The sequence below is a fragment of the Oryx dammah genome, unplaced genomic scaffold (genome assembly GCF_014754425.2).
Source record: "Oryx dammah isolate SB20612 unplaced genomic scaffold, SCBI_Odam_1.1 HiC_scaffold_14, whole genome shotgun sequence".
Classification (NCBI taxonomy): domain Eukaryota; kingdom Metazoa; phylum Chordata; class Mammalia; order Artiodactyla; family Bovidae; genus Oryx; species Oryx dammah.
In genome coordinates this window covers 13,363,610-13,481,432 of record NW_024070198.1, presented here as the reverse complement: position 1 = coordinate 13,481,432, position 117,823 = coordinate 13,363,610, and the positions used below count along the sequence as shown (strand labels likewise).

Genomic DNA, 117,823 nt, shown 5'->3' with positions numbered 1-117,823 from the left:
ACAACCTTTCATCTTGGGGGCTTGTCTGGGATTCTTCAGGACAAGGTAAGGATGCTTGGAGCTCTAGTTCTTTGTTCTCCTAGTGAACATGTTTTCTGCTGTACTTTACTAACTCTACAGTGTGGTTGCGTGAATGAATGAAACGCCATGCTTGAAGCAAGCGAGGAGCTCTGCTCTGTGGTTCTGTGGTGACCTCATACGGCTTATCGCAGAAACCTGTCAGGGGTTTATACCGACCTGCCAATGCCAAGAGGCATCCAACGTCTCCTTTGGGGACTGACCAGAAATGGGCAAAGCATGTGGACCGAACTCTCCTTGGTCAAACTTTTCGGTCTCTTGGACCATTTCGTAAATCTTTGGAAATTAGAAGTACGAACCTAATCTGTCACATCATAGACTTTCAAGGGACTTCTGATCTGTGCTGTTACTGTGTGCTGTGATTTAGGTCCCAAACTTGGATTGGTAATCAGGAAGCACCTAGCCTCACTAAGAATCAAAAGTTCAGAACTTAGATGGAGCTTTAGCTACAAGAGCATCTTCGAGGTTAAAGGTTACTCAGATTGGAACTACAATGGGTTTTTTTCCTTTGGTAACGCTGGCTCTTAGTGGACCAGAGGAGGTTCTTATACTGGTGTGGTGATGCTTGGAAGGAACATTTCAGTTTTATGTTAGTATTGGCCTTATTGTTGTCAGGGATATACTCAGGGTCGTGCACAGGCACTCAGGTGACAAATGTTTTCCCCAGTGGTCTTAGCCTGGGAGGCATTCCGGAAGATTACTCTGATCACACCCTGGGTGGCATCAGAGGCAAGCAAGGTTTTAATGGTGAGGGGCTGGACGGCAGAAGGGATGCCATCAGGTCTACCCCTGGTGCATCTCCACCCTGTCTTGGTGGTAGAACCGGGAGGAACGAGTAGGTCGCCTGTGTCAGTAAGGGACAGACCAAGTCCAACCAGGGAAGGAAAGCTTTGGTGTAAAGTCTGTCTACACCCCCATCTAGAGCAGGGAGGGACACCTCCAGGAGAAAGATGGTGCTGGTCGCTTTTTTTTCTCTCTTACAGATGGGAGCTAACAATTCCAGCCTCACTTCTTTGAACTGTATCCTGAAACATTGGGATAGATTTGATCCCCAGGGCTTAAAGAAGACACATCTGGTTTTCCTATGTGATATTGCATGGCCACGGTATCCATTGGAGGATGGCGTCGGTGGCCAGATGGAGGGTCTCTTAAGTGTAATACTGTTTTACAATTAGACCGGTTCTGTAGAAAACAAGGGAAATGGGTAGAAGAAAGTAGGGAAAACCACTAGACCATTCAAGTATGACCTAAATCAAATCCCTTATGATTATACAGTGAAAGTGGGAAATAGATTTAAGGGACTAGATCTGATAGAGTGCCTGATGAACTATGGAATGAGGTTCATGACATTGTACAGGAGACAGGGATCAAGACCATCCCCATGGAAAAGAAATGCAAAAAAGCAAAATGGCTTTCTGGGGAGGCCTTACAAATAGCTGTGAAAAGAAGAGAAGTGAAAAGCAAAGGAGAAAAGGAAAGATATAAGCATCTGAATGCAGAGTTCCAAAGAATAGCAAGGAGAGATAAGAAAGCCTTCCTCAGCGTTCAATGCAAAGAAATAGAGGAAAAGAACAGAATGGGAAAGACTAGAGATCTCTTCTAGAAAATTAGAGACACCAAGGGAACATTTCATGCAAAGATGGGCTCGATAAAGGACAGAAATGGTCTGGACCTAACAGAAGCAGAAGATATTAAGAAGAGGTGGCAAGAATACACAGAAGAATTGTACAAAAAAGATCTTCACAACTAAGATAATCACGATAGTGTGATCACTCATCTAGAGCCAGACATCCTGGAATGTGAAGTCAAGTGGGCCTTAGAAAGCATCACTAAGAACAAAGGTAGTGGAGGTGATGGAATTCCAGTTGAGCTATTTCAAATCCTGAAAGATGATGCTGTGAAAGTGCTGCACTCAATATGCCAGCAAATTTGGAAAACTCAGCAGTGGCCACAGGACTGGAAAAGGTCAGTTTTCATTCCAATCCCAAAGAAAGGCAATGCCAAAGAATGCTCAAACTACCGCACAATTGCACTCATCTCACAGGCTAGTAAAGTAATGCTCCAAATTCTCCAAGCCAGGCTTCAGCAATACGTGAACCATGAACTTCCAGATGTTCAAGCTGGTTTTAGAAAAGGCAGAGGAACCAGAGACCAAATTGCCAACATCTGCTAGATCATGGAAAAAGCAAGAGAGTTCCAGAAAAACGTCTATTTCTGCTTTATTGACTATGCCAAAGCCTTTGACAGTGTGGATCACAAGAAACTGTGGACAATTCTGAAAGAGATGGGACTACCAGACCACCAGACCTGCCGCTTGAGAAACCTATATGCAGGTAAGAAAACAAAGTTAGAACTGGACATGGAACAACAGACTGGTTCCAGATAGAAAAAGGAGTACATCAAGGCTGTATATTGTCACCCTGCTTATTTAACGTCTATGCAGAGTACATCATGAGAAACACTGCGCTGGAAGAAGCACAAGCTGGAATCAAGATTGCCGGGAGAAATATCAAAAACCTCAGATATGCAGATGACACCACCCTTACGACAGAAAGTGAAGAGGAACTCAAAAGCCTCTTGATAAAAGTGAAAGAGGAAAGTGAAAAAATTGGCTTAAAGCTCAACATTCAGAAAACGAAGATCATGGCATCTGGTCTCATCACTTCATGGGAAATAGATGGGGAAACAGGGGAAACAGTGTCAGACTTTATTTTTGGGGGCTCCAAAATCACTGCAGGTGGCGACTGCAGCCATGAAATTAAAAGACACTTACTCCTTGGAAGAAAAGTTATGACCAACCTAGATAGCATATTAAAAAGCAGAGACATTACTTTGCCAACAAAGGTCTGTCTAGTCAAGGGTGTAGTTTTTCTAGTGGTCATGTATGGATGTGAGAGTTGGACTGGGAAGAAAGTTGAGCGCCGAAGAATTGATGCTTTTGAACTGTGGTGTTGGAGAAGACTCTTGAGAGTCCCTTGGACTGCAAGGAGATCCAACCAGTCCATTCTGAAGGAGATCAGCCCTGGGATTTTTTTGGAAGGAATGATGCTGAAGCTGAAACTCCAGTACTTTGGCCACCTCATGTGAAGAGTTGACTGATTGGAAAAGACTCTGATGCTGGGAGGGATTGAGGGCAGGAGGAGAAATGGACGACAGAGGATGAGATGGCTGGATGGCATCACCGACTCAATGGACATGAGTCTGGGTGGACTCCGGGAGTTGGTGATGGACAGGGAGGCCTGGCGTGCTGAGGTTCATGGGGTCGCAAAGAGTCGGACACGACTGAGCGACTGAACTGAATTTAGCATATCTGTTGCCCTTTTTCTCTCTGCGAAATATGCCAGACTTGTGTCCTAAGGGTATAGATTTGGGTGTGAGTCCTTCAGCTCCCCCCTGTCCTCCTACTTTGCTATTGAGATGAGATGGAGGACAGGAGACAAAGAGATAAAGAAAAGCAGTTTTCGCCAATCTACCTCTGGGATCATATGTGCAGAGCAGCCAGAGAGACAGAGGAACATCCACACAAGCTGTTGCCTCTTCATGAAGCACCCACTGGGTGCTATGAGAGTCTATGAGAGTTAATAAGCCTTTTTCTTATCAAGAAGTACAAAAAATCAAGGAGGATCTGGGAGACTATTTAAAAGACCCAGAAAAATATATTAGAGCTTTTAAAGGAGTTACTCTGCTTTATGACCTTACTTGGAAGGATGTGATGTATATCTTGGGACAAATGCTGACCCCCGACTCAAAACCTCAAGTTTTGGGGAAAGTGGTTGCTTATGGAGATGAATGGTTTGGTAATGAACCAGTAGGGAAGAGGGAGGATGAGAAAACTGCCCTCCCCACTAGGAATCAGGCGGTGCCAACTATAGAACCAGACTGGGACTACAACACAGCTAAAGGAAGATGGGATCAGAGTCATTTTGTCCTTTAAACTATGGCAAATTTGCAAACATAGAACAGGAGAAGGAAGCTCCTGGTAAATTCCTAGATACACTGAGAGAAGCCCTTCGCAGATTCACTGAGATTGATCACGAAAGTGAAGAGGAAAAAGTGATCTTGCTGCTGCTGCTAAGTCGCTTCAGTCGTGTCTGACTCTGTGTGACCCCAGAGACGGCAGCACACCAGGCTCCCCCATCCCTGGGATTCTCCAGGCAAGAACACTGGAGTGGGTTGCCATTTCCTTCTCCAATGCATGAAAGTGAAAAGTGAAAGGGAAGTCGCTCAGTCGTGTCCGACCCTCAGCGACGCCATGGACTGCAGCCCACCAGGCTCCTTTGCCCGTGGGATTTTCCAGGCAAGAGTACTGGAGTGGAGTGCCATTGCCTTCTCCAAAAGTGATCTTAAAGGATAGATTTCTCACTCAGTCGGCTCCAGATAGCCAAATGGGCTATTAAAATGGGCGTATGGACCAAATCAGTCTTTAGATTATCTGTTACAACTAGCTCAGACAGTCTATTATAGAAAAGAAAGTCAGAAAAAGACAAAGGAACAGGCGGGGGCCCTCTCAATGGCTATGAGAACCATTCTTAGACAGCCTGAGAAAAATGCCCAGAGGGACCCAGGTGAAAAGGGACGGGCTTGCTATTACTGTGGAAAGGAGGGGCACCTCAAGCGGGATTGCCCTCAGGCATCTAAGCCGCCCCGGCTCCATGTCTGCAAAGGACCACACTGGAAGAGAGACCGTCCCCAGAGGTGAAGGTTTCAGGGATTAGACTCTCAAGACAAACAGGACTGAAGGAAGGCATCACATGATTGAACTCCGGGAGATGGTGATGGACAGGGAGGCCTGGTGTGCTGTGGTTAATGGGGTCGCAAAGGGTTGGACATGACTGAGTGACTAAACTGAACTGAACTGAAAATGTAAATTATGGGAGTAGGTCTAGTGAGGTCTTTACAACCTCCAGACATTCTTTGGATTCATTGGAGAGTATATAACTCCATTGCTAACACTAGCAAGGGGGAACTCTTTCTGCCCCCTTCTGTTGCCTATGTCAGAAGCTTTCTCTATCTCCTTTATACTTTAATAGAACTTTATTATACAAAAGCTCTGAGCGATCAAGCCTTGTCTCTGGCCCTGGATTTAATTCTTCTTCTCCAGAGGCCAAGAATCCCGAAGTCTTTGCGTGGTTCAGCAACAACCTTTCACTATTATCTTGTTTCAATAATTATCAGTTCCTGACCAATATTTCCCCACTTCCCTCATCTTTCACTGAAGATGGAATTATTCTGAACCAAATCCTTAGTTCAGTTCCGTTCAGTCGCTCAGTCGTGTCTGACTCTTTGCGACCCCATGAATCGCAGCACGCCAGGCCTCCCTGTCCATCACCAACTCCCGGAGTTCACTCAGACTCACATCCATCGAGTCAGTGATGCCATCCAGCCATCTCATCCTCTGTTGTCCATTTCTCCTCCTGCCCCCAATCCCTCCCAGCATCAGAGTCTTTTCCAATGAGTCAACTCTTCACATGAGGTGGCCAAAGTACTGGAGTTTCAGCTTTAGCATCATTCCTTCCAAAGAAATCCCAGGGCTGATCTCCTTCAGAATGGACTGGTTGGATCTCCTTGCAGTTCAAGGGACTCTCAAGAGTCTTTTCCCAACACCACAGTTCAAAACCATCAATTCTTGGGCGCTCAGCCTTCTTCACAGTTCAACTCTCACATCCATATATGACTACTGGAAAAACCATAGCCTTGACTAGACGGACCTTAGTCGGCAAAGTAATGTCTCTGCTTTTTAATATGCTATCTAGGTTGGTCATAACTTTTCTTCCAAGGAGTAAGTGTCTTTTAATTTCATGGCTGCAGTCACCATCTGCAGTGATTTTGGAGCACCCCCCAAATAAAGTCTGACACTGTTTCCACTGTTTCCCCATCTATTTCCCATGAAGTGATGGGACCATATGCCATGACCTTCATTTTCTGAATGTTGGGCTTTAAGCCAATTTTTTCACTTTCCTTTCACTTTTATCAAGAGGCTTTTGAGTTCCTCTTCACTTTCTGCCATAAGGGTGGTGTCATCTGCATATCTGAGGTTATTGACATTTCTCCCGGCAATCTTGATTCCAGCTTGTGTTTCTTCCAGTCCAGCATTTCTCATGATGTACTCTGCATAGAAGTTAAATAAGCAGGGTGACAATATACAGCCTTGACGTACTCGTTTTCCTATTTGGAACCAGTCTGTTTTTCCATGTCCAGTTCTAACTGTTGCTTCCTGACCTGCATACAGATTTCTCAAGAGGCAGGTCAGGTGGTCTGGTATTCCCATCTCTCTCAGATTTTCCACAGTTTATTGTAATCCACACCGTCAAAGGCTTTGGCATAGTCAATAAAGCAGAAATAGATGTTTTTCTGGAACTCTCTTGCTTTTCCCATGATCCAGCGGATGTTGGCAATTTGATCTCTGGTTCCTCTGCATTTTCTAAAACCAGTTCCCAGTTGGGGACTGTTAATACTTACACTACTATGAATATTCTAGTACATGCATCTTCATGGATATATGTTCACATTTCTGATGAGTACACAGCTAAAGCTGGAATTGCTGGGTCATAACATACACATATGTGTAGCTTTTGTAGATACTAGTAAATGGTTTTCCATGCCTATTTGTCTGCCCTGATACCATTAACATATTTTCTCAATTACTAAAGCTAAATAGTAACTTTTAATATTTGGTAGTGGGAATTTCCTGACAGTCCAGACATTAGGACTCTGTACTCTCACTGCTGAGGGCCTGGGTTCAATCTCTGGTCAAAGAACTAAGATTCCACAAGCCTATGGTACAGCAAAAAAAAGAAAATACAAGAAGAAGAAAAGGAAAAATTTGGTAGTGTAAATGTTCCAGATTCTGTTTCAAGATTGGCTTGGGTCTTCCTGGCCCTTTGCATTTTCATTTAAATTTTATAACAGCTTGTCATAGCTCACCAATTCCAACTCCCTTTTAATTCACAGGCTTTTCCTTCTTCTCTTTATTTTGCAATTTATTTGTAGAAGAAATAAATCATTTGTTGTGTGATACTACAAATATTCTAAACTTTACCAATTGTATCTTTATGGTGTGATTTAACAGATTTGTCCCCTGTATTTCCTATAAATTGTAGTTACACCTAGAGGCTTAATGAGATTCAGCAAACATGCATTTGACAAACATTGTGTAAGCATGTGCTTACAAAAATGAGTAAGAAATCATTCCCAATCTATTGCTTCTTAACACATATGGAAGATTAAGATTCAAGTAAGTGCCCTTAGAGAGTGGTTATTTCCAGTAGGGTATGTGAAGAATGGAACTGAAGGAAAGCTTTGTAAAGGCAATGCCTTTTCAACAGGGGTTGAAAGAGCACTGACAAGTTCATATTGTTGTAAGCATCAGTTGGGGGTTTCCTAGGTGACTCAGTGGTAAAGAATCTGCCTGCCAATGCAGGAGATGGGAGTTCAATCCTTGGGTTGGTAAGATCCCCTGGAGAAGGAAATGGCAACAGCCCACTCCAGCATTTTTGCCTGGGAAATCCCATGGACAGAGGAGCCTGCTGGGCTACAGTCCATGCAGCTGCAAAACAGTCGGACACAACTGAGCAACTAAACAACAAAGCATCAGTTACCTGTGACGGCTGTGTGATTTGGAGTTGGTGAACAGGCAGGGGTAGAGGCTAGAACGATGGGGGTGAATAATGGCCTCCCAAAAGACATGTCCTAAACCCAGTAGCCTGTAAATGTTAACATTATTTAGAAAAAAGTGTCTTTGCAGATGTAATTAAGTTAAGGATGAGATAGGATCATCCTGGATTACCTTGCTGTGCCCTAAATCCAATGACAAATGTCCTATTAAGAGACAAAAGAAAAGACACACAGAGAAGGCAATGTAAAGATGCTTATTGGAGTAACAGGGCCTGAAGCCAAGGAAGTTGAAAGAGGCAAAGAACAGATTCTCCCCTAAGACTGTCTGTAGGGAGTGCCACCCTGCCACCATCTTAATTTTGGCCTTCTGGCCTCCAGACTGTGAGAGAATAAATTTCTGTTGTTTTAAGCCACTAAATTGGTGGTAATTTGTTATGGCAGCCACCAGAAACTAAAACAGATGGGCTGGAACGAGAATGTAACATTGTGAAATTGTACCTTACAACACTAGGAGGGCTGCCTCCTTTCTGCTGCCTCAGTTTTCATCCCTCCCGGGTTTACCTTTAGCTGAAAGTATATGGTAAAAAAAAAAGATCCCCAAGAACCTCACTGATGAATTATCCACTTCAGGGATCCTTCTGATTCCCCTTAGAAGCAATAATAGGATTCAGAACACTGTTTTTGGCTGCAGTCTCTGGTCTGCCACATCAGGAACCTAAAAGCACTTAAGTTAGGGAAGTGTCTGTGTTTGTGTTTTCAGTCTCTCAGTTGCTTCCAACTCTTTGTGATCCCAAGGACTATACCCCACTAGGCTCCTCTGTCCATGGAATTTTTCCAGGCAAGAATTCTGAAGCATAATTCTGAAGATAACTCTATCCTTACCTTCTCCAGGGGATCTTCCCCACCCAGGGGAAGATCTTCCCCAGCTCTCCTACATCTCCTGCACTGACAGGATTCTTTTTTTTTGGAGGGGGTGCGGGGGGTGCGCTGTGCTGGGTCTTCACCGCTGAGCCAGCTTTTCTCTGGGTGGGGTGGGGGGTGGCGCTACTCTCTAGTTGCAGTCTGCGGTCTTATTGCAGTGGCTTCTCTTGTTGTAGAGCAAGGGGTCTAGGGCACCGTGGGCTCAAGACTTGCCATTCCCGGGCTCTAGAGCACAGGCTCGATAGTGGTGACACTTGGGATTAGTTGTGTCCCAACATTCGTGATCTTCTCCCATCAGGGATCGAACCCATTTCTCCTGCATTGGCAAGCGATTCTGTCACTGGGTCACCTGGGGAGCCCCAAGCTAGGGAATTGCTAACCCTAATTGCGCTTTTCTTAAAAAAAAAAAACCCTGTAAAATAACGTAAAGGAAAGTTAAATTCATAACAACAATTACCTTGTTCTTGGATGCAAAACATCATAAAGCCATCGAGAAAAAAGTCTTAACAAATAGTGCCTGAAGTACACTGAATACTACCCATACTTTTTTTTTTTTTTTTAATGTAGTAGTAGCAGCAGCAGCAGCAGCAGTACAGAGCGGTAGTTTTTGTTCTGGATTTGTAAATCCACGAAGGCCTTGTTTTGCGGTGGCCGGTCCCATGTCCACCTAGGTCTTTGAAGGGTTGCTAGTTTCCCAGGGTGGAAACTCCCCCCAGGTCCCGGCCTCTCTCTGGGGGACTCTCGCGTTTAACTTCTCCCCAGTCCCCCACCCCACCGTCCACGTCCCCATCGCGCTCTAGAGGGAGCCCGCGGGCCGCGCGCCAGTCGCCGATTCATTTTGTGGGAGGTCGCCTCGCCAGCGGACCTTGTTCCAGCACCTGCACCGCCGGGACCGACAGCCAATGGGGGCGCCTCCGCAGACATGGCCCCTTGTGCCCTCACAGTATTCGTGAGTCCCCTGCGCCCGGCTAACACAGACCAGATACACACAGCCGCCCTCACGCGGGGATCCGGCGTGACCCAGCAGGCTCCCTCTTCGCCCGGGGAAGCCTGGTGGCCCGGCTCCCGCAGCTCCCGGGCTACATTCCGTCCCTCCCGCCAGCCGGTGTCTCGGCCGCCCGCCGTCCACGCCTCGTCGGGCTCCGGGGAAAACCCGGAGAGGCGGCCGCTCGGACGCTCCCGGGAGGCGGCGCGGCGCGGCAGCCTGAGCATGCGCAGTGAGCGAGGCCGGCTGGGCGCAAGAAGGAAGCGTTCGCGGTGATCCCGGCGGCTTCGCTGGGGTATGCGGTACCGGCTAGCGTGGCTGCTGCACCCCGCGCTGCCCAGCACCTTCCGCTCGGTCCTCGGCGCCCGCCTGCCGCCCTCGGAGCGCCTCTGTGGGTAAGCCGAGCGGAGCGTCCGGGCCCTCGGGGCCCGCAGGTCACGGTGGTTTGGAGCTCGGGTTGCAAAGTGGTGATTCAGCACTTAAAGCTGCCGCCGCCGCCGCCTCCCCTCACGCCGCCGGTCCCGGCGGCCTGGGGCCCGGGCGGCCGCACCGAGGCCGCCCGGGGCCCGGAAGGGCGGCTCGCGGGGCGGCAGCGAGGAGCCTTGCCCGGGAGAGAAGGGCGTCCCTCAGGCGGTGAGGACGGACGGAGGCTGTGACCCGGGTCACCCGGCGTGTGTCACAAGTGCCGGGGGCGCGGGGCACGGGCGCGGACAGTCGCCTCTGCCCGCTCCCGGGAGCCGCACCGGGCCGGGCCGCTCTCGGGGGAAGTCTGCCTGTGAGGGGCCAGGAACCCGGGGCGGACTGTTCCTGGCCACGGGGTAGAGGATCCGAGTTCGGGGACACTGCTTCTCACCTTCCTCTCAGCCCCGCTTGTCCCTGTGCGGACTGAGTTCCACTCCCGTTTGGAAATGCCAGCCCTGGGAAGTGTAAAAGTTTGCCTGCCTCCGCCTTCTCGAGCAGCCGAGTGTTGGCTTTCCTGTGGGGGGACTGTGGGAGCCGAGAGGCACCCTGGAAGCCCTTACAGTGGCTCCCCCGCTTTACACCTGAGACCACCGAGGCCCAGAGAGGTTGTGCGATTTCCCTACAGATGCGGAGCTGGTGGCAAAAACCAGGATTGGGACGCAGGTTTCCGCCATCCGGTGGCGTGCTCTCTCCACATGACTGTTCTGTGTATACTAGAAATTTTCAGCGTTGTAGCGAAGGCTGAATAATACCCTTTACTGTGAATAAAGGGGAATCGGCAAAGATGGGCAGTATTGTCTTGCCCTACTTAGATACAGCATTTGAACTCCTCCTCTGGTTTAAAAAATACCCCGAATCTACTAAGTGCAGGGCACAGTGATGATCCTCTGTGTAATGAACGTGGCCTGCCTTCAAAGTGGTTGGAATGGATTGAGATGCCACGAGAGTATAGCCAGTACAAAGAGGTGTACTTGTGAGGGTCAGAAGACGGGGCAGTGTGTTTGAGAAGCACGGTTGCGGGGCAAAGATGGGGCTGTCTGGGCTGGCCTTTGAAGGAAAGGTGCGTGGGGATGGGTGTAATCTTTCCTGGGCGTGCAGGTTTGTCTGTGTTGGGAGCACAATGAGCAGATTAGTCAGAGCCTTAAAGAATTTCCTTCGGGGAATTAGGAAGAAACAAGAACTGTGCTATAAAAGTAGAATGATGTTAGCCTGGCCTTTGGATTTGAGTTGGGCTCTTTCTAGTGAATAAAAGGTAGGGAGCCCTTAAGAGGTTTTGAGGTGGGAAGGGATGTTCATGAAGACTGCTGGTTTAGCATTTAATTTGGTGGCTGTGTGCAGGATCATAAGGGAGTTGAAACTGGTTGGGACTTAGTCTTTACTGTCTGAACTAGAAGAGCAATAATGGTTCTAAACGAGGCCAAATGCAAATGAAGAATCTGTGGAACTTTTCCCTCTCTGTTTCCCACTACACCACAGATTCCACTACAACATACAGAAAGATCCCTGAGTTGAGAGAGGGAAGTGGGGGCGCTGAGCATAGGCAGGGTACCTCCCTGGGCCTCCTATGTGTAAGAACACTTATTAAAATTATTGCTAATAGGTTCTACAGAATTTGTGATTTTTAAAGAAAGCATCAATTTTAAGTTTACACACTTACACACACTTACAACGTTTGTAAGTTCTACTTATAATTCGATTTTCTTTGTTTTTTCTCCTCCTGTTCTTCACTTTCACTGATGAAGCCCAGGGCATGGGTTGAAGAACCAGAACTTCAAAGTAAAGTGGTTCTCAGAGAGGGAAATTGGAGATTCAAAGCACAATAATTGAGATCATCCATCTAGAAAGCTCTTCACTAAAAATTACTGGCTGAGGCTAGTAAGGAAAATGCAGGTCCAATCAAAGGGGTCATGGTGTAGTTTTAGGAAGGAACATACTAACATCTGAAGTTATCATATATTTAAATCTTGAGGAAGGTAATCAATCTTACTTTGCATAATCGGAATGTGTTAAAATATATGGTTATGTAGCTGTTTACTGGAAGAACTGGGATTTAACCCATGTCTGTATGGTGCCAGAGCATGAGCTCTGAACTGTTATTTTATTCTGCCTCTGAACTGTAGTATTGGAGAAGACTCTTGAGAGTCCCTTGGACAGCAGGCAGATTGAACCAGTCAATCCTTAAAGGAAATCAACCCTGAATATTCCTTGGAAGGATTGATGCTGAAGCTCCAATACTTTGGCCACCTGATGCAAAGAACTGACTCATTGGAAAAGACCCTGATGCTGGGAAGATTGAAGGCAGGTGGAGAAGGGGGCGACAGAGGATGAGATGGTTGGATGGCAGCACTGACTCAATGGACATGAGTTTGACCAAACTCCAGGAGATAGTGAAGGACAGGGAAGGCCGGTGTGCTGCAGTCCTTGGGGTCTCAAAGAGTCGAACACTACTTAGCGACTGAACAACAATTGCCAATGTTTGGCCATTTCTTTTCTGTTTTAACCTCTTGAGAAAGAGGCGGTCTTAAGGCATTTGTATAAGATCAGTTCATTTAGAAAGCAGCCTCATTGTTCCCTTTGTAGCCATATTGGGTAAGTTGGGACTCTGCCAAATTATCTTAACCTGGGGGAACCTGCAGGTCATAGCCCAGTCCCTGGCAACCGCTTGAAACACCTGAGCATCCATCATCTCACTTTACCAGTAGCTCTATTTGCATTTCTTTGTTCTACTGGCTTAAGCAATAGTGGTATGAGATTCAGACTTTTAAACCACTTTCAACCAAAACAATGACTTTTTAACTGTTTAAAAGGACAGGAAGCCCTTGAATATCTTTAGCCACACACTTAAAAAGTTACATTCTACTGTCTGCCTTAAAGGTTAGAGTTGGGGACGGTCTCATTAGGTAGTAATGTGGGGAGCAGAAGCTCCATATATGTTTCCTTGAGAATTGGCATCCTTTCCATTTTTTGTTTGGTATTTTAGCTCTCCTAAACCAGGTACCACAGGCTCAGCCTACCTTTCAGCCAGGATGATAAGGCTAAAGCACTCTCCTTCCATAGCGTTAGCTCCTTTAAGGTATGCTGGGTTCTGGAGGCTTGGGTAGGGTTTTCCTAATTGGCTTGTTTTTGCCCTCACTCTTTTCTGTCTGTTCATTCAGCCTTACTTAAGTATCAGTATTCTGTAGTGATCATTCACTGTGCTCAGTGCTGTGGGGATCCAGGGACAGTTGATAAATTCTGTCCTCAAGGAGCATTCAGTCAAATTGGATCGAGTAGTTTCACTCCTTCATCTCTGACATTTTACGGAACATCTCTCCTTTGGTGTTCTGTCCCTTCTTTCAGTTTATTTTGAAAAGCAACTCAGTATTATTGTAACAGTATTCTTTTAAAATGGTACTTGTAAAATTCTTGTAGAGTTAAAAGCTATAACAGCTTTTATTCCTCCCAAAGAGCTATGTATTAAATATTTTCTCTTTGCCTATTAAGAATATGTTACTTAAAAAGAAGTGTGACTCATGAGCTGTTCCCTGAGGGGAAGCTATCACACTGCCTGATTTTTATCCCATGCATGAATCAGTGATCTTCCTTCAAAACTGGTTTTCTCTGTTGATTTTCCTAGTTTTGCATATGTTGGTGCTATCATTTCCTTAGTTTAGCTTGAAAATGGGAGTAATCTTTGAATCTCTTTCCCCTTCACTGCCTGTTCCCAAGATCAGACTGTTGAATCTTTTCATCCTAAAGTTTCTTGGAGTAAACTTTTTCATCAGAATCGTAGTTCAGGCCATACTAAATCTTCTGTGATGTCTCACAGCTACAAGTTTTATGTTTTTTTCCCAACCTCCTGTCTCTCTATTAGTTGATCTTTATCATCATATTAGTCCTACTAATATACCACTTTTCCCATGGTATTGACTTATTTAGACATCACCAGTGGTTTTGCCCTATTTCAAGATGAAGTCCAAACTTCTTTTTTTTGTTTTAAATCCAAACTTCCTGACCCAGCATTTAGGCATCTCATAAGCTGGCTTTAGCCCAACTTTTCCACCTAACTTCACTCGTCTCCAGTCAGACTCACTAATTTACTGATTCTTGCATGTGACCTGTTCATTCCTATTCTAGAATGCCCTTCCCTCTTTTCTTTATATGACTAAATCTCTCCTCCTTCTTAGACACTATAGAGGTCACACAGTTATCTTTCCTTTTTCTGAACTTAATGATTTTAAGATGTTTTGAAATAGTCCATTGACATTTAACCATACACTGCCTCATTTATATACTCTTTTAATTATTTAATATTTTACATGTCAGAGTATATAGGATGAAAAAGTATATAGGATGAAAAAGAATAACAAAATGAATGCCTGTGTAGTCACCATGCAGTTAAGGAAGTTTCAGTAACTTTGAAGCCCTCTGTGCTCACCTCCCGTGAAGAGATGATGTTATCCTATATTTGGATAATCATTCCTTGATTTTTCTTTATTGTTTTAGTAATTTTAATATATTCCTAAGCAGCGCATCGTTTAGTTTTGTCTGCTTTTGACCTTTATGGAAGATTTTCTTCTCTGAGTTCCTTCTTTTCATTTAACATTATTTCTGAGATTCATTCACATAGATTTATGTGTTCAGTGTTGAAAGACAATCTTATGTGAATATGTCACTAATTATTTTTCTATTCCGTTGTTGATGGAGATTTGAGTTGTTTCTTTTTTTTAAATTTCCTATCACAAGATGTGGTAGGCTTAACCCAGTACCCAGTCCTCTCTACCTACATTGACTAAGATGCTTATCCAGTCACATGTACATGCTTTGTCCCATTTGTAGCCGCTAACCACATGTGCTTATTTAAATGTAAATTAACTAAAATTAACAATTCTGTTCCTTAATCACCCTATCCACATTTCAAGTCATAAGTGTCTTGTGGCTGCCATATGGAGCAGTGCAGATACGGAACATACCCATCATCACAGAAGTTTTCTAAAACTGGCCGGATGTGTATTTGGACGATTGTCAAATATATATCTCTAGCCAGAACCTCTCCCCTGAATTTCAGATTGAGGTAATAAATTACCTGCTCGACATTTTCCTTTGGATGTCTGATATACATCCTAAACTGATCATACCCCAAACCTGTCTCCAAATCTGCTACCTCAAAACCTGCTCCTGCCACAGTCTTCTCCCTTATCTCAGTTAAAGATATCTCTGCTCTTCCACTTGTTTAGGACCAGCAACTTGGAATCATCCTTAACTACTTTTTTCTTCCCATGTCCCTCATCCAGTCAGCCTGTATATCCATATTCAGACTCCTCACCGCCTGCACCCTTGTACCCGGATTACTATAATAGCCTCTTAACTAGCTTCCTTGCTTCTGCACTTGCCATTCTACATGTAGCCTGTTCCTGTTACCACTGGCAGCGTGATCTTTCTGCCAAGTCATATATCTTTGCTAGGGAATATAGGAAAGTGTGTAATTGATCCCCATTTTGTTCAGATTTAAAGTCCTTTTAATGGTCAGGAAGGTCCTGTGGGGTCTGGCCTTTCGATATCTCTCTGATCTTATTTCCAAAATGCTCTCACCTCATCCAGTCACACCAGCCTCCTTGCTTCACTCCTTCTTGCTCAGATTATTTGCACTCTTGTCCTGGCTAGAATGCTCGTGTACCAGTGAGATGACAGTGGGCTTCACAGAGAAAATGGTATTTGAGCAAATGTCTTTGAAGGAAATACGAAATTTGGATGAACAGAGAGGGGAAAGAGAGAATATTTTAGATAGAAGGAATGGTATTAGCGGAGGCTCAGAAATATATTGTCCAGTTCACGATATAATCAAGGGACGATGAGATTTTATCCTAAAGGAAATAGAGAGCTTCAGATCCTTTTGAATAGTAGAGTGACATATGTAAGCTATGTTTTTGGATGATTAATCTGGCTGTTTTGGGAAGCACAGTTTAAATGCAGGCAGAGATCGACAAAGGATAAAGAAGTAGTGCAAATAACAAGGAAGGAGAGTGTCTGCAGAAGATACGTGTGAAAGAAGATGCAGCAACTTTGACTGGGTATGGGAGGAGATGGAGGAATCAAAGAGGCCTAAGAAGTTGGGCCTGAGTGACTTTGAAATTAGCTAGGAGGGAGCACCATGCAATGCTAAGTCACTTCAGTTGTGTCCAACTCTTCGCGACTCCAACTGTCGCCCGCCAGGCTCCTCTGTCCGTGGAGTTCTCCAGGCAAGAATACTGGAGCGGATTGCTATACCCTCCTCCAAGGGATCTTCCTGTCCCAGGGACTGAACCCGCGTCTGTTATGTCTCCTGCCCTGGCAGCAGGTGCTTTGCTACTAGCACCACCTGAGTGGGGCTCTCCAGGTGGCTCAGCGGTAAAGAATCTGCCTGCCAACTAGAAGATGCAGGTTTGATCGTTGTGTCAGGAAGATCCCCTGGAAAAGGAAATGGCAACCCACTCCAGTATTCTTGCCTAGAGAATCCCACGGACAGAGGAACCTGGTGGGCTACAGTCCATGGGGTCGCAGAGAGTCGAACATGACTTAGCAACTAAACCGCCACCACCACCAGTGTAGGAAAGGCTCTTCTGGAATGATTCAGCTGTAGGCAGTGGGAGAAGTCCAGCCAGGTGAGGTGTCAGTGCTGCCGGCTGGGTGACTGGCGTCCTAAAGGCATACCAAGAGGACGGGTTTGTCAGGTGCAGCAGTGGGGCAAAATAAAGATTGAAAAAAATCATAATTATCCTTTGCCCAGCATTACAAGCTACTTTATTTTAGGATGTGTAGAGTTATATCTGGGGCCGGGAGCTCTGCAGGAGCAAGAGCCCCTGTAGTGGTTTCCTGGCACATAGTACTGTGTCTCGCTCACAGTAGGAATTCATTATTTGTTGGATGAATTTGACAGGGACCTGGGCTCCTGGAAATAGGAAGCCCTAGTGATAAATGTCGGAGAAGGCGATGGCACCCACTCTAATACACTTGCCTGGAAAATCCCATGGACAGAGGAGCCTGGTAGGCTGCAGTCCATGGGGTCGCTAAGAGCCAGACATGACTGAGCGACTTCACGTTCACTTTTCACTTTCCTGCATTGGAGAAGGAAATGGCAACCCACTCCAGTGTTCCTGCCTGGAGAATCCCAGGAACGGGGGAGCCTGGTGGGCTGCTGTCTGTGGGGTCGCACAGAGTCTGACACGACTGAAGCGACTTAGCAGCAGCAGCAGTGATAAATGTAATTCAACTTTTGCTTACAGTTCGCCATTTCTGTACTCTAAATGTCAGTGTAGCCAGTAACTAGTATTTGTGTGTGTGTGTGTGTGTGTTTCTTATTATAAAGAAATTAGAGGCTGTAGTGTATTTCCAAGATTTCTTCCTGGTCTGAGTTATTCACAGGGACAAAGTTGGCTTCAAAAGGAATAGGACATGAGACAGCACAGTGTGGTAGAAAAGAGCTCTACCTACAACGGCTCAGTTCAACTGGACTCCAGTCTTGGTTTGCCATGAGCTTGGCTGTTTGATTGTGGGTTGTTGGACCTGATCATCTTTAATGTTCCTGCTAACTCCATGAATCTGAGACCTCATGTTGATAAAAGCTCTAATCTCCGTTGGAACCTCAGAAGGAATTTTGCCTTGCTCTCTAGCTGTGCCTTGGAGAAGGCAATGGCACCCCACTCCAGTACTCTTGCCCGGAAAATCCCATGGGCGGAGGAGCCTGGTAGGCTGCAGTCCATGGGGTTGCTAAGAGTCGGACACGACTGAGTAACTTCACTTTCCCTTTTCACTTTCATGCATTGGAGAAGGAAATGGCAACCCACTCCAGTGTTCTTGCCTAGAGAATCCCAGGGATGGGGGAGCCTGGTGAGCTGCCGTCTGTGGGGTCACACAGAGTCAGACACGACTGAAGTGACTGAGCAGCAGCAGCAGCTAGCTGTGCCTTGGATCTGAGAATGAGCAGGTTCTCATAATCATTTGAAATCATGATGCTGGTATAATTGAATTGCTGGCAGTAGAGATTGTGTTGTTTTATGAAGTGATATATAATAAATAATATTCCTTTGACAACTCATCAACATTTGTAGTCAGTTGGTGCTCTTAATTGTTTTAATTGTTTAAGTATCTCTAGTTTCCTTTGTAGTTTAACAATAAAGTCTCAATCAAGATCAGTTTATGAGGAAGGTAATAATGCCTTTTTTTGTATGTAATTTATTTTATTTTTAAAATTTTTATTAAAGTATAGATGCTTTACAGATAATACTCCTTATTATCTGAGGTTTCTGTCACAGAAATCCAAGTTCAATTGCAATAGTAACTGGATAAAAAATATCCAACAATTCAGTGGCTAGCATAATGGGCCCTGCAACTCATTTTTTTTAATATAAATTTATTTTAATTGGAGGATAATTACTTTACAGTATTGTATTGGTTTTGCCATACATCAACATGAATCTGCCACAGGTATACACGTGTTCTCCATCCTGAAGCCCCCTCCCTCCTCCCTCCCCGTACCGTTCCTCTGGGTCATCCCAGTGCACCAGCCCCAAGCATCTAGTATCCAGCATTGAACCTGGACTGGCAATTCGTTTCACATACGATATTATACATGTTTCAATGCCATTCTCCCAAATCATTCCACCCTCTCCCTCTCCTACAGAGTCCAAAAGACTGTTCTATACATCTGTGTCTCTTTCGTTGCCTTGCATACAGGGTTATCATTACCATCTTTCTAAATTCCATATATATGCGTTAGTATACTGTATTGGTGTTTTTCTTTCTGGCTTACTTCACTCTGTATAATAGGCTGCAGTTTCATCTGCCTCATTAGAACTGATTCAAATGTACTCTTTTTAATGGCTGAGTAGTACTCCATTGTGTATATGTACTGCAGCTTTCTTATCCGTTCATCTGCTGATGGTTGCTTCCATGTCCTGGCTAACTCATTTTTTTTTTTTCCCTGTCTACAAAAGAAAGTGGCTTGTGGGGCAAGCCTAGTGTATAATTGACTTTCTTAAGGAATGAGATTCTGGATTCAGTACTTGAACTGGTGATTTTTTTTTCTTTTTGAAGAACATATGACATTCTACATGCATGTTAAACATCAAACATCCTGCCTTTTCAGGAAAAACATAACAAATCTATTTAATACATAGCTAGTTTAAAAAATTTTATATTTATCAAAGTAATACAGGCAGTTTTTAAGAGTTCAATAGTACTAAAAGGTTTCCAGCAAAAATCAGCAGTTCCCTTCTCTTACCCCTTCCCTTACTTTATGTTCCCTGTAGGCAACCACATTCAACTCTTTAAGCTTTTTATTTTGAAATTTATTTTAATGTTTTGAAATAATATGCTAATACTGTTATTCTTTGATTTATTAATTTTAGAAATTATCTGTTGATTTGTTTTTACAATAGATGGAGATTTAATTTTTTTTTTGGCCGCACCTTGAAGCTTGTGGGATCTTAGTTCCCCAACCAGAGATTGAACTTGGGCCCTTGGCAGTGAAAGCAGCAGAGTCCTAACCACTCGACCGCCAGGGAATTCCCTAGATCAAGATTTAACTCTCTTCCCTTATCCATCCTTTTGACAAGTTATATCACAAATTTTGGATATAGTAGTCTTCTGTGTTTACATTATTATGACTTTCCAAATACTATTCACTACTAGGCTAAATAGTGTAATCTGATTACATTCTTTTTCTTGTTCATATTTTTTGTCTTTGCCTTTTGTCATTTTTTGTTTACTTATAATACTCCTGCTTTCCAATTGCTCCCACAGCCACTTGGTACAATTTCCCACATGACAAAACTTATTAAATGATCTATTGATTTCATGTTTTTCCCTTGGAGGCTTTCCTTCCAGACACTTTCCCTTCAGCTGCAGTCGGGACTAGTTTTGCTCCAGGCCTTTAGCAAAGTGGTTGCCTGGAATTTCCCTTTGTTTCTCTCCAGTACCGAATCTGTTTCCTGAATCTCATATTTTGTTCTATCTTGGTTTGCTCCTTCATTCAAAAGATACCTGGAGTATTTGAAACATGTATTCTAGTAACTACTTGAGAAAGAGAGCATGTACAAGATAACTTTTTAAAAGATCTAATGATTTCCTAAACTGAAAAGCATATATCTGAGTTTTAGTATGAATCTACATATCTGTAGAATAAATCTACAGAGATGAGAGAGAGGATCTGAATGGCTTTTGCTCTTCCATCTGGCACTAGAGTTGTAGAATTCTGAATACTTGAGAATTAAATGATTTTACAGATTAGTTAGCAAATGATTAAAGGAACAAATTTTTGAAGAGACCCTTTGTGGAACTTTGACAAGAAAAGACGTAAAACTTCATTTTTTCTCCATTCTTTCAGTTGTTCTTTGCAGACTTCCACTATCGTTTTTTTGTTTCAGCTTCTTGAGATACAACAGACATACAGAATGGTGTAAGTCTTTAGGTATACAGCATAATGATTTGACTTACATATATCTTGAAATGATTACTACAGTAAGTTTACTGAACATCCATTATTTCATATAAATACAAAATTAAAGAAATAGAAAAGATATTTCTCCTTGTGATGTGAATGCTTAGGGTTTACTCTTAAAACTTTCACATATAGCATTCAGTTCAGTTCAGTCGCTCAGTTATGTCCAACTCTTTGAGACCCCATGAACCGCAGCTCACCAGGCCTCCCAGTCCATCACCAACTCCCGGAGTTTATTCAAACTCATGTCCATTTGTCGATGATGCCATCCAACCATCTCATCCTCTGTCGTCCCCTTCTCCTCCTCCCCTCAATCTTTCCCAGCATCAGGGTCTTTTCCAGTGGATCAGCTCTCCGCATCAGGTGGCCAAAGTATTGGAGTTTCAGCTTCAACATCAGCCCCTCCAGTGAACACCCAGGCCTGATCTCCTTTAGGATGGACTGGTTGGATCTCCTTGCAGTCCAATGGACTCTGAAGAGTCTTCTCCAACACCACAGTTCAAAAGCATCAATTCTTTGGTGTTCAACTTTCTTTATACTCCAACTCTCACATCCATACATGACCACTGGAAAAACCATAGCCTTCACTAAACGGACCTTTGTTGGCAAAGTAGTGTCTGCCTTTTAATATGCTCCCTTTTAATATGTCTAGGTTGGTCATAACTTTCCTTCCAAGGAGCAAGCATCTTTTAATTTCGTGGCTGCAATCACCATCCACAGTGATTTTGGAGCCCAGAAAAATAAAGTGAGCCACTGTTTGCACTGTTTCCCCATCTATTTCCCATGAAGTGATGGGACCGGATGCCATGATCTTCGTTTTCTGAATGTTGAGCTTTAAGCCAACTTTTTCACTCTCCTCTTTCACTTTCATCAAGAGGTTCTTTAGTTCATTTTCACTTTCTGCCATAAGGGCGGTATCGGTATCATCTGCATATCTGACGTTATCGATATTTCTCCTGGCAATCTTGATTCCAGCTTGTGCTTCCTCCAGCCCAGTATTCCTCATGATGTACTCTGTATACGTTAAAAAAGCAGGGTGACAATATACAGCCTTGACATACTCCTTTTCCTATTTGGAACCAGTCTGTTGTTCCATGTCCAGTTCTAACTGTTGCTTCCTGACCTGCATATAGGTTTCTCAAGCGGCAGGTCTGGTAGTCTGGTATTCCCATCTCTCTCAGAATTTTCCACAGTTTATTGTGATCCACACAGTCAAAGGCTTTGGCATAGTCAATAAAGCAGAAATAGATGTTTTTCTGGAACTCTCTTGCTTTTTCCATGATCCAGCGCATGTTGGCAATTTGATCTCTGGTTCCTCTGCCATTTCTAAAACTAGCTTGAACATCTGGAAGTTCATGGTTCACGTATTGCTGAAGCCTGGCTTGGAGAATTTGGAGCATTACCTTACTAGCGTGTGAGATGAGTGCAATTGTGTGGTAGTTTGAGCATTCTTTGACATTGCCTTTCTTTGGGATTGGAATGAAAACTGACCTTTTCCAGTCCTGTGGCCGCTGCTGAGTTTTCCAAATTTGCTGGCATGTTGAATGCAGCACTTTCACAGCATCATCTTTCAGGATTTGAAATAGCTCAACTGGAATTCCATCACCTCCACTACCTTTGTTCGTAGTGATGCTTTCTAAGGCCCACCTGACTTCACATTCCAGGATGTCTGGCTCTAAGTGAGTAATCACATCGTGATTATCTGGGTTGTGAAGATCTTTTTTGTACAGTTCTGTGTATTCTTGCCACCTCTTCTTAATATATTCTGCTTCTGTTAGGTCCATACCATTTCTGTCCTTTATCGAGCCCATCTTTGCATGAAATGTTCCCTTGGTATCTCTAATTTTCTTGAAGAGATCTCTGCTGCTGCTGCTGCTGCTGCTAAGTCACTTCAGTTGTGTCCAACTCTCTGCAACCCCATAGATGGCAGCCCACCAGACCCTCCCGTCCCTGGGATTCTCCAGGCAAGAACACTGGAGTGGGTTGCCATTTCCTTCAACGCATGAAAGTGAAAAGTGAAAGTGAAGTCGCTCAGTCGTGTCCGACCCTTTGCGACCCCATGGACTGCAGCCCACCAGGCTTCTCCGTCCATGGGATTTTCCAGGCAAGAGTACTGGAGTGGGGTGCCATTGTTCTTTCCCATTCTGTTGTTTTCCTCTCTTTCTTTGCATTGATTGCTGAGTAAGGCTTTCTCATCTCCTTGCTATTCTTTGGAACTCTGCATTCAGATGCTTTTATCTTTCCTTTTCTCCTTTGCTTTTCACTTCTTTTCACAGCTATTTGTAAGGCCTCCTCAGACAGCCATTTTGCTTTTTTGTGTCTTTTCCATGGGGATGGTCTTGCTCCCTGTCTCCTGTACACTGTCACGAACCTCATTCCATAGTTCATCAGGCACTCTATCAGATCTAGTCCCTTAAATCTATTTCTCACTTCCACTGTATAATCATAAGACATTTGATTTAGGTCATACCTGAATGCACTAGTGGTTTTCCCCAGTTTCTTCAATTTAAGTCTGAATTTGGTAATAAGGAGTTTATGCTCTGAGCCACAGTTCACTCCCAGTCTTATTTTTGCTGACTGTATAGAGCTTCTCCATCTTTGGCTGCAAAGGATGTAATCAGTCTGATTTCAGTGTTGACCATCTGGTGATGTTCATGTGTAGCGTAGAGCAGTGTTAATTATATTTATCATGGTGTAAATTATATTCCTAGTACCTATTTATCTCATAACTGGAAATGTGTACCTTTTGACTATCTTCATACAATTCCCCCTCCCCCATCCCTCTGCCTCTAGTTACCACAAATCTGATCTCTTTATCCAGAAGTTTGTTTGTTTTTGAAATGTAATTGATCTCCAACACTGTTAGTTGCTGTTACACGACATTATAAATTGATATTTCTATACATTTTCAATGATCATCACAGTAAGTGTAGTTACCATCTCTCACCATACAAAGATAGTACATAATTATTGAATATATTCCCCATACTGTACATTACATACCATGACTCATTTATTTTACAACTAGGGATTTGTGCCTCTTAATCTCCCTCACTTATCTCTGTTTTCCCCACCGACCCACTCCCCTCTGGCAACCACCTGTTGGTTCTCTATATCTGCGATTCTGTTTCTGGTTGTTCATTTGTTTTGTTTTTAAGATTCCACATACAAATGAAATCATATAGTATTTGTCTTTCTCGCTGACTTATTTGGCTTAGCGTAATACTGTCTAGGTCCACCCATGTTGTTGCAAATGACAAGATTTTATTCTTTTTTATATAGTTGAGTGATATTCCATTGTGTGTGATATACACACACATATTCATTTATCTCTCATATCTTTATTCATCTATTGATTTGCACTTAGATTACTTCATAACTTGGCTATTGTAAATCATTTTATAATGAAATGATATATTCAATAAGGGATTACTATCCAAAATGTACAAAGAACTCATACAGCTCAATATCAAAATATACAACCTGATCAAGAAATGGGCAGAGAGTCTAATAGATAGTTATCCAAAGAAGACATAAAGATGGCCAACAGGCACATGAAAAGATGTTCATTGTCACTAATCATCAGGAATGCAAATCAGAACCACAATGAGGTATCACCTCAGATCTGTCAAGATGACCATTATCAAAAAGACAACAAATGAAAAATGTTAGGGTGCGGAGAAAAGAACCCTCGTTCACTGTTGGTGGGAATCAAATTGGTGCAGCCACTTTTAGCCTCCACCGGTGGATCTTTGCAACACTGTTTACTGTGATTAATGGTAATTATTTCCCTCTTTATTTATTAATTAAAATTCTGTGAGAAACTACTTTCTCCCTCCTTTGTTCACTTATTTATTCATTTTTATCAGTATGGATTCACAGATATGTATTCTATTGGTTAAAAGTCACTGCTGCCATTATTTGTTACACAAATTGTTCTAGCTTTGGCCATTAGGAGCATCTTTGGGTTGGCTACTATGTACTTTCAATAAGCTCCCATCTTTTTTAGAGAACTTCTTTACTTCTGGCTCCACAAGATGTTTCAGGCTCATCTTGTATTTTCTCTGCCCTAGCCCTGAGGTCAACCGCTTGTTTCCTTTTGGTGGAAAATGATGTTTAAGGATCACAATCTGGGCATTAGATGTAGTTACAGTCACTGAGGTGTTATTGCTCTTAATGGATAGTCTAGCTACCCTCATACATACACGTATTTATATTTCTAAATCTCTGTGTATCCCAAGTCATGAGTTTGTGTTGATATCTCTGATTCTAATTTAGTATTAAAAAGCTTATTTTAGTCTTTTCTTTTTCCTTATTTAGAATTTCTTCTTCTGACATTGAGTATACTGAATTTCAGTATCTACAGTTTGTTTACTTATTTGATCAGTTCTGGTATACATATAAGGTACTTTCATAATTGCTAACCCATACCTCTGTAGGAAACACTTTTGATAACTATATCATAACATTTACATACAGTTCTTTCTATATTGTATCCAATCAAAATACTATTTCCCAATTAGTTGTTAGTTTATTTCTTTCCCACCCTTTTCCCATATAATTATGTTAATTTCTTAAACAGCTAGTTTCTCTCATTAGTATTTTTATTTTATTTTATTTAGTATTATTATTTTGCATATTCACATTGACTGATTTAATGGCTTATTTTTATTGTTTTTATTGCAAAATATTGTGACTTACCATTTTACCCATTTTTAAGTGTGCAGTTCAGTGGCACTAACTGTATCACATCAGTGTAATTACTTTGTTTGCAACCATCACAACCCTCCATCTCCAGAACTTTTCATTTTCCCAAACTGAAACTGTCTGACAAAACCCCCGTCCCCCTTCCCTTCAACCCCCCGTGACCAAGATTCTGCCTTCTGTCTCTGTCTACCTTAGATATCACATATAAGTGGAATCAGACAGTCTTTGTCCTTTCGTGACTCGTTTGCTTCACTTAACATAACGTCTGCAAGATTCATTCATGTTGAGATTCTGTGAACTGTACTTGTCAGAGTCTTGGGAATTCCTGATATTGTCACTGCCACTAAGGGGCCCTGAGCCCGGGACTCTTGACTTCTCTGCTCCTCTTGAACCAGAATAGTTTTGTTTTATGAATTCTATATCTATAAGGTTTCCGTAGAGGAAAGCATATTTTTAAAAAATAGTTTAAGAATCACATTATGAATAGTATTCAAGCCTCTACTTTAATACTTGGTGATCAGGTACTTCTAACAGGACCTCGTCAGTGAAGACTATGTTCTAACTGTTCATTAGTTACATAAGCGTCAGTAACTGTCCTTACGCCTTCCACCATTAGACTTAGTTTTGCCTGCTGAGGCAACACAAAGTGGGTTCACTCATTTTCCTAATAGCCTTGAATATTTGAACATTGCTTTTATGGACCGGTGATGGTATTGTGAAAGAGTCCATGCTGATACGGATCCTTTGGGGACTGGGCGAGAATGTAGATAATTATTCTTTGGCTTGGATTGCTTTGGGGATTCTGGAACCAAAAGACCTGGACTCTGCCATTTACCTCTGTGTGACCTGGTAATCATTATTGCCCTATTCAAGCACTTTTCCTCAGCAGCAGAATGAGGAGAATAATAATATTTATCACACAAGTTTGTGGTGAGAATGAAATGAGGAAATGCATATAGTGTGTATGTCTTCATCATATAATTAAATGTTCAGTGAATGCGAACTAATGACAGTAACAGTGCAGCCAGTGCTATGAAGAGCAGAAGTGCTACGTATTTATTTTATTTTTGAATGCAGCAGCAGGGCTATGATTTCAAAGTTGTAGGCAGCCACCTAGATGGGGCTTGAGGGAGAAGGTTTTTTTTTTTTTTTTAAGTCTGTATCTAAATAGAATCAGTGTATTAAAAAACAGAGATATCACTTTGCAGACAAAGGTCCATATTGTCAAAGCTATGGTTTTTCCAGGAGTCATGTGTGGATGTGAGGGCAGGGCCATCTAAAAGGCTGAGAACTAAAGAATTGATGCTTTCGAATTGTGGTGCCAGAGAAGACTCTTGAGAGTCACTTGGGCTGCAGGATCAAACCAGTCATTCCTACAGGATGTCAACCCTGAATATTCATTGGAAGGACTGATGCTGAAGCTCCAATACTTTGGTTAACTGATGTGAAGAGTCGACTCACTGGAAAAGGCCTTGATGCTGGAAAAGATTGAAGGCAAAATGAGAAGGAGCGGCAGAGGTTAAGATTAGATAGCATCACTGATTCAATGGACACGAATTTGATCAGACTCTAGGAGATAGTGAAGGATAGGGTAGCCTGCCGGCTATAGTCCATGGGGTCACAAAGGGTCAGACATGACTTAGTGACTGAACATCAATAGCAAACCCGTTCAAGTCCACTGAGTTTTATCTCTTCAAAGATTCTGTTTTTACTGAGCTGAAAAGTATTCAATACAAAGAATAAAGATGACTTAATAGTCTACTATCCAGAGATAGGACTTGCCTGGTAGCTCAGATGGTAAAGAATCCACCTGCAAAGCAGGAGACAGTTCAATCCCTGGTTTGGGAAGATGCCCTGGAGGAGGGCATGGCATCCCAATCCAGTATTCTTGCCTGGAGAATCGCCATGGATAGAGGAGCCTGGCAGGCTACAGTCCATGGGGTCGCAGAGTTGGACACCACTGGGACTAAGCACATCCACAGATAATCTTACTGAACGTCTCTGTGAGTATCATTCTAGGGATTTAGTCACTGTACATAAGTTAAGCTTTTTAACTTAATGGAGTGGTTGAGAAGAGCATGGTGTTTTGATGTCTAAAGACTTGGGTTTGAATCTTGGTCTTTTTATTTAATGACTGTGTGGCCCTAGCCAAATAATGTGAATAATGGAATCTACCTAAGGGGTTTGTTAAAGGTATAATTCCCATAAATAATTTGTACTGTGTAAAATATTGACTGAGCATCAGGAAGAGACTGTCCCAGTGCCCTGGCTGTGCTCCTTTTAAGGCAGATCCTATTACTCGTCCCTTTTCATACTGTTCAGTGGGTTCAAATCGGGAAAGGAGTATGTCAAGGCTGTATATTGTCACCCTGCTTATTTAACTTCTGTGCAGAGTACATCATGCGAAATGCTGGGCTGGATGAAGCACAAGCTGGAATCAAGATTGCCGGGAGAAATATCAATAACCTCAGATATGCAGATGGCACCACCCTTATGGCAGAAAGTGAAGAGGAGCTAAAGAGCCTCTTGATGAAAGTGAAAGAAGAGAGTGAAAAAGTTGGCTTAAAGCTCAACATCAGAAAACTAAGATCATGGCATCCAGTCCCATCACTTCATAGCAAATAGATGGGGGAACAATGGGAACAGTGAGAGACTTTATTTTGGGGGGCTGCAGAATCACTGCAGATGATGACTGCAGCCATGAAATTAAAAGACGCTACTCTTTGGAAGAAAAGCTATGACCAACCTAGACAGCATATTAGAAAGCAGAGACATTACTTTGTCAACAAAGGTCCGTCTAGTCAAGGCTATGGTTTTTGCCGTGGTCATGTATGGATGTGAGAGTTGGACTATAAAGAAAGTTGAGTGCCGAAGAATTGATGCTTTTGAACTGTGGTGTTGGAGAAGACTCTTGAGAGTCCCTTGGACTGCAAGGAAATCCAACCAGTCCATCCTAAAGGAAATCAGTCCTGAATACGCATTGGAAAGACTGATGTTGAAGCTGAAACTCCAATACTTTGGCCACCTGATGCAAAGAACTGACTCATTGGAAAAGACCCTGATGCTGGGAAAGATTGAAGGTGGGAGGAGAAAGGGATGACAGAGGATGAGCTGGTTGGATGGCGTCACCGACTTGATGGACATGAGTTTAAGCAAGCTCTGGGAGTTGGTGATGGACAGGGAAACCTGGCGTGCTGCAGTCCATGGGTTCACAAAGAGTCAGACACAACTGAGTGACTGAACTGAATTACTTGTACACTGGATTGCTCACTCAAGGACAGGGTTTCTGTAGACTTCTGTCTTTCTCCTTCAGAATCAGTTTCCCCCCCTCTCTTCATTTAAGCCCTTTCTGATTTAGACCTTTAAAAATAAATATGTGAGAGTTTAATGCATAGAGTTTTTTGTGTTTTGATGAGGTTGTCTCCTGGTTTTAAGTGGATTAAATTGGTTGCAGTTACACATTGTTTTTGGATGATCAAGTCAGAACTATAAACTCGGGTCTTTCATCCTTAGCACTATTGACATTTGGGGTGGGATAATTTGGACATGAGCATTATCCTGTACATTGTAGAATACTTAGCAGCATCCCTGGCCTCTGTTCACTAGTGGCCAGTTGCACCCTTCCATTGTGACAGTTCAGTTATGACACATTGCTGAATGTCTCCTTGGTGAGCAAGTGGTTCTGTTGAGAACCACTGATTATAAACAGTGGCTCGCCTATGGTGATTGTAAAGGGATAATTATTTACCTGTTTTTCTGGTGGTCTTATAAAGTGACATCCTCTTACCGGGCTGTCAGGGAGATGACAATATACAACTGGAATTTGCATGAACATCTGTTAAGAATGTTAATGATAACATAGTGGTCTATTTGCTTCTTACCACCCTAGGAACACAATGATGGTGATTATAAGGTTACTGTTTTGGGTGTCTACTATGTGTCAGACACTGCCTGAGAGTAGTTTGTTTATATCTGCTGTACAGGAGAAAAGCTCTAAGGGCTGTCCAAGGCTGATGCAGCTTTAGGAGCCTCTGTCAAGCTAGTGCACCCACATGAACGTTTCACATGACCCTTGACTGGCAGTACCAGATGAGGCCCCAAAGCCCTGTTTGACCAAGAGTTCAGTCGGATCCAGGATCTGAGCAGCAAAGAGGTCATTTGGTCAAGGTGAGGGTATGTAATTACTGAACACTGTCTGGAAGTGGTCACTGAGTCAGTATTAAGCATAGAGAATCGTACAGAGGCAGAGGACAGGAGAAGCTTTCTGAACCAGCATTATCTGAATAAGGCAGGGCTGTCTTTCTGTCAGATTCAGGGTGTACATCCTGGTGGAACTGAGTCCCCATGAGATACACCACTCTGTGTAGAATGTGAGTGTTTGTAGTTTGCTTTCCTCGGAGGGCTGTCTTGAGAGAATTAGTTACAGATTATAACTCTTCCTAGAATGATTTGAATTAATCTTTAGAGAACATGTAGGCATCTCTGAGCTGTCCTTGCTTTTGTGAGATCATGGAGGAGGATGATCCATACGTAAAATTAATTCTGAGTTTGAAGAAATGTTCGCTTTATACAGTATCCTTTTCTGTTTGTTTTAAATTAAAGAACCCATCTACTTGAAATCCAGCATTCGAAGTTGTTGTTCAGTATAAATGTTGAAAATTATTGATAAGAGAATTTATTTATTCAAAGTGTAATCATTTTGCTTTTATTTGGATTGCACTTATTGCTTGTCACTATTCATTATTGGGAGTGTCAAATTTTATTTTTAAATCTTCTCTGGGGTCTAAAGTAATTACCAAAAGCTAGCTTTCAAAGCAGACATAGTGAGTAAGAATTTGTTTAAAAATTTAGTATATTTTATTGTTGACTCTGTTAACTGATGTTGTGCTTTACCTGGATCTCCTAGTTGTTGTGGCCTAGATGACATCAACAGAAATAATTGTCTCAGGACACACCTGAGAAGGTTTAGGTAATTATTACGTTAATTGAACTATTATTTCTTACGAGCCTTCTTAGTTTAGCACCTGTTCGATATGGATAGCTACTTCTCAGTCTCAAGTGGTGCTATTTCCAAGATGCCTTTTGGTGATCTTTCCAGCCTTGAGTGATTCATGTATCTCCCTTCTCTTTTATTTTACTGTTTTATGATATTTTAAAAAACTATTTTAGCTTTTAATTGAAATATGTCATAAGTGTTCAGCTTGATGGATTTTAACAAACTGAAAATACCTGTATAACCAACATGAACAGCACCTCTGAAGCCCCGCTCACTTTTTCTTCTATTCACTACCCCTTACCCTCAAGGGCAGCCACCATCCTGACATAGAGGCATAGCTTGATTTTACTTCTTGCACTTTAAGTGGGAGAAAAAAGTATTTCCTCTTTAGCATCTAACTCAATTCACTCAGCCTTGCATTGTGTGCTAGTTGCTCAGGTGTTTCTGACTCTTTACAACCCCGTGGACTGTACGTAACCAGGCAGGCTCCTCTGTCCATGGGATTTTCCAGGCAAGAATACTGGAGTAGATTACCGTTTGCTTCTCCAGAGGATATTCCCAGCCCAGGACTAGAATCCGTGATTCTCCTGCATTGGCAGGTGGATTCTTTACCACTGTGCCACCAGGGAAGCCCAGCCTTACATTAGTGAGATTCGCTCTTATTTTTTTGTTCTTCATTCTAGATTATTCGTTTTCATTGTTGTATGCTATTGTGTGAGCATACCACAGTTTATCTGTTCATCGCTGATGGACATTTGATCTTTTCTAGTTTTGGCTGTTATAGATAGTATTGCCATGAACATATAAATGCATTTCTTTGGGGGCATATATCGAATACATGAATTGTTAGGTCATATTGTCGGTATATACTACACCATTCTTTGAAAATGGTTGTGCCATTTGCATCCCCACTGGTAGTGTATGAGAGTTTGGTTTCCCCTCTGACTTCTCTGTCACTGGTATTTTTTTAACTCTCTTCATTTTAGCCATTCTGGTTGGTATGTAGTGTTATCTTTTTCCTCTGGCAAAAAATCAGCTGTCAGTTTGAGGCATCTTGAGGCTTTAATCTGTCAAACCAAGCTCTCGCACGTCCCAGAGCCTCGTTTGTTTCTCTTCCTCAAGTAGAGTCCTTCTTCTTGAGTCAAGCATGATCTTTAGACTGTTCTCAGAATTAGCAGATACCTCCAGAGAAGAAAGCAAGTGAGGATGCTCTGCTTACCTCAGAGGGCCCTCCCCTCTGGAACTGCAGTTTAGCCAATCCTCACTGCTTCCACAACTCTCCAGCATCTTTGGAAACATGATTTTGTCGTTTTTGTGGCTTTTTCTAGTTACTGAAGCTGAATCAGTTTGCCGTGACCTATTATATCCTACCCAGAAATGGAAATTGTCAGTAGGTTCTTGGGATTTTCTGTGTGCTCAACCAGGTCGCCTGTAATGTTAGTGTTTTTGCCCCTTCCTTTCTCATCTTTCCCCCCGCCCCTTGCATTATCAGACTGCTCATAATTACCGGTACAGTGTTTAATAGATGAGGTGATAGTGGCATCTTAGTGTAGGGACCATTGAGTATGATAATTGCAGTAGTTTTGTTGATTTTTATCTTTTTAGATGAAGGGATTATCTTCTATTTCTAGTTTGCTGACGTTTTAAAAAAATACATGAAAGGCTATTGAATACTTTTTCTGCCTATACCAAGTTGATTACATGATTTTCTCCTTTTTTCCCCCATTCCCATGGCTGAATGTATGCTTCTGAAAAATAAGTTACCCATAACCTTACCACATCTACTGTAATATTATGTTCATATTCCCTTTCATCCATGAGACAGTTCTATACAGAGAGACAGCTCTCTTTAAACCTGCTGTACATTTAAGCCTACCATACATCTTCCATTTTATTTTTCATTAGCAAAGTAGATAACATGGTTCTCAGCCCAGAGACCACTTTGACAGATTGGAAACATTCTTTCAGGCTCCCACCACTACCTATCTCTGTTTTATACAGGGAGGAATGAGTGAAAAACTGAAAATTTTCCTTAAAGCATTATTTTGATCTGTTTTAATTTTTATTTCCTTGTTTTTATTATTTGGATTTTAAGGGAGGAGAATGGGGTCAGGGAGGGGCTGAGTGGGTGGTAACTGGGAGCTGGGGAAGAAAACTCCTTAGGATTTCCTTAAGCATCACCTTCTGCTCCTCCCCTTCCCATGCTTCCAGCTTTGCCACAGATGAATTGTGTGAATCCCCTTGGGCAAGTCACTTAATCACTGAGCTTTTGTTTCCTCATCTGGGATCGAAGAGAAAGGCCATGGACAGCTGCTGTGACCTGCCACTTAGGGAGAATGGAAAGATTCCATGAGCAGTTTATAAAGCATATAACACTTTCAAAATGCAAGTGGTTGTTAGGATTAGTTTTGTACAGTGGCATCTATCTCACATTTTCTAACAACGTGAAAGCTACCTGTTGAAAGAAGCATACTTGTAACACCCTTCGTCCCCAAACTACAACTGTAAGAAACCTGTATAGTTCACTGTGGCAAGAGGTATAAAATGGAGGTTTTGTTCATTTGCTTAAACCTTCATAAACTCTCTATTAATTTTTCATACCCAAGCTTGTCACTATTGGAATGAACAACCATTGATATGTATGTACCAAAACTTGCTCCTTGTAAGGAAAGGTAGGACAAACCTAAACACCATGTATTAAAAAGCAGAGACATCACTTTGCTGACAAAGATCCATATAGTCATTTTCTAGTAGTCATGTATAGATGTGAGAGTTGGACCATACAGAAGGCTGAGTGCTGAAGAATTGATGCTTTCAAATTGTGGTGCTGGGGAAGACTCTTGAGAGTCCCTTGGACTGCAAGGAGATCAAACCAATCAATCCTAAAGGAAATCAACCCTGAATGTTCACTGGAAGGACTGATGAAGCTGAATGAAGCTCCAGTACTTTGGCCACCTGATGCAAAGAGCTGACTCACTGGAAAAGACCGTGATGCTGGGAAAGATTGAAGGTGGGAGGAGGAGGGGATGACAGAGGATGAGATGGTTGGATGGCACCACCAACTCGATGGACATGAGTTTGAGTAAGCACTGGGAGCTGGTGATGGACAAGGAAGCCTGGAGTGCTGCAGTTCATGGGGTCGCAAAGAGTCAGACCCAACTGAGCAACTGAACTGAACAAAACTGAAGATTCATTGACAGGATTTTAGTTTATACCCATGTTTATGATCTCTCTGAGGCATGAAGTGAAATACACTGGTCCTGTAACTGAAGAGCCATGGATGGTTCCCTGAGACGTTTTTTAGATCAAGTAACATGAATAGTGTTGGGGGGGTATGTGGTCTTATGGTGAGACATCAAAGACTCATATACCACTACTGGCTTGAAATTCTGTCTTACTAACCTCTGCCTTGAACGGGCAAGAAAGGGTGTTTGTGGGATGGTTCTGATTCCAGACATTTTCTTTCTGGGCACCTCCTCCACATTCAGGAGAGCCAAAAGTAAGCTTCATTTCCGCCTATGGTTTTGGGAGTGGGTGGATGGATTCCACAGAAGGGAGGTTTTGATTTATAATCTATTAGCCCAATCATTTACCTGTCCAGGTTTATAGGTCATCCATTTAGAAGTTAGAGATGGATCAGGTCTAATTTTAAATATGTCTGGGTCTGTGGGACTGGGTAGGGAGCAAACAGCAAAGTGAAATTGCTCAATCTTCTATTAAATTGGCTGTGAAACACATAGAGATATGAGAGAAAAGGCTTTAAAGGGTCATCTGAATAAAAGATTATTTGCATAAAAGTTTTTCTTTTGGTATAGGGATTTTTAACTGATCTATTATATTTGGGAATTTATTTTTTGCAAACCTGCAATTTAGGACTAAGTAATAGTCCATGATCTTGCAATGGAAGTCCTGGTTATAGTTCTGTTAACATCAACAGTTGTTGAACGCCGCACATTTTTTCTTCAGCACCATTCTTTTGCTCAGGTATTCTGTTCCTCTTATTTGGCATGCTTCTACTCACCTGCTCTCTTTCCTGTCTTCCATCCTAGAAAGGGTTAGATGCCCCTTTTATTATTCCCATAAGTGCCCGGGGATAACTTAGTCCACACTAAAAAAATAATGACTTGTTTTCATCTTTAGCATGAGTCGGGTTCCTTTAGAACAAGGGCTCTGGTATCATCTTTGTAGCCAGCATACATGGTGTGATGTCTGGACCTTAACTGTTTGGACGTCAGGACGCTGAGGTAGGAGAAGATTGGGAGTTAAGAGCCAAGTCCTAATTGTAACTTTTTGCCCTATGATCTTGGACAAGTGATCTTCAGTTTCCTTACAAGTAGCTCACCTTGTTATCTTGTTAAAATGCAGATTCTGGCTCAGTAGGTCTCTGGTGGTTTCCAAAATTTTGCATTTTAACAAGCGCCCAAGAAGAGCTCGTGCTGCCAGTTCGGGAACTACAGAAAACTAGACAATATCTAATGGCTTTTCCAGCTTTTACCATCTGTAATTTTAGTCACTGTTTTAAATTCTGAACAGAATTGCTAGATATGCTGTAATTATTAAACATCTGCCCATCTCCAATTTATCAGAATGCAAAACACTGACAATTGTGTGCCTTATTATGAAGTTGTAAGACAATGTTTCTAAAATTTTGAAGGTAATTTTACTACTCCCAAGATTTTGACTTTGACAGGTTAAAAATATCAAATAGATGTCTGGAAAAGCATTTGAGTTAGCACCAGCTTGTCATCTAAATGTCGATACTTGCTTGTTTGCTCTTTGTTTGATGCATATTGGAGAACATTTGCAATAAACAAAATGCAAATGAGGGAGCTGAAATGGGTAGACATGTGATCTCCTGAGTATAAATACAGAGACAGGCAAGCTGTTGAGGAATTCATCATCAGAGGAGGAGTTCCTGATCATTTCCTTTAGTTCTCCAGAAGGTGAGAATCAAATTATTATAAGACATATTGATAGAAATGCTGTAGGTAAAAGGCAGATTGTGTCGATTGAATATGGATTGCTGGGGATGGGGCGTTTGAAAACATTGCTTACTGTTTCTTTTGAGTGTAACTTCCTCAAGAAGTCAGGTATTTGACTTGGGAGCATTGCCAGCTTAGAAATTTATAGCTCTGTTGATCTCATGTACGGATGTTGAAAAGTAGTTGGATTAATTTTTATTTTTGATTTACAGAAAAAATCCACCTCTTCCACACCAGGAGTATTAAACAGGCATAGTTTCAGTGTCCAAATGAGTTATATATGTGCCTGTGATGGACTCTAATCGCTTTCTTCCCCCCTCTAACAAAATGAAAATCTGGACAAGAGAAATTAAACCCTGAGAAAAGTACAGAATGTAGCATATAGTTGAGTGTGGGTATCTTAATTATGATGAAATTTTTACCTCCTACAGAATAAGACAATTTTTCCTACCACAGTGATCTGTATTTCATTTCCTAACCATGGTTGCAGATTGAACAGAAGTTTTAGAGCTTATTTATCATCCTCATCATTGCATTTTAATCATTTGTGACCCTTGGTTCCTCTAAACCTAACTAGCTGGGACAAGCGCAGTAGAGGGATTTGAGTATAAGCCGTGGCAGTGAAACCAAAATGAATAGCGTTTGGTTTTTGCTCCTGGAATTCCAGCCCTCTTCCTCCTTCTGGTGAACCTTTATAGGAAGGAGCACGTGGAGCTTTTTTTACTGTTGCTTTTTAATGCTGTCCTTTTGGCTGGGGGTCTTAATGGAGGTTGCCTCATGGCTTATTTAATCTTAATGTTGCTGCTAGGTTGGAACTCATTTTTGAGGTTGTAATATATGTTGAACCCAAATTGAAGTTTTTGAAGCCAGCTGTGAAACAGAGGTGTTTACTGCAGTCCAAACAGATTGTCTTTTGGGAAATACCTTAACCAGGATTATTATTGTTGTGACCCTCTTTGGAGGCTTTAGATAGAACATTTTTTTTTTTACCCTGAGAATTTTTTTTAACAACACAACACCATTTTTAAAGACTTTACATTTAGACATTTTAATTTGTCTTTGATATTGAACTTAAGAACCTTATGGCTAATGAAATAGAAAGGAGTTATTTAATATTATATATGTAATATATAATACATTAATATATAACATATTATATAATATATAATACATAATATTACAACATATAATATATAATATTAACATATTATATAATATATTACATATATTATATAATATTATGCCTTTTCACTTCCAAATTGCTTTTGAATTTTTCATGGTGGCCTTATGACTCCAAAATGTTCGTATTATATTTTATGTTTTGTTTTTAAAGAAACTACTTTTTACTGTAAAATACAGCAAGATTATTAATACGATAAAGTACTTTTTAAAAAATCAGTATTATATATTTTTTAATTAATTTATTTTACTTTACAATATTGTATTGGTTTTGCCATACATTGACTTGAATCCGCTATGAGTGTACATGTGTTCCCCATCCTGAACCCCCTTCCCACCTCCCTCCCAATCCCATCCCTCTGGGTCATCCCAGTGCACCAGCCCCGAGCAACCTGTATCATGTATCAAACCTGGACTGGCGATTCGTTTCACATATGATAATATACATGTTTCAATGCCATTCTCCCATATCATCCTGCCCTTGCCCTTTCACACAGAGTCCAAAAGGCTGTTCAATACATCTGTGTCTCTTTTGCTGTCTCGCATACAGGGTTATCATTGCCTTCTTTCTAAATTCCATATATATGCATTAGTATACTGTAATGGTGTTTTTCTTTCTGGCTTACTTCATTCTGTATAATAGGCTGCAGTTTCATCCACCTTATTAGAATTGATTCAAATGTATTCTTTTTAATGGCTGAGTATTAATAAGTATTATATTTTTATATATTAAGTGAAAGAGGAGAGTGAAAAAGTTGGCTTAAAACTTAACATTCAGAAAACTAAGATCATGGCATCCAGTCCCGTCACTTCATGGCAAGTAGATGGGGAAACAATGGAAACAGTGAGAGACTTTATTTTTGGGGGGCTCCGAAATCACTGCAGATGCTGACTGCAGCCATGAATTTAAAAGACACTTTCTCCTTGGAACAAAAAGCTATGACCAACCTAGACAGCATGTGAAAAAGCAGAGACATTACTTTGCCAACAAAGGTTCATCTAGTCAAAGCTATGGTTTTTCTGGTAGTCATGTATGGATGTGAGAGTTGGAATGTAAAGAAAGCTGAGCGCCAAAGAATTGATGCTTTAGAACTGTGGTGCTGGAGAAGACTTTTGAGAGTCCCTTGGACTGCAAGGAGATCCAACCTGTCAATCCTAAAGGAAATCAGTCCTAAATATTCATTGGAAAGACTGATGCTGAAGCTGAAACTCCAATACTTTGGCTACCTGATGCGAAGAACTGACTCATTGGAAAAGACCTGATGCTGGGAAAGATTGAAGGTGGGAGGAGAAGGGGAAGACAGAGGATGAGATGGTGGATGGCATCACCACACGATGGACATGAGTTTGAGTAGGCTCTGGCATTTGGTGGTGGACAGGAAAGCCTGGTGTGCTGAAGTCCATGGGGTTGCAAAGCATCAGACATGACTGAACTGAACTGAGCTGATGATGTATAGTATTGAGCTCCAGAATTCCAAATAGAAGATCTAGGGGACTTTTAAATTTTTTTATATTGGAGTATAGTTGATTTGCAGTGTTGTGTTAGTTTCAGGTATACAGCAGTGATTTAGTTATACATATGCATATACATATATCTATTCTTTTCCAGATCCTTTTCCCATATAGGTTGTTAGAAAGCACTAACTGTAGTTCCCTGTGCTATACCATAGGTTAGGGGACATTCTTAATAAGAGTGAACCTCTTTGGTTTATCAGTTGTTACCCAGAACACTAGTTACTGATGATTTCATAGAGAAAGATATTCTGATAAAAGCAACTGGATTTTCCCTTCCTTAATCTCCAGAGATTTCTAATGCAAAAAAAAAAAAAGTTGCATGCCTGCTTATGTCCCTTTTGCTTTACCTTTATTATTCTTTTTAGAAATTTTATTTTTTTAATTTAGTTTTGGCTGTGCTGGGTCATGTTGTGGCTCACAGGTTCTTTGTTGCCATGAGCAGGATTTCTCTAGCTGCAGAGAGCGGGGGCGACCCTCTAGCTGGGGTTCCCTTGTTGTGGAGCACAGTCTCTAGAGCATGGGCTCAGTAGTTGTGGCACACAGGCTTAGCTGCCCCAAGGCATATGGGATCTTCCCGGACCAGGGATCGAACCCAAGTCCCTTACAGTAGCAGGTGGATCCTTAACCACTGGACAAACAGGGAAGTCCTGATTTACCTTTAAATCTGGATGTCTTGTCAGTTGTTAAGGGGCAGTTAGATCCATTTCTTTTGTGTTCCAGGTGAAAAGCAAATGTGTTAGCACAGGATCATTTTTTTCCTCTGTAGTTTTGGAAGATTTTTTTGCTTCACCTGATTTGTATTTTGACCTGCTCAATTTTGGTCTCTTAAGCAGTCCCCAGCATAGACAAAAATAGTGTTTGTTCTTAGTCTCAAAAACGTACATATTGCAAATTTGGAAAACCCCTTCACTGCACTCACATGAACTTACGGGTGCAGTGAAGGGATGGGTCCCTTCCCATCACTGTCACCCCAGCCTTCCTCTAGAAGGAAGGAGAGGACTAGCAGTGGAAGGGAACTTCTTTGTAAGGGAAGGTATCTGACCTGTTTGTTACGGTCATTGAGCTGTGCCTACTGTGGCATTCAACTCTTCACCAGATTACAACAATTTCTTGGGTCCTTTCAGCTTTTCATTTGTTTGTTTTTGTGTGTTTACTTTTGCTGCCTTCATAAGACAACCCAGGTCTCTTATTTTTATTAGGCCTTCAGAGGATTTTCCCCGCAGTGATGTTGCTCCCTGGGTTCTGAGCAAGTGAATATCGGACCCGTGAGTTCCAGACCTACCCTGTCTCTGAATATCATAAGTTTGAGCAGTGTTTTGGTTGACCCAATAATAATACTTTCTCAATTTATCACCTCACTTACTCTCGTAGATACCCCGAAGTATGTTGGAAAGCAGTTATCGGTATTTTAAAACTCTTCTAGGTCAGCACAGCTATCAACTTATGGCCCAGTCCTGTCACAAATCCCTATTGATGTGTTCTAGATACAAATATGGCTCCACAAAAGCAATACTTTTATCGTTTATCTGAAAGAATGATGGTTAAGATAGAGGAGAGGAATGATTGTACTCTATAGATAGGCTATAAAAAATTTCCTCTAGAGTCTGGGTCAAATGGCAGGAGGATCTTGAGTGCACCTCCTCCCATGGACACACCAAAACTGCAACTGTATGTGGAACAGCTGTCTTTGAGAATGACCTAAGGACTAGCAAGACAGATGTTCCGATTTGTTACATACTACAACTGAACTGAACTGAACCCCATGGTAGCCACAAACAAAAGCGTATGGTATAATAGATACGCAAAAAATAGAGAGAAAGGAATACGAACATAACCCTAAAGAAAGTCATCAAATCACAAGGGAAAGGAATGTGAGAATAAGAAAGGAACAGAGAAGAATTGCAAAAACAACCAGAAAACAGTTAACAAAATGGCAATAAGTATATTGCTAAAAATAATTACTTTAAATGTAAATGAACTAAATGCTCTAATCAAAAGACATAGGATGGCTAAGTGGATATAAAAAAAGACCCCGTTTATATGCTGCTTGCAAGACTCACTTCAGGCTTACACACACAGACTGGAAGTGAAGGGATGGAAAGAGATTTTATGCAAATAGAAGTGTAAGAAAGCTGGATTAGCAAAACTTACAGTAGACAAAATAGGTTTTGAAACAAAGACTATTACAACAGACAAAAAAAGACATTACAGTAAGTCCCTTACATATGAACCTTTAGTTAAGTTTCCAACTTTCAAAGATGTGAACGTGCATTCGCATATACAATCACGTAAGTTCACAGGTCTGGTTTTCACTGTCGCTTGTATCCTCTACAAGTGGTGTTGCTTTTGTGTACTGTACAGTGTGCATGCTGAGTTGCTTCAGTTGTGTCCAACTCTTCGCAACTCTGTAGACTGTAGCCCACTGGGCTCCTCTGTCTATGGGATTCTCCAGGCAAGAATACTGGAGTGGGTTGCCATTCCCTTCTCCAGGGGATCTTCCCGACCCAGGGATTGAACCCAAGTCTCTTATGTCTCCTGCACTGGCAGGCAATTACTTTACCACTAGCACCACCTGGGAAGCCCATTGTACCGTACTGTATAGAGAAAATAAGAACCACTGTTACTCTAAGTTAAAAAAGCAATTTGAACTTTTTTTCTGCATTGAAAGCTAGAATTATTCATTTTATATTTGGATCTTAGTGTAACTTTTGGAATGTGAATTTATAACTGAATCTTGAGATGTGAAACCATGAAATAAGAAATACTAATGAATCAATGTAAGTAAGAAGTGCCAGTCATCACAAGACAGGTACAAAGAAATGTAAGCAAAAAACAACAAACAAGTGTTGGTGAAGATGTAGAGAAAAGGGAATCCTTGGGTGGGCTATAAATTGGAGCAAGCACTACGGAGAGCAGCATGGAAGTTTCTCCAACAATTAAAAGTAGAACTACCATGCAGTCTAGCAAATTCTGGGTATTTATCTAAAGAGTGTGAGAACACTGATTTGAAAAGTATTGGCAGTCCTGTGTTCATTGTGGCATTATTTGTAGTAACTAAGATATGGAAGTAACCTTAGTGTTTGGCAGATGAATGGCACATGGCAAGGTTTCATTATTTTTCATGGCTGAGTGATATTCCTGTGTATGTATGTGTGTGTGAGGTGTGTACAGCATGGATGGACCTACAGGGGTGTTATGCTAAGTGAAATAAGCCAGAGAAAGACAGATACCATATGATTTCATTTATATGTGGAATCTAAAATCAAGTGAACAAACAAAACAGACTCATGGATGCAGAGGAAAAATCTTTGGTTTCTAGCGGGAAGACTGGAGAGGGAGTTGGGCAAAATTAGTGAAGGTGATTAACAGGTATAAATTTCCACTCATAAATAAGTCAATGGGAATGTATGGAATATAGTCAGTAATATTTGAAGAACTTTGTCTTGTGGCAGATGGTAACTAGACTTATTGTGTGATCAGTTTGTAATGGATCACTGTTGTGCACCTGAAACTAATATTGTATGTCAGTTGCACTTCATTGTACACATTTTTTACTCTGATAATATATGGGTTTGCTTGTTACTCCTTGTTCATTAAAACAAAAAGAAACCACAATCCAACAATTAATCAGTTTTTTTCTTTTCAGTTTCCAAAAAAAGACTTACAGCAAAATGAATAATCCAGCAATCAAGAGAATAGGAAATCATATCATCAAATCTCCTGAAGACAAGCGAGAATACCGTGGACTTGAGCTGGTCAATGGGATCAAAGTACTTCTCGTCAGTGATCCAACAACAGATAAATCATCAGCAGCACTTGATGTACACATAGGTACAATCTAAAATTGTGAATTAAGCTTTGTTCAGTTTCACTGACCTAATGTTTACAGTTATTTGGACTCTCCATATTTATGCACTGGAGACCTGGCAGTTACCAGTTTGATGTATGTTACTGGGTACCGTAGCCCTGTACAGCTGTTGGTAATCTACAGTTGTCTATGTTAAGTCACTCTACCTTTACCAGGCTTCCTTGGTGGCTCACGTGGTAGAGAATCCACCTACAACGCGGAAGACCTGGGTTTGATCGCTAGGTTGGGAAGATCCCCTTGGAGGAGGCTTGGCAACCCAGTTCAGTATTCTTGCCTGGAGAATCCCCATGGACGGAAGAGCCTTATGGGCTACAGTCCATGGGGTCACAAAGAGTCAGACTCAACTGAGCAACTAAGCACACACACACACACCTTTACCGGGAGTGTTGTATTAGGTTTCCAGCAAAAGTGACTTAGCAGCAAGGAAATTCATTCCCATCCTTTACAGTAACAGTTCTACTGCCTTTACTTTCATATACACTTGATACACTAGGAATAGCATATTTCCTAAATTCTTGTGTGCACTTTTCTCCCACATTTAATGCTGCTTTAATCAAGTTACTTCTTATCTATGTGTACATTTAGTTTTTTCCCTCTCTGAAAAACTTTTTTTTAAATTCAGTGGCATTTTAGAATTGGGGAAATAAGATAATAACCATTGTAAGTTGTACAAATGATTATTGCCACGCACAGTTCAGTGTGCCTTGCAAATTGTCATCTAATTTGAAGTTGCTTTACTCTCTTAAGTGAAGTATATATTAAAAAAGTGACTGAAACAAAACATTTTGCTCAACATTTCCCAGCTAGTAGACCTGCTAACTTGTGCTCTTAGCACCACCCTGTATTGTCTCTTTCAATAAAATACAAAAGCTAGAATTTTCTAGCTCTTATAAAACAGTGCATTCAGCTCTTTCTCTCAGAGTGATGTGTGAGGACACTACTGTCCAGAAAGGTTAAGTATCTGCTGAAAGTCACCAGGTAACTGATGTCAGTCTGATGATGACAGATTTTAATTTCTTGGGCTCCAGAATCACTGTGGATGATGACTGCAGCCATGAAATTGAAAGACACTTGCTTCTCGATAGGAAAGCAATGACAAACCTAGATAGCATATTAAAAAGCAGAGATAGCACTTTGCTGACAAAGGTCCATATAGTCCAGATAGTCAAAGCTTTGGTTTTTCCAGTAGTCATGTATGGATATTAGAGTTGGACCATAAAGAAGCCTGAGTGCTGAAGAATTGATGCTTTTGAATTGTGGTGCTGGAGAAGACTCTTGAGAGTCCTTTGGACAGCAAGGAGAGCAATCCTAAAGGAAATCAACCCTGAATATTCGTTGGAAGGACTGTTGCTGAAGCTCCAATACTTTGGTTACGTGATGCAAAGAGCCAACTCTTTAGAAAAGACCCTGATGCTGGAAAAGATTGAAGGCAAAAGGAGAAGGGGGCAGCAGAGGATAAGATGGTTAGATAGTATCACCGACGCAACGGACATGAATTTAAGCAAACTCCAGGAGATAGTGAAGGGGATAGGGGAGCCTGGCATGCTGTAATCCATAGGGTTGCAAAGAGTCAGACACAGCTGAGCAGCTGAACAATGACAACAAACTGATGTCAAAAGCTAGGGCTAGAATGTAAGTTGTACCATTTTAGAGTAGCCTGTAGTTAACTTCCTATGATTATGGTTGGAGTTACCATTGCTAACAGAAGTTCCAAATCACCTGTGATTCATCTGTCCTTGATATCTTTCAACATATAAACAAATGATTTATTATATATGTATTTTCCCTTCTCTTTCAGGTTCCTTGTCAGATCCTCCAAATATTGCTGGCTTAAGTCATTTTTGTGAACATATGTTATTTTTGGGAACAAAGAAATACCCTAAAGAAAATGAATACAGCCAGTTTCTCAGTGAGCATGCAGGAAGTTCGAATGCCTTCACTAGTGGAGAGCATACCAATTACTATTTTGATGTTTCTCATGAACACCTAGAAGGTGCGCTAGACAGGTAATGCTGAAAATACCCTGTGGATTATCTATCTCACTTTCTTAAATTATCATGTTAATAACAATACTTATTATTTTTACAAAAATGTCTTCACAGCTTTATAGCTTAACAATCTATTTTAACCAGTATTTTGTTGTTGTTGTTTTCTAACCAGTACTTTTTGACCCCTGGGTTTTTATAAACAGAAAATAATGAGTGATGTTATATATTTACTTTATAGTAGAGGAGAAATAATGGCATGACTTTAAACCAGCTTTCAGGACTACAAAATGTTTTTTTGACATAAAATTTTCGCCAGCCTTTCCCATTCTAACTGGTATTGCATATGAAGCATATGATGAAGAATAAACTGTACTCCTGTCATGGATATCTTTTCAAACATATTTCTGTTCCAGAATACAAGAACTTAAATATTCTGTTCTCCTTTAGTTCCTCACTCCTCAAGGATATTTAGTAGATACAGAATGTTTTGACCTGCTGTTTCAACCCTGGGGATATTTTGTGAAAGTGTTTTCTGGAGCAGCCTCCATTAGGCTAATTAAATTTCTTGGTCAATTTTCTAAGCGGCTAACAGTATCTAATTTTTCATTATATCAGTGATTTGATTCATTGGTTTGTTCAAAGTGTAATTTTTCCCTTGGTGAATTTTTATAGTTCTCTGTGTTACCAAGAAGGTGTAATTCTGCAGCATTTTTGATGGATCTATAATGAAGTTTGATTTCACAGTTTTTAGTTCTCAGCTTTAATTGCTTATTTAAATTAATAGTCATTTTTTCCCCCAAACCTAGTAGTTTGAATTTGTTCTGTAGCACAAAGAACATTAATAGAAGAACAAAGGCATGGGTTTAAGATACAGGACTGGGTCAGAGTAGTCTGTTTCTTACTTACTCTAGCTTATGTTTCAGTCTTTAGGCAGCAGCTTTGAGATGTAATCATCTTTTGTATGTATTCCCAGAAGACTTCCATTAATGAGTTCCTTGGGATCATACACTGAATTTAATTTCCTGCTTTACAAATGCCTCAGCAGATGTTCATATAATAGATCTCTGTATGATGGAGGATGTCTGTTACTTGGATCAGAGTGAAAAAAAAAAAAAGCTACTTGTACAGGGCATCTTTTAAAAGTACTGATTATACTCTGTCAGAATCATGACCCTTTATGTGGCTTTGTCCAGCTATGGTATGTAGCTATTAGGTACTTTTCCCAACCTGAGTGTATTGAGGTAGGTAAAAGTGGTTATATGTCCAGAATTATCTGTTTCCATATATCATTAATTATAGGCTCCAGATAGAGTTTCCCTTTGGGTTGGTATGTGTAAAGTACTTAGCACAGGACTGTATTCACTATGTGCTTAAAATAATACCAAGTAATGGTAACAGCTTCTCTGATGGCTGCACTGTGAGGTGCAATTGCTGAGATGTTTATAAACCCAGGAGTCTCTAGGCCCACTGAATAGTGGTCCCATTCAGACAGTCTCTGCTCTCATCTTTATCTGAATTCTGGATGTTGTTTTTATAAGATGGGGTCTAAATTTAAGAATTACTATATGAAATCATGATTTAAATTGCAACCTAGTGTAGGAGAGTTAATTTATTAACTAAAGGAATCTCAGTTCAGCTTTGGTACTACTATTAAAGAACAACCTCAAGAAAAATATAATAGGTTACTTATGTTAAAGTTACATGCCATTTTATTTGTCAAACCACTGCTTTTAAATTTTAAAAATTCTCTTAATATTTCATAAAAGTCCATAATTATTCTTAGTCAAACTACTGTCATATGTTTTTCTTACTATTATTTTTTTCACTAATTGTAAAGTTCTTAAGGAAAAGTATTCAAATAGACCCTTTTAAATAGGTCAGTTAGTTTGTCCTAAAATGCCTGAGTCTTAGTGAAATTGCACTTAAAACTAAATTTAATATTTATTGCCTGAGAACTGTCAGGTGTGTTTTCCTTTCTTGGGGAATTAGCCATGTACAACAGAGATTTTTATAGACATCTCAAATTGCAAATCTTAAATAGATAGATTACATTGCTGTTGTCTTATAAGTCTGCCCCACTGTTCTGCAAGCCTTCCCTGCCTTTTTATTGTTGTATTTTGATTTATATTAGGAAATATATATTTGGTCTTTGTCCCTTATCCTAGACCATAGCTCCTGAAACTCTTAGAATTTCCTTAGTGTTGAGAGCCATAAAGTTGCATTTTGTTATTTTAATGAAGTGACTTTGGGTAAGTCCCTTGATAATTTGAGGCTAGAGGTTGGTTGCCAGGGGAACCAGCCCTGTATTTAGAAGGTTGGAACTTTCAGTCCACAAGGTGGAGGTTGATTTCAGACACCAATGCCCAGTGATTTACTCAATTCTGTTGAAGTTTGGAGAGCCTACAGATTGGTGAACACGTGGAGATGTGGGGAGAGTGGCCTACCTAGAGGGCATGAAAGCGCTGTACCCTTCCCACATACTTTGCCTTACATATCTCTTTCATCTAGCTGTTCCTGAATCATATCCTTTTATAATAAATCCAGTAATCTAGTAAGTAAAATGTTTCTCTGAGTCCTGTAGCTGATCTAGAATATTAACTGCACCCAAGGAGGTGGTTGTGGGAGCCTCTGATCTATGATCTATAGTGCTTGGTCAGAAGCCCAGGTGACAACCTGGACCTGTGGTTGGTGTTTGAAGTTGGGGACAGAGGGGAAGGGGTGTGAGGGAGGGATGAGCCTTGTAGGACCTGTGAGATCTCATGGTATCAATTGAGTTGAATTTTAGGATACCCAGCTGGTGAATTGCTTGGTGATATGGTAACAACAGGTGGGAATTGTCAAAATCAGGGGTTAATCTTTTTATATTTTCACTAATTAGGTGACATATCTAGGGTAGAGTTCTCTGAATTTACATATGTATAATATTTTTTTCTTATATTACTTAGAACTTACGTTCCTTTTTTCTTTGTAGCAATTTTAGTTTTCTCTGATTCTGTAGAATTCCTATTTCCTAAGTTTCAAACATTTTAAAAAACATTTTTCTGAGGCCACTCTTAAAATAACAACTTTCAAATTGTTAATTGTGTTTCACACCCTTAGATTTGCACAGTTTTTCCTGTGCCCCTTGTTTGATGAGAGCTGCAAAGACAGAGAGGTGAATGCAGTTGATTCAGAACATGAGAAAAATGTGATGAACGATGCCTGGAGACTCTTTCAGCTGGAAAAAGCTACAGGGAATCCCAAACATCCCTTCAGTAAATTTGGAACAGGTTTGTCAGCAGCAGCTTTAATGCATTAGTTCTCCTTAACCTCATTTAAACCATGGCCTTTTTGCCCAGTATTGTATTTTATAGTTTAGGATAGAAGATTGCAGAACTCCTTAGAGTTTGGAGCTGATAAGTGGTTGTTATATCATTGTTCCTCCCTGGTCTTTTTTTAAAAATAATCGTTTATTTGCTAGTATCGGGTCTTAGTTGCATCATGCATGAGGATCTTTTGTTGCAGCAGACAGACTCTCTAGTTGTGGTGAGTCAACTCTGAAACACAGAGACTTTGTTGCTCTGTGGCACATGGGGTCTTGGTTCCCTGACCAGAGGTCGAACCTGTGTCCCTTGCATTGCAAGGCAGATTGTTAGCCCCTGGGCCCCTAGGGAAGTCCTGCCCTGGTATTTCTTAAACCATACCCCTACATATATGTTGTTTGGCAGGTCTTTGGGGAAACACCTATATTTGACCTAAAAAAAGGGTTAAAGCTTAGGTATTTGAGCTTTGTGCATAAGGTGATAGGTTAAGAAGGAAGAGTAACAAAGTATGAAACAAGTTTATTGGATAACAAGATAAAAAATTAAATTTAGATTTTAGAAATAGTAATCATTCTTTTAACAGATGAGTAACATTTTGGCTAGTAGTTCAAAGAAAAGGATGTCAATAAGAGTTGGGCTCTTGGCATTGGATTTTTTTTTTAATTGAGGTATAATCAATGTACAATATTATGTAATTTTCAGGTGTACAACAGAGGGATTCTGGCATTGGACTTTGAATGTAATATATGAAATGATATTCTCGAAATTGTAATAACAGTGGCCTAACCAGTTAGTTAGCCCTCTAGAGGATACCTCTGGCCATCCCATACAAATAGGGGTCTAGCTATTTCAAGAGCAGAGCAGTTAAGAGTTGTGAGTAGATATTAACCAGCATGTCAAGGAGAGGAGATAATAGCGCTCTTTATTCTGAATAAATAGAATATCCACTTCAGGGCTTATTGAATCCCCTACTCCCATTGCCTCCGCCTCTACTATCTATAGATAGATAAATGCATGGCGTCTGCTCCAGGCCTGACTGTAGAAGACACACAAGGTCCCTGCTGTCAAAGCGCTGCAATATCCTAGTAGATTAGAGATGGGATGACAGGGAGTAGCATAAAATAAATTTGGAGATACCTGATTTTATAATTGTACCCTTTTTCTTTATTCAGTTTTTCATGAAAAAATACAGCTAAAATATTTAAATAATACAAAAGTATGTTTTAAAAAGGCAAAAACAAAAAGTTGCCCTTTTCTTTATTGACTGTTGCTATTCCCACTTTACCAGATGTAATCATTGTGAAAGGTTGCTATGATTTTTAAAACATTGCTTTGGGGATTATAAAATAGCATAAAAAATAGATTGTTTAGTGTACTTAAATTTATGCTTATAAGTTTATTTTGGGGACTTTTGAAAAAGACAGCGTTCTTTCAGTTTGAATACCATTCGAATATATCCAGCAGCAACCAGGGAATTAGCATAGCAAAATAGGAGTCTATAAAAATTCCAATTAGAAGCAGCTATACTGTATTATTTAGACTTGTAACAGTTGGCACCTTGTATCATTGCTAAGGTGAATATTGTGGTCCTTAAAATGTCTATGTAATGATTAATTTTCTGAAAAGTGGCTTTTATAGAGGTAAAAATATACATGGTATATTGCGGGAATATGATATACATGGTATATTGAGGGAATATGAATTTAAAAACCAAATTTCAAAATCACTACATCCAATGATTGTTGTCCTTTAAATAGTCCCTTTGGCAGGTTAGGTGCTTTCACCAACAATGCTGCTATTGTCAGAACATGTTAGAACTCTTTTTGGGGAGTTGCCTCCTTTAAAATGGTCTCACTGGTGATAAATCACAGTCAGCATAATCAGGAAGCAGCCACAGATCTTCCAGAAATAAATCCAGTGAATAAGGTGAGCAGTATTGCCTCTGGTCACAAACACAAAACAATCTTAAGATATCTTAAGGTATCAGGAGTGATAAGTGAAGAAAAACATTAAATGGTCAATTATGTAGAGATGGAATTTGGGAGCATATTTGTTTTCATAACCTCTGACAAGGCTAGGCAGTTAGTCAACAAAGTATGAAATAATATAAACAGCTGAGAGGTGAGTTAGCCAGACTTGGTACAAAAGTACATAAAATGTGATGTAAGTAATGCAAACAGTAAGTTACCTGGTGATTTTAGAAATATAAACTAATGTTGAGCTTTTTTGGAGTAGACGTTCTGTCCATTGTTAAGGTCACAGGCAAGTGAAAATGTGATAAAAGCTTTAATAAATACCCTTACTTAAAGTTATTCTTGCAGAAAAAACCTTGTCAGAAATCATACTTAATTTACTTTTATTATTTTTTAGTAACTTCAGATGATTCTATGAATGTGGCCCATTTTGTCATCTAGGGAATGTGGTTTATTATTTTAATATTAATAATACTTTAAAGCTAGGTGTTTTTAAATGAGCAAAGATCAAGCATTGTGTGTTTTTGAGAAAACCTTACAATAAAATGCTTGTCCTTAACAGTACTTTTTCATGTACTGAAAAAGTGGTCAGTGGCTTTCAAACTTTTCTTTATACAACCCATAGTACATTTTACTCATGGCACATGTAAGCCACTGGAACAAAAGTTTCACCAAACATTACCTATCTTATATTTTCAGATATAAGAGTACCAGATGTAGTCTGGTACCTCTGTTATATATATATTTTTTAAAAATTTAGATCTTTCAATACATTAAATTTATTTCTTCACAATCAAATGGGTTCCACAGTTTAAGTAATTCAAAGTGATAGGCAGTCATTTCAGTAGACTCAAGAAAAGCATTTGTTAAAACACCTTCATGAACAAAGCAACAAAAAAGCACTCATTCATGAACAAAACAACAAAAAACTCTTTGAGTTGATAAAAGCCTCTGTCAAACATCATGATTAATTCTGAAGTTTCAAAGGGATTTCTGTTGAAAGACAAAAACAAAGAATACCTTCTCATCACTTTTTTTGTTCAGCTCTGCTATAGGTACTAGTCATTACAGGAAGTCAAGGGAAAAAACAAGTGATAAGTGAGAGGTTGAAAGGAAGAAAGAGAAAACTTCTTGTTTCCATATGATATGCTTGCATAAAAAATTCAAGATCTTCAGATCAATCATCAAAAATAAGATAATTCACCACTGTTGTCAAGAGAAGAGAAGCTCTAAAATTGCATTCTTGTATTTTGGGTGTGTGCTCAGTTGCTTCAGTCGTGTCCGACTCTTTTGTGACCCCATGGACTGTAGCCTGCCAGGCTCCTCTGTCCATGGGATTCTCCAGGCAGGAATACTGGAGTGGGTCACTATGGCCTCCTCCAGAGTGAACCTGGGTCTCTTGAGTCTCCACTAGCACCACCTGGGAAACCCCTTTTCTTGTATTGATAGTAATCAATTAGAAAAATACTACAGGAAATATTATTTCCTGTAGTATTTTATATTTCCTGTAGAAATATAAAAATTGCTATAAGTTGTTTAGAAATAACACTAACAGAGGAGCAAGAACTATATAATGGATATAAAAGAGTGCCTGAGTAAATGGGAAGATAAACCATGTTCATGGATGAATAAACTCAATATTACAAGATACATTTCACCCTGAATTTATCTAAAATCAGTGTGGTGCCATTTGAAAGCCTGAGGTTTTTTGTTTTTTTCTTTTTAATAATTTTATAATCTGATTATAAATTAATAAGAAAGAGTAAAGGGCCAAGGATAACTAAGATAATTTTGAAGAACAACAAAGAAGACACTACTTCTACCACGTACCAAGACTTCAGTTGTTAGAGTAGTGAAATTGATGCAAAAATACATGAAGATAACAGTAGAACAGATAATGAACCCTAGAAGCATATCCACAAATGTTTGGAAACTTAGACATAAAACAGAGGCACGTGAGAAATGAGTAAGGAAAGGGTGGGCCTTTCAATGACTGGTGCACAGGCAACTACTTATTCATGTAGAGATGAATAAAATCAGATCTCATCTCACACCATGCACAAAAATAGATTCTGGGTTGATTGGACCTAATTATAGAAAAAAACTTTATATAACTTGTAGAAGAAAATATTTTTTAAAAAATATTAGGCTAGGAAAAGTGTACTTGAGCGTACATATCACAAACCATATTTTTAATGGTAAAGCATATATTTAAATATAAATTTGATTACATTAGAACTTAAAAATTTCTGTTCAGTACAGACACAAAAAAGACAAGCACATACACAGTGAAAAGTTTTGCAAAGCAATATAGCAGATAAGAACGTCTGTAAGTAAGTAAGCAAGCAAAAGATAAAAACTTCTACGAGTAAGTAAGTGAAAGATAAAAGCAGTTCTCTAGAGAAAGAGAAATAGGCAAAGGCTATTTAGAGTCAGTTCCTTTGTTTGAAAGTCATTTTTGTAGTTATGTGCTAAATCTGTCCCCACATACATGTCTTCATTAACTCCCTATGTGATCTCTCTAGCCTCAGACTTCAGCCAGGAATCCCACCTCCCAATAGGAGACTGCTCAGTGATGTAAAGCTTGTACTGTGATGGCGGGCCATGCTGAGGTTGAATCATTGTTCTACCACTGACCAGCCAAGAGTGGGCCAGTTTCTTAACTTCTGTAAGCCTCAGTTTCCTCCCATGTCTGTTTGGTGTAAAGTGGTTAGCCAAAAGTCTGGTCCTAATGGTACTCAGTAAATGAGAGATTCTGTAATTACACTGTGGCAGAGGGTCAGTGACACAGTGGTAAAGAATCCTCCTGCTAATGTAGGAGACGCAGGTTCAATCGCTGGGTCAGGAAGATCCCCTTGGAGGAGGAAATGGCAACCCACTCCAGTAATCTTGCCAAAAAGAATCCCATGGACAGAGGAGCTTGGTGGGCTACAAGTCCATGGTCATAAAGACTCAAACATGACTGAGCGACAGAGCACACACACACACAGCTGTGAAAAATAGCAACATTTTGAAAAAGTCTTTGCCATGAAGTCGTGAGGGGCAGCCACAACTTGATGCAGTGGGTTTGATGCGGTGATTGTAGGACAGTGTTATTAGAGAAATGTTCTCCTGTTCTCTTTTTAAGCTGAACCACTGGTTGGTGATGACATTCCCTTTGTTCCTTCATTTGTCACTCACATATACCTTTAGTTATAGTTCCACAGTTGCTGATAAATTTTATGCCTTTTCTCTGCCCTGTTGCCTTAAAAAAATTTTTTTTCTCTGCCTCTCCATGGAATAAAAGCAGAAGCAGTTGAATTTTTTAAAGTTGTTTGGAACAGGAAAGGAAAATTTTAGTTCTGATTATTCTTAGTGATCTGTTTCTCTAAACCTAACCCAACAGACCCTGTGGGAGCAAGTGGGTTTAGTCAGAGAAGGAAATAGAAAAAAAATCAGGATGTGGGTGAGGGAAACAAAACAGGCACTCCTTAATGGAATGAAAGACAAAGTGGGAGGGCATCTGGAAATACAGGGTGGGGCTGTATTTAGATACAGGTGATGTTTTTCTTTCTTAATTGTTAGGTGACAATTATGCTTTGTAGCACATACCACAAAGGATTATATGAATCTGAGTACGGTATTATACATATGCTCAGATTCTCTCTTTCTCTGTTGACAAGTAATTTTTTAAAGGTCTTCTATATGTAAAGTGCATTAGAAAATGCAAAGTGTAAATCAACGTCTTTGCACTAAAGATACTTTTAGTTTAGTTGGAGAGGCAAGTCAAACTCAGAATTTCACTGGAGTATAATCTCAGACTTGGTTTTCTCTGTTTTCCTCCTTGCCAGTTTTTACTGAGTGCTGCACTAAACACTTTGCCTGGATTATTTAACTTAATTCTCACAATCTCCCCAGTAGGTACATGCCCTTATTATTTCTGTCTTATAGATGAGTGAACTAAGACTTTAGAGAAGTGATTAAATTGCTTAGGGTCACTCAACATTTGATTGCTAGAGCCAGGGCTGGTGCCCTTAACCACTGTACTATTCCTCCTGCTTTATGATTGCCTAGAAATTTAAATTCTCCAGGATCTCAGAGGAGGTGCAAGTTGAATTTTCCTGAAGGGTGGGTAGGATTGTCTTAGGCAGAGGAAGAGTCACTCTTAAAAGAAAAGGAAAAAGAACTATTATTTATTGGCTGAGCATTAAGTGCCACCCACTGGGGAGGAGTTTTACCTGATATGATTTCCCTTAACCTTCACCACAGTACTGAAATTTTCATCATCCCGTTTGACAGATACCAAGATTAATACTGACAGAAAAAGTAGACCAATGTTCCTAGCCTTGTGGGGGACACAGGGAGGAGGGAAAAGAGGGAGGCTGGCAGTAGAAGTGTCTGTAGGTTATGGGATTCATTATCAGGTCAGCCCGAACTTCAAGTCTGTGTTTCTTGTGATAATGTTAGTGAAAGTGAAAGTCGCTCAGTCGTGTCCAGTTCTTTGCGACCCCATGGACTGTACAGTCCATGAAATTCTCCAGGCCAGAATACTGGAGTGGGTAGCCTTTTCCTTCTCCAGGGGATCTTTGCAATGCAGGGATCAAACCCAGGTCTCCCACATTGCAGGCGGATTCTTTACCAGCTGAGCCACAAGGGAAACCCAAGAATACTGGAGTGGGTAGCCTATCCCTTCTCCAGCGGATCTTCCCAACCCAGGAATCGAGATAATGTTAGGTTAACCCCCAAAATCAGGATAAGAGGCAAAGACCAAGGAGTGAGCCCAGTGTCATTTGGAGAACCTGAGTTAGAGAAGTTTGGCCATAATAAAGGATGCTTTTGTAGGAAGGAGTAGGGAAATGGATTAGAACCAAAAAATAGTATGAAACATCAACCAAAAGGGAGTGTGAACACCTCATGGTATACTGGGATGATGATCATGACACACAATTTAGACCCTAGTAAAAGTTACTTACTTTTTTCTGTTTCGTCTCTCCATTCCTTTCTAAGTGAACAACTTGGAATATATAAAAGTAGACAAAATATTGTTAAGAACCCTGCGTATGCATCACTTTGCCCCTGGCCAGTCCTGTCTGACCCACATTCCCAGTCACCGTCTTACATCATTTTGAAGAGATCCCAGACATCATATCATTTTACTCCCATATATTTCAATATATGTCTGTAAAGATAATGACTCTCTTTAAAAAACATGGTAAAAGTAGCATTATCATTAATATCACCAACTATGCAGGTAGTGTTCAAATTTCTAGTTGTCTGATGAAAGTTTTAATTTTTAAAATTGATTTGAATTAGGATCCACTTAAGTTTCAAATAGTCTATTGGTTTCAAATAGTCATCTCTTTCCTCCACTCCCTCCCTTTGACTCCCTGGAATTTATTTATTGAAAATCAGGATGTTTGTTATGTAGGACTTTTCATAGCCTAGCTTTTGATGATTGCATTTCCAGCAACGTAGTTTAATATATTCCTCTTTCTTCTGTATTCCCACAAGTTGGCAGTTGGATATAGAGGCCTGATTAGATTCATGTTTATCCATTTTTGAAGAAGGCTTCATAGATGGTGATGTGTTCTTTCGTCAGGGGGCATATAATGTCTAGTTTGCTCTCTGTTTATGTTGATACAACCGTCCTCAAATGCATCACCCCTGTAATTTTAATTCTGTTACTTTTTCTCATATTGATTTGCTTGAGTACTACTATAAAAAGAAAATCTCCTTTTCTGCTGTTTGGCTCCCCAGTGGTACAGTTATAGAAAAAGTAAGATAAATGTTTGATTCATTCCCTTTATTTACCAGTTTTCAAAATATTGAGTTGGTTCCCTGGCATCTTTGAATGATGACTAATTTATTTTTTTTTAGTATCTTGATAATTCATAGATATAAAAATATTTGATATGGTTTAGACTGCTTAGTCATTTATTATTCTCCAGGTTTTTCCATGGCTTTCATTAGTACCTTTTTTTTTTTTCCCTTGCTAGGAAATGTGTCTATGGAAAACTAGAAATTTAAGTGTACAGTTGCTTTATTGTGACATTTAAGAGGCTTTCACTTCAAGTCCCCTTTCTTTAGTAACTCATGTCTCACACTTGCATGTCCTTACCCAGATGCAGAAGAATTGTCCTTTTTTAATTTTTTAGGAAGATTTATAGATCTCCAAAGACTTTGGTTTCTTCCAGGATTTTTAGAAGATTTCTATAGCAAGAAAAAAGAGCTTTAAAAAAAAAGATTATAATAATTCCAAGTAACTAACTGTGTAGATATATTAAACTAACCTTCAGGATCTTGGGTTTTCAGAGAACAGTTCAGTTTCATGGTTAGAACTAACAAATAGACTTTTCCTTGAGAACCTATGAGACATATAGTTGGAGACAACTTTGATTTCTCAAACATATTTCTAAAACTTCAAACTTAGTCTTTCCCACAGAGTGTAAGAATTCTTTAGAATTTTCCAGGAAAATACATTCTGTTTACTTGAAAATCAGCACTCATATACATTAGTACTGACTTTGTAAGCCTTTTTTTAAAAATAGGATTTATAGTCCATGTGAAGAACTGGAGAAGGAAACGGCAACTCACTCCATTATTCTTGCCTGGGAAACCCCATGGTGGGGTATAGTCCATGGAGTTGCAGTCAGGCAAACACAACCGAGTGGATGAGCACACATAGTTCTTGTAATGAAAACATAGAATAAAATTTACTGATCTTACAATATACGAAACCCTCTTCAATATCCGTTAATCACTTTTCATAAACTTCATAGCAACCCAAGTTCCTGTTAAGTAATTATTGTCTGATAGATGCTATGCTGAGCCTTAGCACAGATTATTCATTTAATCCTCATAGCAATCCTATGAGATTGGTTCTCATGATTCTTATTTATGAATAAGAAAAGTGGAGTTCAGAGAGATAAAGAAACTTGCCTGTGCCTCACAGCTGGGGTCAGGGTTTGACCCTTTTTCTTAACAACTGGGCATGTATCCATGTTGAGATATTTGTAGACTTTTCCAGGGTTGCTTAATTAGAAGATGATGGAGTCAGGATGAGAAACCCTGAATCTCCCAACCTCCAAGCCAGTGCTCTCTCCTAGCAGGCCCAGAGTGGAAGGTCCCAGTGAGTCAGCAACCCTGACAGCCTCAGTCTTCTGCTGGAGCTTACTCTTATGGTGACAGAGCCAGAAAGGTAGGATTCAAGATTTGTGTAGCAGCGTTTTAATTGGATAGAAGTGCCCTTGCTGACTTAGTGCTAAATGAGGACAATATATGTGTAGAGACTGAACTGGTATTTGTTATCCCAGCCATATTCACATTGCTGTCCACATGTAGATTCTTAGGCAGAGGAAGGTCATCTGGACCATTTACTGAGCTTTCTTCCCTACTTTAATGACACGGATCTTATGCTATATTCAGAAGCCAGGAGTCCCTCCTACAATTCAAATCATAACAGAAGTACCTTCTACTGGTTGTCTATTTTCTGCTATACATCAAGTATTATATTCAATTCTTTAATGTTTTTCCAGATTTATTATTTGTCATAAAAGAGATCAGTACAAAAGCTTTGCCCAGGTCATTCTTTACACACTACTTGAAGAAACGGAACGTTTCAAGTATAGTTTGAGCGTCTGTTGCACAATTCCCCGATTGTATTTTCCTCCCTGTTCCCAAGAGATAACATTGCCAAGTCATGCATTTATTTCTAAGCAATGTGTTGTATAGTTTTTTAGTTTTATAAAAACGGTATTTTGTAAGTAATCTCTACCACTTGTATTTTTTCATTTAATGTGTATTTGTAGGAGTTATCCATATTGGTGAGTGTGTTTCTGATAAATTTTTTTTTTGCTGCTTTCTGAAAAATTTATCGAATATATTACTATTCTTTATCCTTTTTCCTGTTGATTCAATAGTGCTGCTATAAGCATTCTTATACATGTTTTCTTGTACACAGAGTTCTCTAGGGTTCTAGGAGGGAAACTCTGGGAGTAGAATTACTGTGTATTAGGATATGTACATCTTTAGATTGCACAGATATTGCCAAATTGTTTCTTATAGTAGTTGATCCAGTTTGCACTCCCTTTTGCAGCATCTGAGTTCTCGTTTCACCACAATGCTTGGTATATCATCAGACTTTTATTCTATTAATTGGTTGTTAAATATTAGTCTTACACTATTTTACACTTTTTTTTTTTTTTTAATTTGGTGTAAGTCTCCCAATGTCAGGACAGCAGATTGAGCCTAAGGAAGTCTTGTTCAAGGTCATGTAACCAGAAGACGATTGACCCTGGATTAATTGATAGCTCTACTCACACCAAAGCCAGTGCTTGTTCCTTTGCACCTCCCTACCTGGGGATGATGGCTCTGATAGTAACAGAGTCTGCTCAGTAATTTAAGTATTCTCTGTGTTATGTCCTGCTTTTCTGTTCATTTCCTCAACTATTTCTTGAGAACTTCCACTAGCTAGCCTTCTTGTTTTTAAAAAACTTTTTAAAAAGATTTAATAAAAGGCTTAATCAACTTAATAACTAGCCTGACTCTTTGGCCCATTTACTCCTAGTATTCATGTTTTTCTGTCAATGTATTAAGAGCTGACTATCTGACCCCAAGAGAGTCATAGTGGAGACCATTTCCTCTTTCTAATTCAGGAGTGTCTTAGGATACAGGACTGGCATTCTGGGCTGTGTTCACAAATGGACCAGAGTTCCCTTCTATCATTACATATTAGAAAGCCTGGAAACATCTAGGTAGCAAACAAATGAATATGTGGATTTCACAGAATGGAATCTTTGTGGCTAAAAGCCACTTTTCAGAGCAAATGTGATTGAGTCTCTAGCCGTTTGGCCAGAGATACAGAATCACTAGATTTTTGTGCTTTTAGGTGAGCCAGGTTGCTGTTTACAAAATAGCCCCTTTGGCTCATTTTTCTTTTTAATTTGTTGTTGAAATATTGATATAATAAATATACTGAAAAGTGTGTGTGGCTCTGACAAATTATTGTGGTTATTTTACTTTTGCAGCTATTTGAAAAATCTATTGAATGAATATACTGCTCTTATTTATATACAGCTCGTTGAATTTTCAAAAACCACAGCAGACCACACCAGTCAAGAAACAGATTGCCAACACCTTTTTGTACCCATCGGTAGGCATTCATTATCCACCTACCCGAGGATCACGTCTATTCTGACTTTTTATGACTAAGATTAGTTCAGCCTGTTTTTGTGTTTTATATAAATAATACAGTGTCTCTGTGTCTTGTGTCCGGCTTCTCGCATTAAACCTGGAAGCTGTGAAATTCCTCCACGCTGCTGCATATGAACAGTGGTATTCATTCTTGTGCAGTGTTGTATTCTGCTGCGGCCCTCTGGCCCCTTGTACTATAGCATTGTCAGTATTGTTCCAGTGATACATATCTTAGTGTATTCAGGGTATAGTCACGCTTTATCTTTGTGTTGGTTTTTTTTTGTTTTTTTAATCTCTGTTTTTATTTTTAAAATGTTTATTTATTTGTTTGGCTGTGCTGGGTTTCAGTTGTGGCAGGCAGGATCTTAGATCTTCACTGTGGCATGTGGGATCTAGTTCCCTGACCCAGGATCGAGCCTAGGCCCCCTGCATTTTGAGCACGGAGTCCTAGCCACTGGACCAACAGGGAAGTCCCTATCTCTGTGTTCTTAAATGAACCTAAAGATAAGGGGTAGGGATTAGAATGGTGAGATATTCGGGTATATTAAAATCAAAGCAGAATGAGCTAGAATCAGTCAACCTGAAAGAATTTTAAGTTCTATACAGAGGCCATACCCTTTGTCTTTATATATTTTGATTTGAGGTTTTGTTTTAAAAACCACTATATGGACCAGATTGTGAATAGGCACATCAGCTCACACTTGACACTGAAAATGTGATTTCTGTCTAATGCTGTCACACTTATATCCTTGAAATAAAATGTGATTTCTCCAAGCTTGGGTGTCCCAGTGTGTCGATTTTAATGCACATAGTCTAAGAATCTGTGCTTTGCAGTGTAAACGAGTAATGAAGCTCTAGGGCCTAGTCTCCCTGGAACTGAGGCTTCTAGAACCTTCATTTAGTAAAAAAGGGAGGTATATACTCAAATTTCACCTTAATATGAGAGAACTTTTAACCATTACCCAGAAAAGGAGCTTTTTGTTGTTGTTGTCCTTTTCTTTCTGTCTTTCTCTGAGGAATTAGGACTCTGGATACTTTTTAGATCATCTGGATCCCTCAGGTAGAATGAGGGGATGTTTTAGGACCTCAAGTAGAGCAGATCTGGAGTGGAACTGGATCTTCCTTGAAACTGAGAGGACTGGTAAAGAACCTGGAAACTTGATTAGCAGGCTGCTGCCAGTGAATATGAGTACATTTGATTGCTTTCTAACTAGAAAAAGGTTACTGAGTACTTGCTGGACTGTTTCTTGCACACTCCACTAGATCTGTTGATTGAAGCATTCAGGGCATGAATCTTGGCTAAGAGTACAATGCAGCTCTTCAAGGATAAAGACTGGATCTGAGAACGCCATCTGGTGGCTCTCTCTGGATCCCAGTTTAGTGAAAAAGAGATTCTCTAAATGCCAGTTCATCAGCCATTATAATAACCCAAGGGGGGAGAAACACATTGAGAATATGTTCTGCCAGGAGCCCATTTAGTAGTTTAAGTGGGAACAATAAAAGTTACTATACTAGATTTTAAGATATTTCTAGTCAAGATGCCATTTTTAGAGAGATACCAATTACTGAAATTCCACCTCCCAGCCTTTAAATGGCAAGACCTTTATTAGAAATGTGGTACTTAGAGAGTTTGACTATTTGCTCTTGACATGCACATTTTATCCTAATTGAATTAGTTATTAAATTTCATAATAGATCTCATAGTGGTACTCTGTATACATCGCTTGAGACTTCGAAGAATGGCATTGCATCCTATTTTTACCAGTCTAGATCAAATTCATGAGAATTCATATCACAAATTTAATGCTTCAGCCAAGAATAGTACATTTCTTTCCACAAGTAACTTGGCAAGTTCCAAAAAGATCCCTCTGTGACTATGTTCAATTAATTTTGGAGCTACCTAGGGGATTGGAAATTAAAGTGTGAATGGAGGACCTCATTTTTGTCTTGTAAGTGCTCATAATACCTACCACCTCATAGGAATTTTAAGAACTATAATTTTTATAAAGTGCTTCAAGTTCCAGAGGGAAAGCTCTATAGATAAAATTTTACTAGTTTGTTCTATACTGTCCTGTTTATCCAGGTTATGGTCAAACATACTTGACTAATCATTATGAATGTGTTTGTTTGGACTCTGTTTTTTAAGTTTACCTTAAAGCAATGTTAGTAATAATTATGAAGCTTTAAAATTCACATATTTTGCTTTTTCTTAGAAATGTTTTTCATTCCTTTTAGGTAACAAATATACTCTAGAGACTAGACCGAACCAAGAAGGCATTGATGTAAGACAAGAGCTCCTGAAATTCCATTCTACTTATTATTCATCGAACTTAATGGCTATTTGTGTTTTAGGTCGAGGTGAGAAATCTTAAAATTTTTTCATACAATTGGATTATCTGATTTTCCATTTTGACTTTTTCAAAGTATTGGAAGGAAAGATATAAGATATTTCCTATTATCTGTTCAGAGGCTTTACAGATGATCTTCTTGGAGAAAATGTGGAGGGGAATTTGTTTTTAACTCACTGTGTTCTAAAAAGAAGCTTGTTGTTCAGTTGCTCAGTTGTGTCTGACTCTTTGCGACCCCATGGATTGCAGCATGCCAGGCTTCCCTGTCCTTCATCTCCCGGAGCTTGCTCAAACTCAGTCCATTGTATCGGTGATGCCATCCAACCATCTTGTCCTCTGCCATCCCCATCTTCTCCTGCCTTCAATCTTTCCCAGCAACAGGGTTTTTTCTAATGAATTGGCTCGTCTCATCAGGTGGTCAGAGTGTTGGAGCTTCAGCTTCAGTTCAGTTCAGTTCAGTCGCTCAGTTGTGTCCGACTCTTTGCAACGCCATGAATCGCAGCACACCAGGCCTCCCTGTCCATCACCAACTTCTGGAGTTCACTCTGACTCGTGTCCATTGAATCAGTGATGTCATCCAGCTATCTCATCCTCGGTCATCCCCTTCTCCTCCTGCCCCCAATCCCTCCCAGCATCAGAGTCTTTTCCAATGAATCAACTCTTCTCATGAGGTGGCCAAAGTACTGGAGTTTCAGCTTTAGCATCATTCCTTCCAAAGAAATCCCAGGGCTGATCTCCTTCAGAATGCACGGGTTGGATCTCCTTGCAGTCCAAGGGACTCTCAAGAGTCTTCTCCAACACCACAGTTCAAAAGCATCAATTCTTCGGTGCTCAGCCTTCACAGTCCAACTCTCACATCCATACATGACTACTGGAAAAACCATAGCCTTGACTAGACGGACCTTAGTCGGCAAAGTAATGTCTCTGCTTTTGAATATACTGTCTAGGTTGGTCATAACTTTCCTTCCAAGGAGTAAGCGTCTTTTAATTTCATGGCCGCAATCACCATCTGCAGTGATTTTGGAGCCCCCAAAAATAAAGTCTGACACTGTTTCCACTGTTTCTCCATCTATTTCCCATGGAGTGATGGGACCGGATGCCATGATCTTCGTTTTCTGAATGTTGAGCTTTAAGCCAACTTTTTCACTCTCCTCTTTCACTTTCATCAAGAGGCTTTTTAGCTCCTCTTCACTTTCTGCCATAAGGGTGGTGTCATCTGCATATCTGAGGTTATTGATATTTCTCCCGGCAGTCTTGATTCCAGCTTGTGTTTCTTCCAGTCCAGCTTTAGCTTAGGAGATTTTAAATGGGGACCTGAAGAAAATACAGATTAATATCAGTCGTTGGAAGTTGAAGCTTCCTTGGTGACTCAGACGGTAAAGCGTCTGCCTGAAATGCAGGAGACCCAGGTTTGATCCCTGGGTTGGGAAGATCCCCTGGAGAAGGAAATGGCAACCCACTCCAGTACTCTTGCCTGGAAAATCCCATGGACAGAGGAGCCTGGTAAGCTACAGTCCGTGAGGTTGCAAAGAGTCGGACGCCACTGAGCGACTTCACTTTCACTTTTGGTGCTCTACGCATATAAAAGCAAGAAAAGGAAGTATAAAGGACAAGATTGAGAGATTTGACCTTATAAGATTCAGAAAACTAAAAAATCAAAAGGCAGATGATTATAAACTAGGAAAACTATGAGAAAGCAACAAAGGTTTGATTCTAAAAGTGCAAATTAATGATAATATGTTGTTTCCCCTATTAAATTACCATAATCTTGGTTTGGATTTTGTTTTAACTAATACCCATTATGAAGAGAGGTATTCTTTTGTGTTTGTTGTGTATACAATTTATGCAATTCCTCCACACTTTACAGAGGAGAATTTAAGATGCATCACCCTTAAAAAATACATTTTTACTTCTAGAAGTGCAGTCTAAGAAAATCATCAGAGTTGTTCAAACAGGTGATACACAAGGATGTTTCAGTATAGTATTTGTTAGTAAAAAGTTAGATGCAAGCTAAATGTTCATTAATACTAGATTAATAGTGATCTTATAGCTATATCATAGAACATCTTACAGAAAATAACATCCCTTTTCTCACTTTCTTATCTCCCAGCTGCTTTATTGTTCTTTAAAACATTTATCAAACATTTATCTTTTAAAATTATCACACATTTAATATTTAAAAAAATATTAAATATTCTCTATTGTCTGCTGTACCAGAATGTAAGTCACTTGAGAAGAGAAACTGTTTTGTTCACTGATTTGTCTCGGTTAGTGCTTGGTACATCATAGGTACTCAGTAAATAAATATTGAATGAATAAATAGTTTTATGACAGTGTATTAATAGCATGGGAAATATTAATAATGTATTAAATAGAAAACAAAAGCACTCTATAAAAATGCTATGTGCTATATGATCCCATTCAGGGATTTCTTAAAAACTCTAATAGACGTAAATGGGATACATAAGACAATGTAGAAAAACATACCAGAAATGTAATAATGTTCTATAGTAGTTAAGAGTTCATGCTCTTAGAGTCTGAGAGCTTGGGTTTGAATTCTTAACACACCACTTACCCAGTGTGTGGCTGTGAGCTAACAAAGTTACTTCTGTTCCCTGCTCTTCAGTTTTTGCATTATTAAAATAGAAGTGGTAAGAATAGTGGTATGTCTCTTCAGGACTAGATTTCAAGATCCCAATCCTTCGCCATCCTAGCTGAGAGGGTATCAAGTTGACATCTGCAGGGATGGCAGATGAAAAGGCTGAGAAGCCAGATACTAAGTAGAAAAAACCTGAAGCCAAGAAGGCTGATGCTGGCAACAAGGCTAAAAAGGTGGAAAAGGTTAAGGGGAAGCCCCACTGCAGCCGAAATCCTGTCCTGGTCAGAGGAATTGGCAGATATTCCCGATCAGCCATGTACTCCAGAAAGGCCTTGTACAAGACAAAATAATCAGCACCTAAATCCAAGGTCGAAAAGAAAAAGAAGGTTCGTGTTCTTGCTACTGTCACAAAACCAGTTGGTGGTGACAAGAATGGTGGTACCCGAGTGGTCAAACTTCACAAAATGCCTAGGTATTACCCTACTGAAGATGTGCCTCGGAAACTGTTGAGTCATGGCAAAAAACCCTTCAGTAAGCATGTGAGGAATCTGCGTGCCAGCATCACTCCTGGGACCATTCTGATCATCCTCACTGGGCGCCACAGAGGCAAGAGGGTCGTTTTCCTGAAGCAGCTGGGCAGTGGTTTGCTACTTGTGACTGGGCCTCTGTCCCTCAATCGAGTTCCTCTGCGAAGAATACACCAGAAATTTGTCATTGCCACCTCCACCAAAATCAATATCAGTGGTGTGAAAATTCCAGAATATCTCACTGACACTTACTTCAAGAATAAGAAGCTGCATAAACCCAGACACCAGGAGGGTGAGATCTTCAACAGAGAGAGAGAGAAATACGAGATCACAGAGCAGCGCAAGCTTGATCAGAAAGCTGTGGACTCCCAAATTCTGCGAAGAATCAAAGCTGTCCCTCAGCTCCAGGGCTACCTCCGCTCTGTGTTTGCTCTCACAAATGGAATTTATCCTCACAAATTAGTATTCTGAACTTCTTGCAAAGAACCTAATTAAATAACTTGTCATTTCAAAAAATAAAGTAAAATAAAATAAAATGGAAGTGGTGCCTCATATCTGTTGTGAGGTTTAATTGATGTAATGCAGAAAAAGTGCTTAGTACCTGGTGACACCCCAGTTCAGTTCAGTCGCTCAGTCATGTCTGACTCTGCAACCCCATGAATCGCAGCACGCCAGGCCTCCCTGTCCATCACCAACTCCCGGAGTTCACTCAGACTCACGTCCATCGAGTCCGTGATGCCATCCAGCCATCTCATCCTCGGTTGTCCCCTTCTCCTCCTGCCCCCAATCCCTCCCAGCATCAGAGTCTTTTCCAGTGAGTCAACTCTTCCCATGAGGTGGCCAAAGTACTGGAGTTTCAGCTTTAGCATCATTCCTTCCAAAGAAATCCCAGGGCTGATCTCCTTCAGAATGCACGGGTTGGATCTCCTTGCAGTCCAAGGGACTCTCAAGAGTCTTCTCCAACACCACAGTTCAAAAGCATCAATTCTTCAGCGCTCAGCTTTCTTCACAGTCCAACTCTCACATCCATACATGACCACAGGAAAAACCATAGCCTTGACTAGACAGACCTTAGTTGGCAAAGTAATGTCTCTGCTTTTGAATATACTATCTAGGTTGCTCATAACTTTTCTTCCAAGGACTAAGCGTCTTTTAATTTCATGGCTACAGTCACCATCTGCAGTGATTTTGGAGCCCCCCAAAAATAAAGTCTGACACTGTTTGCACTGTTCCCCATCTATTTCCCATGAAGTGATGGGACCGGATGCCATGATCTTCGTTTTCTGAATGTTGAGCTTTAAGTCAGCTTTTTCGCTCTCCTCTTTCACTTTCATCAAGAGGCTTTTTAGCTCTTCACTTTCTGCCATAAGGGTGGTATCATCTGCATATCTGAGGTTATTGATATTTCTCCCGGCAATCTTGATTCCAGCTTATGTTTCTTCCAGCCCAGCGTTTCTCATGATGTACTCTGCATAGACGTTAAATAAGCAGGGTGACAATATACAGCCTTGACGTTCTCCTTTTCCTATTTGGAACCAGGCTGTTGTTCCATGTCCAGTTCTAACTGTTGCTTCCTGACCTGCATACAGATAGATTTCTCAAGGGGCAGGTTAGGTGGTCTGGTATTCCCATCTCTCTCAGAATTTTCCGCAGTTTCTTGTGATCCACACAGTCAAAGGCTTTGGCATATACTCCATAAATGGTAGCTGTTTGTAGCATTCCATAATCATGAGATTGTAGGAGACTTTTGTTTTCTTTTTTTCTTTTGTATTTCTAAGTTTTTTAAATTGGCAACTGTTACTTTTGTAGGTAGAAAATAAGCTCCTATGTTTATTTTAACTTGATAATAGAATGAGGATATAAAATGGGTCCAAGGAGAAGACTAAAAAAAAAAAGTGTGTGTTATATTCTGTGTTCTTTCTAAAGGTAGGAAAGTCTGGAGTGTAAAAACAAAAAAATTCACTTGGTATTTAGAGCCTAGTCCTGGGAATAGGTTTCTAAGCGTATTTTTGTTCATGTCCTCCTGAGATAAAACACATGATTTCAGTTAAGCACTTGCTGGGCAAGTAATGACAACAGGTGACTCAGACATGAACCCTGCCCTCAGTGTTCTTGGTTTAGTGGAAGTGATGGAATGAGCATCTGAAAGAAACAAAGAGTTTCTTTGTTCCACTTTGGTCTCCTGGTGTGACTTGAGTTCTATGCTCAGCTGAGCGGATTTGATGACAGGTCTGGGAGAGGTGTCCTTACAGTACAGTGGTATGTGGAAGAAACAGGATCTCTTAGAGGATTTATAGTCTGCTCCTCCTTCTAGGAGGAGGGAAGAGGAAGAGTAACCAGGTGGCAGAATCTCTGTCACAAAGGGACAAAAAAGTTTTCTCTGTTTTCCCATGAGGCCCTCTCTCTAGTTGTGGCAGCACCAATTACCTGGACACTTGACAAATAGGTAGCTGTCAAGTGGAGACCCTAGGATGGCCAAGTCCTGGTAATATAAAGATGAATGGGACTCAGTTCCCTGAACTCTGGTAGTTCACAGCCTAATGGTGAAGACAGACGTTGCTTTATGGTACAATTGCCTTACCTTTAAAAAGCTACACAGTGAATTTGTGCTTTGAAAAGGAAAGGCATACCCTAGTGGAATCTTGCTGTAAAGGGCCCCTCTGTCATCAGCATTTCAGGTTGACAAGTCATTGTTGGCCACCCCCCTTGTTTCCAGTTACTTGTCCCATCTGTCTGTCTCTTTAGGTCAGATGTCTCTGACATCTTTTACTCAAGATACACCCACTTCACTCCTGAGTTCACTTGTCCTGTAACAGGCAGCCACAGGCTGGGCCTTTTATTTGGCTCTGGAAACATTAAGGTTCTTCATACAAGTCCAAAAAATTGAAGTAAAAATGCATATGTTTTATAAATAAAGTGCACATACCCACATTCATAGACCTAAAAGAGAGCTTCACACTGTATATCTAGACAGTTGTCAAATAGTGATTAAGTGTTTTGTACAGAGTTCATGGAGAAGTTCAAAATGGGTCATAGAATATTGAGAGAAATTTCTTATTTGATTCAAATGCTTTCTGACAATAATAAGTGATGAATGTTTACACCACTTATAAATAACCTATTTTTGAGGAGACAGAATCAAGGGGAGTGGTTATCTTGTTTATAAAAAGATAACCTTTTCCACTTTTTTTCTTTTTAGAATAATAGTAATACATATGCATACAAAAAAATTTGTCCCACACAGAAATATATAAAAATGGAAATCAATTCTTCTTCCTATTCCCACCTTATGAGCACTGTGCCGTCTTCAAAGATAGTTACCTTAAATCATTTTTTGTTATAATTCCAAAAGTAGAGTTTCATTAATAGATTTAGATTGATATATATCTGTTAAAAAATTAAATGAGATTGTACTACATGACACTGAAATCTGTAGTTTTCACTTAACAGAAATTTGAGATATTTTCATGTCAGCCCATACAGATCTCCTTCTCATTGATGACTACCTAAAATTCTAATGTAGAGATGTCTTATAACATGTACACATTGATAGATGCTTCAGTCACTTGCAGTTTTTATTGTTTTTATAAAAACGGTACTGCAGTGAACATCCCATCTATATAACTTTATAAACTTTGCAAATACTGTTCTCTGTAAAAAATATAGATAGATGATAGCATAGAAGAATTTCACACACATGGCTATATAATCTTACCAACAATTATAAATCTTTGCTTGAGTTTGACAGAGTGTGATACAGAATCATTTAATGTTAGACCTTGGAAGAGACTTGTGATCACCCTCCCCAGCTTTCATGTTTCATAGAACCTGGAGTGCTTAACCAGTTTGTCTAAATGCTCTTTTGACATAATTTGTTGGTGTTAGAGTTGGGTTAGAATCAAAGTCCTCTGATCCCCTGACCCAGGATTCTTCTCACCGTTTTATACTATTCTCCCACAAAATCAGTTACTTACAGATGCTAACATTTGACTTTTACTAATAGGTTTTAGACTGTTAAGAAGTTAATGTTATTGTCTATCAGCCAGTGGTTTAGTATGTTTCTGTTGGAAATTGTAGATAAAATAGTTTCCAAATGCCACTAATTATTCTGTAATCCTGAGATTTTTCAGGAGATCCTAAGGTCCTCCCCACCAGCGTTATTGAGATATAATTAAAATATAACATTGTATAAATTTAAGGTATACAACATAGTGATTTTATATAGGTACATATATAATCCTAAGGTTTTAAATACTACCCACTAGATGTTATGATTAGTTTAAGTTCTGTTTCTGTTGTCTGTTTTCTTGTAGAATCTTTAGATGACTTGACTAATCTGGTGGTAAAGTTATTTTCTGAAGTAGAGAACAAAAATGTCCCATTGCCAGAATTTCCTGAACATCCTTTCCAAGAAGAACATCTTAAAGTAAGTGCATGTATTGCTAGTATTTTTTTTTTCTGTTTTAAATTTATAGACATAATGTATACCTAGTTTGCCAAAGAGTACATAGAACATTTTAGAGGTTTCATTATTTATATGGTTTTTAATATTTGTCTGGGTAGTCAAATGAAATCAGTTTCACATATACTAGGGACATGCATCACCAAAAAGGTAACAATACGTTCTGATCTTTTCATGCTAAAAGTAGTTTTGGTAGCTATAACCTTGGCAGACTGTAGAAGCTGTTAAGCAGTGCCAGAAGGCAAGCATCCAAAAGTATTGAGCCACATGGTCCAGGGGACCAAACATGGACCGCATACCAACTGTAATGAAATCCCACTAAGAAAGAGCCCAGGTCATTTATTTCTGTTTGGTCAGTATAATTTTCTCTGGCAATTGATTCTCTCCTCAATTTGGGATTCCTCTGTGAAAATCAGGGTTGTTGTTTGTTTTAAATCAGTATTCTTCATAGTTTGTAAATTTTTTTTTTCGGTAGGATTTATACATAGCTAATCTTTGGTGGTTTGTTTTTTTCCCTCAGCAACTTTACAAAATAGTACCCATTAAGGATATTAGGAATCTTTATGTGACATTTCCGATACCTGACCTTCAGAAATACTACAAATCAAATCCCGGTCATTATCTTGGTCATCTCATTGGGCATGAAGGTCCTGGAAGTCTGTTATCAGAACTTAAATCAAAGGGTGAGTCTCTTGGGTCCCAGCTTATGAGGGTAGTACCCCATCTCCATCTTTTTTTTTTTTTTTTACTCTGGCTCTCATTTCTGCTAAATATTTCCCTGTGAAGGGATATTTTCAGATGAGACTATTTAGAGTTTATGAGAGAGTGAGGTGATGGTTGTTAATATGCTTTTGTTTTTTCTTTGGGGTTTTTGTTTTTGTCTTTTTTCATAATTTGTTTTACCTTTTTGGTACTGAGCAGTGAAGTTTAAATATTTCAAAAGATATTGTGGCCCATGTTTTAAATAAGATAAAGGTTAAAAAAAGTAAATCTCATATTGTATATTGTTTACCATCTCTATGAAATGAGCTGAAACATTTATCTACTCTTATCCATCAAAGGGTGTATTAATACTAGGATCAGTCAGTAGATTTCCAAGGTTCCTTTCCACTCAGACTCTGTATATAGCACTTAAGCACAGTAGTCTACTCTTGATTTGGGAAATGATTTGAGGAGTCCCCAAAAAAACTCCCAACCCCCAAAATTCCTTGAATCTTCTGCAGTGCCTGAAATTGCTTTTCTGAACTGATTTTTGCCCAGTCTTTTCTGCAGAATGCCCTTCTAGTCTCTTGGGAATGTATAGAATTTTAGAAGAAAATTCCTTGTCTTAAAAGAAGACACAAGCAATCATGTTGATTTCCTTTAAATGTTACAGGCTGGGTAAATACTCTTGTTGGTGGACAAAAGGAAGGAGCCCGAGGTTTTATGTTTTTTATCATTAATGTGGACTTGACTGAGGAAGGATTATGTAAGTATTGGCTATTTTTGAATGAAAATTGATTTTTTTATGATTAACTTTTATTAACTTATTTATGCTCTGGATCTGTTTTTTTTGTTGTAAATCTGTAAAGACTTTAATTCATACCGTTTTATCTGTTGCAACTTGGCCTCCATTTCATGGCTGATTTTCCCTCCTTAACAACTGATCATTATATTGCACTCGTAAAATGTGCACTTGACTTTTTAGTTACTCATTTATTGCCCCTTCTGTCACAAATCCCAGATCTTGGAAGGCCATGTATGTGGGACCCTACACCTAGTCACAGGGAGGTGAGAAGTCCCTTTCTAAGGGGGATCATCTTCTACTTACCTGACTTACCTTAGGAGTAAGCCCCTTGCTTTGAAGGATTTGAAGACTGAATGGCTTTTAAGTGAACACTTTTTTTCCAGTACATGTTGAAGATATAATTTTGCACATGTTTCAATACATTCAGAAGTTACGAGCAGAAGGACCTCAAGAATGGGTTTTCCAAGAGTGCAAGGTACTTTTGTTTCGCCAAAATTTTTCTTATGGAAAGTTTTCAAGAAACAAGTATATGTGAGTTAATTTAAATGTAAGGCCCAGTGAAATTTTTAAAGTTTTTATTGTTCCTAATTTAAACTCTAAACTTTTGAAATGCATAGTAGCTTTAGTTAAGGCCTAGTCTTAACTAGTCTGATTGGTTACCTGACGTACAATTAAGGGTTAAGGCATCAAGTAGCCTCTTTTTAGGAGGAAAAGGAAAGAAACAAATAGATTGCTTTTCTGTCCCTGAAAAGAAAGCCAGGAGTTTCTTGAGCTTTTATGTATCAGTGTTTATTCCAGTCCTCTGTCTGAAGCTGTATCTAAAATTTGTATTGAACTCTCAAAGGAACAGTGAATTGTTATATATATTATTGTGTTCTTAAAAGTGACTTTATTGTTGTATGTAGGGAAAAGCCTGTCCTTTTCTTTCTTTCTTTTTTTGCATAAAACAAAAGGTATTTGTCTTTTAAATTTTTAAATGCTTCTTTTAAGAGTTTTTTTTTTTAACATCTACTTTAAGATCTATTCATGACTGAAATGTATTTTGTTTAAAGGTATAATCTCTGTTTGTGAAACTTAGGACAGTCACTTCTAATCAGGCTACATTTCTCTGAGAGGGTCAGTAAAATCATCATCTGTGCAACTGATGAATCTCACAGGGTTCCTTCACAGTTTTCCTAATTCTTTGACTAATAGTTTCAACAATTTAGCCTATAGAATCATGTTCTATATTTGTTATTTTCATTCGTGTTCTGTACATTTCTAAATCAAGCATAGCCATTTTTTCAGAAAGTGTGATAGTTATATATGGAGGAAAATGGGAGGCAAACCAACCCCCACTGCCAAGGAAAAAAGTATTTCTAAATAACAGGTAACTTATGTCTAATTGGATTAACTTTTCATTTTAGGACTTGAATGCTGTTGCTTTTAGGTTTAAAGATAAAGAGAGACCACGGGGTTATACCTCTAAGATTGCAGGAATATTACATGTAAGTTTATTATTCTTTTACTCTATACTTTGACACATAGAGTGTTTCAGTGATCCTGTATATGTTATTTTCAGTACTATACAAATCGTAAAAATTGAAGCTACAGTGTAAAACTTTAGACTTTGTAGCAACTAGTAAACTCTGATGTGAAGACATATTTAAAATCTTAATTTTCATCATCCTGAAAAATCATCATCTGTAATATTTTCATTACATAGACATCATGCTTACTGGCTTTAAATATTTTTCAGTTCTGCTGTGTGTCATGTGCTACTTATGTGAAAGCTATAAATCACCCACTTTCCTCTGTTTCCATTGCTGTCACCCTAATATGAGCTACCTTTATTTCTTACCTGGATTATCATCATAGACTCTTACCTGAGTTCCGTGTTTGCCGTCTCCCTAGCTTTAGTGTTTTCTCCCTGCCTCAATGATCTTTTGAAAACCCACACCAGATTATTTCACTCCTCTGTGTCAAGCCTTTCAGTGGTTTCCCATCAGAGTTGAAATAGATCTAAATTTTTACCTGACCCATGACGACATCTGACTCCAGCCTCTTTCTGACCGAATTCCATATCACTCCCCCTCCCACCCCTCTCATTCTCATTCCACTCTAGCTATCCTGGCTGTATGTCTAATCTTTAAGCATTTAGTTTTTTCTTCCCTCTCAGGGCCCTGTCATTTGCTGTTTTTTTCTGCCTGGAACACTTACAGTCTTTGCATGGCTAGGTTCTTCTCGTTTGGGTCTCCACTCGGATGTCTCTCCTTTAGAGACACCTTCCCTGACCTCTCAATCATGACCCTGCCCCTTTTAAATTTTCTTTATAGCATCTTATCAGTATAATGACAGTATTTGTTTATTGTCCGCCTCCCTCCCAATTAGAGGACTTCCCTGGTAGCTCAGACAGTAAAGCGTCTGCCTACAATGCGGGAAACCTGGGTTCAGTCCCTGGGTTGGGAAGATCTCCTGGAGAAGGAAATGGCAACCTGCTCCAGTATTCTTGCCTGGAAAATCCCATAGACATGGGAGCCTGGTAGGCTGCAGTTCATGGGGTCGCAAAGAGTCAGACAAGACTGAGCAACGTCACTTTCACTTCACTTTCCTCCCAGTTAGAACATGAGCTCTTTAGAGAATAGAGACGGCATCTATCTTACCTACCATTGTACCCACAGCAGCACCTAGAACAGTGCCTGGCACAGAGTAGGGTGTTCATTACATACTTGTTGAATGAATGAATCAGTCTGTCTCAGTAAGTTGCCCTTACTAAAAAGCCTTTTCCACATTATTTTTCTTTAGTAACAAAATATGAGCCATTTTTCCTCCATAACAACTTTCTAAATGCTTGTCTGATTTCATTCATAGAAGTTAAAGAAGAAATTCTATTAAAATGTATATACTTTATATTAAGAATCCTATAGATGTCAGCGTTTAATCACCAGATTTTTTTTTAATCGACACTCAGTTTTTAGCTAGAGGTATTACGTGTTCCCTGAAAAAAATGTACTTTTGTTCTCTGTAATGTAAATGTATTTGGGGGTTAACTGTAAAATTATCCCACAATATGAAATTGCTTAAAGTGTGGTAAGAAAGAGAAAAGATTCAGAAATATTTACAATGAAATAAAATGTAATTGGAGGGGAGAGGGGGGTATAAAATAGATGATTTTATGTGTTAAAGATCTGTTTGCTTTAATAAGTTAAACTGTATCATAGCCTTACACATGTTACTTTTGTATTTATTTTCCTTTTAAAAAGTATTATCCCCTAGAAGAAGTGCTCACAGCTGAATATTTACTGGAAGAATTTAGACCAGATTTAATAGAGATGGTTCTCGATAAACTCAGACCAGAAAATGTCCGGTAAGTCACTCTACAGATTTTACTGTTACATACTAGATTTTCAGTGATAGTTGGAATCTGAAAACTTGAAACTGTGAATAAAATGCTTTTAAACTTTTTATCAAGCATGATTACAAAAGTAGAGAGGATCAGTATAATGAACCAATACCAAACTTAAGCAATCAGTACATGGCTAGCCTTTTTGATCTTTACCCACACTTCTTCACTCACCCTTCCTCCAATCTTGATTATTTTAAGTCAGTATCTTGAAAACATGAAGATGCTTTTAAAAAAAAAAAAATAATAATTTCATTATGAATAAGATATAATAATAGATTGTCTTAATCTGGCTTCATCCTAACTCTTACTCCCAAAGTGTCAGCTCATTTATCTTATTTTATAAGCAAGAGAGGACACCCTCTGTTTTTTTAAGTGGAAGTAAGGATTACAGTCTCAATGCTTCTGACTGGCCAGCGGTTAATCAGGAAATCAAAAATTGGAGGAGCTGTTAGGCTAAGAAATATTTCTATTAGGGGAGGATCAGCCCTAAAGAGCTTATGAGCTACCACATGATATTTCTGCCTTAAAATTGAATTTCATCTATATTTTCTAAAAGTCAAAAATAAAAGGTATATGTTTGATCGGCACATATTTTGCATTATTTATTTTTCTCCCCTTTTGAGCACATATTTCCAGAATTCTGGGAACTTGCTGATTGAGTAAATATGTTTTTTGGAGCAGTCATTTTATGAATAAAATCAACAATCTGATAGAACTTTTTGAAAAAATCTTCTGACAGGACTCTTCTATCAGTCATTTTCCTAGTTACCATTGTTTGAACTTTTTCAGACATATCCTAGCAACAAACAGTAGAGAGATTAAATTAAAAGAAATATTATTGGTGGTTATACAAATTCGGTACATGTGGTAAATGACATAAAACTATACATATACATTGTACCAACAACAATTTCCTGGTTTTGATATTATAATAGGTAAAATGTAACCATTGAGGGAAACTGGATAAAAAGGATACAGAACCTCCCTGTACTATTTTTGTGGCTTCCTAACTATAGAAATACGTAACTATATCAAAATAAAACATTAAAAAAATTTTTAAAGTATTTACAATAGCAACAAAAGCATAAAATATTTAGAAATGAATTTAATCAAAGACGAACAAGATCTCTACACGAAAAACTGTAAAACAGTGCCAAGAGATATTAAAGACCTTGTTCATAGATTAGGAGACTTGATTTTATTAAAATATCCATCCTCTCCAGTTTGATTCACAGACTCAATGTAATCACAGTCGAAGTCCTAGTAGGCTTTTTTCCTTAAGCTATTGGTAAGCTGATTCCAGAATTCATGTGGATCTACAGAGGAGCTAGGTTAGTTGGAACACTTCTACACAGAAAAAGAACAGTTAGTTGGAGGACTCAACTGCCAGATCTGAAAGCTTACTCTAACGCCATAGTACTTAAGATGATTATAGTACTGTCCTAAAGACAGACAAATAAATCTTTGATTTTTGTGCCTTTTTTCTTCCTCTGTTGTGTATCTTTAAAAAATATGATTTAATATCATGATATTGTAGAATTCTACTAGAAAGAGGATGGAATTTATCTAGTTGAATCCCTTTTAAAAAGTGATGAAACTGAAGCCTGGAGACTTGCCTAATTTAGATCCTAACTGTGATTTTGGCAAGATCTCAAAGAGAGTCATGGTGTCAACCAGGATTTGTTTCTGATGGCCAGGTCTGTGCAGTTCCTACTAATTCTTTTTTAAATTCGTCACAGTTACCTGTGAAGCCTCTTCTCATTATCGGCCTCTTTCTGTCTCAGGGATTATTTGCAAAGGTGTCATGAGAATTCGTCCTTTGGGAATGATATTGCCTTTTAATGTCTATAGATTAATAATGTCAAGATTATTTCTGAATGGGTCTCATCAGCAGTGGCAGCTATTCTTTCCTCTGAACACTTCTAAGTGGCTGACTTGAACTCAGCAGTCAGCATTCATTCTCGCCCACTGTTTCTTTTTCTTAGTATTGTAAGTTTCAGTATGAAACTAAAGGATCATTTTCTCTCATATTTCCAAGGATCCTATCAGTACCATGTGCTGTGCTGTGCTGTGCTTAGTTGCTAAGTTGTGTCCGACTCTTTGCGCCCTCCATGGTCTGTAGCCCACCAGGTTCCTCTGTCCATGGGGATTCTCCAGGCGAGAATACTGGAGTGGATTGCCATGCCCTCCTCTGTTAGTACTATGAAAGTGAAAATGAAGTCGCTCAGTTGTGTCTGACTCTTTGTGACCGTGGACTGTAGCCCACCAAGCTCCTCCGTCCATGGCATTCTCCAGGCAAGAATACTGGAGTGGAATGCCATGCCCTCCTCTGTTAGTACTATATCAGTAGCCAATTCTTTGTAGATGGGATTAAAGAATAGCATTGCCCCCTCCCCCACATTTAGGAAAAAACTCATCGAGACTAGGTTTTTTTTTTAATGAGCATAATTAGGTTTCCAGCAGATAGTCTAAGGTGCCGCAGGGTCCATGCCAGTTTTTCTCAGTTGTCTGCAGTTAAACATACTGTAGCTCTCTGTGGGATACCTCAGTTATTGTGCCTTTTTTCTCCTAATTGAGGTCCTCTTGTGCTTCCACACTCTGATTTGTAGATGTCTGTATGTTTGACATGTGTCTAATCTGTCTCTTCTGTTATTTCCCCTTCATAATCTGTTTGAAAATACATACATACTCTATCATTTTATTTCAGTTTTTAATTCCTCGATGATATGCTAACTCTTGGTCTCTCTTTTTGTTAGGCCACTATTTGGTATTTATGTAGTTTGAGGAACTTCATGGTAACATTTCACCTGTTACCCATACACTTTACTTCGGTATCTAACGATGCAAATCCCTCAGGATTGAACCTAGTAAATTGCCCTTCTCCCCCTTTTCTAACTTCCTCATCAACGTACATTGTCTGCTTCTTTCTGTGTCATATAGTCATCCTCCAGAACATTTGGCGGCTTTCCCTGAGTTTTTTCACTTTCTCACTCAGAACTGAGTTTCAAGTTTCCTTGTTCCAGAAGGCAAGTCCACTGCTGAATGAATGCTCCAGTCTTCATAAGTTGTAATCAATCCCTTGTTCATTATTCTGATACATGGGGCTGTCATTCAGGGAAATCAGAGCCATCTGTGTAAAAAACTTTTCAAAATCAAGCATCTCATGGAAGAGAAGATGGGAATACCACCTCTCTACCATGTAATTCTACTTCCTTTTTTAGGTGTCTCCCTAAGAATTAATCCATTCATTCTTTGAGAAATCAACAGGAGTGGAAGCAGTTTCTATGACTGAGTCTTAGCTGGTTCTGTCATGTACTGAGTGAATGTCCTTAAGAAACATCACATACTCTTCATGTGGCCATGTGAGCTCTGTATACACTATACGTACCCCTCATAAGGGATTCAAAATTGCCAACATGGATACAACATCTGAACTCTTTCGTCTGTTAGACCCTTGGATTATTCTCTGTGTTTCGGTGGAACATATTCTTATTTAGCATGTTTTCTAGAATAGATAGTGGTCAGTGGCAGCTAGACCAGATCAGGAATACCGTAAACTAGAAGATTAAGTCAGTCGTTCTCATAGATAGGTGAGTCAGATTGCTTGTAATATTTACCCTGAAGCAAGTGAGAAGGCCAAGTCCAACTAGCCAGGTAGACGATTCTATCTAGAATGAATAAGAAATAGACGGTGGTTCTGATGGTCAGGCACTGGAGTTGAGCCAATCCAGTGATGGGCAGGTGTTTGGAACACAGAGATTAGGATTCTGAAAATGAATGGGTGTTCAGAGGGGAGTTTTGATTGAAAGGAGTGGACTTTGAGCTGTGAGACTGACATTCAGAGACTGGAACCTAACCTCCGGGAGGCTAAGTGAGAACAAGCAAGAACAGACGTGAACCTAGTTGTCTGAACTGGGACATAAAGAAGTGAAACCAGCAGCAGGGCTGACTACATGGCGAGCCTTCCGAGCTACTGGCCTAGCACTCTGTCGACATGATTCGAAAGGATCGCTCCCAGTCTGGTGTTGAGCCAGCTAGTCAGAGTGAAATGATTCTAACTTTGATAATTAACAGGCAGCAACCTTCCCTAGGACAGGCACCCCACTGGTACAGAGCTTCTTCGGCTCCTTTGCTTATGATCTTCTGACATTTTACCTCTGCCTTCCCTCCCTAAACTGTTTTTTTCCCTTTCTCATTTCTCTTCTGTGAAGTTCCTACTAGCCCATCAGAGAAAGAAATATTTTTCTTGGTCCTGTCCCCATCTCCCCTGGCAGCAGGAAGGCCAGTGTGAATATAATACATACGGTTAATTGATGGTAGTGTCTGGCATAAAAAAAAGAACAAAACAGAGTACAAATTAGCAAGTTACAATGAAAGAATGTTTTTAGTTTTTTTGGTTCTCTGAATGAGCCAACAAGTTTTCTTAGCCATTTTTGTAACCTTGGGCCTGAGCTGTTCCTAGGAAGGAGTACTTTGTTGTGCTTTTTTAAAGACTATTTTTCAACTGACCTTTGTTCTGTGTGTTTTTTTTTTTCCCCCCAGCTACTCTTCTTTTAAGATTCTAGTCAATAGCATTCATAACAAGAATCTTCTTTGCAAGCAGTTTTTCACACCCAAAATGATGGGCTATAATCAAAGGGTAACAGAGACTGTGATCAGAGACTGCTGTACATACATAGCTATTTCACCTAAGCCTCATAGAACTTACTTGGTCTTAGAAGCCCAACACATTCTTGGACATTTATTCATATTTTCGTGAGTCAGATTCTATAAATTTATATATACAACATGAATTTATAGATTTTTTTTTCCCATCTCTTTCTAGGGTTGCAATAGTTTCCAAATCTTTTGAAGGAAAAACTGATCGCACAGAAGAGTGGTATGGAACCCAGTACAAACAAGAAGCTATACCAGACGAAGTCATTAAGGTAGGGTTAACCCGTCTGTGAAGAAGCCCCATGTGTGAGGAGAACATGAGCGCCCTGGATCAACCAATTCCCAGCCCAGAGTGTGGAGAGTCGTGGCCCAGCACTGTCCGTACCCTCTAAAGAGGAGTAAACAGGGAGGTAGAGAGCTGGAGCATAGGATTTACATGAAGAAATGACACTATAGCTATCTTCTCTCATGTCTGTCAGACCAGCAGGGCTGTCAGACAGACTTTAGCCTCATGCAGTCAAAGATCATTGGAGTTCAAAGTCCACAGGGAGGCACAGGCACCAGGACAGGCAGGAAGAGATGGAAACAGGGAACCTGAAAGACAGGTGCAAGGGTTTCTGAGAGCTCATGACCTTGCTCTGAACACACATGGGGAGCAGTTTTTGGGATTCATGCTGTCTTCACCTGAGGAGGGGCTATATTTTATGCCTCATATTGTATTATTGCTCTTTTCATCAACATAGGATCATCACAGTTTGTTTCAAAACAGCTCTGTGTAGTAAATGACATGTTGCTGGTATTACACATTAGGAGTCAGGATTTTGTTTGTGAGTCTTATCTGCTTGTCTAGTACTTTTTCTTTTTTGGTTTTCATTGGCTATGTAGCTTTGAGATTGTGTCCTTTATTCATGGGAAGACATCAGAAAGACTTGCTGTAACTAAATACTAGTTAAACTTTAACAATAGCCATTTCTTAAAGGTAGCAGGTTAATGACGAAATAGAAAAGAGAATAAGAAAGAAAGTTGTTATTGATACTTCTCTGACATATTCACAGCACAGGAGGAAATGAGTGCAAATGTGCATCTTACTAAGCTGTGAGGGTAGCTGATCTCCCATGGGTTAGTGCTGGGTGTAAACTAACCCCAAAACAAGAGAAAACCCCTGTTCACCAAATTCTGACCATGACAAACGTGCCCCAAATGGAAATTAAAACAAATTGATCTGGAAGCTCAGTGGTGAAATTACTTGCTGAGTGCTTACCATTCCCTATGATTCAGCCATTCTGGAGACTTAAGTTGCTACTAATAAATAATGTGGTCAACTTCCCCACCATCCCAGTGCCGAAAGATATAGATGCAGGAACCAGAACAGAACTGCAAGAGCTGCACAGCTATGAGACAGCAGCTGGAGACCAGATTACTGAACCCAGAAGCACTGGCAGTTGGTTGCTTTTTTTTTTTAATAATAAAAAGTCTTACAAGTCAGAATTCATCAGTTGTGGCCTGATCTGTCTCACTTAGCTTTTGGAAGTAGCCCATGGAACAGGCCCAGCCTGCAGGTTGGGTCAATCCTATTCTACTAAATCCTATTTAAGCTGACTTAAATCTCAGCTTCATCATTAACCCTAAGCTTGAAATACTGGTCTACTTGGAAATTCACACGGTCATCTGGGAGAGGAGTTGGCCAGGCTTCAGAAGTGAAGTCAAAGAAACGCTCTTTAACCTAGTTTTCAAGCCATACATGCAAGTAACTTAGTATAGCTGAAAGTTTAACTCTTAGACTAACCACCTGTTATCTGGCAGTTGTGGACGTATGTCTCTGTGCAGGTTATTCTCCAGTTCTCTAAAGAGCTAGAGCAGATGTAATCTTCATTCCTTAGCCTCCGCGTTCCGTAGTCTCCGATTGTTCCTTCATGTTGGCTGATCATTGTAGAGATGTATAAAGAAGAAAGATAGATAGATAAGTGTAAAACCTTGATTAGTTCCAGAGATTCCAACTCAAGTTTCATGAAAAGTCATTGCTAGATTTTATATAGAGGAAGTAGCCTCTATATAATAGGGTGGCAGAGAATGCTAACATTTATTCCCTTATTGTTTGCCTGGATATTAAGCAAAGTGAGTGTTTTAAACCCTTAAATCAGATTCTAATCACTTTTGTTTGTGTATTTTTTCACTCTTCATCCAGAAATGGCAAAATGCTGATCTGAATGGGAAATTTAAACTTCCAACGAAGAATGAATTTATTCCTACAAATTTTGAAATTTTATCATTAGAAAAAGAAGCAATGCCATACCCTTCTCTTATTAAGGTAATATGTTAGAATCAGTGATATTAAAGTTAGGGGACAGACCTATTTACTTGGAGGGGACTAAAGAGATGGTTTCTTGCATTTGGTACTTTATTGATTTAGGGGGCTCCCACCCCAGAGATAACAGAAGAGTTGCAGAGATAATAACTAAAAAAAATATTAAAAGGCTAGAAATGTCAAAACAAAACTGCTGTATAGCATAGACTCTAGGGAATTGTTTGCTTTGCAGAAAATAAAGTAGTAAGTCTGGACTAATTCATCTGTTGAAAGATATAACTCAGTGTTGAAAGCCTTTTTTCTGTGTTCACTGAAGACCCAATAAGGAAGTAGACTTACGCTGCATCATGAAAGTTAAAGATAAGAAAGAATCTCTAAAGCCTGGAAGAGAGCATATCCAGGGGAAGCTGTTGGATTTCCTGCCCTTGTAAACAGTTCTTTCTCATTTTGAAAGAGTGGCTGTATGAAGTTAGTGGAGTTATAAGTCCGTGAAATGTATGATTGAGAAGGGAGTTTTCTTTCTCCAAATGTTCTGGTCATGTCATTATCTCACACCTTGGGTAGATTGTGTGGGAAAATGGATCAAATTATTACGGCACATCCTCTTCTAAACTTTAAAACTAACTCTTTATAAACTTACTTCCATAGACAAACATCTTTCTTTCCCTTCAAAAGACCTAACATTAAGTCATTGAGACAAGAGTTAGTGTTTAGGACTATGAAATTTATCTCAAGTAACTAGATTATTAGTAAGATAGTCACTTTTCTTTTAAAAATTACATTTTAATGAGTTAAAGGTTGGGTTATTCAAAGAGAAAGCTTGTTTACTTTTCCTAATTTTTTGTGTGTTTTAAATAGGCTATCTTAGCATAAAGTAAGGAGAACACTAAACCATTTATGTCTCTTCTCAGAGTTTCAAGGTAGTTTCAAGTGAACTCTAAGACTTTATGTAATTTGGTATGAATGAGTGAGTGGAGAGTCGAGGGAGTGGCTTATTTTTTCATCCTTGGCTGTATTAGTTATCCATTGCTGTGTAACAAATTACTCTAACATTCAGCAGCTTAAAACCACAAACATTTATTTTTTCTCATGCAGCTTCCAAGGGACAGGAATCTGGAAGTAGCTCTGTTGGGTAGTTCTGGCTCAGGATCTCCCATGAGAGAGACAATCAAGCTGTTGGATGGAGCTTTGGTTGACTGAAGGCCCAACTAGGGCTGGAGAAGTCTCTTCCAAGTTCAGTTGTGTGGTTTGGGGAAGATCTTAGTTCTTCACTGCATGGACTTCTCCATAGAGTTGCTTGACACAGCAGCTGGCTTCCCCTAATATGTGAGATCCAAGAGGGAAAATGAGTGATCGAGATGGAAGCCACAGAGTCTTTTATAATCTAATCTCAGAAGTGTCATACCATCACATCTGCCATATTCTCTTGGTCAGACAGAGACCAACCCTGGTCTAGTGCAGGAGAGAGGGCCACACAAGGGTGTGAATTCCTGCAGGCTGGGATCCACGTGGCCCACCTTGGAGGCTAGCTGCCTCATACCTACCCCCCAAGGACTCCTGCATCTGCCTCCTAGCGTCGAGAAAGATAGGGACAGGATAGTTGGTGTTGGTTTCTCCTGTCTGCCTCTTCCTCCGCTGGGTCCCCATCTCCTTGACCCAGGGTGAGATAAGAGGGTAATTTCTCTCGGCTGCTAGAGTTACCAGTCATCTCTCCAGCTTCCCATCTGCTGTCTCTTGGAGAGTGCTTCAGAGCCATGGGACAGTAGCCTCTCCAGAACAAAACTCAGCTGTTGCCTCTGTCCTCCTCCTCTTGAAGAGAGATTTGATTGAAGATTTTTGTCAAATGTGCCTATATTTCCCTAAATATATTGTGTTTCCATCACAGGATACAGCTATGAGCAAACTCTGGTTCAAGCAAGATGATAAGTTTTTCTTGCCCAAGGCCTGTCTGAACTTTGAATTTTTCAGGTATGTAAAATGAATCTAGCTACAGAGCTTCCTATAAAAATCAACATTTCCAAAAGTTTTCTTTGCTTCCTTAAGTACCTATGTCTGGGAATAAAAGGACTTAGAATTATTTAGCGTAGACCAGGAAAGGCTGCATCTTCTGTTAAATGGTATTTTAGGAGCCAAGGTTGTTAATTCTTCCTTTCTTTTGGGGAGTACACTCTTCAATTGAAATGATTTATGTTAGCTATTAGGAGGCTCTTCCTAACCTTGAGGATTTTGAATCTGGGAAGGCTCTAGATTCACCAGAAGTTCACTGAAAAAAGATGAAATAATCCAGGGTGGTTTTTTGTTATGGTTTTGGTTTTGTATTCCTAGCACTTGCCCAGAAAAAGAGTAGTTATTAAATGATCTTGAGTCCCTTCCAGTCCTTTAATTGTCTGGAGTCCTTAGATATTGCGTTCTCTATTTCTGACTTGGTAGGAGATGTTTAGTAAAATTTATGAATAATGCTACTGTTGCAGTGATTCCTCAGTATAAATCTTTAGTTCATCTCTGTCTTCTTTATTTGTGTGATAATGTTATCATTCAATTCACATTTTACTCTGAGTCTGTACTCTGTAATTTTATATTTCTAAAATTCAGTGGTCTGTGTTTATTTATTAAAAAAAAAAAAAAAACCCTATCATCATCTAATAATGTTCACTATGATAATCAACTTTTTCATTAATTTTTGTTTGATTTGCTTGGCATGAAATTAAAGCTGAGATGTGTTTTAAATGTTTCAGAAGAGGGAAAAAGAATCTCTAAGTAGAATGTTAATAGTTCACCAACAAGTATGTTGAGATTGTAGAGATAGCAACATTGTTTATTTATAGCATGAGATTCATAGATTATCTAGAGCTGCACAGAGATTGTTTCTTTTTGTTTAATATCAAACCTGGACTTTCTGATTATGGCTTACTATTGGCAGAAAATATTACAAAGCCGGTTTTAGTTTTTGATAATTAAAAGTGATATTTTTTAACACTCTAAGCAGCTTGCCACACTTGGCCATTTGGCTTCTGTGGTTTGGCTTCAGAATATCTTTTGAGAGACCATTTGACATTTTCACATTCTCTAAACTTCCAGCATAGCTCTCGGAATTAAAAATATCTGCTTCCCACCAATCCGTCTTGGTGTTCTGGTCCCTCTAGAGATAAACACTGTTAAGTTTCTTGTACATTGTTATAGAAATTTTCTGTTTGTATATATCCTTTTAATCTTTTCAGAAATAGGATAGTATCATGCATACATATAGTTTTTAAAACTCTGTGATCCATATTTAAGCACATAACATCTGGTTACAAAATAATATGTTTTAAATTAACAAGTGAATCAGGATTTAAGCATTCCACTTGAATCATGTTCTCTTTTAAAAGTTCGTTTAGTACTCTCTCCAGTTCACCAGCAAGACTGGTGTTTCAGAACACTTCTTAGAATTGTGTTCTGAGCTTTAGCCCCATGGCTTTGAACTCCCAGATCTGGCTTTGTCTAGCTTTTCACTTCCACCTAAGGGTGGCTACGGGGACAAGCCCTCTTGAGGATCCTCTCTTGTTTTGGTGCTTTTGCTTTTGTGTGTTGTGCCAGTAAGGTTTCTGAACTGCTGTTTACCTAAAGAAGGAAATCTGTCATTGTGTATAATAAATACTTAAAAAATGAAATGACAGGGTACTATTTAGATTTGCCAGGTGGAGAATGTTTGTATAGCTTTATGATTTTCTCTTTGATATTAATTTCTCTGGGCTAAGCATTTTACCCCTGTTTTTACTTCGCTATCAGCTTTTGATAAAATTGTTGCCTTGCTCTCAGTGCATTGGTTATATTTACGGTGCTATGGATAAAATGAAACTTATAATTTGCTGCCAGACAAACTAAGCCAAGAGGCTGCCTCAGGTCCTTTGCACTGGCTCTTTCCTCAGACTGGAAAGTTCTCCATTGAGATATCCCCAGAGCTTGCTCCTTTGCTTCTCAGGCACAGATGTCACCTTATCAAAGAGGCCTTGATTAGCAATTTTATAGAAATTAGTAATCTTCCTGTCCTACCTATCACTCCTTTTCCTCTTACCCTGCATAATTTTTCTCCATAACACCATCACCACCTGATGTTTCATATTTAAATGTGTTATTTGCCTCCTCTGCCTGACTTGTTCCTTCTTTATTCCCAGTTCCTAGAGGAGTGTGTAATATTGTAGTAAGAATGTAGTACCTGTTTGTTGAATGAAGGAATCTTTTACTTGCTTCTCATAAATGTAAGCAGTGTCACATAGTCAAATGAATAGGTCATTTGACTTAAATCCGAATCCTAACTCTCCTGCTACGGGCTGCTACGTAGCTGGTAGCTACGGGCTGGTAGCAGGTGACATGAGGAAAATGATCTTTCTTATTTGAGAAATGAAGGTTTAAAATTAGGTGATCGCTGCAGTCTTGCACTCGGTAATTGTTTCCTCTCTCTTGTTGATGTTTCTCACTTAAAAATTTCCCTGTTTCATATTTAAAAATTTTCCTATGTTAATATTTTTTTTCCTGGTTCTGGCTGCAGTTATATGATGGATATTATCTATGCCTTTACTGACAGTGTTCTGGTCTGTTGGTTTAGGTGGAAACTCAAGAGATACGCTAACATTTTCACAGGTGTCAGTTTTTCTCTTTCCAGTCTCGGTCTGTCCCTTTGAAGTTTACGTAATCATAGCGCAAAGTTCTCAGTCTCATCCTTCTGTCCGCGTGGGTATGTGTGGCTTGCTTAGAGGGAGAAAGAGGATGGACAGATGCTGTGTCAGTCGCTCTGTCGGCCGCGCCTTCTCCTGCCAGCCTGAACGTGGACATGCATTGTGTCTGCTCCTACTTGTCTCGAACTTGTCCGTGCTCCCGTGCCGTCTGGGGTGAGAAGACCTTTTCCCTCTTCACTGCTACCAGTACACATGGCATATTTCAAGCCTCTTTGTTAGACGTCTTGTTGTTGTTGTTGTTGTTACTCATGAGGAGAGACAGATTTCAAGAATTCAAAGCGTCTCTTTAGGAAGTTATTTTAACCAGTGTTCAGTTCCTTGATCCGTCTCGAAAGGCCGTATCACATTGGGAAGTAATAAATCAGCTATTTTACTGTCAACATTTTTTTCCAGCCCATTTGCTTATGTGGACCCCTTGCACTGTAACATGGCCTATTTGTACCTTGAGCTCCTCAAAGACTCACTCAACGAGTATGCATATGCAGCAGAGCTAGCAGGCTTGAGCTATGACCTCCAAAATACCATCTATGGGATGTATGTAAGTACCCACGTCTTAGAGCCTTCCACTCATCAACATTTTTTATATTGATTTGATGGAAGCATTTTTGATTGAGGGTATGAGTTTAATTTCTTTTTAAAAAATCTTTGTGGCTAATCATATTTTCTTATCATTTAATTTTTAAGTTAGCTCTTAAGTATTCAGCAATATACCATTCATATTATGCAAATTTTCCGTGATTTTTTTTTTAAACATCTTTCATCAGATCATCATATTTTTCTCCTCAAAACAAAATTGGACCCTGACTTAGGTTTAGCTCTCACCCATTCTGTATCTGAAGTCTTGGTCTTTGACGGTAGGGAATGAAGTCTTCCTGCCATTGTAAGACAGAAGGTTGGCTTATACTATTTCCCTAGAGATTCCGATCACGAGGCTGCATATTCATACTCTTCGGTCATGTTTCTTCATTACCATGCCACTGCTTGAGGTATCAAAGCATTTCTTTTGTTTTTCTTTTTGTTAGTCGCTACATTTATGCTGATCCTCTCCATTGCAACATGACATACCTGTTTATCAGGTTATTGAAGGATGATTTAAAAGAGTATACATATGCAGCACGCCTCTCAGGTTTGAGCTATGGCATTGCATCAGGAATGAATGCAATACTTGTAAGTAAAATGGAAACCAAAGAAAAGGCGTCACACCGTTTAAGCATTATGTTGAGCTTGGGAAAACTATTAACTTCTGCATTTTAAACCAAGAAGATTGATGGTTTTTTCCTTGCACCTTTTTAATGATTGGAGAACTCAAGTTAGTATTAGTTCCACTAACAAACGATTTAGTAGAGTTTAGTGCATTTTGTGAACATGTATGTATGCTACATGTATTTGCATGTTCTTCTGCTTGAAACATTTAACATATTAATCCTGAAAGCATGTTGTTCTTCCCATGTATTTGAATATATTAGCATCTGTAAGTGAAAGATACCTGTAGTTGCTGTTGTGGTGCTCAGTTTTACTTATAAGCTTCTTTGTTGTTGTTGGTTTTTTTCTGTTGACAGTCTAGTAGTAAGTTCCTGTGTTCAAACACATCTGACGTTTTTATTTAATTTATTTTGTAGCATTAACTGCTTTTAAATGTGTTTTAAAATATGGATTATTAAATGCATCACAAGACATAACTAGATCCTTTCTGTTGAAATCATTTCTCTTAGGTTTCCAAACTTACACCTCATTTCCAAATTAACACTCTTCCTCTGGCACACATTCATCTTCACTTTTCTTGAAAATGTATGTTTCCATAAAAACTAAAATGAGAGCATGTGCTGTGTGCTCTAATTCTATACAAAAGGTCTTAGATTTTTAAAATTTTATTTGCAGTGACTTTTTTTCTTCACACAAGTAATTTTTCTGGTAGTTTCTGTTTAATGTATAAGAATGTATGTAACTTAACCATTCTCAGAGACCAGGGAAGTTTGGAGCCCAGAGAACAAAGTAAAGTTCAAATAGGAGAGTAATAATCTATGGCTTATTTTTTAACTGTTGACTTTTAGTAGCATATTACCATTCAGTTAATCATTTTACTTTGTGACAAAACGGGCTTCCTGCTGGTTGTCAGTCTGGTCCCCACAGTGCCTGATGTGCTCTCCATGGTCAGTGACCGTCACTCTTGCTGAGGTTCTTGCCTATCAGTTTTCATCAGGTAGAGACTTCCAGAGATATTCTAGTTGCAGCGTATTCTCTACTGCTGTGGGTGCCACCATGTGGCAGCGTAACAGTAGAAAATGGGCTTTCCCTACTTTTCAAAATGTTATGGTTTCAGAGACTATTAAATTGTCCTCAGGCAAAATCCAGGTGGTACACACAGAGCATCCTTACTTCACATCTGTTTTGCCACTGGCTTTTGGTACATCAGCAGGACTCCCTAAACAAGCAAGTGGTATGACATATGGATCCTTATTGGGCAGCTCAGGACAGGAAAAGTGGCAAAGTGCCACATAATACAAAATTGGGACTGCCTGATTCCTTAAAAGATGATTTTTTAAAATATTTAAATATAAACACTTTGGGGGCATATCCACTAGTTTGCTAGATAACATTCCCCTATGATGTTTACCTTCTTAACACACCTATAAAAACCTTAAGCCTGCCATTCCTTAGAAATTCTTTTAGAACATTAAACTTAAAATACTTTCTATAATTAATGTGATTTAATGAAAACTTGAATTTTGATTATATAGTGTGTGCTGCCATAGTTTGGCACCAGGTAAGTTTTCTTGTTATTGTTTAGGAAAAGCAAAAATATGCTTCTGGGTCTTAGTAAATAAAGATGGTTAATGTTATCTTCCTAAATGTTAAACTATATTTATGAGAAAGGAAATTCATCAAATTTGTTTTATTTTAATTTTGATACACCTGGTTTGGGGATTTCCTAAATGTTTAAAAGTCAAATTTAAGTTGTTTCATGGTATTTTTAGACTTTTAATATCCTGAACTCTTTCTGTAGCTCTCGGTGAAAGGTTACAATGACAAGCAGCCAATTTTGCTAAAGAAGATCATTGAGAAAATGGCTACCTTTGAGATTGATGAAAAAAGATTCGAAATTATCAAAGAGGCAGTAAGTTTTCTGAACTTATTTTTATGTTTTTAATTCATCAGGTAATACTGCCATGTTATGAACATTTTTGAGAAAGAGGTGAGGAGGAAAAGAAGCATTCATAACTCTGTATCAGTCATTTCATCCTATCTTTGCTAGATCCTATATTTTTCCCAGAAAGAAAGCCTGGGAGAGTCTAGGGACCACCTGGCCCCCTTCTCTACAGGGCCTAAGAGCTAGGACAGCACTTTTCTTTCAGAAGGGAAATTGAGGTAGGTCTAGTGGCTTTCAGGGACACCTTGAAGATTTTAAGATTTCAACCTCCATTGAAGAAGAAACTTGATTCTACAGGCTGGGACTTCAGCCTGACATGATAGCTTTGTCACATTAGGGCAGACTAGTTAGGCTTGATGTATCGTCCGCTTAAATTCAACTCATGGCTGGCCCAGTAGTGGATATATGGGATATATAGCTGCTTTAAAAGCCAAACTATGACCTTCATTGTACACCCAGAGAAATTATCATCAATTTTCAAATGAAGATTCAGTAGTATATGTATATACATACATAGCCATGTTTCTTGATTAGGCTTTGGGGATGACCTTGTAGTGAAGAATTAAAGGATGCCGAGAGGTGGAGGCCCTGAAAACTGGGGATAGCTTCTGAGGGATGAATGAGGTCCCACGGTGAAGGCTGTCCATGTGAAGGAAGTACATGTCAGATGCTCGGGGTGAGGGAGCAGGCTAGACAAAGGGAAAGCATGCTCCTTAAGGATCAGAGGGAAATTTGGCTGATCACATAACTTCAGAAAGGAGGAAGAAGCCAATATCCCACATCCCAGTAGCACACAATTTATGCAAATTGAAGTTTGATTATAGCTGCTCTTTGGAAATGATTTTAAAAGGATGGGATAAAATTAACAGACCCCTGTCTTCCTTCACTAGTACATGCGATCTCTTAACAATTTCCGAGCCGAACAGCCTCACCAGCACGCCATGTACTACCTGCGCTTGCTGATGACGGAGGTGGCCTGGACTAAAGATGAGTTAAAAGAAGCCTTGGATGGTGAGACTCTCTCTACTTATAGCTTGACGCTTTCCTCATTGTTTTCTAAAATCATTTTGGTTTATCCTATTACCTACTGTTTCTGCTTTCTAATAACATAGTTCCATTAAAGAAGCCAACTGTGTATACTTTCTTTTCTTTTTCTTTTTTTTTAACAAAAACAGTGGTAGCCTTTGAAGTGGCTTTTGTATTCAGGCAGTTTAACCACATTTGCTCTTTTCAAAATGGACCCACAACAGTTAGTTCTACTATTCATAGATTTCCGCAAATGACAGTGTTTTGACCCAAGAACTTACCTTGTTAATATTGAAGTTTTCAGAAAAGGAAAAAAGGGCTGAGCTTAAAAGCCTTATCCCATAGAAAGAATACTTCAGCATCTGTAGATCTATTCAGTTTGGTTAAAAAATGGAAACTGTGTAAATTAGCCTAAAGAGTCATCTTTTGTTGCTTTTTTCCTAAACTCTTAAATCTAATTTTCAGAGGTTTTGCCTGAAAGTCCTAGATTCCTCCAGGGCAGTGAATTATGCCTTCCATTTGTTCTTTTTATTTAGTATTTATATTATGCCCTCAGTGTGTGTCTAATGAATGTCTGTTCAGTGGAATGAAATTACTTTCAGGGTTTTACTGGAAAGAATGTAGACTGATATCATCCTTTATTGTTGTTTTATCTTTTCCACTTCTCAGCATTGCGTTACCAATTAATCTTCCTTCCTACATGCTCAGTAGTAAGAAAAGAGAATACTGTTGAATTTTTAATAATCTTTTATGACAAATCCTTACTTATTATGTATCACTGTGCCTTTGATGTCTTCAGTGACAAGTCAAGAGCAAAGTATTGAAGGTCATTATTTTATTGGTTGCCTCAGGCACAGGGTAGGCATATAGACTATAAAGTTCATTAACTAAAACAGCATTTACTGACTGCCTGCTAGGTACCAGGTACCAGACTGCAGGTGCTAGAGATTTAAAAATGATCAGTTAGGTGGGGTTTCTTGGATCAAGGCGCTCCAGTCTAGTGGCAAAGCATAAATGTAAGCAGGTTATTTTTGTGGAGGCAAAGAGACTGAGTGCCGAGGGGGTCCTGCGAAAGGGCCTTCTAGGGCAGTGCAGTGGAGGGGGGCCACATATGGACTTTGGAATTAGGTCAAGATTCAAATGCAGCTTTGCAGCTTACTAGCTTAATGACTTTGGACAAGAAATTTAAATTCTCTTAAGTTTAGTATCTTCACCTTTTTCCCCCACTTGGCCACTGTGCAGCTTGTGGCCTGACCAGGGATTGAACCTGGGTCCTTGGCAATGAGAGTATGCAATCCTAACTACTGAACTGCCAAGGAATTCCAGTTTTCTCACTTTTAAAATGGGAATAATTGCATATAATTTACAGTTTATAACGTCTATAAAATGCATACATACATAGTAAGCACTTGTTAATTCCCTTCCTATGTCTGTCTTTAAAGTTTAATCACTAGCGTTAGCATCCATTGTAGCATTAATTAGCATAGTGTCCTAACGGAAAAGGGACAACTCTTCTTTACTGAAGTTCAGTTCAGTTCAGTCCAGTCCAGTCGCTCAGTCGTGTCCGACTCTTTGCGACCCCATGAACTGTATAGCATGCCAGGCCTCCCTGTCCATCGCCAACTCCTGGAGTTTACCCAAACTCATGTCCATTGTGTCGGTGATGCCATCTAACACCAAATTAGTGGATAAAAGTTAAGTAAGGACAAGATATTTGTATAGTCTCAAAGTATTTCCTCCAAAATAAGTATTTAAATTATAATGGGAAAAGTAGGCATTGGGGGGTGGCTTCCCTGGTGGCTTTTCCTAGTTGCTTGAAAAGTATACATTAGTTACTTAATTGCAACCAAAGACTTACAGGTTCAGGACTTATAGGACATATAGGACAGACATCTGGCACACAACATCATAAGGAGGTGATCAGTGTTTTCATCATCTGTATCACAGCATGTCAGCATCACGTGCCCCCGATGTGAGAAAGACACATTATCTCTCGGGTGTTCTTCCCAGGAGTACATAAATCCAATTTAATAATTGAGTTATTAAAGCCTAAATAAAGGGCATTCTGTAAAACGAGCAGTACTGCTCAAAAATCTTAAGTTTGTGAAAGACAAAGAGAGATGAAGGCACTGTTAAGGATGGGAGGAAACTAAGGACTCATGACAACTAAATGCAAGGTAGGATCGTGGATTAAATCCTGAAACAGAAAAGGGTTCAGTTCAGTCGCTCAGTCGTGTCCAACTCTTTGCGACCCCATGAACCACAGCACGCCAGGCCTCCCTGTCCATCATCAACTCCCGGAGTTTACCCAAACTCATGTCCATTGAGTCGGTGATGCCATCTGACCATCTCATCCTCTGTTGTCCCCTTCTCCTGCCCTCAATCTTTCCCAGCATCAGGGTCTTTTCCAGTGAGTCAACTCTTCACATCAGGTGGCCAGAGTACTGGAGTTTCAGCTTCAGCATCAGTCCTTCCAGTGAACACCCAGGACTGATCTCCTTTAGGATGGACTGGTTGGATCTCCTTGCAGTCCAAGGGACTCTCAAGAGTCTTTTCCAACACCACTAGTTCAAAAGGGTTACTAGCGGAAAAACTGAAATCCAGATAAAGTAGATTTTTTAGTTAATAGTGTTGTCCCAGTGTTAACTTCTTAGATTTGATCAGCATCCTATGGTAGTGAAAAATGTTAACATTAGAGAAAACTGGGTGAAGGGTATGTAGGAACTCCCTATGCTATTTTTGCAACTCTTCTGTAAGTCTCAAGTTATCTCAGAGGGTTTTTTTTTTTTTTTTTAAGACCTCATATGTAGAGCTTACAATTTCTTACACCTGTTTGCAGATGTCACCCTTCCTCGCCTTAAGGCCTTCATACCTCAACTCCTGTCACGGTTGCATATTGAAGCCCTTCTCCATGGAAATATAACAAAGCAGGTGGGTGATTGAGGTTTTAGCAGTCTTTTATAGATCATTGCAACAGAAATTTTACCCTATTTGTTTTAAGACTACTGACTAACCACCACAGTGTGGCTGTATACACATTAGTGTTGACTCGGCCTTCTCTGCCCTCTGCAGGAAGGTAGGGGAGGGGATACGAAGAGTTGAATGATCCTGGTTGACTGTGGACCACTTTCATGGCTGCCTTCTCTGTTGTTGTCTGCCCTGTGCAGTCACTGGAGGAAATGGGGATAATGGTCCCTCCTCTAGAACAGCAGGACTGTATAGTGGATAAGAGCACATAGTGTGGAATCAGCCCGGATTCAAATCCTGACTCAGCCAGTTACAAGTTATGTAATCTTCTGAAAGCATCTTAATCTATGTTCAGTTTCTTTATCAGTATATTATGTACAAGGATTAAAGTAAATAGTACATTCCAAGTGTTGCGTACATGGAAAGCTAAACGGAATTTAGAATTCCCATGGTAGTCTGTCTCAAGAGCCCATACTCTCTGCTACTCCACTGTCTCCAGAACAATATGCCGAGGTCAGGTGCTGTTATGTGGCTGAGAAAGGATTCTTCCCTGTGTCAGTTTTATTCAGAATAAAGCCTCATGCTTACCTCTTTTTTACTTTGCTGTAACCCCAAATATCTGTGGTGAGGGCCATTCCCTTGAGACCAACTTTCCATCAGCGATATGGCTCCAACATCGAGATTGGTGCCGATGATTGTCTGGGTCTCTCTTTCTCCTCACTACCACCTTACTGACTCTGTTCCATATCAGCAAGTTCAGTTTTTATCTATTTGAGCAGGATCAAATATACTTAAGGTTTTAAAAATCCACTTTGATAAAGTTGGTTAGTTTATTTCACATATATGTTGTTTTCATATTGCATGGGCTGCTGTCTAATCAAGATACATTTGTGGTTTTGTAATGTGCCATGACCTGCCTTTCTAGGCTGCATTAGGAATCATGCAGATGGTTGAAGACACCCTTATTGAACATGCTCATACGAAACCACTTCTTCCAAGTCAGCTCGTTCGGTACAGAGAAGTTCAGCTCCCGGACAGTAAGTGGAAATGTTCTGTCTTTGGGAATGGACTGCTTTGACATAATATTGTGTGTGATTACAGGTGGGCTGAAGTCACTTGGATGATAAAATATAATTTTATGGTAAAGATCTGCTGGGATTCTCTACTAATTTATAACTAAAGATAGATAATTCTGCAAGAAAATTATCTTTAGGAGGGCCAAAGAGGTGAAATTGAATGATACTGGAAGTGTCTGGTAATTGAGCGTAGAGGAGTGAAGAAGTGAAAAAAAATCACGAAACTAGAGAAGTATTGACTGGGAAGCATGTAATAAAATTTATTTATAAAAAATGGAAATTAGAATTAGGAGCCCATAGGAATTGACATAAAGAATTGATGATAATATATGGGAGTTTTCAGTGTTGGGTTACTTTTGGTATAGAACTCATTAAGCATTATTTTCAATGTTGTTCAGAATTGTATAGTGGAAAGTATATTAGACCAGTGATGAGAAGCATTGGTTTTTTTCCTTAAACTTTTTTCTAAAAGTAATTGCTTCCTCTTCTGACCTCCCAGCACAGGTTTTCTGAACCTTCCGTCTTTAAGCTACTCAGCACTTCTCTCACACTGGCACTGAAGTGCACCTCCATCTCCCTTGGTAGGCTGTACATTTCTTAAGGGCTGGGGTCTGTGTCTGGCTCACTTGAGTAGCTACTAAAGCATTACCTCAGGATCTCTTTGTTGAACGCTCCCAGACACCTTGAGCGCAGTGCTACTGTTCTGCAGAGCCAGTCATCACAGACCAGGTTATGGCTCGTTTTGAACTTAAGCTTCTTCCTCAGTCACTGCAGCATGGCAGAGAGGAAGAATCAGGAACTGCCATTCAAAAACCATTGAACGTGGTAATCAGGCAATTACTAAACACTGTATTTGCTTAGTCACATTTACTGCTCATGAGAGTTATCAGATCATAAAGCATGGCCGTCTGTTTATAGCTTTGATGAAGGACTTGATCAGCATATCTCAGCTCTCCATCATCCCACTGTATTACCTTGGATAAGTTTCTCACTTCTCAGGGTCTCAGTTTCTTTATCCCTAAAGTGAGATGTCAGACAGACTGGGGCATCTCTACACGTTGTACACATATGTATAAATTTGTGAGTTGACCTTCAGCGTGGGTGTTGGTAAACAGTATTGAATGCTAAGTAGATAATGGCACAAGTAGTGGTTTAAAAAATTGTTTTGCATGGTTATTAAAACATAGGTTGTATTTCTATTGAGTTTCTTATAGATACTAGCTAGTTCTAATTTAGTGTGTTCTCTGCATTGTAGATTTCATTAACTATGATCTCAATTAGCATTAAAATTTACTTAGTCATAAAGTGGGTCTTTTACAAGTGTTTTGCCCTTTAAAGTTATTGAATGTTTATGAGGGCCTCCCAAGTACAGATCACTGTATTAGGATTCCCTTGGGTAAATTGAGTTTCACATTCTTAATGAATTAATCGCAGTTTGAAACTGCCAAAAGACACCAACCAAACTGAACAATTTCATACAGACAAACAAAACAGTAAGTTTGTTTAAACCCTAAAGAAGTTTTTGAACATGTCGCTCTCTTATTGAAACTTCCTAGGAGGATGGTTTGTGTATCAGCAGAGGAATGAAGTCCACAACAACTGTGGCATTGAGATATACTACCAAACCGACATGCAGAGCACCTCAGAGAACATGTTTCTGGAGCTCTTCTGTCAGATCATCTCCGAGCCTTGCTTCAACACCCTGCGCACCAAGGAGCAACTGGGTGAGTGGGCAGCGGGGCACAGCAGGACGCTTCACTCCTCGAGGAACAGCTGTTGTCCTCGAGAACATCTGCCACATGTACAGCCCCCCGTCATGATGCCTGTGGGGACTCCACTTCTAGAAGATAAGCAGTTACTATCTCCTGGACAGTAGAGCAGTTCTTAAGGAGATGACATGTGTTTACCTCACATACGTGTCTGTATAAAGATCATTTTGGGTGGGGGAAAAGGATGCTAAGGGCAGGCTGTTGCGGGTGACAAGGTGGGAAGCCAGCCATCCAGAGAAGCTTAGATTTACTGAATTTTGGGTTCCTTAAGAGGTCAGGTATTTTTTATTCATCTTTGTATCCCAAGCCTGGGGCACATAGAAGGTACACATAGAAGTCACAGTAAGTGTCTTTTGAGGACATGTTTTGGGCAGTTTTAGGCACTGTTAAAAGCCTTGGAGATCCTGGAAAATTTGATCAATTTGATCAAAAAGAGCAAGCCCCAGTAATGTGCTTTGAATAACCAATGAAAAAGGATTTGGATGAGTCTCTTAAAGTAACAATCTTTTTTTAAACTACCACCATGATAGATGCTGGACTGCAAAAATGGGTAAAGTTTGGATGGTCTATTAAACTCAGTCTCATCAGGAAGGCAGACCTATAAGGAATAATTGTAGTACAGTGTGGCAAATGCTACTAAGAGTGTTCAGACTCTAAAGGCGATGCTGAAGGTAGTGAGGTGTGGTTCAGGGCAGAGCGGAGGAGGCAAGCCACAGGTGCGTTTAGGTAAGATACAGATGGGAGGTAGCAGAGGAGCTCACAATGGGAAATGACCTTCAGTTACTTGGTCTCTAAAGATTTGTAGCCTGAGTGAAGTCAATCCAGGGGTAGGTTATCTAACAAGAAATGCAATAGTGAAGGCAAGTTCACATAAGGAACTTGGATGTGAAAGGACACCAAGCTAGGTCAATGGTTAGGGCATGAAATGAGTCCAGCATTTCATAGGGATGAGAATAACTTTAACATGGATTGAAGGGGATTAACTGACAGACAGTGAGGCGCTTGGGAATGTTGCATAATGAATAGGCGTTTGTGACCTCCAGCTCTCCAACTCTTCTTCAGAGAGCTTGTCTGCCCTGTCCTTAGGCACTGAAGATATTTTCATTGCTGATTTCTTCAGAGCTGATTGATATAAAGCCCTAAAGTAGATTGTATTTGCTCTGACGGGATAATTTTTGAAAGATTAAAAGGGACCCATGTCTGAGATGCCGCGGTCCCGACTGGCTGGTGTTTGTGTTTCAGGCTACATCGTCTTCAGCGGGCCACGCCGAGCCAATGGCATACAGGGCTTGCGGTTTATCATCCAGTCAGAAAAGCCACCTCACTACCTAGAAAGCAGAGTGGAAGCTTTCTTAATTACCATGGAAAAGTCCATAGAGGACATGACAGAAGAGGCCTTCCAAAAACACATCCAAGCACTAGCAATCCGTCGACTGGACAAACCAAAGAAGCTGTCTGCAGAGTGTGCTAAATACTGGGGGGAGATCATCTCCCAGCAGTACAATTTTGACCGAGGTGAGGCATGATCAGGGCCCCCATTCATGGCGTGGAAGTGAGACGTTCGAGGGCGCTGACACCGCTCTGCAAAATGGTGTTCATTTCATAGGTGACGTTTCGGGACAGTTTGGGACGAGGTGGTAGTACTTCTAAAGGACTTATATTTAATGTAACAACAATTTCCTATTAGGGACTTTTTTTTCTCTCTCTCTCTTTCTAAAACTAGAGCTGAATCTATCTGTATCTCGTCACAGTGCACTAATAGTAAATCTGATCTCACTTTATTCAGTATGCCTCTGAGACTGAGCAGATATGTAGGCATCTATTTCTCATAGCTCTAAACAGAAAATGTGCAGATTGAACTCTCTTGAGACAAGTGCTGTCCTAGAGGCACCAGGGTTCAAACATCTGCCTTTAAGGATCTCCCCAGATTTGTCAGTGCTTTTAGATTTAGAAGAGCTGTACTCCCCAAAGTCTCCTGCTTCTCAGGGTCCTTTACCTTAGAGCAGAGATTAACTTCAGCTACACTCGAAGTCAGAAGGGTTGGGTCGTGTTCTCATTCTGACAGAGACAAGCCAAAGTTCGGCCAGGTTGCCTTTTTGGGGCCTCCGTTTCCTTACCTGTAATTTTTCTAGCAGTTGGATTCATTGTTAATGATAATAGTAACTACCAATTACTGAACATTTGCCCTGTACCGTGGTATTATGTGATTGTCAATTAGGTGGTTTTTATACCCAATTTCCAGATGAAGAAACTGAGGCTCAGAAAACCTGAAGTGACTAGACCAGGAACCAACAGCTCACCCATAGAGAGCCAGGGTATCCTCTTACTTTTTACTTGAAATTTTTTCCCTTACTACTTGCAGGAGCAATTGATCACTCAAAAAGATGGATATTTAAGAGTGTTGGAGTGAAGAATATTGTCATTTAGTGTAGTATTCTGGGCTGCTTAAAGTGGAAATATTAATAAGTTCTTGTTTGATTTCTTTTTCAGATAATATAGAAGTTGCCTATTTGAAGACACTTACCAAGGAAGATATTATCAAATTCTATAAGGTAAATTCACTTTACATGTTTAGACTTTGACCAGTAAGAAAATGTTACATGCTTTGTGTTGTGTGTTGCCACTTTGAACCCATTCAGGCAGGACTTATGAAGGCATTTTTATGGATTTAAGTATTTTCGAGACTTATTACTGTTAGGAAAAAGAGACAGTCCTATTGAACTCAGTACTGTTGTCCTCTCCATCTGGACCAAGGACTGTGGTGGCCCTTCCCAGCTTCCAGACCCACCTACTTAGGTTACCCTCTTGTTTTTTCTCTCTGTTCCCCACTCCAACCCACAGAGCATTGATGAGCTTATCATGGGAAGAAAGAGCAAAGAAAGCAAATAGAACTTGAGAATCAGAGTCTTTTCCAGTCTCTGCCAACTATAAATCTTCTCCACTGATTTGGGTGTCACTGAGGACCCTGGTGGGCTACATTCCATGTGGTCACAAAGAGTCAGAGACAATTGAAGCGACTTAGTATGCACACACGGCTCCTTTTAAAAATAAGTGACCACTCGCCTTTTTTTCCCAAAGCACTTAACTGGTTTTTATTTTTTTGTAATTTAATTCACATACCACACAATTATTTATGTAAAATGTGTAATTCAGTGGTTTTTAGTATACTCATAGTCACTCATTAGTCACAAGGTATAACCATAATCACCTAACAATTTTGAAACATTTTCTCGCCCCAAAAAGAAACCCCAAAGCCTTTAGCAATCACCTCTCTCCTCCTCTTTCCTTCTGTTAGTTTCAGGTATACAGTAAAGTGATTCAGTTACTCTTTTTCATATTCTTTTCCATTACAGGTTAACTGACTATAGTTCCCTCTGCTGTAGAGTAGGACCTTAATTGTTTGTCTAGTAATTTATATCTGCTAATTCCACACTAGAGATCTTGTAAGTTTTAAGTGCCTAATAAAGTTTATCAGGAGAAAAGAGAGGTACTGCCATTAATGTTAACCCAGTTCTGCTCTAAGAGGTTCATACTGTCTAAATTTTCCCCACCGTAACAGAATTTATAGAAGACTAGCATAAATGTTAAATGGGCATAGAATGTGTGTAATAACGATGCTAAGTGCAGAGATTAAAAATTTATGTAGCAATTGAGCTCTACCTAAAGGGTTACATATATTGTTTGTAATGTACTGGGGCATCTAATTTGTGTAAAATACTTTTATGTCTATTTTTTAGGGCAAGGAACAAAATTCTACTCTGTAATTACCATAGTGTCTTAGAATTATACCTTAGCTGGTGTCCTGAGCCACATCTCCTGGTTCATACCTGATTTATTAGACACCACGGTTTTCATCAGGAGTTCAGTCCTGCCTTGTGCTGTCATCTCTGGAAGGGATAGTATCTGCTTTCCAAGGTCATTTTTCAGGGGTATATCTTAGCTGTCAATACAGGAGTCCTATTTGTAGTTCTTATTAGAGTGACTTTGTGAAATTAATTGTGCAGTGAAGGCTAATCATTTCTAATCCCCTGCTGTTGGTGCTGTGTGGGAGAGTGAGGAAAAGCAAACGACTCCTGAGTTGGAAGTGCCGATAGTTCCATAGAGGAAAGGGTGGCTTTGCACCATCTACCAGTTATTACACCTATTCTCCCCCCAAGAGCCTGTGCAAAAGACAAGGCTCCTGGTCTCTGTCTGTGCAAACAGATATTCATACAACTAGTAACACCTTAGCAAGAAGAAAGAAAGTTGCAATTTTAGGTTCAAAATTTGATAGTAAATGTCTGTTTACTGTTTTCCTAACAGTATTTTGAATGTACCTTTCTCAGCAATGGGATCTGAGCCATTTTTGACTGTGGAGATGGCTGCCTGGTCAAGTTACCATCATCTTTAGCTCCCTTGCATTGTGTAGAGCAAAACGACTCTCATCTAAACAACTCTTGCTCTTTTGAAGTGATAGTCTTAAAAAACATGTATTTTGACAAGAGGGAGGCTAGGCCTATGAACAAATATTGCATATCTGGAAAACCTGTGTACCTTCCACTCAGTTTTGCTGTGAACCCAAACTGCTTTAAACAATAAAATATATTAAAATATCTTTATATGTGTATGTATGTAGTAAACACACACATATGTTAAAAATAAAAACTATATAAAATAAGATTCTGTTCTGATATATTGGGTTGGCCAAAAAATTTGTATGGCTTTTCCCGTAACATCTTATGCTTTTCGTCCAACTCAGTATAACCGCAGGTAGTCTTTGTGTCTGTAAGAGAGAGGTGTGGTAGGACTGTGAGGGACAGAGTTGGGTGTGGGAGCAGGGCAACGGGACACTTGTCGGCTGCCAGGCAGAAAAACGTCCCGAGCCCTGCTCAGAACGGCCGGCCTCACTCCGTGATCGGAGTGGGGCAGGAACGGGAGCATATGGCCCCTGAGCACAGACTCAGGGCTTAGCTCCATCACCAGCTAGCTAGTTTTGTGACCCTGGCCAAATTCTATAAGCTTCCTTATTTATGAAATAGAGATTAATTGGAGTATTCATTGAAATCAGGTATGTAAAGTGATTGGCACTTAGCAGCATTTATTAAATAGTCTCTATTGTTGTTATCACTTTATTAGTAATACTCAACTTTAGGGTTTTTAAATAGTTTAATCAAAATGCTTCAAATGAGAGTATGTTTTCCTCCTTGATGTTATAAAGTAGCTATTGTGATTGATTTACTATTTAAGACTGTTACACTTTGTGAGGTTGGTTACTTGTTCTCATTTTGCCTGTAAAAGAGGGTGCTCATGTTCAGCACTTTTTGGTTTCTAAGACTTTTATTTTAAGACGTTTATTAGTTACGTGTGTTCAAAAAGCATGATAACCTAATATACTGTGATGTTTCCAGAAGAAATGAAGATTTGTCTTTGCTTCCACAAATTCTATTATTTGAAATTACAAGTGGTACCTGATTATTGAATTTGTGAAAATAACAGTTATGACTTTCTTGTCTTAAAAAGTGAGAGTATTTATTACCAAGCTTACACTAAGTCCCGAACAAGGTTTCCCTAATACACTTGTGTTCTGTAAGATACTAATGGGGTACCTAGAAAAAGGAGTTCTGTGACCATGTAAGTTTGAGAATGACTCTTCTTTGTTCTCATTCTTGGGGAATCACAGAGCATGTTAGGTTTTACAGAATTCTAAGAGGGTCTTCCCTGGTGGTCCAGTGGCTAAGATTCTGCACTTCCGCTGCAGGGGCATGGGTTCAGTCCCTAGTTGGGGAACTTAAGGTCCTGCATACTGTGCAATGCAGCAAAAAAAAAAAGTTCTAGGAACCCCATAGTAAAGATTTATTTAGCCCAATATTTGTTTAGTTTTGATTAACAAAATATTTCCTAAACTGATTTCACTATGGACACTTTTTGTTGTTGTTCAGAATACCTATAAATATCTCTTGGGGCTCTCGTGTTCCTTAGAATAGAGTTTGCAAGAAAATGCAATTGGTTGGTTTTTAGAAAAATGCGGATTGTCCAAAGTTGGTCAGGAAATTGAACAGTCTGAAACTGAGGAGGATGTTCTATAACCGACATAGGTTAAGAGGGCAATGAGGGTTTGGGTGAAATGAGATCAAGACTACATCTTTGGGGTGGGGTGGGGTAGGAGTTGGGGGGAGGCTCGGGAGGGAGGGGACATATGTACCTGTGGCTGATTCATGTTGACATATGGCAGAAACCAACATGATATTTTAAAGCAACTGTCCTCCAATTAAATAAATTTAAATTAAAACAAAGAAAGAATACATCTTTGGAAGCAAACTTGACTCCAATAAGTAAGATGCTCTCAGATGAGACAAACCTGGGCTGAGCTCCTAAAAGAGGCTGTTCTGCCAGCTTTGCTATGCAGCTTCAGCAAGGCTTCCATTTCAGCTGCACAGGACCAGGCTTACAGTAACTGTTCCGTAAATAACTGTGAGTCAGTCTGACTTTGCTGCTAGTCTCTTCCTCTAAGGATACAAAACATTACTTCTGGCTGAGGCATCAGGGGAAGCTTCATCACAACTGGAGTCTTCCTTTTGGAAAAGACATAAATATGGCCCTATCATTAAGGGAAGAGTGAGGAGACACTTCCCCACAGGATCCTTCTGCCAGTGTACCGCTCCTGGCATTCTTGGTAATGACTAAAGGGAGTCCCTCCAGGCAGTGTGGTGGAATTGAGAGAACAAGCATACATGCCTCACTTCTGGCCCCATCCCCTTATGAGTTGTGTGGCTCAGCAAGTTGTTACGTGTCTCTGTGTCTTAGAGTCTGAGTCTCTAGAATTGGAATCATGGTGATGCTTAGCTTAAGAAAACCAAGTGTTCTAACACAGGGAAGAGGCTGATACAAGGCGACAGTCAAGAGATGTCAGTTCTCTTCTCTTCTGGTAGGGGAAGAGCCACAGCAGTGCCCTGGTGCAGAACCTGGGGAGGTTCCTGGGGAGCAGGCATTGTGGTCGTCCCTTAACTGAGCTCAGGCCATTGTCTCTGCACACACCTCAGATCACTGGGAGCACCCCTGGTCACACCCTGATGAGGACTAGGCTGGGTTTTTAATCCCAGTCCAGGTGCTTATTAGCCGTAGGAGCAGGAGCACTCCCGTTTTCTCAATGTACGATGGGGTTAAGAATAATTCCTGCCTGCCCTCCTGATGTTTGTAGAGTTTACAGGAAATGCTGTAAGGGAGGGGAAAGAAAGGGACGCAGCTTTTCTGTTTCTGACTGTGTGCAGGATGACTCTTTATGGTCGTAAAACAGCACCTCATTTTAAGTTCCCTGGTGGGGCAAAAGGGTGACCTTGCTCTTCTTTCCACCCAGGAAATGTTGGCGGTGGATGCCCCGAGGAGACATAAGGTATCCGTTCATGTTCTTGCCAGAGAAATGGATTCTTGTAAGTACTGAGAATTGACTTTTTAAAAGGGTGTCTTTAGGCACATCCCTTAGAGAGCACCAGCAAGTAAAGGGGTGCAGAAGGGGAGCTACCTGGAGACAGGGTCTGCTCTATCAAGGCAAAAATTAGGGGAAAAGGGAAACAAGGCCGTGCAGGGGCGAGCCGGCACCAGATGGCACAGTGCCGAGCCGGCCACAGCTCTGTCAGAGAGCACGCCAGTGCTGGCAGGACGTCTCCGAAGGGGCGATATGGAGCCACTGCACGTGGGGAGGGAGGTGAGCAGTCTGTCTGCTCAGTTCTTCCCATCTCCTGTCTCTGGCTGGCTTGGCTGATGACTCCCCCGACTTTCTTGGTGGTTTTACTGAGTCCTTCGGGTGGCCAGAGCCTCAGGGACCAGTGAGGTCAAAGCTGGGCAGTAAAGCAGCTACAGCCAAGGCTGTTCAAGCACAGTGAGGTCCTGAACCATCACCGGGGACCTTCTGGACCAGAGGCAGGACAAGCTGTCAGGCCTTGGGAGCACACAGCCTGAAAGGATCTGAGAGGCACATGAACTGGGCCTGAGGCAGTTTTTTAGTGAGCTGAGTCTGGTTTGGTTTTGTTTGTTTGCTCTTGTGTACAAATAGTGAGTGCAAAGCATTAAACCTTTCTTTTTTTTTTTTAAACAGGTCCTGTGGTTGGAGAGTTCCCATGTCAAAATGACATAAATTTGTCACAAGCACCAGCCTTGCCACAAGTAAGAAACATAAGTGTCGTGTTAGCTTGCACTGTTAGAGGACTTCCTACCTAAGAGGAGCTTGTTCGCCAGGACACATAAGACCAGAGGTTTTGGGGCACCAGGTATCGGGGCACGTGCTTCAGGCCCCCTCAAAGGCCAGGCTGCCATTCCTTCAGTCTTCATCTGGGAGGACCAGTGACTTTGCCCTTGTCGGCCTCATCTACTAGCTTGAACAGTTGTGTTACTCTGCAGTGAGTCATCTCCAGCCACATTTGTCCCCGCATTTTCCTTGGCACTTGTGCATTTTAATCATTTTGACCAGTTGGCATTTACTTGGAGGAGGAGGAAGCTGGTAGTATAAGCAGGCCCTCGCCAGGTGGGCACACTGGCCTCTCCACTCCACCCAGGCCACAGTCCTGAGTCCTTGATGTGCCTGACCTTGAGCACCTAGGGGAGGCCAGAAGTCTTCCCTGACCCAGAGACTCACTGGGAACTCTCACCATAGGTCTGTATAGACCCTCTGACCCTACTGATCCAGGAAGAGAGTCAGCAGATATAATATGTAATACATGGTGCAGAAACTAGTGTGTATATGCAAAAATAAAGTTTATGTCCTGTTCAGTCTGCTAAATACACTAAGAGAAAACTTTTTTTTTTTTTGCAGCCTGAAGTGATTCAGAACATGACTGAGTTCAAGCGTGGTTTGCCACTGTTCCCCCTTGTGAAACCGCATATTAACTTCATGGCTGCAAAACTCTGAAGATTCCCCATGGGCGGGAAAATGCAAGTGGATGCATTCCTGAGTCTTCCAAGGGCTAGGAAAACCATCTTGGCCACTTTAATAGTTTCTTGTTCACTATTAGAGAGACATAGAGGAAAAAAAGAAAAAAAAATTTGTCAAATGTCATTATGTAGAAATATTAAAAATCCAGAGTAATTAAATTACAAAATCTTATAGATATAGAATATTTTTAAAATACATGCCTCTTAAATATTTTAAAAGTTTTCATTACTAAGAGAAATGTCCCTTATATAATAGTACTTAAAATGATGAATGATATTCCTATAAAATCTTCCTTCCTTATTCTGTAAAATAGTCACTTGTCAGAGAAAAATATGTTAGCTTTTTTCTAAAAGCCTCCTAGGTTGACAGAAAAGACTTCAAAACATATAGAAAGATAATACATTTTTAAAAATTGATTCTCAATTTTGCTTTCTACTTAATAGTTTCATGTAAATAATGGAGAACATTACATTTGGCAGATAATGAACAAAGCAATGTAATTTTCTTTTATTAGTGAAATTGCTGATTAAGGCATGGTTTTAATCTTTTTATAAAATTTGAACATGTTTTTTATTCAAACTAGTAAAATGCTGGAAAACTCTAGAACACCCTACTTATTTACAGTGCTAGAAATACAGACTTACCTGACATCAATTTTGTCCCAAACTGAATTTCTCAGGATTACTGTGATTTCTTTCTGATTGAATTATATTGACATTCTTGTTCATAGTTGGTTTGCAGTGTTCCATCAGTGTCACTTTTTCCCCATCAACACGTTGCTGTATTTATTTAACAAAGACAGATAGGGTCAACTTCAGATCCCACTGAGTGTGTGACATGCTTTTCCAACATCAGCTATTCTAAATGTCTGTAACTTTTTACTATGGCAAATCGCAGTCAGTATTCCAACCAAAATATTTGTCCCATTGTGAATATAAAAGGCAACATGTACAAAGACACCTTTTGGGAGGTACAAAAAGGAAAGCCTTGGATTCTTAAATAGTGTGATCTCCATAGAGACACTAATCCCCGTTTTGCTCCCAGTCTAATATTGCCTTAAGTGTTAAGTTGTTTTTTGAATATATAAATACAAACACACAGATGATGACTGGAGTGAGCTTTTAAAAAATATTTTTTCTTCATGAGATACAATTATAGATGAAATTGTTACTATATATTTAACAGCCATTTTGAAATATTTACTGTTATTAAAACTTAAAGAGAAATTGGAAACACACAGGCACTAGTAACAGTAAGTGGTCCTGTTGTTGACTAACTCAGGCGAAGTAAAGAATAGTATTTCCCAGTGACATTTTACCTCCATGGAGTCGATTTGCCAGGACTTCTTTCTGTAGAGTCACGTCTCTTTCACATCTTATGTTTCACATTTGCCATTTTTCCAAATAATCTGAATTTGGGGCAAGAATGATAATCAACAACCGTGGAGGCTGCTTTTGAAAGCGGGGCTCCGTTTCTACTGTCAGATAAATGTGGTGCTGTAACCGTCTTTTTATCCCTACCTTCAAGAGCTTCCTTGTACGAAGCTTGTCTTTGTCCATCAGAAGGTGTGTGAGTCACCATCACTGCCTTCTGGTTTTATGCATTTGTAGAGTATGCAGCTTTTCATCAAACTGCAAATATATATGAGAGGGATCAAAAATGAGTCCTGAGTGTATAAATCTGCCACTGGAAGAGTAAATAACCCACCTAAACCTTTTCTGTGGAAAATTATGTGCTATTGGGTACCTTGGCTCTTTACAAAAGTGGGGGGGGTGAAATTTGAGTGTCATTTTTATGGGAAAGTGACGTGAAGAGCTCTGGAAGGCATCCCAGGTAGTCTCCAGGAAAGTCTGGCTGCTGGTGAGTGTGCTCCAGTCTTGTCTGCTGTCCACGGAGGACCTCCAGCCACTGTTGGCTCACTCAGGCTGACTTACACCTTCAGCTAAATAGGTCCTAATTGTAGTCCATGAGCAATAACAGACTGCCTGGACACTGCTCTTTCCTCGGTGTAGAGGAGGTTTGTGAAACACATTCAGGTGTCATTACCCGTGACTTTTTAAAACGTCTCTTTCTCTAGTTGATGTGAAGGGAGAGCATGTCACACAGCCAGTAGGGGCGGAGGGCTAGGGTGATCCTGTTCACAATAAATTGCCTGGTTTTCACCTCTGGAGTTCGCATTTGTATTATTTTTACAGTTTTCCGTGGCCGATCCTCAACCTGCCTCTCAACGTCCCAATTTGACAATGTTTCTTGTTTTTTCGTTGTTCCTAATGCAAAAAGCATTGTGTTGTTTTTTTTTTTTTAAGTGAATCTAGGTAACAGTGATTTACTGATACCTCTTGAGTCAATTTCACAATCTTAAGAGCAGATCACTCTGGTAAAATAGAAATCTTGATGTTAGAGGCTGAACTCCTTGCTGTGAGTGTTGTCATTGACCCCAGATCCAGAAAGATTTGTCCTGGGCATTACAGGGAGGAAAATTTTAAAGGTAGAAAAAATACTTTTTCTCCTCTACAGCTAGGTTTCTGCATCTTCCTGCCACATATCTAGCAAATGCCTTGTCCGATCCCTGGCTTCTTACTCCCTGGTCAAAATAATGTTTCTACTCAGGTGGTTACCAGCTGGCTCAACAGGGCTTTTCAAGAGGAACTCTGCTTGTTAGTCAGTTTCCAACCTAGGGCAGTAGAAAATGGCACACAGTCAGCTTTGTGCCTGGGAAGATATGGCTGCGCGATCTGAGGGCCACGAGCCACCCCAGGCTTTGTGAGTTGGTGCAGTTTCCCCTCTCACGATGCAGTGTGTGTAGGGAACCACCTGGTCTGCTTCCCATGTTTACAGAATGTTTATAGCAGAAACCAGGGATTCTCACATACTCATCTTCCCTTGTAAGGGTGTTCCTGCCCTCTCAACCCTGTAGGCTCCTGGATCCCTAGTATTCTGTGCTGCCCGTCTGATGTTCGTTCACTGACCTTGTCAGCCTGAACATGGAACACTCCATGGTGTCTTGTGGCAAAGCTTATTGGTAGTATGAATTGCTACTTTTCTCTCTCCAAAGATAACAACAGCATTTAGAATAGTTCAGACCCTAAATTAACATTAACTGACATTGTAAAGCACTTTGTAGACTACAGACCACCCTCCCACAGTAGATCTTCCACAGAAATCTTTTTTGAAACGAGAGGATGATGATTAAAATCATCATCATCCTCATCCCAGGTTTTCAGAGGTGAAAATAAGCTCAGAAAGTTTGAACCGTTTGCCCAGGACCGTGTGGGAAGCACAGATTCAAACCTCCACTCAGATCTTTAAACGCTAGTTCTCATTGTTCCATGTGGATTTCTTGTAATAACAGGTGGTGGTTCAGTTGCTGCGTCACTTCTGGCTCTGAAACCCCATGAACTGCAGCACGCTAGGCTTCCCTGTCCTCCACTGTCTCCCAGCGTTTGTTAAAGCTCAGGTTTTTAATCACTAGTTCTCATTGTTCTATGGAGATTTCCTGTAATAATAGGTACCAAGTCTATGAAGGTACCTGTGGAACAAAGTAGAAAGGTGGTTACCTTTACGCTTGTATGTACACTTTTTTTCACAGGTAACCTCCTTAGTCTCCCATCCTTTTCCTGTTTCGAAGGGAGTAAAAACCAGGTCTCAGAGTCTGTGTGGCTGTCCTCCATCCGGCCCGTGTCATTTCCCCTCTCCTGGGCTCCCCTGTGGCCAGTTAACCACCGCAGCATGCAGGCTCTCCCTCCCTCTTGCAGTTAATCCAGACCCACACCTCCTGACCTGCCCTTAATTTAAGTTCTCCTTCCTTTCGCCCCTGGAGTGATGAGAAGACCTGGAATCCTTCAGGAAATTCTGAACGAGGATTATGAAGAAGCGTCAAGTTCACCTGTAACCCCGCCACTCCAAGACAGCCATGGGTTTTGGGGTTTATTTTATTTTTTTTGCATTGTTACTTTGCAGTCTTTTCCTCATCCATGTAGACTGGGGTCGTATATTCCGTGTTATGACTTTTTCCTTCCATTGTCTATCTATATTGGATAATCTTGGGAAAATTGTGATATTTGTTGTTGTTGTTGAGTTTTCATGTCTTATACTGTAGTTTGTTTATCTGATCCTCTTTGTGGGATGTTTAGGGTGTTTTCAAACTTTGATCCATGATAAAACTCCTTGTGCAGAGTTTGTTTGTGGTTTTCTGGTTATTTCTTTAAATCACTGGGTTGTGGAATATGAATATATTGTTTAACTTCTTTTTGGAAAAATTTTTAAATCTAGAGAAAAGTTGGAAAATAGTACAGTGCCCTCCCCACTGTATCCACCAGTTTAATCACATTTTCTGCACACATTGCTCCCTCCTCCCCTCCCTCTCTTTCATCAGGTTGCAGATGTCATGGCTCCTCACCCCTAAATACCTGGTCCAGTTTCTCCTAGTAACACAGTCATTGTGTAGTCAGGAACTGGGCCTCACCCAGAGGGAGGTCTGGGTTGTGTCCTCTTTGTTTAGATGTTACATACAAACAAATATGACAGCTTAGATGAAAGAAGTACATATCTTGAAAGAGACAAATGACCAGAACAGACACGAAAAGAGATAGAAAATGTGAATATTCCCTTAATCTGTCTTAAAATGAATTAATCCCTTTTCCACAAAATTCCAAACCCAGATGGCTTCAATGGTAAATTCTATCAGACATTTAAGGGTAAAATTTTAGCAATCTTACATTTTAGAAGACAAGAGGGAACACTTTTATGAGCTCAGCATTATCCTTCTACCAACCTCAAAAAAAAAAATCAAAAAAAGATATTTCAAGTATAGAAAGCTCCAAACCGATTACCCTTTTAAGAGTCCTGAAAGGCTTAAACAAAATGTTAGCAGTCTGAATCCAGTGATGTATAAAAAAATAAACAGCTGATTTGCGAGTACTATATCAACATTACATGGTAATGGGATTCTCCCAGGAATGCAAGGTTGGTACAATATTTGAAAATCACTTATGAGTAGTATTATTTACCATAGTGACAAAATTAAGGAGTAAAAACCACATAATCATTTCAATAGGTAGAGTAAAAGCATTTTACTAACAGCTCTCATTAAACAGGAATAGAAGGGAACTCCCTCAAGCTAGTAAAGGGAATTTAAAGATACCTGCTGGTGCTGCTGCTAGGTCGCTTCAATCATGTCTGACCCTGTGCGACCCCATAGACGGCAGCCCACCAGGCTCCCCCGTCCCTGGGATTCTCCAGGCAAGAACACTGGTGACATAATATGTAAGGATAATATATTGATGAGTACTTTGACCCTAATAGATGCACCAGGATGACGATGTGTGTTCTCATTACTTTTTTCAAACTTGTAAATGAGGTCCTGGTCAGTACAATAGAGATTGGGAAGAATAAAGCAAAACCATTCACAGATGGCATGAGCACACACCAAAATAACTCAGGACTACAAAGTGCTACTACTAATAACTGAATTATCAAGGTTACAGGAAGTAAATCAACAAGTCAATTTTATGTCAACAAGTCAATTTATGCCATCTACAAAATTCTAAGAGCCCCAAAAAAGTAGGGGCAAAATTTTTTTAAATGTGCAGAACCTGTATGCTGAAAACCTCAAAACATTGCTAAAGGAAAGACCCTAATAAAAGTACAAAGGCTTCATATTCATGGATTGTAGGACAGTATAAGATATGCATTCTCCATTGAGCTATAGATTCTAGAGAAGTGCTTGTCAGAATTCCCACAGGCTTGGCGGGGGAAAAATGTACAGGCTGATTTTAAATTTTGCATGGACATACAAAGAACCCTGAATAGCTAAAGTACATCTAAAGAACAAATTTATCCTTCCTAATAGCAAAGTTTATATGCAACTATAATCCAGCTAGTGAGTCCTGGCCTAAGATTGACATATAGATCAAAGGAAGAGAAAAGAGTCCAGAGAAAGAGCCCTATGTTGATTTCAATTGATTTTCGACAAAAGCATCATGGTATTTGATGGGAAAGAGTAGACTTTTCAACAACTGGATCAAAAACACTGGATATCCTTATTGGGCGGGGAGGGGAAATGAACCTTAACTCTTATCTCACAGTATGTACCGAATTAACTCAAAAAGGACTACAGATTTAAAGATTAAAAACTTAAACTGTAAAAGTTCTACAGGGAAACATAAAATCTTTTCAAAGTTTGGTAGGCAAACATTTCTTAAGATACAAAAGTCACTAACCATCCAAGGGAAAAAAATGGGCATATTAAAGTTTTTCAAGTTTGAAACTGTCTTCAGAAGACACCATTAAGAAAAGAAAATGAAAAAAAGAAATGAAAATGGCAAGCTGCTGACTGGGAGGAAATACATAAATGAGACAGAGGAGTTCTATGTAAGAATATATGAAAAACTCATAAGACAAAAATTTGGGAAAGAGCTCAGTAGATGCTTCATTCAAAGATACGGTCAACAAACACATGATATACTCAACATTATGAGTCATCAGGGAAATGCAAACTAAAGCCAACAGGACAGCAAAACTACAGTGAGAAGGAAGGTCAGAGGTCACCCGGAGACGGAGGTCAGGAGACATACGGAAACTCAAAGGACATATGGAAACTTTTAGAGAAGGCGCAGCCACCTCCTCAGTGACTGGATCTGTCCTGTCTTGGTTGACGACTCTTGAGTTTTACTCAGTGGTTGGTAAACTCCTTGCTATATAAGCAGTAGGTTTTCCTTGAACTTAAGATGGTTCGTGAAAGTGGCTCAGTCGTGTCCAACTCTTTGAGACCCCACAGACCGTACAGTCCATGGAATTTTCCAAGCCAGAACACCGGAGTGGATAGCCTTTCCCTTCTCCAGGGGATCCTCCCAGCCCAGGGATAGAACTCAGGTCTCCTGCACTGCAGGTGGATTTTTTACCAGCTGAGCCACAAGGGAAGCCCGTTCAAGAAGAGGTACCTGAATTCCCAGTTGGAAGACACTGGAAAGGCTGCTCAGGTGAATTGCACTAAGACTGCCCAGTTGAAAGACCTGGAAAGGTTTGGACTGGGTACCTAGGTAAGTTAAGGTGGTGTCTTTCCTTGAATTGGGTGCTTTGAGTTTACTGGAATAAAAGTGAAGATAACGTGAGAGCTTTTAGTTCTGAAAATAGAGTCAAAATGCTCCTCCCAGCTGGTTACAGCTTTCTCGGGTTTCCCCACTCCTTAATGAGTGAAGACACGTTCATCCGGGCTCCACACATAAGAATAGGCCCCCCAGTGCTCTGAGCACCCATGGTGGTTTTAGTCTGCTGGAGTGAGAAACCCAGACACCTTTCCAAGAGGAACTTGCATTATCTCCCTGAGCCTTTAAAACATAAATATTCTGATCTTCTTAGGCATCTTGCTCTACGTTTCGAGAGCTTGGTTTGTTGATCAGTGAGAAAACTCTTCTTGATCTCTGTAGTCTGGAAGGTACTCCTGTGGTGTACATGTGGAAGCCACCTGAGTAGACTAGGATTCTGAACAGTCTCTGACTGGCCCTTCTAGCTCTCAGGGGAGTTTATCATAAGGGATCCCAGTCCATAAAGGGCCTTTATCATGTCAACTTTCATTGCATCCACCAGTATAATAAGGGCCTTTGCTTTGATTATTTTTGCAAATAAACTTTCCAGATCCTGTGAGGGCTGCATTCTTTGTGCAATCTTATGGGGACATCTTTCACGTCTTATTTAAGACCCTACTCCTCAATGGCAATGATGGATCCTTTAAGCTGGAAAACACTTTTAAACTGATAAAATTTTAGAGAACTGTGTTTGTAAACAGCCATTTTATTGGTAGCTATGGAAAGACCATAGATTACTTTTGCCTGCTTTGAGCTTTATATAAATGAAAATTTACAAATATACTTTGCTTGTGCCTGACTTTGTGCAAAATTTCATGTTAGATTACCCATTTAGCATGTATGTAGCTATAGTTTTTTCCACTTTCATTGTTATACAGAATTCCATTGTATGACTATATCACCATTTATTCATTCTACTATTGAAGGACATTTAGGCTTCCAGTTTTTGGTTATTTATAAGTAATGCCATAAATGTTCTTAAACATGTCTTTGGGTTCACACTTATATGCCCTTCTGTGGGTCAAGGTGGGAATGAAATTGCTGTGTCATAGATATCCATGTATCTTCATCTTTAGGAAATGCCATCTCTCATATCCCTCCCCACCCCACCTCACCAGTGGTGGGGTGGAGAGGGGTACGAGAGTTGTAATTTTTCCCCAACACTTAGCATTGTTAGTCTTTTCAATTTTTACCATTCTGAAGGGTATGGCAGAATACTTTGTAGTTTTAATCTGAATACTTTGTAGTTTTAATTTGTATTTCTTTGTATACTTAGTGAAGATGAGCTACATTTTGTATAGTTACTATTTCAATATTCCCTTTTAAGAAATCTCCTGTTGTTTTTTATTTTTTATTTTACTGCCAGTCTTTTGCTTAGTGAGTCCTAAGAGTTGATCTGAGTTCTTTCATCAGTTATATTCATTGCAAATATTATTTATCACTCCCTAGCTTGCCTTTTCACTCTTTCATTAGTATGCACTTTTCTAGTTGTTTTCGGTGAGGGTGCAGAACCATCCGGTCAACCATTGTGAGAGGCAGAACTTGATCTTATTTTAATAACGAAAACCAGTCTATTGTCAGTGGGAATCTGAGAAAGTTTTTTGGAAAAGATTGCAAGTTGAGAAGGAAACCAGTTCTGGCAATGTAAGATTTAATGAGCAAAAAGACGCAGGGAAAGTCAGGGTCTGTGTGCCCCTAAGCTATGCTAGAGCTCTGTGTTCTCAGGCAAATGTTTGTACTCATGGGAAGAGGGAATACTCATTTTAATAAGTTCTTGAATTAAATGAGAAAATATGTGAGAAGGTTTTTGGTAAACACATAGAGTATCAAAATCAGGCTGAAATTACTTGACAGTTTTGCCCTGGGACCAGTCTGAGTGAATGAGTGAGTGAGTGAGTGAGAGAGAGCGAGAGAGAGAGAGAGAGCGAGAGAGAGAGAGAGAGGGAGAGAGAGAGAGAGAGTGTGTGTGGAGTGCGCACGTCCAGCATATATTGGGATTATTGCACCACTGGACATCCTGAATTAAAACCGGGCCTGAGAATTATCGCTGATGTTGCAAAGATACATTTATCCACCAGAGGGAGACAAAGCAGTTGTCCGTGAAAAAGTCTATACATAAAACCCGTTCCCTGACTTCACAGCTGCATCAGTTCCTATTTTTATGCAATGTGCCAAGCAGGCACAAATATGGAAAGACAGGCAAAATTGTCCTCAGTACTGTTGCTTGCTAACCAAAGAAATTCTTGCCAGCACTGGCAAAAATTCTTGGAACTAACTTAAGAAATAACATGTGGAAAAAAAAGTATCTTATTCACCCAGAACTAGCATCTATTTAGAAATATTTTCAATTCCTTTTCTAGCTCACTTTTGACATCAAAACTGAAAATAAAAAAGGATGGGTAATATTTTTCATATATTACAGAGTGGAAATTTTTGAAATAAGATTACTCTAAGAATTATGCAAATAGAAATCAACATCAGCATGAGTAAATTAGCTTAAGATATGTTCACAGGATTTTAGGAAATATGCAGACATAATAATGAACGCTCATTTTAAATGTAAAAGACTTGATTGGCAATTCTCAGCTTTCATTTCACCCATCTCCTTCCAAGCTTTATCATAGAAGCTGTAAAACCTACAGTCTTGATCTCTGCCCCCTTTTAGCTGCAGGAGGTCAATGAAATGCAGGTAGAAACCACTAGGGAGGACTTCCATTCTGAGATGAAATGATAAGACTTAGTACAGGAAATTTCTTTTATCCTTTGTTCCCCCTCCTCCTGCCCCATCTTCCTGGGGACACAAACCTTGGTGGTGGGATAACCATCCCTGTCCTTGAGATGACAAGTGTGAGGATAAAGCCAGTATAACTAATTATGTCAGAGAGGACAGGCAGGAGGAACCTGGATCCTTCCTTGATGAGCATTATCTGAAGCAAAACCTGAAGTTTGACATGTCATTGGGTTATAGAGTGAATATTTTCAACAGACTGGTACTAGGAAAGCCAGGAAGTCCCATCACCCTACCTGACATAGCCTGTGATTCCTTCAAGGTCGGCACCAGGTTAAAGTACACAGACCCTGCTGTGACTGAACACACAGTCAACAAAACAAATTATAAACCAAGTAGTAATAGAAAACAGGTATTTGTGTCAACACAGGCCTAATTTGGCCTTAAGGGTGGACAGACAACAAACAAAGGTATCTAGCTGGAAAAGGAAATGGAAAAGAGTACGATTTCTACATTTTGCTTAAGCAGACTAGCAATTTCCTATTTCATGTCCAGGATATTGAGAATAATTGCTGTTCCATGGTCCGGTGCAGGGAGATTTTATGGAACAGAATTATCTGAAAATCAAGGGTTGTTTAAAGAACTGGGGAGAACAGAGTGGGGCGAGATATTCTATGATGTCATATGATGTCTCCCTGGAAAGGTCGTGAAGGTGTGGGTGGCTTCTCCCTGGAACTGTCATATGCCTGCTCCATGAGCTGCCAGGGGACAGTGAAGGTGCCCTTCCAGAAGGCAAGAAGTAGAAGGAAGTAAATCCTCTCAAATGTTGAACTTTATCAGGGCCTGCTCCTAATGCTCTTCTCACTTTCAGGCTTTCATTAAATGCTGGTAACTCTCAAATCCTCATCTCCAAAGCAAATCTTTTGAGTTTTCAGACTCATTTCCAACTGCCACCTGGATGTTTGCACAGTCTGTCAAACTCACCACATCCAAAAAGGAACCCCTTAAAATATCTTTTCTTCCTGTGTATTCCCTTTCCCATTCTGTATATTTTTTGGACAGTTTTTATTCAGTGCTGACTACATGTCTCTCACTTTAGTGCTAGTGGTATAAGGAAGAACAAAACCAGACATGGTTCTATTCCACTGCATTTTCAGCCTAGAGGGACAGACTACCACTAAATAAATAAGCACACAGATAATTACATATTTCAGTCCATCTTGTGATGACAAAGGAATGGACACCAGAGGAAAGTCAGCAGGGGAACCTCTAATTAGGCAGAATATTACCCACCTGGTCACCCAGGGTGTCGTCCTCTCCTTTCCCTCTCTTACCATTTACATACAACCAACCAAAACACTTTGCCTATTTGATGTCCTAAATATTTCTCAAGCCCATCTCCTCTTTCCCTTCCTCATCATCCTAGCTGAGACTCTATCTTTTATGTGGTGTCATACAGAGTACCTTTTTTAATTTCAATGGAATAAAACTAGAAATAGAAGAAAAATAGAAAACTCACAAATATATGGAAATTAAACAACATACACTTAAATAATCGACAGGTCAAGGAAGCAACCACAAGGGAAATGAGAATAGCATGAGAAAAATGGAAATAAAAATACAACATATCAAAATATATGAGATATAGCCAAAGCAGTGCTAGGTGGGAAGCTTATAGCTGTAAAGGCATACAATAATAATTCATTTTTGGTTTCCTTGATATTCTCTATTGATTTCCTATATCCAGTTTCATTGCTCTTTGCCCTCATTTTTATTCTTTCTTCTATTTAGTTTGCATTTAGTCTTCTAGTTTACAAAGGTGGAAATTTAGGTTTTAGATCTTTTCTTTTTTTTTTAGATCTTTCTTTTCTAATAATGCCTTCAATGCTGTATATTTTCCATATTGTTAGTATTGCTTTTACTGGTCCTACCAGTTTTTACAAGTTGTATTTTCATTTAGTTCATAAACCTTTTTAAAATTTCTCTTGAGACTTGTTTTTTTACTTATGTATCAACTATATTACTTAATTTTCTGCTATTTGGAGGTTTACCAGCTATCTTTCTGTTTTGGTTTCTAGTTTAATTCCAGTGTGGTGCAGAGTATACTCTATATTTCTGTTGTTTTGAATTTGTTAAAGTCCGTGTTCTGCCCCAGAATGTAGTCTGTCTCAGTGAATGTTCCATGAGAGCTTGATAAAGATATATACTCTACATTTGTTGGGATGAAGTAATCTATAAATGTCGACAGATACAATCGATGATGGTGCTCTTCATGTCAGCTACATCTTTACTGATTTTGTGAGTGCTGGATCTGTCCATTTCTTATAGAGGGGTGTTGGAATCATCGTGGATTGATTTATTTCTCCTTGTAATTCTATTCATCTTTGCCTCACAAATTTTGACTCTGTTGTTAGGTCCATCCCTCTTAAACACTGTTACGGCTTCTTGGGGAATCGACCCTTTTATCATTACGTATGTCCTTTCTTTATCCCTGATCATTTTCTTTGCCCAGTTCTGCAGCGGAAAGGCCTGAGCTCGCCCTCGGCGGATTCGCCTCTGAACTCTCTCCACCGCTTGTGAAGAGGACCTGCAGCCCCGTTGTGTGAGGTTGTTTTAGACGACCTGCTGTTATCTGCAGAGGAACAACCAGAAACTGTCCCGAAATGTCTTGAGTTGCTGTCAGCATCCTGGGCCTTCTCCGTGCCCACATCCTCCCCGTCAATGGCTCTCGCCTTGGTGCACCGTCTCCGGGGTGAAACCCTCCGCGCTTCCTCCGAGCTCCTCGCCTTCTGCAGTTTGGCCACAGAGTCAAAGCTCTTCCCACCCTCAGTGGGCAGCTTGTAAGTGAATTTGTCGTGGTCACAGTCTCTCCTGGCGCTTCAGCGCCTCCTGAACTCTGCCAGGCTCTGCCGTCCGGGTCCGGGGAGCAGGGCCTCCAAGCGTGGCTGCGGGACCCGGTTGAGGACCTGGGGTGAAGCCGGAGCGCTGTGGACACTCGGCCGCTCTGCAGACCCGCCGCTCTCGCCCGTCTGGGCCGTTAAGGATGTTGATTGGTTACCAAACCGCCGTCTGGAAAGCCGGTCATGATTCAAACATCATCAGAGATCTTCCAGGTATCGCAGGAGGAATGGTTCTTACTTTGGTATCCACCTTACAGTTCATTTAATGTTTGGAAGAGGGTAATTTTTTTTTTTTTTAATGTATTCTCTTACCAAAAAGTGAGTAGCTAACTTCTAGTGCTGCTGCTGCTAAGTTGCTTCAGTCGTGTCTGACTCTGTGTGACCCCATAGACGGCAGCCCATGAGGCTCCCCCATCCCTGGGATTCTCCAGGCAAGAACACTGGAGTGGGTTGCCATTTCCTTCTCCAGTGCATGAAAGTGAAAAGTGAAAGTGAAGTCACTCAGTCGTGTCCGACTCTTCGCGATCCCATGGACTGCAGCCTAGCAGGCTCCTCCGTCCATGGGATTTTCCAGGCAAGATTACTGGAGTGGGCTACCACTGCCTTCTCTGAATTTCTAGTGATAGAGCTGCCAGTCAAGACTTGTGAGTGACAACTCGATACAGAGGTCTTATGCGTGCGCGAGACCTTTGCTTAGACTTTGGGGCCCAGCAAATGGGTTTGAATTATGGTCAGATATTTATCAGTTGTGCAATCTTAACCCCAATTGCTCTCTAAAGGATTGTTCAGTTAAGTCTGCAAAGGACAGTTGGATCTTGGTGAATAACAGTGGATTATCAACTTCATCGGAGGGTCACTCCAATTTAGCTGCTCTTCAAGATGTCATTGCTTTGTTGGAGCAAAGCAACACATTCTTTAGGTCTGATATGTCTTTTGGAAGTAATTTACCTCCTGAATTTAGTTTACATACGTAATTAATACATGTCATTGTAAAAAAAATTCAAAACATGTAATAATGAGCAGAAAGAAGGTAAAGGCAGCCTGAAAGCTGTACCCTAAATTAACTCCCAGTATGGGCAAGAGGCTCACACTGTTGGTATATCGATTCTCACTTGTTCCCCTGCTTTCAGCACAGCCTTACCACCTCCAGGGGAGGCTGGGGCCCCGAGTCCAGAGCTTTGCTGAATAAGCATCTCCAGGGAGTAAACCTCCAGTCTTCAGCCAGTGGCAAGGGGATATAGATTCCAGCCACTCTGTGTTCAGACTTGCCTTGACTCCCCCAGTTCTCCACCCACCCGATCACGATGGTGGGCCTGACCAGGATCGAACCCAGGCCACCTTCAATGGGAGCGCAGTCTCAGCCACTGGACCATCAGGGAAGTGCCTGTTCTGTTGGTTTCTGCTGTACATCAACATGAATCAGCCGTAGGTATGTGTGTGTCCCCTCCCCCTTGAGGCTCCCTCCCATTGCAAAATCGCCAGTGGAAATTTGTATGACACGGGGAGCTCAAATCCAGT

General features: G+C 40.0%; 1 protein-coding gene and 1 pseudogene across 2 annotated transcripts; both read left to right on the top strand.

Annotated features, from left to right (window-relative positions):
* Positions 1 to 9,770: 9,770 nt before the first annotated feature.
* On the top strand, positions 9,771 to 105,762 carry IDE (insulin degrading enzyme). Of its 2 annotated transcripts, none has more exons than XM_040254527.1 (25): positions 9,771 to 9,993; positions 41,542 to 41,726; positions 43,562 to 43,769; positions 46,851 to 47,020; positions 60,433 to 60,555; positions 67,985 to 68,097; positions 68,654 to 68,816; positions 69,509 to 69,601; positions 70,024 to 70,115; positions 71,047 to 71,127; positions 72,883 to 72,986; positions 77,851 to 77,953; positions 79,867 to 79,989; positions 81,872 to 81,954; positions 85,724 to 85,868; positions 87,706 to 87,816; positions 88,740 to 88,860; positions 91,715 to 91,806; positions 92,768 to 92,879; positions 94,475 to 94,642; positions 95,930 to 96,202; positions 97,178 to 97,239; positions 102,021 to 102,093; positions 102,759 to 102,826; positions 103,473 to 105,762. In XM_040254527.1, the coding sequence occupies exons 1-25, from the start codon at positions 9,896 to 9,898 to the stop codon at positions 103,566 to 103,568; spliced, it is 3,060 nt and encodes a 1,019-aa protein (XP_040110461.1). In that variant the 5' UTR covers positions 9,771 to 9,895; the 3' UTR covers positions 103,569 to 105,762. The 2 variants fall into 2 exon arrangements, with proteins under 2 accessions (XP_040110461.1, XP_040110460.1); XM_040254526.1 differs by lacking the exon at positions 85,724 to 85,868 and adding an exon at positions 85,095 to 85,239.
* On the top strand, positions 63,276 to 64,187 carry LOC120873694 (annotated as a pseudogene).
* Positions 105,763 to 117,823: the final 12,061 nt, after the last annotated feature.

What these genes read in the sequence shown, in the direction of transcription:
- IDE (XM_040254527.1), top strand. Translation starts at nt 9,896, where the DNA reads ATGCGGTACCGGCTAGCGTGGCTGCTGCACCCCGCGCTGCCCAGCACC. An exon ending in CTGAACTTTGAATTTTTCAG is followed by an intron (nt 81,955 to 85,723) that starts GTATGTAAAATG and finishes TCTTTTTGTTAG; the next exon opens with TCGCTACATTTATGCTGATC. An exon ending in ATGGAAATATAACAAAGCAG is followed by an intron (nt 91,807 to 92,767) that starts GTGGGTGATTGA and finishes CTGCCTTTCTAG; the next exon opens with GCTGCATTAGGAATCATGCA.